At 34.5% G+C, this 121,896-nt stretch overlaps 16 protein-coding genes across 16 annotated transcripts in view; 10 read left to right on the forward strand and 6 right to left on the reverse strand.

Moving 5' to 3' along the window:
* The window catches only part of LOC18009142 (alpha-xylosidase 1), a 3,880-nt gene extending 36 nt beyond the window's left edge, over positions 1-3,844 (forward strand). The window contains exons 1-3 of the mRNA XM_006391063.2: positions 1-338; positions 436-1,124; positions 1,773-3,844. The exon at positions 1-338 is cut by the window's left edge and continues 36 nt beyond it. Coding sequence (XP_006391125.1) covers positions 133-338; positions 436-1,124; positions 1,773-3,658 — 2,781 coding nt within the window. The 5' untranslated portion in view covers positions 1-132 and the 3' untranslated portion in view covers positions 3,659-3,844. The remainder of the gene's footprint in view (positions 339-435; positions 1,125-1,772) is intronic.
* Positions 3,845-15,982: 12,138 nt separating this feature from the next.
* Positions 15,983-18,148, forward strand: LOC18009243 (ethylene-responsive transcription factor ERF118). The gene is made up of 3 exons (XM_006391065.2): positions 15,983-16,050; positions 16,439-16,682; positions 16,786-18,148. The coding sequence occupies exon 3, from the start codon at positions 16,969-16,971 to the stop codon at positions 17,932-17,934; it is 966 nt and encodes a 321-aa protein (XP_006391127.1). The 5' UTR covers positions 15,983-16,050; positions 16,439-16,682; positions 16,786-16,968; the 3' UTR covers positions 17,935-18,148.
* A 1,081-nt stretch (positions 18,149-19,229) lies between these two features.
* On the reverse strand, positions 19,230-20,753 carry LOC18008958 (tetraketide alpha-pyrone reductase 2). The gene is made up of 4 exons (XM_006391066.2): positions 20,552-20,753; positions 20,095-20,459; positions 19,644-19,996; positions 19,230-19,555 (listed from the first exon to the last, which is right to left on the reverse strand). The coding sequence occupies exons 1-4, from the start codon at positions 20,655-20,657 to the stop codon at positions 19,414-19,416; spliced, it is 966 nt and encodes a 321-aa protein (XP_006391128.1). The 5' UTR covers positions 20,658-20,753; the 3' UTR covers positions 19,230-19,413.
* An 8,718-nt stretch (positions 20,754-29,471) lies between these two features.
* On the forward strand, positions 29,472-32,017 carry LOC18009227 (3-ketoacyl-CoA synthase 6). Its single transcript, XM_006391067.2, has 2 exons — positions 29,472-30,581; positions 31,263-32,017. Exons 1-2 carry the CDS (start codon positions 29,537-29,539, stop codon positions 31,709-31,711), a joined length of 1,494 nt encoding a protein of 497 aa, XP_006391129.1. The 5' UTR covers positions 29,472-29,536; the 3' UTR covers positions 31,712-32,017.
* A 2,512-nt stretch (positions 32,018-34,529) lies between these two features.
* On the forward strand, positions 34,530-36,353 carry LOC18009228 (zinc finger protein CONSTANS-LIKE 6). The gene is made up of 2 exons (XM_006391068.2): positions 34,530-35,661; positions 35,923-36,353. The coding sequence occupies exons 1-2, from the start codon at positions 34,681-34,683 to the stop codon at positions 36,139-36,141; spliced, it is 1,200 nt and encodes a 399-aa protein (XP_006391130.1). The 5' UTR covers positions 34,530-34,680; the 3' UTR covers positions 36,142-36,353.
* A 1,313-nt stretch (positions 36,354-37,666) lies between these two features.
* Positions 37,667-38,870, reverse strand: LOC18009111 (LOB domain-containing protein 42). The gene is made up of 2 exons (XM_006391069.2): positions 38,606-38,870; positions 37,667-38,338 (listed from the first exon to the last, which is right to left on the reverse strand). Exons 1-2 carry the CDS (start codon positions 38,793-38,795, stop codon positions 37,815-37,817), a joined length of 714 nt encoding a protein of 237 aa, XP_006391131.1. The 5' UTR covers positions 38,796-38,870; the 3' UTR covers positions 37,667-37,814.
* A 3,988-nt stretch (positions 38,871-42,858) lies between these two features.
* LOC18009109 (ribulose bisphosphate carboxylase small chain 3B, chloroplastic) lies at positions 42,859-44,408 on the forward strand. The gene is made up of 3 exons (XM_006391070.2): positions 42,859-43,106; positions 43,689-43,823; positions 43,947-44,408. Exons 1-3 carry the CDS (start codon positions 42,924-42,926, stop codon positions 44,175-44,177), a joined length of 549 nt encoding a protein of 182 aa, XP_006391132.1. The 5' UTR covers positions 42,859-42,923; the 3' UTR covers positions 44,178-44,408.
* Positions 44,409-44,782: 374 nt separating this feature from the next.
* Positions 44,783-45,170, reverse strand: LOC18009222. Its single transcript, XM_006391071.2, has one exon. It carries the CDS (start codon positions 45,088-45,090, stop codon positions 44,824-44,826), a length of 267 nt encoding a protein of 88 aa, XP_006391133.1. The 5' UTR covers positions 45,091-45,170; the 3' UTR covers positions 44,783-44,823.
* A 7,378-nt stretch (positions 45,171-52,548) lies between these two features.
* LOC18008872 lies at positions 52,549-54,788 on the reverse strand. Its single transcript, XM_006391072.2, has 4 exons — positions 54,595-54,788; positions 53,975-54,203; positions 53,812-53,875; positions 52,549-53,349 (listed from the first exon to the last, which is right to left on the reverse strand). Exons 2-4 carry the CDS (start codon positions 54,154-54,156, stop codon positions 53,023-53,025), a joined length of 573 nt encoding a protein of 190 aa, XP_006391134.1. The 5' UTR covers positions 54,157-54,203; positions 54,595-54,788; the 3' UTR covers positions 52,549-53,022.
* Positions 54,789-62,694: 7,906 nt separating this feature from the next.
* LOC18008943 (zinc finger protein JAGGED) lies at positions 62,695-64,254 on the forward strand. Its single transcript, XM_006391073.2, has 5 exons — positions 62,695-62,873; positions 62,958-63,052; positions 63,245-63,373; positions 63,604-63,688; positions 63,790-64,254. Coding segments are annotated over exons 1-5 (762 nt in total). The 5' UTR covers positions 62,695-62,871; the 3' UTR covers positions 64,241-64,254.
* Positions 64,255-74,483: 10,229 nt separating this feature from the next.
* On the forward strand, positions 74,484-76,286 carry LOC18009209 (probable xyloglucan galactosyltransferase GT17). Its single transcript, XM_006391074.2, has 2 exons — positions 74,484-75,483; positions 75,827-76,286. The coding sequence occupies exons 1-2, from the start codon at positions 74,510-74,512 to the stop codon at positions 76,227-76,229; spliced, it is 1,377 nt and encodes a 458-aa protein (XP_006391136.1). The 5' UTR covers positions 74,484-74,509; the 3' UTR covers positions 76,230-76,286.
* Positions 76,287-85,820: 9,534 nt separating this feature from the next.
* On the reverse strand, positions 85,821-87,597 carry LOC18009102 (tRNA 2'-phosphotransferase 1). Its single transcript, XM_024152123.1, is given in 8 exon segments — positions 85,821-86,090; positions 86,168-86,224; positions 86,317-86,439; positions 86,518-86,572; positions 86,761-86,853; positions 86,924-87,071; positions 87,164-87,244; positions 87,341-87,597. Coding segments are annotated over 8 exon segments (735 nt in total). The 5' UTR covers positions 87,394-87,597; the 3' UTR covers positions 85,821-85,965.
* Positions 87,598-93,650: 6,053 nt separating this feature from the next.
* LOC18009023 (adenylate isopentenyltransferase 1, chloroplastic) lies at positions 93,651-94,706 on the forward strand. The gene has a single exon (XM_006391076.1). The coding sequence runs from the start codon at positions 93,651-93,653 to the stop codon at positions 94,704-94,706; it is 1,056 nt and encodes a 351-aa protein (XP_006391138.1).
* Positions 94,707-101,590: 6,884 nt separating this feature from the next.
* On the forward strand, positions 101,591-102,212 carry LOC18009205 (VQ motif-containing protein 8, chloroplastic). The gene has a single exon (XM_006391077.2). The coding sequence runs from the start codon at positions 101,690-101,692 to the stop codon at positions 102,122-102,124; it is 435 nt and encodes a 144-aa protein (XP_006391139.1). The 5' UTR covers positions 101,591-101,689; the 3' UTR covers positions 102,125-102,212.
* Positions 102,213-103,784: 1,572 nt separating this feature from the next.
* Positions 103,785-105,020, reverse strand: LOC18009099. The gene has a single exon (XM_006391078.2). It carries the CDS (start codon positions 104,924-104,926, stop codon positions 103,997-103,999), a length of 930 nt encoding a protein of 309 aa, XP_006391140.1. The 5' UTR covers positions 104,927-105,020; the 3' UTR covers positions 103,785-103,996.
* An 8,450-nt stretch (positions 105,021-113,470) lies between these two features.
* On the forward strand, positions 113,471-114,014 carry LOC18009200. Its single transcript, XM_006391079.2, has one exon. It carries the CDS (start codon positions 113,536-113,538, stop codon positions 113,983-113,985), a length of 450 nt encoding a protein of 149 aa, XP_006391141.1. The 5' UTR covers positions 113,471-113,535; the 3' UTR covers positions 113,986-114,014.
* Positions 114,015-121,896: the final 7,882 nt, after the last annotated feature.

Here is a 121,896-nt window from a genome sequence, read left to right on the forward strand (position 1 = left end):
CAAAAGAACTAAAAACTTAAGAGAGGGTCCTGTAATCCTCTCTCTCCTTCACTTCCTTTACACTACAGTGTAAAAACTGTAGAGTGTGTCTAGAGTGTATTACTACACTCAACACAAAAAAAAACTGAAACAATGGCTTCTCCAAAAACAGTTTTTTCTCTTCTTGTCGCTATAATCCTCTGTTTCTCAACCATACAGTGCTCCAACACCATCGGCAAAGGCTACCGTTTGATCTCCATCGAAGAATCTCCAGACGGTGGTTTCATCGGCTATCTCCAAGTCAAACAAAAGAACAAAATCTACGGCTCAGATATCACCACCCTCCGTCTCTTCGTCAAGTAATAACACACACTCTTATCCTCTACTTCGCACCCTACATTACTTTTTATCTCCTCTTCGATTTCTAACCGTTGGATCAATTTTCTCCGTTCACAGGCACGAGACTGATAATCGCCTCCGTGTTCACATCACCGACGCGAGGAAGCAACGATGGGAAGTCCCTTACAACCTTCTCCCCCGAGAACAGCCACCGCCGGTCGGCAAAATCATCGGAAAATCAAGAAAATCTCCGATCACCGTCCAAGAAATATCCGGGTCGGAGCTAATCTTCAGCTTCACCGCAGATCCGTTCAGCTTCGCCGTGAAACGAAAATCCAACGGCCAGACGCTCTTCAACACAAGCTCCTCCTCCACCTCCGGCTCATCTTTCGGAGAAATGGTGTTCAAGGACCAATACCTCGAGATCTCGACCTCTCTGCCCAAATCAGCGTCTCTGTACGGTTTAGGCGAGAACTCTCAGGCCAAAGGGATCAAGCTCGTGCCTAACGAGCCTTACACGCTCTACACGGAGGACGTGTCGGCGATTAACCTCAACACCGATCTGTACGGTTCGCATCCGGTTTACATGGATCTGAGAAACGTCGCAGGGAAGGCTTACGCTCACGCTGTTCTGCTTCTGAACAGTAATGGTATGGATGTGTTTTACAGAGGCGATTCTTTGACTTACAAAGTCATCGGAGGAGTTTTCGATTTCTACTTCGTCGCCGGACCTTCTCCTCTCGACGTCGTTGATCAGTACACCAAGTTAATCGGACGACCAGCTCCTATGCCTTACTGGTCTCTAGGTACGGCACATTTATTGCTCTGTTTTTTTTCCTTCTCTCTCTGTTTTTGTCTCTGTTTTGCTAATTAGATAGATTAGAAGATGATAATAGACTTTAGTATTTTTAATTTGTCTTAATAGGATCATTAGTATGGATTCTCCAGGTTTTTGACTGTAGTCCAAAGAAGGGTCACGTGAAGTTAGATTTGTGTATCATTTGATAAACAGAGTGATTAAACTATGGGTGTTGAATAGTCTTGTAATGCCACATGTAGTAATGAAATATCATCGTGAAGAGTATCTTCCGACACCACTTTTCAGAAAGTTTTATCCTTTTTTGTTGGGTGTGTATTTAAAATGAAGGTCGCTTTCTAATTATGGTTTTTTTTCCAATTTAAAAAGATAAGATCTTGAAGACGTGTTCTTTTGTTTTCCCTCTTTTGTTGATTTTTTTTCTCCCTCTAGTTGAAAAACCGACTCTTGAATCTTGATCAATGATTTAATTGGTCCCTATATGATCTTTTGATATTGGACCATTGTAGAAATGGACCACGGTTCTATTAATTGAGTTGAAAAGAAATGTTTTTTTGGCCATGTGACAGATTTATTACAAACCCATCTTTTGATTAGAGTACTAATCTTGTTTCATTTTTTTTTTTGTGTATTGTAGGATTTCACCAATGTAGATGGGGATACCATAACTTATCAGTTGTTGAAGATGTGGTAGACAATTACAAAAAGGCTAAGATCCCTCTCGATGTGATTTGGAACGATGATGATCACATGGACGGTCACAAAGACTTCACACTAAACCCTATTAGCTACCCTCGTGAAAAGCTATTGAAGTTCTTGGACAGGATCCACAAGATGGGTATGAAGTATATTGTCATCAATGATCCTGGTATTGGTGTCAACGCTAGCTACGGCGTTTACCAAAGAGCCATGGCTAACGATGTGTTCATCAAATATGAAGGAAAGCCTTTCTTGGCTCAAGTGTGGCCTGGTCCGGTTTACTTCCCTGATTTCCTTAACCCAAAGACGGTTGCTTGGTGGGGAGATGAAATCCGCCGCTTCCATGAGTTAGTCCCCATAGATGGTCTATGGATCGACATGAACGAGGTTTCAAACTTCTGCTCTGGATTGTGCACAATCCCAAAGGGGAAGCAGTGTCCAAGTGGAGAAGGACCTGGTTGGGTTTGTTGCTTGGACTGCAAGAATATAACCAAGACAAGATGGGATGATCCTCCTTACAAGATCAATGCAACTGGAGTCAAAGCTCCTGTTGGTTTCAAGACAATAGCAACAAGTGCTTTACATTACAATGGTGTTCGAGAGTATGATGCTCATAGCATCTACGGATTCTCTGAGACCATCGCTACACACAAGGCCTTGCAGTCTATCGAAGGCAAACGTCCTTTCATTTTGTCCCGGTCTACTTTTGTTGGTTCTGGTCAATACGCTGCTCATTGGACCGGAGATAACCAAGGAACATGGCAGAGCTTGCAAGTGTCTATCTCAACAATGTTGAATTTCGGAATCTTCGGAGTTCCTATGGTTGGTTCAGACATTTGTGGATTCTACCCTCAACCAACAGAGGAACTCTGCAACCGTTGGATCGAAGTTGGTGCCTTTTACCCGTTTTCGAGAGATCACGCCAATTACTACTCTCCAAGACAAGAGCTTTACCAATGGGACACAGTTGCGGAATCGGCTCGTAACGCTCTTGGTATGAGATACAAGATCCTTCCTTTCCTCTACACTCTTAACTACGAAGCTCACATGACCGGTGCACCAATCGCTAGACCGCTCTTCTTCTCTTTCCCTGAGTACACCGAATGCTACGGCTCGAGCAGACAGTTCTTGCTTGGAAGCAGCTTGATGATATCTCCGGTTCTTGAACAAGGCAAAACCGAAGTAAATGCTCTGTTCCCACCAGGTTCTTGGTACCACATGTTCGACATGACTCAAGCCGTTGTGTCCAAGAACGGGAAACGCGTGACTCTCTCTGCTCCGCTGAACTTCGTGAACGTTCATCTTTACGAAAACACTATCTTACCGATGCAACAAGGCGGGTTGATCTCGAAAGAAGCGAGAACGACACCGTTTAGCCTCGTCATTACTTTCCCTGCGGGTGCTTCAGAGGGATACGCTACTGGTAAACTGTATCTAGACGAGGACGAGCTTCCGGAGATGAAACTAGGAAACGGACAGTCCACGTACGTTGACTTCTACGCTTCTGTTGGAAATGGAACTGTGAAGATGTGGTCACAAGTGAAGGAAGGGAAGTTTGCGTTGAGCAAAGGTTGGATGATTGAGAAAGTTAGTGTTTTGGGACTTAAAGGAACAGGGAAAGCTTCTGAGATTCAAATCAATGGAAACCCAGTTTCTAACGAGATGAAGAAGATTGAAGTTAGCTCAAAGGAACACACTTATGTGGTTGGGTTGGAAGATGAAGGAGAGAACAAGAGTGTGATGGTTGAAGTTCAGGGACTTGAGATGTTAGTTGGCAAGGACTTTAACATGTCCTGGAAAATGGGTATTAATGGTGCAAATTAAATTTACATGTATGTTTGGTAAATTATTGGAGCGGGAGATTATTTAAGGAAAACGATATGCTTATTCTTCTCCATTTCGGATTATAAGAAAGAATAGAGATTTGGTTTTTAGTTTGTGTCACTTGTGTCTTTTATTAGAAGATGTTTTAGCCTGAATAACAATTTGGAAGCAGAAGTATTATCATTATCTTGGATTTCATTTAATACAAAAAATAAAAAAGTCTTTGGTTTCGTTATTTATTTGCTTTTTCTTTCCATCTTCTGACAAAGGATAAGTTTCGTGAATTCCAACATATTTCATAGGACCATACCTGTTTTCCAAAGTTCTTTTTTTTTGTTTGCAAAAATCGAAGCAGAGAAATGAAGAATTTCGAGAAAAGTTTGATGGTTCGTTTCACACATGTTCGGGTTGGGCCTCAGGTTTAATGGCATCAAGGTACGTGAAAAGTCTAACCAAAGTGGAAAAAAGCAAAATATCGAGATTAACCTAATACGTAATAACGTCTTGAAGAGAGTTTAGAGCTATTAACTGCTCTTATAGATCTAATCAAAGGATCAACAAGGCTTGATACTACTACTATTGATAGAATCTGCTCAAAACAAAAAGAAAGTAAATCTATAAATCGTCGGATCACACTTTCAACAAAAAACCAGACACAAATATATTGGTATGTCTGTTAGATAATTCCTAATTTGTTTAGGAAGTTATCTCTTTAGAAAGTTGTCTAAGAGATAAACATAAAAATTTATTTAATAAGGTTTTAGATATAGTTTAATATCTAGATAAGGTTTTATATTTCTTTTATCATATAGAATTAGGAGAAGCTAATATCTATATAAACAGAGTCCAAGAGAGTTGTTATTTAAAACTAAGAAAGAGAGATTTAGTTTTGAGAAGTTTCTAAATCAATAAAGAAGAGAAGTTCTTTATATCTAAGTTCTTAGCACATTACATCTTTAAATTGGTATCAGAGCGAAGTCGAAACCTAAGAGATATTCAGCAAAATATCTCAAGAACATAAACCATGGAGGACGAGACAAGTAACCCGCGGACTAAGGAGATCGGAACATCGGCCATACAATGCCCAATGCTCAGTTTGACCAACTACACTGTCTGGTCGATGAGAATGAGGGTCTTGTTGCGGGTATATGAAGTCTGGGACACAATAGAGACAGGGTCAACCGATGTTAAAAAGAATGACATAGCAACAGCCCTGTTGTTCCAATCGATACCTGAGGCACTCATACTTCAACTAGGAGAACAAACCACAGCAAAAGGAGTCTGGGATGCCATTAAGTCACGACATCTAGGCGCAGATCGAGTGAGAGAAGCAAGGCAACAGACGTTGATGGCAGAGTTTGACAGATTGAAGATGAATGACACTGATTCAGTTGATGATTTTTCAGGAAAAAATCAGCCTCACTAGGAAAAACCATCAAAGTAACAGAGTTAGTAAAGAAATTCCTGAAGGCACTTCCCCGGAACAAGTTTATTCACATTGTCGCCTCCCTGGAACAAGTACTAGACTTGAATAAAACAAGCTTTGAAGAAATAGTGGGAAGGATAAAAGCTTATGAGGAACGAATAGGGGAAGAAGCTCAAAAGGAGGAGCAAGGAAAGCTCATGTGGACGAATAACGAACAAAGCAATCGAGGATGATATGGTGGATCGCGAGGCAAAGGTCGAGGAGGTGGAGGCAGGGGCAGAGAAGAGGAAAACCCGGCGGCCAAAACCAAGGGACACCCGACGATTCAAACCAAAAGCAGAAGAAAGACAGGTCCAAGGTTATATGTTGGAGATGTGACAAGCTTGGTCACTTTGCATCAATATGTCCAGAAAAACAAAACAAGCATCAAGAATCAAACATGAATGAAACAGAGGAAGCAGATGCTCTGTATGTTCATGAGATTGTGTTTCTAAACGAAGACAAAGTTCTTCCAAAGAACTATGACATTAAAGGAGATGCAAGTATTTGGTACTTAGACAACGGTGCAAGCAACCATATGACAGGGAACAAGGATTTCTTCACAAATCTGAATGAGAATGTCAGAGGGAAAGTTAGGTTTGGCGATGCATCACATGTCAACATAGTAGGGAAGGGTACAATCACGTTTGTGGGTAAAACTGGAGTCAAGAGGGCACTCAAAGATATCTACTACATATCAGACCTAAAGCACAACATTAAAAGTCTTGGACAAGCAACAGAAAGTGGCTGCGAAGTATACATGAAAGGAGACACTCTCACACTAAAAGATTCACGCAGGAATCTACTTGTCCAAGTAGTAAGGTCGCCAAACCGACTGTACAAAACACCAATGGAGGTTAGTTACCCTGAGTGCCTTCACATAGAAGACGAAGATGCTGCAGAGGTTTGGCACTCACGTTTGGGTCACATAAGCTTTGGTGTAATGAAGAACATGATCGATAAGGAGATGGTGGTGGGAATTCCGCATGTTTTACAAGAAAAGAAAATCTGTGAGGCGTGCCTAATAGGAAAACAAACAAGGAAACCGTTTCCACCTAAAGCTTCTTTTCGAGCATCACAAACGCTGGAGTTGATACATGGAGATTTGTGTGGTCCAATCTCTCCACCAACACCAGCAAACAACAAGTATGTATTCGTTCTGATAGATGACTTGTCAAGATATATGTGGACGATGCTACTTAAGGAGAAGAGTCAAGCATTCAATCGGTTCATAAAGTTTAAGGAGACAGTTGAAAAACAAGCAGGTTGCTCCATCAAAACCTTACGCACCGATAGAGGAGGAGAGTTTACATCTACAGAATTCAACTTGTTCTGCTAAAAGAATGGAATCTGACTGCACCATACACACCCCAACAGAATGGAGTTGTAAAAAGAAGGAATATGACCCTTATGGAGATGACAAGAAGCTTACTTATGGGCATGAAGATTCCGAATCATATGTGGAGAGAGGCTGTGCGTCATGCCACTTATCTAATAAACCAAATTCCCACAAAGGCATTGAAGAATAAGACCCCATACGAAAGCTTTAAGTCTAGAAAACCAAGCATCGAACACTTGAGAGTGTTTGGCTGTGTAGCATATGCAAAGATCAACGGTCCTTATCTCTAGAAACTAGATGAAAGATCAAAAAGTGTGGTAAACCTTGGAACTGAGCCGGGTTCAAAGGCTTATAGACTTTATGATCCAAAAGCTGGGAAAGTAATGGTGAGCAGAAATGTAATCTTCGATGAGAAGAAGGCTTGGGATTGGGCGACCTCAGAAGAAGAAAACTATGGAAAACCAGGCATGCTTAAGCTACCATACGATGGTCTTGTGGAAGATGAAGTAGAAGCTGATCAAGACATCGGCCAAGATCAAGCCCCTATAGATCAAGATGTGGTAGAAGAAGAAGAAGTAATCGCAGATCAAGGTGTGGCACAGGAAGCAGAACCGCAACAGCCACAACAAGTATCAAGATTTGGGAACACTTCGAAAACCAGGATACTTGGATGACTATGTAATGCTCGCAGATCACGAAAGTGACAAGCTACTTCTAACAGTGGATGGGGAACCAGAAAACTTTCTTGAAGCAAGGCAATTACAGGAATGAATTGATGCGATGAAAGCTGAACTAGACTCAGTAACAAAGAACAAAACGTGGGAGCTTGCAAAGAAACCAAAAGGAGTCAAACCAATCGGACTAAAGTGGATTTACAAGATAAAAAGGAATGCAGATGGCTCGGTGAACAAGCATAAAGCAAGGCTTGTTGCAAAAGGCTATATACAGCAGTAGGGTATAGACTTTGATGAGGTCTTTGCTCCAGTAGCAAGGATTGAGACTATACGGCTACTTATAACACTTGCAGCAACAAAAGGATGGGAAATACATCACCTAGATGTCAAGACAGCCTTCCTAAATAGAGATCTACAAGAGATAGTCTATGTATGTCAGCCTGAAGGATTTGTGAAGAAAGGAGAAGAAGACCGAGTCTACAGACTTCACAAAGCCCTCTATGGTTTACGTCAAGCACCTAGAGTATGGAATATCAAGCTGGATCAAGTTCTTAAAGCAATGAACTTTAAAAATGCTTAAAGAAGCCATCGGTGTATCTCAAGAAGACTAAGGAGGACACTTTGATTGTGGCAATCTATGTTGATGGCTTATTTGTCATAGAGACTTCACAAAAGGTTATACAACAGTTTAAAGATGATATGTCAAGAAGATTTGAGATGTCAGACCTAGGGAAATTGACTTACTATCTCGGTATAGAGGTCATTCAAGGAGTAGATGGGATCAGGATAAAACAAGAGGGTTATGCTCAAGGGATTCTCATCGACACTCAGATGGACACCTGCAACTTGTCTCACATACCTATGGAATCAAATCTGAAGATTTCTAAAGCAAAGGGCGAAGCAAAGATCGATCCCACTCGGTATAGAAGAACTATAAGATGCCTAAGGTATCTTCTACATACAAGGCCAGATTTAACCTTTGCAGTTGGAGTGCTAAGTCGATATATGACAAGTCCAAGAGAAGCACATGGAAAAGCTATTAAGCGAGTACTTTGGTATGTAAGAGGAACCACCAGTTTGGGTCTACACTTCAATAGAGATGGATCAAGAACAATCACAGAATATAGTGACAGCAGTCACAACATCGATGTTGATGATGGGAAGAGCACAGCAGGCCATGTGTTCTACCTAGGTTTGTCGCCAGTTACTTGGACATCTCAGAAGCTTTCCACAGTTGCACTATCCTTATGCAAAGCAGTGTTCATGGCGGCTACAGAGGCAGCAAAGCAGGCTATTTGGCTTCAAGAGTTGTTAAAAGAAATACTAAGCATTGAAAACCAAAAGGTGATACTTAGAGTTGACAACAAATCGGCCATAGCTCTCATTAAGAACCTTGTATTCCATGGAAGGAGCAAGCACATTCTCTCTAGGTACCATTTCATTAGGGAGTGTATAGAGAATGAGCAAATAGAGGTGGAACACATTCCAGGCGTGGAACAAAAGGCAGACATCCTCACTAAGGCATTAGCAAGAGTGAAGTTCAAGGAGATGAGAAGCTTACTTGGAGTTGAAGACATTGTCTTACCTGAAACTCAAGTTGGAATTAAGGGGGAGAATGTTGGATAATTCTTAACTTGTTTAGGAAGTTATCTCTTTAGAAAGTTATCTAAGAGATAAACATAAGGATTTATTTAATAAAGTTTTAGATATAGTTTAATATCTAGATAAGGTTTTATATTTCTTTTATCATATAGAATTAGGAGAAGCTAATATCTACATAAACAGAGTCTAAGGAGAGTTGTTCCTTAAGACTAAGAAAAAAAGATTTAGTTTTGAGAAGTTTCTAAATCAATAAAGAAGAAAAGTTCTTTATATCTAAATTCTTAACACATTACATCTTTGAATGTCCACATTTATTGCGCCATATAACTATCTGTTATTGTTTATTGTGTCATCATTAATGTGCATAGTACATATGTTGTCTCAATATTTTGTATTTCTACATTTTAGTTTTGTATGCTTAAGCTTTCGTAAAAGATGATGCAATAGCCTGTAACATAAAAGAAACGAAGACTATTCATTAAGATGATATCATCAACGTTTATATCATGTCACGGTCAATGATTCTTCCTTTTTTCAAGAAGATTTTTTTTTCACTCAATGAAGGATTTTTATACCCAACCATTGACTATATATTTTAATATAAATTATCCATATATCACGCCAATGTGATTATGTGAGAGGCTCAATATATTTATAACTTGTCACCATCTTGATGGTCTTTATCATTGTATTAAGAAGACACTTAAGAAGACACTTAAGAAGACACATGGCAAAATCTAATAGTGAAAGACAACATAATCTAAGAAAGTTAGGCAAAGATCTATGGCTCTAATCCAAAAAGCCTACTAAATGAATACTCCAGCCCACAAGATCCAATATCCTACGCCCTACGACTTTATGATGCTTACACATCCAAAACTATTCTTCACAATTATTTGAAGAGCACAATAAGTATTAAAATATTAATACTCTTTCTTTTGACAAGTATTTGTTGTAAATTAGTAGGGATTAATTATTGCTAAATTTTATCTAAGAACGAGTTATTTAGGTTTTCAATAAGTTAGCCTACTCTATATCGAATCATTCATTCTATGTAACATTTTGGTATGTTAAGCTGCATAGTATGGTACGTTTCATTATTTGGAGTAGACCGAAAAAATCGAACGAATAATAATATTTTGGTACACAATAATTACTCTTCATTCGTATTAAATGTAGAAACGCAAAATTCTACAATAAGGCATAATTACTGAGTGTATTTTATTTTAAGTTTTCAACCGATTCAGTTTCAACTTCCATTTCTCATTCAAATGAAACGAACGGTTGAATCTCAAACTACATCAAACAAAATTACAAGTCAAAGTCATTAATTATTTACTTTCCACTTCCAACAACTTTTGTTCAAACTGTTTTCAACTTGTCAGCTTCACTTCACTTCCTTATTATTGGAAGATTTTTCAGTGTTCACAATTATTTATACATCCTAATTGGATTTCAGATATTATTTTAACATATTATTTTACAAATACAAGATCAGGCATATTTGATATGATAAGAGTTCTTTTTAAACCAATAAACCATAGGCAGGTAAGTTTGAGAAATATCACTGACGCAAACCAAAACAAGACAGTTAAAGTATGTTATTTTCCGTTAAGGTTTTTGACTATACATTTACCCAAATGTGTTTTTCATAAGATATAAATAAAATAAATAAAGGAGCAATACGACGACCTTGAAAGACGAGCGAAACAGAGGAATTCGCAAGTCCATTGCACAAGACAAAAGGCACGTGGCAATAGTGAATACGTGGCAGGAGATGAGACAGGTTAGGTGGTGGCAGTTTTTTTTGGGCGGGAAGAATAAGGGCGGGAAAGTGGGACCCAATACAGTAGCAGGCGGCTAAATGGCGGGAAAAGAGTGCAGAGTCTGAGGGAACAATGCTTGGATCCACGCGCCACCGTTTGCGTGGCCCACTTACCTTCTTCCTTCTTTATGGGCCCACCTTTCTTTTTCTCTTTTATACTGGTATATTTTCTTTGGAGAATACAAAGTAGTCAAGAATCAAATTCATTATTAGACTTTAATATAATAACAGCCATCTTTTTCTCTAAATTAATTACTCGATCAATTTATAAATTGAACAGAATCTAACACATTATAGATTGTCAACTAAGTGTTCAAAAATATCAGCATGCATCACTGAACGTTAGAAGAAGGAAAATGTCCCAAGTGAAAACTATTAGGAATCACCAAAAGTTTAAGATTGACATAAAGGTAAGAACCCTACTCGTTGTATATATTTATCAAATCTTAGATTATTAAGAGATGAAAAATACAATATATTAGAGAAGGTTTGCAAATGAAGATATCATAGTAGCAACTTAACGTTGTCAAATCAAATTGATGCATTATGATAGAGAGATAATCTATTTTTGTTTGTAGTGGTTTATGAATTAAATGGCATGAAAGATAATCGACGTGTACTCTCCCTTCTTCATGTTGAGCTTTAAACTTTTATATGGGCATGAAGTGCATATTCCATAACGCTTATTAGTTATTACCTAGATGGTGTATTCAACGGATTGTGCACAGTGGTGGAGCTAGTGAATGATTAGGGGTCAGCTGACCCATATCATTTTTAAGACTCATTAATGTAAACATATTTTTGTAATGATATTTTGATCAATTAATTAGTTTTTTAATGATTTAACCCCTGTCATTTTGTATATATGACAAGGTTTATAAATATATTGTCAAGTAGGAATTTTTCTTAGTTCCGCCTGTGCACAGTTTGTGCTTAACTCATAATTAATGAGGAAGAGGATATTATGTTGCTATTCTCTCTCTTTCATTCATAGTATTTTGATTATCCATGTCAATTCATAATTTGCGAAAGAAGTTTAATCATATGGTTTTGATTTTTCCTATGTAAGCCTTTTAATTATGTGCGTTGGGTACTTGGGTTAGTATGTGAAGTAAAAATGTTGCTTAGGGTCATCATAGTTTATGAAACAAGATTAGTGTGCTAATAAATAAAAAGAGTCCGCAAAAAAAATTACCATAATTATCCAGAATCACCAAGAAAAATATGGTGATTGTCTTGCAAATTTAGAACATAGATTAACAACACAAGATTTGCGGTGAAATTTAAAGATTAGATTGGCTAAAATTAAGGGTTCACTGAACTAGTCTTTACTGTGCAGTGGCATCAACCATAATCAAGATTAGAAATAAACAGGCCTAGGCGTTCGAGTATTTAATTGAGTTTGGTTCGGATAATTTGGGTTTTTGGATTTTCGATTTTCAGATTTAAAATCCATTTGAGTATTTTTGGAATTTCGGTTCAGATTCGGTTATATTCGATCATGTTCGGTTCGAGTTCGGTTCGGATTTAGATATCCAAAAAATAAGAAAAATTAAATAAAAATAATTAAATTTAAAGAAAATTGGTTAAATGCAAATATAATTTGGCAAAACTTAACAAATATAACTAAAAACTTTAGTATATTTAAATTATTTTGGTTTTTTTTTATCATTTTCAGGACAAAAATAACTCATATTTTAGATTTATAATTGTAATTTTAGGTTATTATGTCTAAATATAGTTAGTATTTTAGGTATATAATTGTATTTCGGATATTTCGGATATCCATTTAGATTTTCGGTTCGGTTCAGTTTGGTTTTGGTTTTTTAGATTTAGAAAATTAAAAACCGTAGTTTAGGTATTTATTGGTTTCGGTTTGGATTCGATTTCTCTTTTTCGGGTCGAGTTTGGATAAATTGTTCAGGTTCGGAAAATGTGCCTTAGAAATAAACTTCACAAGACATGGCTATTGAAAATTTCACACGAACATGTATATCAACAGTAAGATTTATTTATAGTTATGTATCTTTTTCTAGGAGTCGTCAATCTTGACATTTAATCCACAAGTTTCTTTTGAGAGAATTGTTTCTCGTGCTATTGTGTTTTCAGATATTTGTTTTATTTTCCTAAGTAAGCCTTTTAACTATGTGTTGGTTTAGTATGTGAAGTAAACTTGCTTGTTAGGATCATCATAGTTTTATAAAACGATATTAGTTTGCTATAAAATAAAAAAACGTTTTGCAAAAAAACTCGCCATAATTGTATGTCTACAGAATCACTGAGAAAAATATGGTGGTTGTCTTGCAAATTTAGAACATAGATTAATATACGAAATTTGCGGTGTTATCAAAGATTAGATTTGCTAAATTTAGCATTACACTGAACTAGTCTTTAGTGTGTGGCATCGTAATCCTGATTATAAACAAACTCCACAAGACGTGGCTATTGAAAATTTCAGACAAGAACATGTATATCAACAAGGAGATTTATTTATAGTTATAAGTATCTCTCTTTAGTCGTCGTCAATCTTGACACTAAACCACAAATTAAAAACGTTTTTTACTTCACATCTTCTGAGATTTTTTTTTTGTGCTACTGTGTTTTCAGAGATTAGTGATTACTAATTAAAGAAATTAGATGAAACAAAAAAAAGTTTGTTCGTATAATTCTTTTTACTACAAATAGAGTGAATGCATGCACATGCACTGACAAAAAAACATCTTATACCGAAACGCCTTATCACGCACCAAAAGAACATTTTGGTAACATGTTCATTTAATAATAACCTCAGAACGTAAGAAAGATAAGAAAGATCGCAACATGTTATAAAATAGTAGTATAGTGGGGAGACTACTTTATAAGAGATCACGTGATACAGAGAGGAGGACCATTAGATTTACAAGGGGCCCTTACGACCTCTGCGAACTTGGCAGGTGGCGAAGAGACGATGTTACCTCTTCACCTAAATGGTGACGACGTGGTGCTCCTATGAACCCATATCTCTCCTTCTCACGTGCATCTCACATGCCAGACAAATTAGATTCTCTTACCAAACTATTTCATATATACACTCTTCCTTCTTTTTTTTGTTCCCTTCTTTATTTCTTAGTTATTATTATTACCAACACCGGGTCGTGTCCCCATTAAATTTTGTCACACCTTTAGATACTCGTTTTACCAACTCAGTTATATAGTAGGCAAGTGTGTGATCAAATGTTGGTTTTTCTTTTGATCCTAAAATTATAGCAAGAATCATATGTTTCTAAATGGATGATATCTTGAATCCCGTGTTAAAAGCTCCTTTGGTCACATATGGAAAGGTTTTGGTCTTATTGGAAGGTGTTTTGGAAAGCTTTATGCGATTTGATAAATTAAGAGGCTTGATTTTGGTACAAACCTAAATATCAGGAATGACAATAAATATCTCACAAGTATAATTATATATATGAATTAACGCTAGATATGTATAAGATGGAAGGAAAATATTATATCATCTTTGTTTTGTGATTTTTACTTTGGTTTTTAGAGTCGGTATTAAAGTCACATACTCACAACATGCTTATGTTATCCATGACTTTCATAATGGTCACTTTCACATTATCGTGTGATCTATCATCAGTCAGGTTGCTCATGTGATAGTCTTCTACACCATGTAATAGTATCTCATAATGCATAGACCACCTGTTTTTTATTTTGTCAAATTTTCATTTCTTTGCCACTTTTACAAAAAAGGTATTATGATAATGTTATGAGGTTAATTGTTATGATTGATGATAGAGACTAAAACTCACTTTTAGTAAGATTGAAGCAAAACATAGGAAGAATATTTTCCTACACGTGTCACATGTGTCTTAAACATTATTCGCTAAATCTCGACAAAGATTATATATATAAATCAGCACTTTCGTTCCACCTCCAATTAATCATATGACTGTTCTTCCTTAAATCGACAGTTTGTTGCTTGATTATTTTTTAGTTTGATATTTATTCCACGACCACATCACTACTTTGTAGACAATTTTGAACATTTGATAATAGAGTGAGGGAAAGTCAAGACTTGTACCATGCATTACTTTAAATTAGTTGCTTACGTTTCTACATTTCTATAGTATTTTGAGTATTGGATTTTTTTTTCAGTCTATGCCTTGTAAAAAAATTATAACTTATTTAGCTAAGCAAGGTATGCTGCTAGAAATTAAGAAACTGAAAAAATTATCCCTAAAAAAGTTACTAATTTAAATGAGCATAAAAATTGAGACCAAACAGATTGTAAAAAAATCATTCAGATAATATCTTAGCTAAAAATAGCTTTTTATTGTGATTTGTTGTATTCTAATTTAAAATTTTCTATTCTGTTGTAAGCGGATACTTCGTATCACCTATGTATCACCTATGTATATTTAACTACAATCAAATACTGTTAAATATATTTTTTAGTCACTATTCTCTACTGTAGTTAAATATATATATATATATGTATATTTTTATGTAAGAAAACATCAAACGTGTAAGTTTTTTTGAGTTTCGATTAAGATTTTGGTTCTATTCAATCAAATGATTTAGTTTCTGTTTTTAATTAAAATAAGAAAATTAATTGAAAATTGGAGTTAGCTAGATTTTTGTAAAGATATCTCATAGATTTTTTTAAATATAGTTAAGATTGTTTTTAAGATTGTTTTAACTATAACTAGAAGATTTTATACCAACAAATTAGATATTTATCCAAATAAACAAAAGAGTCGGTTTTTTATTTTTATTTTTTAATTTATACAAAGTTCTGTTTTGTCGGCAAAATTATAAACTTTTAACTCAACAAACAAAAAGATTAGAAAATCTGTGATATTTAAAAAAAAAAAGAGATTTAGAAAATGACTCATGATTTTCATAAAATAATTTGTGGCACTGAGAGAGTGAGCACCACGCGCTCGGATTCTTGGCGGGCCATGATAGATGCATGAGTATAGAGAGAGTCATGCGCCATTAATGTTAAATTGTCCCTACTTTCCACCATTGCCAGCTAATTTTATTATATGTCTCCCGATTACTATATATCTTGCTAACAATTCCTTTCTAAAAAAATTTCTTTCCTGTAACGCAGAAAAAATATATATTTAAAACAGTCAAATACTGTTATTTTTGGTTCTGAAAAAATCTATTAAATGACTTAGTTGGTCAATAAATGGGAATATGCTATAAATTCGTAAAGATTATTTTACAGAAATTGTAAATATTACCATTTTAGTTTCTAATTGGCTGTTACAAATCTAAAAACTGAATATTTCATTTCCCATATTTGTCGCTCTATTCTTTTTCTTTGAATGGTTCCTTTTGACCGTCATTGAAAAAAGTGAAATAAATCAAGCAATAGTGTTGTTATATATGTGAAATCAGAATATAAAGAGCGTGAAAGCTTTATTCACAGCACCCAACAAAAAATCAAAGATAGTGAGAGAGAGAGAGAGAATCGGAAGAAGCACACCAAACAAGGTTAATAAATATTTTATTGCTTCTGCGTTTCTCCATGAATTTATAATAAAAGAAATCGTTTTCTTCTTGGATTTGTTTATTGTTTTTGTTTGATGTTTATGTTTTATCTTCTCTCTAGAGATTTGCGTCGCTTCCCTGTGAGGTATTTGTAAAAAATCGAGTTTTTTTAACACTTGTTTACTGTTTTCTTCTCTGAAAAATTTGTCACGGATCCTTCGTTTTTTCTTTTCTTTTATATAAATCAAAGAAAAAAATTCTCCTCCCCAGATTTCTAATCTCTCTCTCTCTCTCTTTCTCTCTGCTCTGGGGTTTTAGCTATTTGGGTTTTATTTGGTTTCTGGTTCTCACTACTTGTTGTTGTTTTTGTCTGTGTCTTTTCGAAGAACAGAAATAGTGAACTTAGGGTTTCGTAAGGAGAAATCGGAGCGTTTGTGACGCGGATTTATGTCGGCTGGTTTTGAATCGACTGTGATTTTGTCTCTGACCCAGTTATCTTGTCCGATTTCATCATCCTCTTCATCTTCTTCCTTGAAATCTGGTCTGGCTGCTTTTTCAAACGCTCTTCACTTCTGCTCAAAGCAGAGGCTTGTTCTCGAGATTCCGTCTCTTTCCATGCGCTTAAGACCCAAAAGGTATCGAATCATCTCTCATCCTTTTTTCCATTTCTTCCATTTTCGTAATACCTTTTAAGATCTGTAAGATTAAACACCTCTCTATGTTTCATTTTCATCTCAGGACTTGTTCTGGCGTTGAAGTATTTGGGGGTTTTCACATAAAGCAGCAAAAATTCTCTTTTTTCATAGTCCGCTGAGATTTTAAAAATCTTTTTTTTCTCCAAAGTTTTGATACAGAGTTTTGAAAAGTTTTGTCCTTTTTTTGTTTTCTGGGTATTTTGAGGATTTGGGTGTGAAAACAACAATGGTAGAGCTAAGAAAACAACAGTCTTTGAGTGGTACGAAGAAACCAAAGAGAAACAACTCTTTACTGTCCCATCCTCAAGAAACCCAAACCTTGAGAAAAATTCGTATCATTGTGAACGACCCTTATGCTACTGATGATTCCTCTAGCGACGAAGACGAGCCTAAGCCTCGTAAAGTGAAAAGAATCGTCCGTGAGATCAACTTTCCATCATTGGAATCTGCTCCTTCTGTGAGTTCTTCTCAGGACAGCACCAAAACCATCGTCAAGAAAGCAGCTGCTGCTTTGGCTGCTTCTCGTAATCGGTTGACTAAGAAGCCTGTTGGTGTTAGGCAGAGGAAATGGGGAAAATGGGCTGCTGAGATTAGACATCCTATCACTAAGATCAGGACATGGTTAGGTACTTTTGAGACTGAAGAAGAAGCTCATCAAGCTTATAAAGACAAGAAGAAAGAGTATGATGCTCTTGTCGCTTCTGTGTCTGTGTCTGAGAATGCTAAACCTGCTGCTTCTTCGTCTGAGACCAGTCAATGCTCTCGCTCTTCACCTATTGCTCCTCTTGAGCAAGATACTTCAGCTTCAGCTCTTACTTGTGTCAATGTTAAAGAAGAGGTCAAGATCAAGATCACTCCGGATGATGCTACTGTTGGTGTGGATTCGAGCAAGGAAATGTTGTTTGATTTCAACTTTGCTGATCTACAAATCCCTGATCTTGGTTTCTTTGCTGATGATGGACCAATGGCTACTGTAGGAGACTTTGATTGTTTCCTCAATGATGATCAGCTTGATGGTTTGGGTTTGCTCGATGACATTGATGGATTCGAAGACAGTGGTCCAAGCGAGCTACCGGATTTTGACTTTGGAGATGTTGAGCTCGAGCTAGGTGATGACTCTAGTTTCGCCTTTCTCGATCAAATCCAGCCTCTCAACATTCCTTCTTGCCCCATGAAAAGTTTTGCAGCTTAAATTAGGATTTTTCCATTATGTTTTCTTTTTTTTTCAAGTGAGAAGAGTTTATGTTTTTTTAGTATTCAAGACACAAAGATAAGTGTGTTCCGGAGAGAAGTAAGATCTTAAGACATAATTAGCCGGGTTTTGCAATTAGGGACTTTGTTTAATTTCGGTTAATGAAGATGGAAGTGTTAAGTTGTGAAAGATTCAATACTAGTTTTGCTTCTTATGTTTCTCTTTATTACTTTTGGGTTTTTCCATTGTGCTTTATAGAGCCGTCCAAAATTAATAAGAGTTTGATTTGCATTACACTTCCATCTTTTTGTAACCTCTTTTTATTTTTCTTAATGATACTAATATTTTTATTTAATTTGTTGTTTCATTGTTCTTATCGCCATTTATTTGTCACATCTTTGTATCCCTTACCAGTGGAGCGTTAGATTCTGACGTGTTGCGATTCTAAGAATCTAATAGAAAGTGACAATTCGTAAACTTTTGGTGGCATCTTTCTTCACTGTTTCTCTGCTGATTCGCCGCGCCATCACAAAACAAAACAGCATTATAATTTTTATTGATTATGGTTCTTGATTATGAAAAATAAATGGTTTTTTTATTTAATTTTACTGTCTTTATATAAAGAAAAGTAGGTTGAATAGTGAAGAGGAGAGTGGAAAATTAAAGATGGGAATTGCACGGAAGTGGCAACAAGTCAGGGGTTGGTTTTGTCAGGTTATTCAATTAACTCACAAATATTTTATAACCAGCTGTATCGCATTTTGGAATTTAATTGATAATGATATAAGAAAAAAAAAAGGTGATTGGGAATGAGGAAAAGTCAAAGGATGAGTTTATACTCTTTAGTATTAGTAGTAACTCTCCCACTCTCTTCCACTACTTTGTGGTTGCACATGCTCTTGTATATCTTTTTTCTGTACGTGCGTGTGGCATGTTTCAATAACGTGAGATACTATAAGAAGGAGAGCTTGAGATGCACATGCGAGAAGCTCTTGATGCTATATTATAAGCTTTCTATATAGAATATTCATATTTCATACTTAATGAATCTTGTGATAAGCTTTGGAAGCTCTTGAAGCTATTGATGAAGTAGAGGATCTTATGATAAGCTTTCAAGTTCTTGATGCTATATTATTAGTGTTTTATGAAATTGTGAGATTATATTACTTTTAACTTTTCTGTTGAGGCATTTTAGTCACATGATGATGATGATGCTTCAATGTATTGGTGTTTGGGCTAAAAGAGAGATATGATTCTCAGCCCAGTAGCTTAAAAGCACCCATTTAGTTGAAAGCCACACAACTTGGGATCATTTGCTCATACTTAAAAAACTACAGAGATTAGAACAAGTGATTGATCAAAACCAGCTTATTGATTACTGGAATCAGTAACTAAAGAGGTTCTTTCAATTAGTCACAACAACTTCCTAGCGTTTAATCCATAACCATTAACAGTAAAGTTAGAGAGAGAGATGAATCTTCAGAGCAGACCCTTCAGCTGAAAACTGCGGATACAATCATCGAACATCTCAGGCAATGACTTAAAGGATCCAAATCCAAGCTCATGTATCTTCCTTGTATCCATACTATGTGGACTATTGTCTCCTTCTTTGTTACTGCACCTGTAAAGATAAACAAAGAATCAATCAATCTATCTACAAAATGAGATGGACTATGAAATCTTGGTGAATCTAGTGACTGAGATTTTACTTGTTCTCAAATGGGTAATTGGGATACTTGTTTCTTAGCAACTCAATGATCTCAGACCAGTGAGCAACCGAACTCGAACATACGATTCTCCCTGATGCTTTAGGCTCTTCCATGGCTAACACATGAGCAGCAACAACATCGTCTATGTGCACAAACCCGACAGTGAAATTAGGATACTCTCCAGCAAGGCCTTTGACAATGGCCAAGATCATAAGTAGAGTACTTGTGGGTTTTGGTCCAAGCAATGGACCAACCACAAAGGAAGGATTCACAACCACCAAGTTTAACCCTTTCTCTTCAGCTATCCTCCAAGCGTCTCTCTCGCCTAGAGTCTTTGCATATCCATACCAAAGCTATGCATCATTTCAACAACACACGCCATCAATGGATTCCCATTTTCTAATAAAAAACTTCAAGCAGATTAGAGAGTAAGAAGAAGTGTTTTTCTCACATTGAACCGTTTGCAATACGCAGGGTCGCTCCAATGAGACTCATTGAGCGGAGAGGCTTTCGTGGCATCGAAACGGTACCGTATCGAAGAGCAAGAAGATGTAAGAACGATCCTTTTCAAAGTGGTTTTGGATTTGGCACAAGAGTTCATCACATTGGTTGTTCCTTTTATGATTGGATCAACCAAGGTCTCTTGAATGTTGTGATCCTGTGGAACAAGAACAGGAGAAGCCGTGTGGAATACTCCATCGACGCCGTTCACCGCTTCGTCGAAGCTTCCTTCCACCGTTAGATCAGCTTTGAAAATCTTCAGCCTCTGTTTCGCTCCTTTCAATTCCCATAGAAAACCCACTTTTTCTTCATCCCCTTTTTCAACACAGATCAAATAAAAAAACCAAAATTAGAAAGATCGAAAATTTGACAAAAACTTGAATATGTTTTGTGTGAGAATCAGTTACGAGGGTCTCGGACAGTGGTTCGAACGGTGTGTCCGAGTTCGAGGAGTGATTTAACGATGTAAGAAGCGATGAATCCAGTTCCTCCGGTTACCAAATACTCTGCCATCTCCGTCGTCTCTGCAACGAATTTAATCTTGAAATGGCAGAGAAATGATTAGGTTTTTATATATAGTGACCGATAAGAAAAAAAAGGAGTCTTGGTGATCCACTCCATTCGTGCTTTCACCAATATTATCAAGAAATACTTCATCACACGAGACGAGTGGTTCAGTCCAAAATACGATTTGGGCCGTCCCAAAGGCCCATTGGGCTTGAATTTAACATTCTTTCAAAAATATATATATACACCCATGTCCCATGTGTTTTGTGATGATTAATGTAGGGTGGGTATAATTTTACTTAGATACTAGGTGAAAACCCGCGTGTACGCGGGTTTATATATTATTTAGATTTTTTATGTTGTATTTAATATAATAAAATAAATTTCGTATATATTTAGTGTCTAGGAGTTAAGTTTTGATTGGTAAAAAATATACTTTAACAAATATAACCTAATTCAAGATAAAAGATTGGTTATTCGATGAGTGACAAAATGTTTTTACTATTTAGAGTAATGTGATTTGTTATAACTTTTTCTTCTATTTTCTGAGTATTTCTGTTGATTTAATCTTTTTGTAAACTTCCCATAATAGTTTTTTTACTCTCTTTTACTTAAAATTTTTAAATGTAAAACACTTTTCGTTTACTCTAATTATAATTATAAAAACCTAAATTCTTTAATTATTTGTTCCTTAAAAAAATCAAACATATACATGAAAACTTCTTGTACATCTTAGAGGAGAGAGCAATATCCTTCGCTCTCTCCTTCTTTTTGTTAGCCATCTCCTTGGTATATTATCTGTAAATTTTGACTCTCTCTTTGCCCTTTACTTTTTATATTTTTCTCTTTACACAAATTTTTAAAAATGCAGCAAAAAATAATAATGAGAATGGAGATAACGAAGTACCTTATTAATAGCTAGTACTTTTCTCTCTTAATTTTCCTAGAAGCAATTTTTCCATTGACCACATAATCTTCACCACATATGTATAAATCCAAGAACCTCTTTGTATCCTTCTAATTTTGTGCATTGAACTACACAGAAACTACCATTAGTGTGGTGATATCACTGCCTTCTACTCTGTTATTCTTGGAAAAAAAGATGGAACAACCTTTAATTTAATACGCATTGCCGTCTACTTTGGGGCAGTCTTTACAAACGATAAAAGAGTGAAATCTTACCAACTTGAGTGTCAAGTAACAGATAACATTAGCATTGTCTCCTCTAAACAGCAAATGGAACTCTCCATTCTTGATTTTTTTGCCTAAAGAGCCACCAATACTCTTGTGGGAATCAGAAACATGTCAACTTTGAGCATCTCCGCCTGGTTTTAAATCACAATCTTCACACTTTCAATAAGCGCAGTATCAATCTTATTGATGCAGTTGAGTTCAGATTCAAAAACCATTAGCCCAAGTTTTCTCAAAATGACGTCTTATGATTCTATAGTTCCATTACCATATACTATCTGGTAAGAAAACTTGCATGATTTTAAAATATTTTCAAGGTTTTGGTCACACATTTCCATTTTCTTGACATCTTCATTTGTTGGGATGATTTCTGTAGAAGTAGAAAACTTAGGTACTGAAAATTGGCATATAACAAACTCAAATCAATGACTTTAGACGAAGAAACATTTGAATTAAAAAAACATATTAAAATTCCAAACCTTACAATTATAAAATTCCTCTGGAAAGACTATACATACATGAAAATATAGTAAGATAAACTGTAAATTTTAATTGTATTAAAATTTGTTCCCAAAATGGTTACTTACATAGTTACATCCGTGATTGTAGTTGTAACATTTTCAAATTTAAAAATATAAAAGGTTTATCAATCATTCCAACTGGTTATGTTTAAAAATAATCATATAATTAGCCGAAAAGAATTTTAATAAAGCTTTAAATAGTTTATTTCTGATTCTCTATTTTAGTTCGTAAATAAATTTTTAGTTAGTAAATAACTCACATCTCTATTTTGTTAAGAGATTACAATTATAAAGATAGTAAATAATTCACAGCAAATTAATCATCTCAGTTTTACCAAGTTATTTCATTAGATGAAGTTTACTATATTTGTAAAAACTATCACCGTAATAATCAAATTTAAAAACTATGACCATGATAACCATTTTATTTCATCTTTCCAATTTCTAGGAATAATATTAATGATATAATAATGAGTGCTATTAATAAAAAATGGACATTTCTTTCTTTTTTAATTTATGAGATTATTAAAAAAAAATATTGGTGTAAATACTTTTTTCATAATAAATTCAAAGCTGATGTGTCATAAGGAGAAGAGCTGATGTGTCAAGTTTGTGAGACACAACCCACTCTTTATATAATAGACTAGGTGAAGACCCGTGTGTACACACGGGCTTGTATACTTTATAAATTTATAATTTATGTTGTATAATATGATACTTGTATGAAAAACATCTTAACAAATACAACCTAATTCGATATAGAAGCGGTCATTTGACAAAATGTATGAATTGATATATGTTGAAATTATTTTTTTGTATTTATTTTTATTATAATGTAAACACATTTTTCAATTTTCTGTAGTTTTTACTCTAAATTTCCAGTTAGTTTCGGTTGTGATCAACCACATATTAAAAACTAAAAAGAAAATAATTAATGTTTTCTAGCTTAAGTTATATGATCACTTAATTGAAAGTTTTATATTATACATGAAATTTAGATTATCAGCTTAAATTGCAGGAAACTTTCTGACTTTTTTTATATGTTAACAATTAGCACACACAAAAAAAAACTTACATCCATGCAAACTACACATCGCCATATCACATTTAAGAAAGTACAAATACTTTTCTATAACTTCTAAAATTACGTAAGGATCTAGTCTTACCAATCGTTCTTTCATAAACTTTGCACCCCAATAATCGAGCGTAGAAAGAATTATTGCCTTATGGGGGAATTACATTCTATTTCTGTCTAAATATGAAATCGTTTAATAACACACTGCCTAAATTATGTTATAACAAAAATACCTAGATAATGAATACAAAATGTGATCATATTGTGATCCTAACTCCTAAGTCTCGTCTCCCATGAGAGCAGCTGAACAACCTCCAATTAACACTCATGAGGAATAGAAGATGATAAAACAATTACTAATTATGCAGACTGGGAAATCATCCGATCATAACAAATTTATCGATCATTTATGGTCATCACAGTTTTAAAAAATTACTCTTTTGATATTCTTTCCCGAGAAAACTTTTTGTCCTCTCACTCCTTCTAAATCCTTCTCTGCTTTCTCTATAACCTCCTCTTTGTTGTCTTTATTACGTCTCCCCCATAACATTTGTAAGTTGTAGCCCAAGCAATAAAAAAAGAATGAGGTTAAACCATACAATTAATTCATCATAATGGCAACAAACATACATAGTGATATCAACATTCGCCTTTACCATTTTTTATATTTTCTCATTTTAGAGAGAACACAATTCGTTAAAATGTTACAGGTTATTTAGATACGCAAACCCACTTTCTACCAATAATATCAAGCTATTTAATCCTTCATAAACTTCTAACTGAATTTTCGTGCGACCTTCTTTCTCCAATATCTTTTTTTTTCTCAAATCTTCTCCAATATCTGAAGATAGCAATCACCACCTCTTGAAGTCATAGCCATGAGCACAGTTACTTCCTTCACTTACAAACTCGTATAATCCCAGTGAAATTTCAAAACTCGGATTTAAGCTTTGCCATTAAAATCCGATTGAAATTCTGACTAATGATTCAAAGAGGAATTTGGCAGTAGTAAAGAGATGAAATGAGTTCCAAGACTCATAAATGTCTTAATTATTATTTTAAAATTTAAAATATCAGATTTTTTTGTTAACGCTGATGTATCACATAAAAAAATGATGATGTGTCAAAATTGTGAGACACAACCCAACTTTTATATAATAGATTTGTTATTTGTCTGGACGCTTTATTTGCTTCGTATTCGTTTAACAAATAACAAGTATCCATCGTTGTCACAATAGATATTTGCTAGTACATCTCAGGTAACATGTACAATATTAAATGAATGATTATGATAAGCAATATGACTTTACCAACTGAATTTTAAGCGGGTAAAAAAAAAACTAAGACAAATGACATGCAAGTAAGTTATGAGTGATTTGCAAGTAGCAAGTAATATGGGGCGATAAGTAACCAGCAAGTATAACATTTTTAACCAAATATTGCCATGAATTTGCGAGTATTTGTTTTTAACAAGTCAAGAGCGAATGCAAAAAAGATATTTGAGTATACCTATAATCTTCGGTATTTTTGTGTGTCTATCCTGAAATGATCAATCGCTACTACTGCATGTAAAATACTTTCACATAAAATAAATGAAAAAATAGTATAATCCAGTTTACAAAAATATATAAACTAGTCCACGAATATGAACTATAAAGATGAATTCTGAACGATAAAACATAATTCCTTTAACCAAAAAAATCATAATTCATTTGTCTTCTTAATCATCCTAATAATAGCAAGGGGACAAAGACTAGAAGTTTAAGTCAATCTTTCATCTGGTTTGTAGAATTGATAGAAAACAACAGATGATATGAATGAAGACTTATTGTCCAAATAGTAACAATGACATTATTATTGTCCAAAACCAAAACCAAAATTAATAGGGATAGTTGGGAAGATGGTCTCCGTTATGATCAATCCTGTCAAAACTCGCCCAATACTAATCCAAGTAACACGTTTCTTCATTATTATTTATCGCTAGTCAGCTATTTATATTTCTTCTAAATGGAGCTAAAGAGAAGTCACCACAATTTTGAGTCCAATATTTGGAAAACAACTAAGATTCGCATGATTTTTATGGGATGATAATTGTTCCAGTTTTATCAATAGAAAATAGACGTACAATAAAAAAAAAGAGCATCAAATCAAACATATCCACGCTAATACTAAGAGACCTCATGAAGGCATTAAGAGTTCAAAAGGACCCTGAAAACCCCTTTGATTGGTTAGTTATAAAGTGGATATTTCCAGGAATATAATTGTATTAGTCGATAAAATAAGCCATACAATTAATTTTTTTTAAAATGCATTTCTACGCAATAGATTTGGTTCACTGGGTAGTTAACGTTTCACAACTTTTTTTTTTGTTTCGTTTGCTAGTATGATTTTATCATGGGTTATAAGAGAATGCTAAATGGTGATCCAATATTTTTTTTTTGCTAAGATGATCCAATATATTTGCTGCGGTTCTACTACCTCTAGCACATTTATCACGCATATCTTATCCTAAAGATTATGTTGAAATAATGGACTGAACACATTATTTTTCCTGGTAATTAGTCTGAACACATGTTAAAGAATTCCTTTATATATGGTTTTTTTTTAATAATCTGCTAACCTTGACATGGTAAAGAATCAAGAGATGGACAAGTTCGTTGGATATAATCAAATCTGAAGATGAGCAGATTATGTCTTGCCTTCAATCAACTACCACCTGGTTACCAACGCTGGGTTAATTCCTTTATAGGCTGTCGTAAGATATCAAACAAGACATGAATGAGGATTGCGAAAGTTTTAACCTGAGATGGAGTGCAAGAAACAACATTTCTCACATGCAGTATATAAAGTAAGGAAAACAATAAATACAAAAATTGCAAAATAGTTGAGTGTTGCAACTGATTCAGACTGAAATGGTTATTCTGCTATAAGATATACACGTCGAGAGATTGATTGATATACACGCAAGTATATTGAAGAATAAGTGTTGGTTACATTTTGTTAAACGACTTATGAGGTAGTTGGCAGCTGGTTGGTCCGAGTGTCCGTGTATTGCTTTAATAACATCACATTATCTTTGTGCGGGAAAATGCCTTTAGTTATTCATGTTATTTGTATATAGTGGCGGAGCAAGAAAATTTTATCACTGGGGCATAACTAAGTGAATAAAAAATTTATGAATGAGGGCATTAGTATTAGGCTTAATTAAATACACCAAATTTTTAAAATTCATTGGGGGCGACCGTCCCCCCCGACTTGTATCATGTGGCTCCGCCACTGTTTATATACATGGACTATATGAGTTTTAGTATATAGGGTCGTAATTTACATGTAGGAAATACTGTTTTCAATTTTCTTATAAAATAAAATATACAAGTATTAAGACAAAATGTCTTTTTTCAACAGTTTCAAAATCAATCATCTAGTTAATTGCAAATGAATACAGTATACTTTTTTTGGTTTGTTAAAGACACATGAATATACTAAATGGAACGATATTTGCAAGTTATAACTATAAATATACTGATATGCCCTTTAAACTAAATAAGAACTAGACTGATTTTCATGAAACGTGAAAGTATTTTAATTTCATTTTTGTATAGAGTACGACATAAATTGTATGTAGTGTACGTGGCTTTTGGTAACATATATATTAGGGTTGTCAACATATAAATAACAAACTAACCTTGTACCAAAAAAATATAAAAATATAAATAAAGTTCATATAGTAAAGCTTATTGACATATCTATACAGTTGGTATTTATGTTCCCTACATTGCTCATAAAAACTAATGTACCTTCCAAAGGCCATCAATTTTACTGTCGTAGTCAAGGCTAGAATATATATATATATATATATCAGTTTTTTTTAGATTTTAGGCATTCAAATTTATAATGTTTAGGAGTTAGGGTTTAGGATTTTGGGCTTAAGTTTTAGTTCTTATATATTAGAGTTTAGAATTAAGGTTTATCTTTACACTATTTTCTTATTTTATAAAAAACATAGATTATTTCAATAACTTTGATATAAAGTCTAGACTATTTATATACTTTCTACCAATATAATTTTCACTGATAAAAAATTCATTACTACCATCTCTCATGTAGAAATGATTAATTCATCGATGGTGTATCAACGAAATCTAAATAAGGGTTATTGATGCTCATGCAAACTTCTGACGGATTGGATATATGAAGGTTATGCAAAATAGAATTAAATTTGTATTCCAACGAATAAAAAAATGTCTTTAAAACGGTGGATAAAGCAAGTTCGATGCTAAATGAATAAGACAGTCCACATAGTTTTTACAAATAAGATGCGAAAAAAAAACAATTCTGGATATAGGTTAATGTAATTTCGATGAGAGTTTTCGCGTTTTAGGCCGAGCAAAAAGTAATAGACTGTATCGGAAAACCATATAAAAGTCATTTTGTCAAAGGAGGATTAGAAAAATTATCTTCATGTACATTTATTCTGAAAGGTGATGGAAGAACTGTATTTGGACTATGAAATCGGTGTGACTAATGAAACACAGACACATTTTATTCGTATTAAATGAGAGTACTTTTCAATCTGGTGAACAGTTCCAAACTATACTTCTTTATCGAAATTTGTTGGCATTAATGGTCTCACTATGGGGCTACAAAATTCGTCGATGTTCAGTTTAGAACATATCCTGTAATTATTGTGCAGATTCATTAGCTATACAAGTTTTTGATCTCAATTCCTCTAGAGTTTTCTCTAAAAATGTAAAGATCTTGCATTGTTATTCAAAGTATGGAACAAAATTTATGTTTGGTAAAAAGAATCATAGCAGAAAATTTTGAACTTTATTTGCGGTTTCGATGGATCGTCCTTATACATGAAATCGTCGGATTTCGAGATTTGTCTGCTTTCAGATTCCAAGTCAAACATAGTAACTACTGTTTTGATTTGCCTCATATTTTCCGAACTATGGATCTCAAGATTTGTCTACTTGCACTTTCCAAGTCAAACATTATAAACTACTGTCTGATTTTCCCTCGTGTGTTTCCACATTCAAATAACCATTGGGCCCAACTAGAGGAATTTCATAGTAAATTTAAAAGATTAATAGATATATCACCTTCGCGTATTTACTTTTTAAGATTAATAGGGCATATCATCAACTTCGTTACACTTTCAAATGCGAATAATATTTTAATCATCGTCAACTTCGAGCGTTGACACTAACCCATCCAATGAAAATATTAAGTGCGATTGTAAATTAAAAAAAAAAAAACCTGTAACTCTGTAAGGATGTATATACATCACCGACAATTAAACGCCGAATGTACTTTATGTAACCATAAACTTCTATGATTTTAAGTTTTTAACGCTATTTGCCACGTACATGGGTAATTAATAATTCCAAACTCAGAAGTAACTTTACGTACATCCACTTAATATTTTTTTGGGGGTATAAACGTACATTTAAATCATGCGCAAGAAACTATTTAGTACTAATTCTTCCATTTGTGGAACTACACTAACTTAAGTGACAAAAGAAAGAGAGAATAATATTTACACAGTATTTTTGAAAACAATGTTTTCTAGGATACATAAATAAATAAATGGAACAGTACTGTTTAGCGGGTACCGGGCTATATGATCATCAAATCGAAGTAGTTACCAAACACTTTGATCTCGATTGAAATCAAATGCTGACACGTCTCTGCTCTTTTTATTTATTTCTATCTCAACAACAAATTTCAACAATGTATGAAATATTTTATAGACATCAAAGAGGAACAGTCTTTATCATTTGCTCTCATCACTTGCTTTTGTCTAGTTACAACTGGAAATAGAAGAGAAGTAAAACATATATTATTTGACTTTTCATAATATTACTAAAAAATTTCCAAACAAAAATAAAGCAAAATTAAATAGAGAGCAAAGCTAGAGCGTTGGGTGACGTTGGACTCTTCATTAACTCCTCTCATCTACCCCTTCTCCTCTTTGCCTTTATATCCTTCACCTTCCCTCTCTCTTCTTCATTAACTCATCTTCAAAAACTTAATCAAACAAGAGTACTTACATATTTGTACAATTAAGAAGAACTCTCTCTCTCTCTCCGAAGATGCCTCAGGCACCGTTGCCAGAGTTCTCTAGCTCAGTGAAGCTCAAGTACGTGAAACTTGGCTATCAATACTTGGTCAATCACTTCTTGAGTCTTCTTTTGATCCCGATCATGGCAGTCATCGCCGTTGAGCTTCTTCGGATGGGTCCAGAAGAGATCCTTAATGTTTGGAACTCGCTTCATTTTGACCTAGTTCAGGTTCTATGTTCTTCCTTCTTTGTCATCTTCATCTCCACCGTTTACTTCATGTCCAAGCCACGTACGGTCTACCTCGTTGACTACTCTTGTTACAAACCGCCAGTCACGTGCCGTGTCCCCTTCGCAACTTTCATGGAACACTCTCGTTTGATCCTCAAAGACAAACCTAAGAGTGTTGAGTTTCAAATGAGAATCCTTGAACGTTCTGGCCTTGGTGAAGAGACTTGTCTACCTCCGGCTATTCATTACATTCCTCCCACACCAACCATGGAAGAGGCTAGAAGCGAGGCTCAGATGGTTATCTTCACGGCTATGGATGATCTCTTCAAGAAAACCGGTTTAATGCCTAAAGATATCGACATTCTCATCGTCAATTGCTCTCTCTTCTCTCCCACGCCATCTCTATCCGCTATGGTTATCAACAAATATAAGCTTAGGAGTAACATCAAAAGCTTTAACCTCTCGGGGATGGGATGCAGCGCGGGCTTGATCTCAGTTGATCTGGCTCGTGACCTGCTTCAAGTTCATCCCAACTCGAATGCGATCATTGTCAGCACTGAGATCATAACTCCTAATTACTACAAGGGAAATGAGAGAGCCATGTTGCTTCCCAATTGCCTCTTCCGCATGGGCTCTGCGGCTATTCTCATGTCGAACCGCCGGTCTGACCGGTGGCGAGCCAAGTACAAGCTTTGCCATCTTGTCCGGACGCACCGTGGTGCTGATGACAAATCTTACTACTGTGTCTATGAGCAAGAAGATAAAGAAGGAAACATTGGGATCAACTTGTCCAAAGATCTCATGGCCATCGCCGGTGAAGCCCTTAAAGCTAACATCACCACAATAGGTAATAATAATATACATATATCATCTGTTTCGCATTAATACCCTAACAATAATGTCAAGTTGTCAACGGTGGAATATAAATTTAAGAGGGTAGGCATTTAATTAAATTTGGTTTGGTTCGGTTAGAATTTTATTGATTCTGTTCAGGTTTTGATTCAGTTAGGTTTTACATAAAATATATATAATTACGTCCACTATATATATATATATATATATATATTAGTATAGTTAAATGTACTGTTTGGTATATGTCACTCAATGAAAATTTAGCTTATAAAATTCAGTTGCATGAAAGTAAAGTTTGATTGGGTTTCGGTTTGAGAAATATGGTTGGATTTTATAGAAGAAATTGATTGAACAAACAAGTTATTGTTCCGTTTGTTTTATTTTGGTTTGAATCCTTACCATTTTCGAAAACATTTTGGGGGGTTCCTTAGCCTAGAAATTATGGTTTGGTTCGATTTTAGGTTTGGATTCATTTAGGTTTTTCAAAAAAGAAAATTACGCTCAATATTTTTTAATATGACTAAATGTATTTTTTGGTAGGTTACGTAGGTTTATTAAATGGCTTCTTTTTATGGAAACTTTAGCCTATTTCATTCGGTTGCATTAAATTATGTTTGTTCAATACAAAAATTATGGTTTAAAAGAAAATTTATTTGGTTTGGTTTTGAATGAACAGGTCCTTTGGTCCTACCGGCATCAGAACAGCTACTCTTCCTCACGTCCCTAATTGGACGTAAAATCTTTAACCCAAAATGGAAACCATACATTCCCGATTTCAAGCTAGCCTTCGAACACTTCTGCATCCACGCAGGAGGCAGAGCCGTCATCGACGAGCTACAGAAGAATTTGCAGCTATCAGGAGAACACGTGGAAGCCTCAAGAATGACACTGCATCGTTTTGGTAACACATCATCCTCGTCGTTATGGTACGAGCTTAGCTACATCGAGGCTAAAGGGAGAATGAGGAGAGGAGATCGTGTTTGGCAAATCGCGTTTGGGAGTGGTTTCAAGTGTAACTCTGCTGTGTGGAAATGTAACCGTACGATTAAGACAACAAATGATGGACCATGGTCCGATTGTATCGACCGATACCCTGTCTTTATCCCTGAAGTTGTCAAACTCTAAACCAAAGTCAGATCTTCAAGTATGGCTTTGGTTATGGTTTGATTTTGTGTACGGTTTAGGTTGATTTACTTCTTTGGATTCGGTTTTTTATAAGGATTGGGAAATGGGAGGTTAGAGAGAAGATAAAGCAAAGCATAAATGTTTGTATTTATTTGCTCTGCATATATACTTACAATCTCTCCTTTTCATTTTGGAATATTTTTTAGTTTCTCGTGCTGTAATTAATAACTTGTGGTGTATCAAATAAGAATATTGTTCTTATTTATTTATCTATAAATCGGAAAAATATAAGCTTTCTTGTTGTTATCGCTGTCGTCCATAATATTGCTTAGTGCTTTTACCCCATCTGATTTGGTTTTAATGTTATAGAGATAAGGAATCAGAACAAAGAAAAAAAAAAGATAAGGAATCAGAACAAAAAAAAATTAATACGTAAATTATTGTATGCAGAGAAATTTTGCTGAGACATTTGGAGTCATGTTTTGACCATTTCTTTAAGCATTTATTTTTGTCTTTTTGACACCTTTGTTTTTCTCGTCACGATCTTCATTTCTTAAAGATGTTACTGAAATATATAACATACTGTATTTGGGGATTTTGTGTTTTACTATGGTCGTTTGTACAAATGGAAGAAATAAAAGGCAACACGGTTATATAGATTAACAAATTTTGTCACTATGTAAATAATGTGAGGTGAAATGTGATATTACTAACCACATAGAAGTTTTAAGAACATCACCAAGAAATATTTCATTACTTCAAATTTGAAGTTTAAAGTATTTCAAAAACAGTTTCAAAACTTCAGGTTCGGCAAGTCACTATATTTTCTCAAAGAATATAAACTCCTAGTTACTAACCAGTCTACGTTGATCTAATTGGTAAAGGAATGTTTATGTGGGCTTCCGCCACATGGATTCTATTTGGATAAGCTCATAAGACACTAAGACTTTTACATAGTCTTTTCGGACCCAGAACTCTTCGATGAAAGTGGGATCATGCGTTGATCCTCAATATCGGAGTCTCCGGTCCTTTGTAGAGAATGATGCAGAGACCCCACTGACCGGAGTGAGCGGTCATCGGGATCCAGACCAGCTGAATTATAAAAAAATGGAAAAAAGGAAAGAAACCAAAATTAGTTACTATATACTCGCTTATGGTTAAACATTAAATTTGTTTTCAATGACAGGTATGAGATATATATTGGGCCAATGGGCCTAAATCAGTTAAAGGAGCCTAAAATTCCAGCTTATTATATAGTTAGCTTAAAACGTCCGGAATAAAACATTTGACCTTCGAACCAACACAACAACAAATGGCTCTACCGATTTGACAAAAGAAAAAAAGAAAAAAAAAATCAACCGACTTCTCCCCACTTACTGCGTTACTAATTAGTAATCAGCGAGGTCGCATGATGATGGATCGGTCACTTTCATAAATTTATAGTTAGTGTGCTACTGAGATCGGATTCAGAAATGGTGTCAGGTTAGAGTTCAGTGTTTGATTCATGATAAAGTCAAATTTGTATCTAGAATCGGGTAGTGTCGACTTTGTCTTAAAGATGAGCCTAATCACAATTGTTAGTGAGTAAAAAAAGGTAGTAAAGGTTTAAGTAAAAGTCCTAGATCGCTAGACCTTAAGATAAAAGAGTAATCACATATATTTACTATAATGTAACATGTATGATGCCAACTCAATGTTTTAATTAACCCATTACCCATATATATTTTGTCAAACTATTAAACTATATTTTCTATATGAAGAATATATATAGATACATGATTTTCCTACACATATAGGGTAAAAGTTTAAGGTTTAACGGCCACTTATCTAATTTAATCAATAATCAGACACAGAAGTTATAGTTCGTACAAATGCTACAAATCATAGAAACATCATTTTCCAAGTAAACGAATAAAGCCAGGAGCTGTCCATGTTATCCATCGATCCTCTTATCTTCTCAACAAAAGGTAGATGCCTTTGTTTTTGAAGTTTTCTGCATATTGATGTGGTCCAGCACAAACCATTGTTGATAGTTATCCATTTTATATATTTTTCTTTTAACCCAATGTTTTCAGGAATACTTAATTTTGCACGTACTTTTTCATTTTTTCCCCATCTTTTCCAGTTTTCTGCTACAATTAGGAATATCTACCTATTATTTTTGTGCTTCAATACACCACAACCTACAAAGACCGAAACTATCGATGCAACACATATAAAAAAAGTGCGTCAAATTGGACTTACACACACACACAAACTATAAATACTTTTTCCTTGTCTCTAAAACTTTTTTTTTTCTCTAAAACTTCAAGATGAAGATCTTGAACATAAAGGGGATGTAAATATATCAACACCATAAGTAAATGTCATACTGGACTTATATCGACACAATCAATCAAAACCTCGCTTTCTACAAAACACGAGAATAAGTCCATACTATCCGACTTTTTCCATGGAAAATAACGCATTTATAACCAATATTTTTATCAACTAACAAAATCCAAAAAAAGGACTGGGCAACGAAAACGACAGGTGGACCATAAAGATATCCATCTGATTAAGAAGCTGGCCAATCGAAACACTAAGAATAGGATCATCTTGAAGAACTCAACCAATCAGAAACGAGATAAGGCCTCTACATGGCCCTCATGGGTAGCATAAACAACCAAAAAGTGCATCAAAGGTTTATTTTAATCACACTCCCAATTTACAAAATGATAATAAAAAAAAAAAAGTTCACATCGTGTGGGACATGTAGAAGACTACAACACCTCTAAACTTTACCCTCACTGCCTCATAAAGACAGAAATGTAGTCTCCCTTTTTTATAGCCACTTCTCAAAAACTGAAACCTTTGAAGAGAGAACTCAAACTTCGATAAACATTCTTTTTGCAACTTAGTCGGCAACTAGTTTTTACACAAAGTAAAGGTTTCTTCTCGTTCATGGTGATAAGTATAAAAATTATAACATGATGAAAAGTTTGGCTAACGCGGTTGGAGGAAAGACGGCGAGGGCATGTGACAGCTGCGTGAAGAGGCGGGCACGTTGGTATTGTGCAGCTGACGATGCTTTCCTTTGCCATTCTTGCGACGGTTCTGTCCACTCAGCGAATCCTCTTGCCCGTAGACACGAGAGGGTTCGCTTGAAATCGTCTAGTTCGGGGAAGCATCGCCACGCCTCCTCCTCACCACCTCACCGAGCCACATGGCATCAGGGCTTTACACGTAAAGCTAGGACTCCACGTGGAGGCAAGAAGAGCCACACGATGGTTTTCCAAGATCTTGTGCCGGTGATGAGCTCAGAGGATCAGAGCTACGAGGTGGAAGATCAGCTCATCTTTCAGGTCCCTGTGTTGAACCCTATGGTTGAGGAGCAATGCGTTAACGAATCCATGGAGACAAAGATCGAGTTTCCGATGATGCCCTTATGTTTTAAGAGCAGCGATGAAGAAGATGAAAACGCTGAGAGTTGTCTGAATGGTTTGTTCCCGACCGACATGGAACTCGCTCAATTCACTGCTGACGTGGAGACTCTCCTCGGTGGAGGGATAGAGCGAGAGATCCATGACATGGAAGAGCTAGGGTTAGGTGAGATGCTAAAGATTGAGCATGAGGAGGAAGAAGTTGCGACAAGAGAAGTGTGTGATCTAAATGACGCTGATGATGAGACTTCTCCATTTGAAATAAGCTTTGATTATGAGTACTCAAACAAGACGGCATCAGAAGAAGAAGGAGAAGAAGAAAAAGAAGACGTAATTAAGAATATGACGGGCGTGAAAGTGAATGAAATGAGTTGTACGGTTAAGGAAGAGAAGAAGGAGAATGTTCCTATGCTTAGATTGGACTACCAAGCGGTGATTTCCACTTGGGGTGGCCAAGGAACCCCATGGACAGCCCTCGAGCCACCTGAAATAGACCTCGACATGCTCTGTTGCTCACCCAATTCCACGGTATGTCCTCTATCCCTTGCATTTATCTATCCACATTATTCAATATGTTCTTTATACAATCAGATTGTTTATACATGGTCCAAACTCATATTAATCCCAAAACATATAAAAAGCCAGATTTTATTGCAATTTAAGGACTGGTTTAAAACTAGTAGAATAAATATTTTACCACTAGGCCACCACCTTTGTTATTTTTACTATAATTATTGCAAGCATTGTCACTAATTAACAAAATTACTTGTTTGTGTAATGAATATTTAGGCGCATCAACATCACAACCACTTTCACGGCCTAGGATTACGCATGGGAGATGCTGGGGATGGAGGAAGAGAAGCTAGGGTTTCAAGATACCGAGAGAAAAGAAGGACAAGGTTGTTCTCTAAGAAGATAAGGTACGAGGTGCGTAAGCTGAATGCGGAGAAAAGGCCACGAATGAAAGGAAGGTTCGTGAAGAGATCTTCAATTGCTGCTGCTCACTAAGAAGATCTTAATTAACTATATATATCATTTACTCTGCTTTCTTGTTACTTCTTTAATTTGTTGCTAAATTTTGGTGATTGTTAGCTTTCTTTTTCTGCAATGTTAGAAATTTTTGCACGTTTTGTAAGCTACGTATGTAAATATAGATATATATCACCAAAAGGTTTGACAATCTTGTAAAGACTTATTTATAAAGTTGATACAACGTGAAATTTTGACTGCTAGTAACCAAAGTAAAAAACATAAGGATTGTTGTCACAAATACGTTTCTAAATCTTAGAAAATTTGGGAATATGTTGGTTTGTAATTTATCAACACTATTCTGTGTCAGTATCCGTTCTACAAACTAATCGGATATTCCGATATCCTCTAAAGTCCGGATATTTAACCGGATATCTGATCTGGTCAATAAAATTTTTTACATAATTAAGAAAATTCAGAAACATAGAAAAAATCAAAATTCAACCCAAAAATAAAAATGTTGCATGAACAAAATTTATTCAAATTTTTTTACAAATAGAAAATATAGAAAAAAATTAGACACGTTCTGATCAATTCATTTGAATATATTAATAAAAAGTTGAAAAATATTTTGTAATTTATAAATAATTAAACATGAAAATTTTAATTTTTGTAAGATTTTGTAGAACGACCACAAAAACTAAAATCATTAAACAGTGCATTTTAAATTTATATATTCAAAATTATATATATTTTTGATTAGTCAGAACAAAAATTTAGTTTAATTCAAAACGAATTAAATAAACAGATTAGCTTGTTTTGATATTTTTATCTATAATCAGTAGTTAAAGCATCTATCTCTCGGATCTGGAGAGAACGAAATGCGAGACGTCATGGTGATGTCCCAAACTCATTATAGCGGCTTATCTCTGATCTGGACAAGGTGGTACGCAACCGTCTCAGCTCTTTATGCAGGGCGGGGGACTACAGCTACGCTGATGGTCTCGAAATATGGTTCGGAACCAGAAGTTAATTCGGGCGAAAAATCATCTTTACTCAAAATTATTATAAAAACAGTTCGTGCTCTGTTTTTGTTTCTTTTCATTTTCAACTAAAGACTATGTAAAGAAATCTGTTTTTTTTTAATATAATTTAACATAATTTTTAAAAAAAAAAAATCAGTAGTTAAACATATTAAAAAATTAAAATAAAAGTAAAGATAAAACTAATTTTAAATACTAGTAGTCATAGTAATTGAGATGGCCCAACTAGCCGATACCGAAAGTTCCCAAAAGTTTGTCCATTTCCCAATATCATGGCATGTATTGCTAAATTCTATTTCCTTACAATCTCATGTCAAAATCGTTTGTACTAATATTTCATTTATAATCTTCATATGCAGTTGGGTAATAATTTCAATATAATTATGCGCTCCTTCTGATGATCTTAATGGTGTTCATCATCAAGATAAAACTATAAAGTAAAGATAATCTAATATGTCCTGTATGTATATAACGCGTTGATGAGACTTATAATCTAATCAAATATACCACATTGACTCACATTAATACCAAATTTTATATACATAAGCCAGTAGACCAAGTTTGATTTGGATTTCATTTTTTTCCTCCTTTTAAACAGAAAGTAAAATTATTAATTTAAAAGATATTTATGATAGTAATGCTATCTAATTTTTGTCCTTGTCATAGCTTCTATCCAAGCCTGAGCTCTAAGCCAACCTCGTTGGTATCGACTTGATCATCAAACCCAAGATTCGAACTTTGATTTAATGGAGCTTCCCTTGGACTCTCCACATTCTCCAACGCCAACTGACCATAGCCATGCGTCGCACCAGAACTCCCGAGTTGCCACGCGTCATGACTGCATTCGCCTGTTTGATAACTCACTGTCTCAGCGATCCGTTTGAACCGGCCAGTTTGTGTCTTGGTCTTGTTACCATTAACACGTGGGGCCAGGGACAGGCTCTCCGAACTGTCGCCGCCGGTTGTTGGATCTTTCACCACGTGGCGTATGTCGTAAGTTCTGTGAGGAGGAATGATCTGGTGCGACGCGGATGCACTGGGAAGTGGCGTGTGAGTGATGGGCAAGCCGTTGAGCACAGATTCAACGGCGGCTTGGCACTGAGCCCAGTTTCCGGACCACATCAAACCCACCGAACCGTCCACAGGGTTCACGATCCGACCACACGCCTCATATAGCAATGACCTAAATATTGCTAACAAATTTTACAAAACACAATGAAGGTTATGGTATTAAACAGGAAATTGAAAAAACAAAATGTCCCTAGCTACTTTAAATTGATTGTGCATGTAAAAGGTGTGTGACGGAATCTAAAATAGTTATTCAGATCCTTGTTTGATATACTGTTACCAAATCTCTCGTAGATCTCTCATAATCCCAAATACATTGTTAGATAATTCCATGGACCGTTATGTTTAACAAAATGATAACTCAATGGAATATAATTGCTTTCAGTGTGTACCGGGACGAAGGTGGTCAGGACCGGATTCGATGAGGTTAAGGAGACCGGCTCGGCCGTAGAACTTGGCGAGGAAGAGTGTGGCATTGGCTTGAGAGTCTGCGGATTTGATCCATTGAAGGCATGGTCTTATGGTGCAATCTTGGTTGCAGCCTTTGCGTAGGACTCTACACCCATTGCAGCTGATTCTCATTATATGTTTATAAGTGGCATATATACGTATGATGTGTGGTTTGTGAATTGTGAGTTTTCTTGGAAGTGAACTCAATGAAGGTTTGTGGACAATTTGTATTTATAAGGAAGAAGTTACTACTACAGCTGAGTCATAAAGTGAGTTGGTATTTTTCATCTTTTGCGTTTCTTGGAGAAAGTGGTGGAAAAAAACTGGTTGCAATCCATGCTTTATGATTTTGGTTTTTTTTTTTAATAAAAAAAACATTATTACTTTCTCAAAGAATAAAGGATCCGTATTTTTTGTCTGTGAAAATTTTCATTATAATTTTAAAATGTTTAGTGTTTGGAAAAAAGAAGAAGAAAAGACCAAGAAATGAGGGGAAGGAGGTTGTGTGTTTCAGTGAAGTTGGCATTTTGTTTTGGCAAAAGTTGGGGAGTTCCTTCTTCGGGAATGCCAATTTCCTCTCTCATTCTTTGGGATTTGCCCTCCATGCACTCCAATATTACGATTTTTACCACTCATATTTATCCATATTAGTAAATTACGTCTCACACTCAATCAAAACCCACTTCGTTTTAATCATCGTACGTCAATCCTCATCATATCATCGTTTGGGTTGCGTCTGACGATTTTTGTACCACTCATCTTTATCTCTCTCTATATACTCGTAGAATATTACATGGAAAATTTAAAATTCAAATTAAAAGGAAAAAGCAAAACAAAATAAAAGAATTATGTAAGGGGTACTTTTGTAATTGAGTGTTAGCAGAGGTCCAGAGGGGTAGAGATACGAGGAAATATTGGATATGAAAAGTGGGAGACATGCACGAGAACCACCCAGAGATGATGATACCGACAAAATAAACAAAACCAAAAGAAGTTTTGAAATTTTCGTGAAACAAAAAAAAACTAAAATAAAATCAAAAGGCAAAAAGGTGGCACGTGAGTTACACGCGAGACAAACTCTACTGTCAATATTCAGCACTGAAATGACTATGATGTCCTTTTTTTTTACCAAAGCTTCTTTCTACTCCAGATTTTAGGGAGGCTATACGGATTGGACCGTAACTTTACGTGGAAAATACAGTATTTATTATTTCTACGTGGCATATTTCTTCTTTTAAATTGAATGAATGATATTAATATATGTTGGTTTACTTCATTAATGCACAATTAAAAAAGAAAAAGTAATAATAAAAATAATGAAATCAATTATAAAAATAATTTAATTAACAAAAATAAACAGTAAATAATTGAGCATTTATAGCTTTCTTAATCTGTATGTAAATATTCAGAAAATCAACTATAATGAAACAGAAGGAATATATAATAGATCGTACAAAATTTAATTCATCTGCAAAAATGGACGTGGTAGAAAAATGGGAAACAAGTTGATATTGATTTACGTGTATGTATTTTGTTTAAACAGTATAAAAAATTTGAGTATGATTAAATTATTATTTTATATTGCTATCACATCATTTTTGTAAACCAGTTTGTAAACACTAGATTTGAAAAGCGTTAATATTCAAATTTTATTGTTACAAAAATAATAATTACAAACGTTACAAGTTTGCTTTTTTAAAAGAAAACAAACAACAGGAGGCGCGTGTAAAAAATCTGCCCACTGGTTTTATTACAAGAAAAAGTGTTTTTCATGTTTAATTGGCTATTGAAGTATGATTTTAGGATTACTTTTCAGAAAACGTTTTTTTACAACTTAAGCCTTACCGAAAAAAAGATACGTCATTAATAAGACAATTAAATGTCTAATTTAGAAAATGTTTTTGTTATATAGTCCACGTACGAATCCACTCTTACCGTCTTACGAGGTGTTGGAGATTGATAAAGCCGACGTGTGATTGATTATCTACTCAGTTCTTTGTTCTTTACACACCCATAGCGCATATCTGTGTAATATATTGACGTTAGAAAAATAGGATTATCATTACCAATTCATGAGCTTGGTTAATTGTTCTTGGAAACAAAAAGTTCAATGCTTTAAAAAATAAAAAGAAATAACGTTCGAGTTTTTTTTTTTTGCTAATTATCATGTTCGAATTGCATTTTTATAGCTAAATTCAGAGCGGTCTCAAATTATTTTTAGACCCTTTTCAAAATTTTTATTCAAAATATATTTAGTATGATATAAATATTTTTTTAATTAACTGAAATTTCTTAAAGAAAATTTTTGTTTTTAATCAGGATTCTGTTCGAATGCTCCACTCGCACATGGTGGTAGACGATCAGGGCCGGCCCTGACCTAAAACCCATGAAACAAGGGCTTTAGGCGCCAAATTATATATCAAATTTAGGGCATCATTTTTAACAAATTTTCCTTTAGTGTAGTAGTTTGAACAATATTTCTGCCTCTCTAATGTCTGGAGTTCAAACTCCTATGTCTGCATTTTTTTTTTCAGTTTTTTAGTTTGCTTTCTTTTTTTATTTGATGGGCATTATTTTGAAATTGCGCTTTAGGCGTACGGAGAGTTTGGCCAGGCCCTGTAGACGACTCTGGCTAGATTCCTCTATAAAATTATTCTCCCATTATTCTTCATTCTTGTTTGCTAGTAATCTCGGTGTGTGCGGGCTCATGTACAAGTCACCGCTATGAACGTGTGGTCAATAATATGGTGTCATTTTATTAGACTAGAACTTCTGACTTTCTTTTTCTTGTGTTCTTTACACATTTTTGTGTTGTTGCTTTGCTCCAGTTATGTCTCAATATTTTTTAGATTTTCATATATTAATGATAGTTTTGAATACTTATTTTTTTTTCAAAAGTCTAAAAAAGTTTGTGAACCTAGTTCGACCCGGTTGGACTACGTTGAATCGTGATCCAAAACGCTCTTTGGTTTGTACTTTAAAAATATTACTCTGGAGTTCTCCTAACTGTTGGGCTTCCCACTAGATCAAATTATGGGGTAACTGGGCCGAAAAAGCTGAGTTTTGAATTATAAAGACTGTCTCAACCCTTTGTATGAAAGTGGAGTGAAAACCGTGTAATTAAGCATCTTGTAGAGGTGACAACGCCACTTAGCACTAACGTATCCGCACACTTGTTTTGATGTAACCCTTAATGAGTATGGCCGTATGGGATGGTAACCCTTTCATGGTATGAACCCTTTTGTGGGTTTATTTTTACTTCCCACGGAGACGTTGCTTCAACTCTGTAAAATGATTAACCTCTGTGTACTGTTTTATTTTAATTTAATATACTAATAGACAAAAATAAAACTAAAAACATTGAACACCTAAAATCAAGGTTACTGTCTTACAAGTGGATCTTATATGCCTTTATGAACAAGTGGCCCTGACACTTTGAATCTTCGATTGAGCCGTTATCAATTTGCAACTTGTTTTCTGTTACAATTGGGAACAAGTAGCCAATTAAAATATAAAAGTTCATGTGTGACAACAATGAACTTTGGAGAGGTCGGCATTATAATCCGAAGCGTTAGACAGGTCCACATATAGTTATTGCATATTTCTTAGAATAAAACAGAACAGTTTGAAACTTCTCTTAAATGAACGAAATCATTCGATTCATGACAATCCAACGACACTATGAGAGTAAGAAAGAAGTCACCGATTCTGATATATGTTAAATTATCAATTTAATTATCTTTCTCGATAACTTCAAAATTGAAAGCCATCAAATAAAAGTTTTTTTTTTCTTTCAAAATTGAACAATGTATGCTTTTGTTTCACATCAACGCACAAAGTTAGAGTGTAGAACAAATGAAGGGCTACTAGAGGCTACCTTTGATGAGATGAGATAAGATAAACGGGTTTGTGCGACGTGGCAGAATCTATGGTCCAACAATATTACGATAAGACTCGACGACGATCCAAGAACTATGCTCAAAGCTCTTCATATTTTTATAGAAAAATTATGATCATGATTCATGTGGCCGTGGACGCCTAATCTATCTCAAATTCAATCAAAACCATTGGAATTGTAGAACAAAAATATGAAGAAAAAGAAAAACATAAAAAAAAACATCAACAATTTAATTTTAAAGAAAACAAATTTCTACAAGATCAAAAACTTTTTGCTATATAAAGACGATTTGGGAATAGATGCAATTCGCTCTCAAACTGATTGCACACAGAAAAAAAGTGGTCTAAAGAGGAAGAGAGATCATGGCTTCATCGGTTGTATCATCGGCAGCGACATTTTCCGGCGTGAACCGGATTCCAACTCAGGCCAACATGGTGGCTCCATTCACCGGTCTTAAGTCATCCGCCGCCTTCCCTGTGACCCACAAAACTAACTTCGATATCACTTCATTGGCTAGTAACGGTAGCAAAGTCCATTGCATGCAGGTCCATTCTAGATTCCTAATTATAAACTTATACTCCCACTAGTATGTCGGTACTAGAAGCATTTCCATATTAATTTGTAACCATATACTTTGAGAGGTAACCAACTAAGTGAAGTGAATCAATCCAATCACGTGATGCTCATAATTAAAAGGTGTCCCGGAGAGGCAAATAAAAAAGGTCTACAAATTTGTTTTGTTATACAATAAGCCCCCAAAATTGTTATTCTGTTTTTTGTTTGTTCTCAACAGGAAAGTGAAACTAATATAGGTTATACTTAAGTATGGCACTCATAAAGAAGAAGACAAAGAAAACCTTGTCTTTTATTGAAATTACATGGCTTAAAAAAGAACTTATATATTAAGATAATTTAGTAAAACTTGGTCTGGTATAATCGCAATAGACTCTACAACTTATAAAAGTCAATAATATGAATTATGCAAGTTTGAATCTGAATAGTGACACAATTAACAGTGACAATTCTACTATATTTCTTTCTCAATTTTAGATCGATGACTTTATCTCAATAACCATTTTAGACTGAATTTTAGTCCATAATAGTATAAGTGAGCCAAAGATGTGTAGGTGTGGCCACCGGTTGGAAAGAAAAAGTTCGAGACTCTCTCTTACCTCCCCGACCTGAGCGAGGTGTCTTTGGCTAAGGAGGTCGACTACCTTCTCCGAAATAAATGGATTCCTTGCGTTGAGTTCGAGTTGGAGGTAACATTTAATCAGTTCTTGATAAAGAATCTTTCTAAATCAACTTTTCTTGGACAGTTCTTAATCAGTTCTTGATAAAGAATCTTTCTTTTCAACTAAAACGACCACGTACGTCTTGGACAGCACGGGTTCGTGTACCGTGAGCACAATAAGTCACCGGGTTACTACGACGGACGTTACTGGACAATGTGGAAGCTTCCATTGTTTGGATGCACAGATTCGTCTCAAGTGTTGAAGGAAGTTGAGGAGTGCAAGAAAGAGTACCCCAATGCCTTTATTCGTATCATCGGATTCGACAACTCGCGTCAAGTCCAGTGCATCAGTTTCATTGCCTACAAGCCTCCCCACTTCTAAATTCACTCTCCTTGATTGAAACCAAACATTTTCTTTTATTCCATTCTTTTTTCTTGTTTGATTTCTCCATTTATATGTCTGTTACTTCTTGTTTTGACCGGAAGAAAACCGATAATTCTACACCGGTTCGAACTTCTAGCAAATCGAGTATTAGACCGAACCAAAGCAAGTTAAAAATTGGTTAAAGTTAGGTATGCCGACTCTTTATCAAACCATACCAAACGGAATCCAAAATTCAGTTACTCATATAGGAATTGGATTACAAGTAATAAACCGGAACCAAATAACATTCAGTTGACTTCGACCCGAATATTATCAAACAACTTAATGTGGGCCTATTTAATTTATTATCCAAGGCATACTACTTTGGAATTTGGCAAGATGCACTCTTAAAACAAGCCTAGGCACGGCATGTGTATGTGTATATGTGCAATTAACAATTTGTCAGTACACTATTAATAAGGTATGAGCATAGTTACGCACTAATTCTTAAATCTAGATAATTAATTTCAAATGAACCCCCATTGAAGGATAATATTTAAAGGAAACTTATCTAGCATGAACTATAATTCCAATTTTTTTTTTTTTTTGAACTGAAACTAAAATTCCAATTATTATGTTTTTTTTTCTTCGGAAAAGAAAAGAACTATGAGGAATGAGTTAGATTCTTGAGGTTCCAAATATCATCGTCCCAAAGAACATCACTGAACAACAAATTGTAGTTTCTTCCAACGAACTCAACGTCCCAAAAAGGCAACCACACGGTGCTCCACGTCATCTCCTCCACCACTCCTCCGCCCCACAATACCTCCTCCTCCTCCGCTGCCGCAGCAACCGCAACCGCCATGGCTGCAACAGCCAATGAGTGATCATCAGTCTCCTCTTCCTTCATCTCCTCTCTCTGTCTCTTCATATTAAGAAGTGTTAGTGGTGATGATGTGATTGGTTGTGATCTTTTTCCTTTTCCTTTCTTTTTATTTGGTTCTTACAATTGGTTGTGATCTTGTTGAAGAGAGAAGTCAATATATTTATAAGGCAGCGAAAGTAGTTAGTGCAAGGAGACATATGGGAGTTGGAGATAGAGAGAGACGTGAAGTATTGTTTTTAATTTGAATTGTTTTACCGACATTGGTTCTATGTATAACTCAGTTGCCTCACGTCACACTCACACATCTGTCTGCTTTCTTTTGCCCTACGTGTCCTACTTTATTTCTTTTCTTTTTCTCCCCACTCCATTGACTCCAAATATCCTCTGCAGTGTTTACAGTTTAAACCAAAATATCTAAAGATGTAAACAATGTTACCAGACAAAAAAATTAGACTAATTCATAAAATTTGGTGTAAATTATATCAAATTAAATGATCAACTGAGAATGGTTAGTAGAAGTAATCCGACTTTTGCACAAAGTATTAAGTGTAAAAACAATTAATTATGTGATAAGTTTTTCAAATGAAGAACTTCAAGTAGTAATTTCCAAGTGGGAAATTTTTGATGTTGAATTTTTTTGCTATATAGTGTGCTTCAAATTTGGAATATTTTCAAACACATACCCGTATGCAAGACGTTGTGGATTAGTCTTTTGGAATGCCTACAAATATAAATAAAAATAAAAATAAATAAAAAAAATAAAAAAAATTTGGAATGCATAATTTTTGGAATGCCCACGAATATAAATAAAAAGTAACAAATTTACGTAAAAAGTAATGAATTTTTTATTTTTGAAATATATGAAATATGTGGAATCAACAATACAGTAGAAAAAGAACTTAGTTACACAGTCTTACAGAAATGAGATTGACGTCAAAAAAAAAGTTATAGAAAAGAGATTAGTTAATTTAATATACTCTTTGATCATTCTTAAATATTTGTCGAAAATTTAAAACATCAAAAAGATCGCCACGTGAATCAAGAGGCAAGTCAGCGAATCATTCGACGTGAAACTCAATTTGATTAATTAATTAATTAATTATTTATTTATTTTAACGGCAGTATTAGTTTATTATACTCTCTCCGTTTCATAAAAAATATTATTCTAACATTTTTTAAACTTATTAAAAAAACTACTTTACCTTTTATAATGCATTAAATAACTTTTTCTCTAATTAATACATTAAATTAATAGGGTCAAAACTGGAATATTATTTAAAATTCTGCATTGAAAATATAAAACAGCACTTTTTATAAAACAAAAATAAAACCTTAAAACAACACTTTTTATAAAACGGAGGGAGTAAAAAAAATAGCATGCTGCATGCTAAGCTAGCTTTATTCATTTCTTAATTTATTTAAATTGTAAAGATAAAATATATAAAGTAGAGTTAATTAGCGTATATAGCAATCAAATTGAAAGAATTAGGTAACCGGTAATGAATTTTTATCATTTGCCATAAAAGAGAGAAATGTTTTATATTGTCTAAAATACCTTCTAATTATAATTTATATTGAAAACTTTTGAGAAACGATGGTATATCGTTGCAATAACGATGCAAACATTTTTTTCATTAAGAATACGTCATTTTATATAATTGTTAATTTGTTATTTCATTTTCAAATAATTTGACAATGTATGATACTTTGGATCTCATCTTAGTTTAGACGTGAAGCCTTTAACAAATTGTGTTAGAAATTGCACTAGTTCTCATAAACTATGGGACTATAGATGATTGATTTCGAATCCAATGATAATCTTCAGATTTTGAAGCTCAGTGTCGACTGTCGACGGCGTTTTCTGTTCGGTTGGATTTCAGCCACGTCGTCTTCTCTAAGAGATGGAACATATAGCATCACATAATGTGCCTACTTCTCACGCCATCTCCTCCTGTAGTTGTACATTTTATTATAAGCTAGATTTTAGTCGGCAAATTGTTTTAGCACATTATGTAAGTAACATGTTATAGTATCCAAGATTATCTGGTCCAAGCAAAGTATGTTTCTCTCTCACTTTTAGAACGTATTACTACGCCACATGATCGGGATCTCTAATACCGATATTAGGAGCAACCCTTTTTTACTTATTTTTATTATTTTGGTCGACAACCTTTATTAAGTCTACAACTAATATATAGATGTCCTAGATTTACCATCTCTGAGTAGTAAGTTTTATTTTCAATATATATATATATATATATCATTTTTTTAAAATATATATCACAAGATATTTGCAGCCGATATCATTTTTTTAAAAAACTCATTAATTTCTGTTTGATAAATGATGATTTATACCGTATCTTACTTATCTCTGTACCCTATACAAACATGCATATCATATTGTAGCAACATTGTTATAACAGTGAAAAAAGTACTACAGGTACAAATTTTAAATATAAAAGTATAAATAAATGACATCTAATGCAAAAATCCAAAAAAACCTAACTTAAGTAAATTACTTTAAGGGCACAGCTCAATTCTAAGTCGCATACTATTTATATGGTAATTTAGAAATATTAAAAAAATAATTATAAACGCCGACGAGAAATTTGTATATGTTATTTAAAAAAAGAAATTGCGTGTGTTTCGTTTTGATTTGAAAAAGAAGTCATGGTTTTCTAGTGGGGTAAAATATAAAACTTAAAAGGGGGTCGTGTTTTGCTAGTGCGAGTGTAACTACCCAAAATGGAATAGGTAAAAAATAAATTTCTAAAAAGGAAATGATAATGTGAAACAAGAAGACAAAAAATGTGTATATCACAATTAGGTAAGGGCCCCAAGGGGCAAGTTGAAATTGGTTTGGATCGGAAGCGGCAGATGGCAAGTGGACCAACTCTCCGTCTACCTTCATTTCCTTACTCTCTTAGTCATTATCACCATGCCACGTTTTTATTTTGCAGAAATGATTTAATTATAGAAAAAATTAGGCATGGCCGATAAAGATTTGAGTTGGACTGTTTTGAACTTTCATTTCAGTTTTAGATTATTTAATTAAGAGTTTTCACACAAAATTCAAAGTCAGAATAAAAAACCACAAACTTAAAGCCCAAAAAAAAAACTAAAACCAAAAACTATACATCTCCCATCCATTCTAATTTCTTAGTTGTATATTTTTTGAATTTTGAGAAAATTCAAAATATTTTACATTTTTATAAGAAATTCATATTATGTAAAATATTTGAAACCCAAACCACCTGGTGTAATCCAAAAATTATTGCCAAAATTTATGTGTATTAAAATTATAAATTGTCAATTATATAGTGTGACTGGCTTTTATAATCACAAGTTACTAAATATAGTTTTTTCGTTTATCAATCTTCAGATACATATGAATTTTGTCTGTAAAATTGGTCAATATGTTATTTTTGGATTTTTCCACTAAATTTTCCTTTACTTAAAAAAGACTGTCTAAATTCTTAGATTAACTATCTAGAGAAATAAAAAAATAAAAAGCAACACATACCCGAATTCTAGTCACATTCACCACATGTCGACAGTCATATTCAAAAATCCAATTAAATAACATGGTGTATTGCAAATTGCATGCATTAGAGATATTAAAGTCAAACATATTAAAGTCCCATATCACGTGAATTGGATCATGGATGCCGACTAAATATTTTATCGGCCTACAAGTTTATCATCGATCTCTAACATTATCCAAACATTAACCAAAGAAATACCATTTTCGAGCACCGCATATTAAAACGAATATCACCCTCCCGAGAAAAAAAAAAAACTTACGTAGAGAGAACGGTATCATCGTGAATACCTTTAACTTTTCCGCTTGAGATCATGTGAAAACCATTATCTTTCCTATTTTAACTCCTACCTCAAACCCAAAGCATATACATCTTAGCTCATGCTAAATTTCGTGTGTATGTTAAAAAATGAAAAACTTGATTTCGTTTTCCAAATCATCATCTCAATCTTATCTGTAGACACTAACTCGTTTCGAATGGCCTATAAGCAACGGTACCAAGCTTAAATGGGCCGTCGGATAAATCAGAGTCAGCAATTGATTGATTTGGAATCTCATTTGATGTTCTATATAAACTCTAGAGCCCATATACAAGAAACTGTAACTAGAACTCTTCATCTAGGAACCTATAGAAATGAATCATGATATGCCTACAAAAATTTCCTCTGGAATAAGACATGTTGGCCTCATGCTCTTGCTTTGTCAATTTTAAGCAGCAGAGCCTGACTTTGGATCTTAAATATACATCATGAACGAAATACAGCGTGAGAAAATACAAGTAGAGATGAAGCAATTGCAAAAAAAAAAAAAAAAGTTCTTCTCCATCAACTTACAATTTGTTAAACAATTACAAAGAATTTTCCTGAGTTTTTATAAATTTAAGATTAACAAATATTTAGCAACATGAAAATCAAAAATTAAATTTTGATTTATCGTGATTAATCAAAATTATATTTTCTGAATTGGAATTTTTTTAAAAAACTCTCCGATTGTTATTCTCCAATTGGAATTATTAATTTATGAAATGGTAGTCAAGCGATCTCTAACAACTATGGTCTGATTACTCTTACTTCTCGGTTTCATCTTCTCAACCAAGTGGGTCTGTGGGAATTTGGGCTCTCTCATTCGTTTGGTTCAAATTGATTGTACTAGCGGGTTTTACAAGAGTGGGTATTATTTTAACAAAAACTTGATATCCTCTTGGCTCTTTAAATAAAATGCATCAATCTTTAACCAAAAATAAATAAATCTCTAATGTTAGATAGTTTTATCTTCCCTTTTATCTTCATCAAACTAGTACTTTTATATTTAAAAAACCGTTAGTAGATAACTGATGAAATTCTGGTCGGGAGAATGTCAAATTTTACTGATGTAAATCTTTTTACTTTATAAAATTAGTTCAGCAAACATATTTTGAAATAATATATATATTATGATAGACTACTAATGAAATTTTGATAATAAAAATATATAAAATGAAAAATTCAAATTTCTTAAGACATTTTTAAAATTTATTCACAAAATGGAAAACTAAGATATTTCTATTTTCTTAATTTAGAAGAGGCGATTAAGAAAACAAAAACAGAAACTGTATAACGTTTTTCACAAATTTTGTAAGGGTGTTGGGTCTAAATTGTGATACTCTAAAACAATGGAGCTGGATTCGGATAATAAATTAAGAAGAAGTAGGAAGAAAGAGGGATACAATTGTCATGTGAGAAATGGGAGCACAATTTACGAAACTAAACAACTTCTCATTGCCCTTTCCCTTTGGTCAATTTTATCGGCGCCCCCACATGTTTTCGCTATTTACAATTTCCCAACCTTTTTTGTAGACAATTACTTCTCTATGTTCTCTTTAATTTTACTAAACAGCATGTCTTTTCTTTGTCAACTTTAACCAGAAACTATAATAAAATATGTTATTAATATAATATATTGACAAATAATAATAATATGGTATTAATGGTTCCAGATCAAATATATATGTAACGTTGATAGTAGGGATGAAATTATTATCCGGTATCCGGTATCTGATCCGGTATCTAGTCTTATCCGATCTGTAAAAACCGAATATCCGTATAGTTCGGATCCGGATCCGGATAGTGAAATTAAGTATTCGTTTATTTTGGATACGGATCCGGATAATAGAACATTTTAAAACCGGATATCCGTTATCCGTTTGTTAAATATTTAGTTATTTTTAGTAATATTTATTTATTTTTAAATGTTAATTTTAGAATTATTTTTGATTTAACTTTTTTACATATGATTAAAATTCATAGTGTGATAATTTTCTATTTTAGATTGTGAGACAAAAACATAAAAATGGATAGCATATAGACAGAAGATAAATCAACTTCTCTATTACTATTTTCTTCTTTTATTATGTAAATTTTTAAATTTTATACTATTTAAATGCTATTTGAATGTTACTTGAATGTTTTTTAATTTTTACTATTTGTAAGTTGCTATGATGATACATTTTAATTATCTATGTTATTTTATTATAGTTTTTAAAACTTAATTTTTTTTAAAAAAAGTAATGAAACTGGATATCCGACCGGATATCCGCAAATATTGGGTTCAAACCGGATATTCGGTCTCCGGATATCCAGAGTTTTTGGATCCGAATTCGGATAGTAAAACTGGTTATCCGGTGGATCCGAATCCGAATCCAGATACCTTGAAAAGTCCGGATATCCGGCTTCGTTTCAAGCCTAATTGATAGCTTTTTTTCACCTCGATCCCCTCACTTTTTTTTTCTTTCTATTTCGAATCCCTTCATTATTCTAATTACAAAAACAAGATGAAGCTCTGAAATCTTCGGATCTAGATCCAAATATAACGCCCGCATCTTTTGTTAATTATCAGATTTACTGGTTTTAAACTTTATTGTTAAGAAAAACTCTGTATGCACTCTGCGGGGTCCACTTACACTTAATCCGTTTTTATAAAATTCAGCTATTAAATCAATCAAGCTGTCATAGTAAAGTTTTAATGAGCATGAAAACATTGGTATAATGTTTCCCAGTATTTTGACATTCAGATCATAAGTTTCTTATCACAACGGTTGGTATGAACCGGAACAAAAAAAATATATTTGCGATTTCAGTTTGCATTATGATTTATACATATAATTTAATTCGTTTCTCTTTCTTTTTGGTGAGCAGAAAAACGTTTTTTTTAATAAATATCTATCTAAGCATGTTTATACTGGTAAGAAAAGATATGTAAAAGATTTTTTTAACTAAAGTAATTACTTTAAAAAATTGAAAAAAGGAGAGAAATAAAAAGAGATGGGTCAGCAAGTAACAGAGTGTCAGGCTTCACAGATCTGACGATATTCTTGTAACCAAAAGTGCAGAAAGATGCTGAGACCGCATGTTCGTTTCTTGTTTCTGCCTCTCCTTTTTCCCATTATTTTAATATATAAAAATTTATACCCAAAAAAACTTTATCTTATTACGAATATATTCACGCATTTACTTTTAACACCTTGCAGTTACGAATATATTACATTTTTTGTTATATATAATAATGTAACCAAAACTTTATCTTGTTACATTATTATTTTAAATAATTGAATCTGTTTTTTTTATTTAATAACTCAACCTTACAAGTTACAACAACTCCTTTAGAAAATTGAATGAGTCTTTTAATCTAGTTGCACATTCCTCCACGTTCCTTAATTGTATTACAGGAACAAAACCCGACAAATATTACTCACTGTTTTTTTACTTCCCTTTCAAGAAACAGTAAAAATATATTTTTCTCTTGAGGAAAGATTTTATACGAAAAGTAATAATTGGACTAACCAGATATTTTGAAGGAGCCTCCAACGTTACTATAACACATGGCAATTCATAGTTCACAGCTTTTTACTCATTGCATCATCTCTTCTTTTTACTTTTCTCAAAATCCACATATTCTCAAAAGCAAGAAGTAATAAGAAGATTCGCTTTCATTTCAAAGTAAATTATCATTTGAATTTCTTTCCTTTTGTACAAATTTTGTTTTCTCATCTTCGTAACCAACTCTCAGGAAAAAAAACCTAAAACGAAAAATATCCAAAATACCCTTCTTTTCTATCTCCATCTCTCTTTACACATAGAAGAAAAACCTGAACCTTCCAAATATAACCTAAACCTTTTTATTTTCCCTTAACTCAACAACTCATTTTTCACAAAACACTACACATACTTTAAACCCAGAAAATTGCTCGATCACCTATTTACACTCTTAATTAAGAAAAAAAGAAAAAAAAACCAAACTCCAAAGGATCGATCTCTCGTGCTCTTACTCCTCTTAAAAGCCTCAAAGATTGCCCCACACAAAATCTCTATTCTCCTCAACAACACTTTTTTTATGTACTTAATTTGGTTTCTGTGAAGTTTATTCAATAGAGAATATATGTGGAGTGTTTTGGTGGTCTCCTAAGCCAAGGCAGGGATGCTGCAGTTTCTACTGTCCCTGTCAAGGCAATCAAACCCTTCGATCCTAACCGCTGGGCTGTTACCAAAATTGCCCCTGACGCAACCAACTTTCCTCCCTGAGGAAGATGGAGACGACGGAGGTAAGCCCAGCGGAGCCGAGATCATCGGTGAAGAAGAAGAAGAAGAAGAAGAAGAAGAGATCTCATCTCTGAATCGAGCATCCTGTGTTAATGGGTTAGCGACTCTGCTCGGCGGCGACCCACATAAAAACGGGGACGGCGAGTCTAATACCTGCGTCGTATGAACTTGTTCTGAACCATAACCATCCTGTCACAAAACCACAACAATCAATCATCAGTTTCCACAAATCTTGAATCTATTATAGAATATACAGTTATGATGACGCGTGAGTGATTACTAAATCATGTTGTTGGCTGAATGGTTTCAAGAAAAGACGCATCTTTTTAATCATAAAGGTCAGAAAAATGGCCCACTTATGTGCTGTATCGATTTAACTCGAGACGTCTTATTCCAAAGTTTTTAATAATAATGTTTCGACAAAGTCTCAAAACACAACAAAGTTCACATGTTTTTTAATCAAGAATCGTACACGGATTACTCTCCTTATTAGTGTCATTTAAAAAAAAGAAAATAATTCTAGAAACCGACTTCCTACTGATTTTATTGGTGTATTGATTTGAGATCTACCAAGACGTAACCAGTTTTGATAAACAAATTTCACCTACCAAGAACACCTAATTTTGAACAAGAAGAAACAACAAAAAATACCTTGGTCAGTATGATATCTAAGATATCAGTCTCTGCCTTGGATTCACTTAGCTCCACTTGGTGGCTGGAAAAACAATCACGATTGCATAAAAACTTTAGTCCAAAATCATTAAAACGAGAAATTTTTAAAACTATGAAAATTTGAAGCAAAAAGATGTTTAACCTGAAGTAACAACGCAGAGACCGAGAGGGATGGTGTTGTTCGTAGACAGAAGGGTTACGGAGACCAATACGACGTGGTTTTGGGCAAACAACAACAGTCTGATCTCTTTCCACCACCGAAACGGAGCTTCTCAAATCTCCTCCGGCGGCGAAAGCGTTTGGTTGGACAGCCCAGTGATTCATCGTTTTCTTTCGAGCCAAAAAAAAAATTAAACGAAAATTTTTTTCACCTGTTTCACAAATTTGATTGCATAAACGGATTAGTCTATTATATTAGTTATACATCGGAGAACCAAAAAAAACAGTCAGATCTGAGTAATTAAGATCTCGTTTGAGAAAATATCTTCCTAATTTAATGAAGAAGCGTTAATCAAATGAAGGAGAACAAATTGGAATCAGTGTTTAGGAAACAGATCCATCAATTTTGTGGAGATAGAGCTGAATAAGTAATCGATTCTCGAGAATCAGGAGACTAAATTCGAAGCGCAATTAACAGATCTAATTGCAGAAACAGGATCTATAAATGAATCGGAAACAGAATCGCCGATCTACGAAAATGACAAAATTCATAGAAGAATCCGGCAGTGAACAGAGAGAACAGAGCGAGAGAGAGAAGGTTACCTTAAGTTTAACTGTACAGCAAAGGAGGAGCTATGGCGATAAGCGCGAGAACATAGATTGATTACAGAGAAGAAGAAGAAGAAAAATTAAACTGAGAGAGCAAAAAAGAAAAAAAAATTGGGTAGAGAAAGGATGTGAAAGGCGTGAAAGTGTGTGGTAGTGTTATTAGGCGAGAGAAGAAGAGAGAGACGGGCCATGGAGCGGTCCCTTTGTTCAATTTATAGGGCCATACAAAACCATTTGAGAAATCCAATCAGGCATTTTGGAGTATTATTTTCAATTTCCCATTTTTTATTCCCCTCCGATGATATAATATATTATTTTAAATAAATATCAACCCAAAAAAATATACGATTAGGTCCTTGGCCGCAAGGGGGTCCTAGGTCTTGATATGCCTTGAGATTGAGAGAAGAAAAAAATCTATATTCGTTTTTTATTCTGAGTTATGTTTAAAATAGAAAGAATATATTATGATTACATTAACGAGGTCCAGTTTAGGATTTATTCAGATTTTTTTCTCCTTAGATTTCAAATGGTTTTGGACTTCGTAGTTGTACTGTTGTAGGTAATGTGATGGACTCCTAATTTATTTACGGACAAGATGTGTTTTTTATTCATTATTTATAATTTTTTGGGTCAGACCTCTTGGTTTCTCTAAAAGTAGAAAAGGTGATTTACATATATGAATGACTACAGCCATAATTTGCAACTAGGATTGGTAAAACCGTAAATAATTTGTTGACAAAAAAACGTAAATAATTGGCATTTTATGTTTGTACGTGATTTTTAAATAAGTAACATAATATAATATCATGTAGATAGCATTTCATCGCATAAAAAACATACCATTTATACAAAAAACAATATGAAAAAAATAAATGCTAAATTAAAATCACAATTGTAATATAATAAAAACTTATATTAGTTTCTTTATCCATCATTAGATTATAAAGTTTCAAGTGAACTAAATAAGCATTTCAGTTAATTTACATATATTTTTCCAATTACATATATAGTTAAACTTATTTTTTCTTATTTACTGAATTTGGAAAGAATCTTTCGCTCTATCATAACAACTATCGATCATGCCATAAAAAATGGTCTAATCGTTTTTTTCGTAAGAAAACCCGATTGCCTCTTTTTCTCTCTAATTGAATTTTATGTTGGTTGTTTTCAAATCCATTGTAATTATCATTATTGAATTTTAATTTTATCTATCCTCTTAAGAGATCTAATATATTAGTTTAGGTTGTAATAATTTTTGGTACAAAAAATTAACAAAAAAATTAAAATTAAAACCAAAACAAAAATTTAACGATCTTTAGACTAACGTGAGAGAGTGTTTACCCTAATTTTTTAGAAACTTACAATTGTTTTTTATTCATAGTTTGTTACTTGTGAAGTCCATGATTTTATCATAGGTCCATATTTTGCTATAAGTTCTTGATTCAGAATCAAGATAGAAGTCCATGAATTTATGCTGATTTGACATTCATTTGATTCTTAAGCAGTATTTAATCACGTGACTGACAAAATTATCTTTAGCCTTTTTCGGAAATTAGGGAATCAACTCTTACATCTCTCAAAATTACTTTAAATTATCAAATTCTAACACAATGTCAGCATTTATAATAGGTATGATTGATAACATATTATAACACAAGGGGTTAACGCTAACATGATTCTCAATCACAAAATAATTTTTAAAATTAATACTATTGAAGACGATATCACCAATTTATTTGTTTACCCTTATTTTCTCACTGTATTCTTCACTTCTTCTAGCTATTTTGCTATCGTTCATTACTATTTTTTATTCATACAAAACTTATATCGTCTTTTATCATCTGAAAAAACATATTTCAGCTCTATCGTCAGAAGCTACGTGTCATTCGACTACTCTCAATCAAACAAATCATACTCATAAACTACCGCAGTCTTGGCAAACAATAAAAAAATATTGGCATGTGAATACACTTAGAAAGTAAGTATTTAAATAAAACTACAGATCTTGTGTAAGAATGAATAACATTAAATTACTAATCAATAGTTCCCACTATCTTTACATTTCCAATCAATTTTAGGTCCTACCACTAAAACCAATAAAACTATTGCAAAAATAAATAAATATCAAAGTTTATTGTTATTTATTAAATATAAGATGATGATGAACGATGGATGGAAGGAAGGGACGGAGTGTGGGAGGCATATAACAGTAGATCTTAAACCTTATTATTATTTTATTATTTTGCTGTCTCATAAACTAATAATACATGTTATTTATTTTATTATATAGTTTACTCTAACATAATTATTTCAGTTTGTTATCATCTACCCACGTTAGCGGTCCCCTTGCTCCCGTGAGAAATCTCATCGGTATAAGCGATCTTCTCGAAATATTATTGTAATAAAAAATTTAATGTTCTTTTTTTTTTTAATCACGACTCTAGTTTCTACAAAATATCTACTGGCGAAAAGAAGATAAAATATCGGCTTCACCGCCTCAAACGCGAAAATGCCTTGCTTCAGTTACACGCGAGTTGGTCAAACTACTCGCTTTGAGATAAGACACGTGTACGGTAGATAAAGCTTGTTTGGAACTTGGTTCCATGATTAATCATTTGTATCGTGAGTGTTGGTTTAGCGTTTTGGCCATCCACGTTTAGAAGTTACCGTTAATACTTTTTTTTTTTTTTGGTAAAGCCCGTTAATACTTTTACATACTGATAAAGTGATTGCTGTTGAAATGTTTTTACATGTGATATCGACAAGAACAATCTGTCTTTATTTCGTTGAAATTTTCTTCAAAAATTCTTTATTTTTTTTATTTTCGTGAAGTTTTATTTTAATTGATCGGAGACAAGTTTGCAAATAACCAAACTATATTTCTCAACCAACATATCAACATTCTTCATAATTTACTAATTATAAGTTTTTATGAGTTTGCTGTTTTTAAGGCCAAGAGTTCAATCACTCAATTACATATACGTGTCTTATAAAAAAACAATAATCAGATAAATATGATTATAATTAATCACAATATTTGAAGACTTTTATAGAAATAGAAACATTATTATAAGTTTGTTGTATTTTGGGAAAGTGCGACTTTTTGCATTTGTTTATGTTTATATGCGTACAATTCTTTTTTTAGTCCACGAAGACCTTATTAACTCTGAAAATACTACTATAAGAAAACTGTCTAAACCTTCGGAAACTTATATATAAATATTTATCGATAGATATTTTGGTAAAGTTATGCAATTTTTTCATTCATCTTAATTACGGATTTGCCGTTTAAATATCAACCTGAACTCTTACTAGATATATAAATTTGTGATTATTTGCCTAATTCATTTATCAATAAAAATATAGTCTTACTGCCCGATCCTCATATGACGCGGCTCTTATCAACTGTACTGTGTACCTATTAATGACCAACCAGTTGTTATTTTGAACAAAGAAAATTAAAACTATAAAATGGTTATAACTCTTTTTATTATATTTTGTAATGAATATCGTCAGCGTATATTGCCTTTGATTTAATGGGTCCCCTTAGTATCACACCTCCACTTGATGAGCATATCGACTTTCATAAATACCTCCAATTTGGCTGCCCGTACATATACTTTTGTCCCCTCTCCCTTTTAAATAATAAATTGCTTAAAAATAATAGTAAATCAGATATGATTTTTTCTCCTGTCAGCCCAGTGGGCTTGTATGCCCATTTGAGTTTCTCACTTTTCCATCTTATGAAGTTATATCATTTTTTTGGTGTCTTAAACGAGAGATAAATCATAAAATAGAGAATTTCACTTGATTTTCTATAAGATTCCTAAGATCGTTTTGAGTGTTTCTTGTAGCAATAATTTCTTTTACGCATATATTTGTCTAAATACTTCCTCAAATTTGAAAAAAAAAAAATGCTTGCTGCAAAACCAAAATTGGGCTTTTACTTGAGATTGATGTAGCCCATTAACTGAAACGGGCTTAGCACTAGTTTATATTTTCTTGCACAGATCCAACCGATCAACAGGATTATTGCTTTAGTTTTTATTTTATGTTTCATTGCGTTTCTAAAATTCTATTGTGTGCATTCAATACATTGGGATAACATTAGTTTTTCTTTTTGTTGACAGTAAGCAGGTTCAAGAGGCCGAGTTTATTTGGAAAGATTAGAAAGTTGTTGAATTAGCTCAGTGGTTAATAATATATGATTGAGAAGTGAGTGCCATATTTGCAATTTAAGGAAACTCGAGGGGAAAATGAAAAAAGAAAGAAAGTTTTGTTATTGAGTTTGTTTAAGCTTTCATATATTTGTATCTTTTTGTTCTAACTTTTCTATTACCTCCCCGAGTATTTCTTGGAATTGAAGAGAAAAAGCTAATTGATTGCTTAATCTCCAGGGAAAGTGTACATACAATAGCATCAAAGATCTTAAAGAACTAAAAAATGTGTTTATGTGCTATGTTATTTTCGAACCATTCGTGAGTGACCATGACATGTATTCGCAATTCTTTTCCAGCAAGTCTCGGTAGTTTCTCAACAAGTTGTATCCTCTACAAATACGCTAGAAACTTATCTCTTCTTTACATGTTTTAGAGAATTATATTAGTTAAATATTTGATGAATATTCGTATAGAAAGATCTAGATATTTATAAGACAAAGATCTGGATATCAAGGTAAATGTTTTAGAAATTAGGATAAGAACATCTAAGATCTTTGTAGTTCGGAAGGCTGTCACTTACTCTTCATCCTTTCATGTGTACAACTAAGCAAAATAAGTATAATCAAAGCAATTCAAGAGAAATAATTAACAAAGTGCTCTATATTCATAAGTTATTTGATTATCTCTTAAATTTCATTTTTAAACATTTACCTCTCTAAAGTTCTGCAAGTGTTTTTACATCATGTATTCGATTATTATATTGTTCTTTTCGTTGTGCGGTGTACAATTCATTCGCGCACGCTAGCTACCAGATATAATACAAGTTATATGATAGGGACGAGAAGAACCAATCGATCATTATGCTGCTACTATTATGGAGTGTCGATATTGAATTTTGTGTAACTTTCATTTCATTTCTACCGTTAAAAGATATATCAAAATTGGTGTATAAAAATTAAAAAAGAAGAAAGAAAATGTAAAAAGAAAAAAAAAGTGAAAAAGAAAAAGAAAGGGGAAGGACCACGTAAGGGGAAAGGAGTAAAAAGTATGATTGTCCGAAAGAGAGTTGCAGATGTTACATGAAGAGGGAGAGATTGCAAGTCCTAGCTTACTAGCCGTGACAGTCTTCGAGTAGTAGTGTGGTCCTTCTCTCACCTGATCCCTCTCTCTCTCTCTCTCTCTCTCGATCCTCATCACTTACTCACTCTGCCTTTTTTCTTTTATATTTTGTTTTGTTGTTACCATTCATAAATTAAGTACTATGCAAATTCTCAAGATCTTTCGTGCCCCATCCTTAACACTTTAATTAATCACTCCCTGGCTCGAATTTGTACTCTTTATATTCATATATATTTATACTGATTGTACATTTTCTTAAACTCGAGGGATCACAAACCATAATCAAGTTTAATTCCCTAGGTTGATAAAAATCCGTATATTTTTGTTATTAAAAACACTTACATTTTTCAATCACGATTGAAATCACAATGAAAACCAGTTTTATAATGATGTATTCAACTATTACACCACTATATATATATAGGTTCAGTTTTTGTTGTTGGCATTAAACATTTGTCGACAACCAAAATTCTTATTATGTAAAGGGGGCACCAAAATGTGAATACAACAGATTTAGAGAAGAAAAAAAGTTATTATTATGGTTACATTATGCATACTTGCATAAACCATGGATATATATCTATCCCATGAATAATGCAAAATTAAGTAGAAAAAAAAAAGTAGAAACAAGTTTTTTCTTTTTCTTTTTAGAACCAGTTTCCACAGTAATTGTGCCAAACCGGCCAAAAGATGGCGACTAAATTGCCAAAATCACGACAAAGAAAAGATATTGGTAGCTAGTGTCGACTATGATTGGGCTTCGCATTGGTTTTGATTTGATGAACTCGAGATTATCAAAATCTCCGTCCCGTCAACATTCATACTGCTTATTTACTAGATAAACATTACGCCGTGAAATAACGGTGTTAGGCTTGACTTTTTTTTTTTTTTTTTTTTGACAACAGGTGTTAGGCTTGACTTTTTGGACATATATATATATATATATAATTCTTTTTCTTTCATGTAGGTCGGCACGAGCATACGTTTCTCGAGTTTTTTCTTTCTTGAAGTTTTGACCTTTAAAGAGCCACTTGACACGTGACTCGCACGCTTCCGTGACTGTGAAAACATGAATACGCTTAGGTTTATTCTTCTCACCAGTGGACTTACAAGTTACAAGTAGAGAAAAAACGTAACACTAGTTTACTTTAGTTCTTCAGTTAGTTTTGTGGATGGAGTTTTACATAGCATCAAGTTTTTTTGTTTTCTTCAATCTTCATAAGTGTATAGAAAGCATTTCCATGCAGACCAGATCTATAAATCACACCCGTAAAGGAACCAAAGTCCTTGTAAATTTTGTAAGCAAATTTGGTTTGAACTCCATTTGTATAGCAATGATAATTATTTATAGTCTCCTTGAAGCATTTTCCTCCTCATCTAAAAAATTTCCCTTCAATATTGCTTTCTATAACATTCAGTTCTATCTATTTTAATTAAAACAGATATCCCTAGTAAAGACTCATCTTATATTGAATGAAAGTTATGAAAGTTGTTATAGATCTGTAAGATATGTCGTCTACTATATCGTTTGGTGTGGAAAGGACCTTGATAGCATTATAATGTTTTAATTTGTATAATCAACAACAAGATTAAGCAGTTAATTTGGGGAATAAAAAACTCATGGAGAGTTAAGGATAATAGAAGACATGCATATCCAAGTTAGATCACAAAAGAGCCTAATAATTAGTTATGTGATAGCAACACTTGCATGTCCCATTTGCAAAACCCTAGGGTACAAAAAAACAATTTGAAAGAAAATTATATTTTGATGTGGATGCCCCAGGAGAGGCCTATTGCCATTACATTACATCTATAAATGGGGGACCATTACTAGCTAACAATTTTTCTTACATTTATATACAAATATTTATTGTAAAACTTCTCAAAACGTATTGTTCAAAGCAGCAGGACCATAGAACTAGCCATGTCTCGGATTGTCCTTAAAAGTATAAAATCTATTCTCTTTTAGTTACTTGTTCTTTCCTCTGTGTGTTTAAGTGAGGATCACAAGTCCATCAAGGACCATCTTGAAGTTGCAAACTATTCATGAAAGATTCTTTATCTAGAGACAATGATTCGCTAGATGTGTCTTTCTACATTTAATTCATTGTTGAGAAAGTACTACAATTGTTTCTTTTAAGACGCTCTATATTATATTAAACCTAATTAAATACAACGTTTTATCACCAGTGAACTTACACTTTAACGTCTCATTTTCATAATGTGTGCGATTTGGAGGTTTATTAAATCATGAGAACAAGTTATAGACTAACTCTTTTTTTTTTCAGATTCTCTCAAGACTCATGATAAGATATCAGAAAATAATACAATAATTTTCTTTGATGATAGTAACAGCTTGGTTACTAATGTCGTTAAAAAAAAAACTAATGTTACCATTGGGAATAATTTCAGGTTGATCGAAAGGCGATTTATGTAGTTTATTTTGATTTTCACCATGAAGATATATACACAGAAAAGGTCCAAAAACTCATTAATTTCTTAAAAATAGTTCTTAAAATATTAAGTATTTGTCTTTTTTAACATGAATTAATTGCAGAGTAATAGGGTTCTAGGCTAGTAGCCCTAGCATCTCCTTTCACTCAGGAAATGTCCCTCTCATCTCTCTCTTTCATCACACAAACACACACACACACAAACACAAACCACAAACACAAACACAAACACTTTCTCTCTGGTTTAATTAAAACCCCTTAAGCCCACACTACCTCTATCTTTTTAAGGTCACGAGACCCACTTTGCTTATTTAGTTTCCACACGCAGAGAGAGAAGAGAGAGATGGGAGGGTTTGTGGCAGATAAACTGATAGAAAACTTTCGAGCCTCTCTTCTTTAACTTTTACTACTCTCTACGTTTTTCTCTTCCTTTATTTTGTGGTGCAGCCTCCAACTGAAAGTCCTCTATAATATATATTCTCAATTATTATAGCTCTTCGAGAGAAGTCTTATCTCAAGCCAATCTCTCATTTCCCACTATGTATATGCCCCACAATACACAACACCAATTTCTTAATTATATCTTCCAATTTTCTAATCTTATTTTTAATTGAAATTTTGGCAGGAGGCATGAGGAGAATTACTTAGACCTCAACAATCTGCCAGATGATATTTCTAGAGATGCCAATAAGCAAGCCCTCGAGGAAGGCTCTTCCTCTGGTATGCATATCTAAAAACCCTAAATACTTTAACGATATACAAATATATTAAAAATGGAGACATACACTTATAGTCGGAAAATTGAATTTTAAACGTTATCTATTTATATTATTAGTGCCTATAATGGTAATTAAGGTTTGGATTATTTTTTGGTGAACTTGTTTAATGTGTGGGGTTTTGGTTGGTAATTAGGTCAAAGAAAGAAGAAAGGAAGTAAAGAAGGGAAAGATGAGAGCGGGAAGGTTTACGAATGTCGATTTTGTTCACTCAAGTTCTGCAAATCCCAAGCTCTTGGTGGCCATATGAATCGCCACCGACAAGGCATGTTTACTTAAACTTTCATATAATCCACCTTTCATATTCACACTTTTTAGTTCGTGCAAATAAAACCCAACTTTCAAAAAAATTGTCTTTGGTAAATGATTAATGTCACATCCATACTTTGACTATACAACGTTATAACTTATAACAATATAGAAAGTAGCTGATTTGCATTTAAGACTTAGTTTAATGTCCTTTTTTTTCTTTTTTTTGGTTCTATAAACTTAAAGAGAGGGAGACCGAGACATTGAATCAAGCTCGTCAATTGGTCTACCGTAACGACACCTTAACCCCACCTGGAATTACGCCATTTGGGTACTCTTTCTTCCAAAATTATAAAACAAAAATGTTACTAAATGTGATTATATAATGATCATCATATAAATGATGTGATTATATTTGGAATTATTTGGCAGTTATCATCATACCACGGATCCAACAATGTACCGGTCGGTTTACTCATCACCAATGCTATATACCGGAAACCCCTCGGCAAACTTGGTTCCCCAACCGCTTCAACCGCCATATCCATACACTTCAAACCAATACTCTCCTCACAGTCACATCAACGATTACTACTTAAGCCAATCTTTTCGAGGCAGTAGAAGCATCTCTCCAAACCCTAATCTCCCCACCACCACAACCGTTAATTACATGGCCGATGGTCCCGTGGAGTCGAGCTACACTTGCGTTGGTGCACCCATTGATCAGACAGGTTTTCCTAGCCGTGGCTCTGCCAGCAGCATCCGTGCGGCTCCGCCGCTCGAACCGCCACATGGTCGTCGTGATGGCGACGGTTCAAGGCAGCCTTTGGATCACTCTCTTCGAGTACCCATTAACCGGTTTCAAGATCACCACTCGCTCTGAGTTTTAATATATTTCCTCAGCTTTTCTTTTATCTTCTTGTAATAATTCAGTTGGATCTTGAATTGTCTAAACGCGCATGGATCCTACATGTGTTATTACAAAATGGCCCGTCTGTTGTCTTTTTTGTTGTTCTTGTCGAATTTTAGTTGAAATAATTAATTATTAGGATCTAATGAATCTTGACCCAATTTGTTTTATGTGTTTTATTTATTAAAAATATTTTTAACATTATGATTTCATTGATTTGTCTTGTGCTCGATTTTAGTGCGGAGTAAATAAATTATCGTACTGAGTCGCAGATGCCAAATGATGTTGAATCAACTCATTTAAGAGTAAAGTTAACAAGTTAGAAACTAAAAGGGACCATCATGGAGGTGTGTACTATTGGATATAAATTAAAAGGTGAACGTTTAACAAAGTTTCTATTTATGGATACACAAGGGAAGTGATTAATCTAAGGAAAAAATAAAGCTTTTGCAATATATATTATATATTTGAACAACGAGAGGACAGAGGAACCGGACAAATGAGTCAGAGAGAGATAGGGAAAGAGATATTGTGTTCATAGTATATGATACAATGTGTAGTGAGATTGGAACAGCCTTTATCTGAGCTCATCTACAACTCTCAGCTACTTTGGCCTGAAGCTAGCTTAGCTATATGTGGATTGGGGATTGGAGGGAATTGGTTTGTGGGTTTTGGTGGTTGGTTTGTTCAAAATCAAAGATTAAAAAGGATGTTTCAAATATATATAACATTTTATTGTATATAATGTTATAAAAGTGTAGGCAGGAAGTAACTAGATCCAGATGGAGACCGTTAGATGCCAGCTGAATTCCCCTAACTAGTAAAACTTCCCCTTCGCATATTCTGCTGCAGTCTAGTTTCTATCAACTACTACTTCCATTTTCTTTTCTTATTCTTTTTAAAATAAATATATATTTCTTTTTCTTTGTTAAAAAATAAGTTTCGTTACAACAGTAATTATTTCTATATGAAACCTACTAAAAAACATCTAAAGTTAGATTGGAAAACAAATGCTATAAAAGTTCTTTAAAAGGTATGGAAAATTCCTATCACTCAACCAATTATGCACAATATATGAAATGGTGATGAGAAAAGATTATTAGGTTATTAACAAAATTATTACTTTTAATTATACCGGTTGAGTCTAACTGGTCAATGTCACTAAACAAATATTTTATGGTTCGAAACTAACTTTGTAAAATTACTTATATGCAAAGTTTTTACGAATTATTATTATTATTATTTTTGTAAAGCAATTGACAAAATGAAGGGACCTTTTGCAAACACTGAAGGAATCAGATACAGGCGATAGTAAAGTATGAGCAAACTGTATAACAAAAGAAATAAATGTTGGACAACACAATGATATATAGTGTACCTGGCCTCGTTTATTATTATTTTGTGAAGAAAATCTTTTAATTAAATTATTTCCTTTGGATGATGATAAAGAAATAAAGAAAAAGTGATGATTTCTAGAAGTTACATGAATTAATTAATAAGAAAATGCGTACATTGAGACATTTTATACGGGGTCAGGGGGCTATATGCTTACACTGGAGAGGCAATGGCCTCGAGCATATCTATCGCTTCTTCTTATTTATTCTGACCAGTTACAGCTACATTATAACAACGTACACAGAAAATTATACACATATATATATATATATATATACATTATAACAACGTACACAGAAAATTATACACATATATATATATATATATATATATATAGAGAGAGAGAGAGAGAGAGAGGTTAAATAGGCGAATATCTCTAACTTGATCTGCCCAGCAAAAATTGGGTCAAGCCTCGATATAACATGTTTCATTGGTTTTGTGATGTCATATGGGTTAGCTAGCAATTTTAAAGTGTACGGACGCCTATTTGAAGAAGCATAAATATGTAAGTAATGGAAACAACAGGGATGGGTCTCTACGTACGAAGTAATATGTTTGATGCGTACGAATCACTCTCTGTCTACGTACTGTATATGTGGTATACAATGATACACATATCGAAATTAATTACTTAAGTGAATATGTATACTACGTGTACGTACTATATAAGTAAAATCTTTTAATATGGTGATTATATATTGTAACATAGTTCGCCATGTGAAATAAAATCATACAGTCTCGGGTGGTTTATGAATTAGGATCAGGTGCAAAACGTGCAAAATCATCTAATGATATATGTATAAGAGTAGACTAGTGTTACCGTGCTCAATTTCTATTGGTTTGGGTCAAACTGAATACTTGAAGAATAACATAATTTGATTGATTCTTTCTTCTTCTTCTTTACATTCCTATTTTTTAGTGAAGTCCGTAACATTGACAAATTCGATTTATGTTTTGCATTTTTTTTTTCATATTTAATGATTTCAAGGTGTTATCCAATATGTTAGGACCAATTGATTTTTTTTTTTTTCTCATTGATTCCGTTTCCCTATGACTTGAGATGATAAAAGCAACAAAACTGAATATGACTTGAGATGGAAGGTATCACATTAATCAGCCCCCAAATTTTAAATATTTGTCTCGCTATATATAGTTAACCCAAACCGGTCTATCAGTAGCCCGACCTGATTGGACATTTTTCTTATGTAGCTTCGGCCGATCCTACTTATGAATTTATTTTATTATTATATCACCCCTTTGTTTAATTCGTGATTTTATTCTCTCCGGTGATGTCAACTCCAAAGTATGTTGGTGTTGACCAAAGAATATTAAATAAAAAAAATGTTGGACGAAAGAGCTGTGAATAATTCCATGGCAGTGCCGTATAACAAGGCAGCTATTACACTTTTAGGCTGTCATGTTGAAATGCATGAGACTTTGAGTGCATATTGAAATATAAGATTTGGAATCAATATATAATATACTATGCTATAACCTTATTTCCACATTTTTTTTGTAACAAGGGTTATTTCCACACTTATACTGTCATATCTTCACTATATTCTGATCACCCCACAAAATTTGTTTTTAGCAACTTAATTGGCCAATCTCAAGACACGATCTATAATACGCTGTTATATCAATAAGTTGGATCATATATAGTTTCCTAATACAAAGTATTCTCATGGATTAGCCGTTTGTAAAAAAAAACGGTATGTTTAGTTTTTTCTTATATTCTTTTAGAACTTACAATTCTTACTATAAGTAAAATGAAAACGGTGATTACCCTTACAAAAAAATGAACAAATAGGTGTGATAATAAAATAAAAATATTTCAATGAAAAAGAAGAAAATAGAGAAAGCTAAAAACTGGAAGCACGAACGTAAGATGTGAACAAGTCACGGTTAAGACAAAGAAAAAGAGAGAGAGAGAGAGAGAAAGAGAGAGCAATGTAAAGACAACTTTAACTAATTACAAATATTTCGCATCGCTAAAGCCAAAAGGCACACACGCAGAGACAGATCCGTCAAGCAAAAACGTTTTCGTCCCGTACCTTTCTTCCGATTTATCTCGGGATTCTACGTCCGTTATCCACCACATGTACATGTATAAGTAAATATATACGTAAATATATAATACGTATAGATAAATACATATATGCAATATGTATAGAAGTAGGTATGATTTGTGCCTAGTGATAGGCTCAGAACTACACTAAAAATGTTGCAGCTAACTGTTAAATAGCAATCAATCTACACTGCCATCGATTCACAGCACTCTGGACCGTCGTGCAGTCCAAGAAACAGAAGAATGTTTAAAGTTGCTGCTGCCTTAATGTTTGTTTTTCTCATTTGCATTTACATTTAAATTACATGCATGTTATTTTCTCTCTTATTTCTATGGTGTAATTAATTATGATAGTCTCTTATTGGAAAATTGTTTATAAGTACATATATAGTCACGTGGGACTTCATCTTAACTTGTAGTTCTAGTGGATGATGGTATCATATATATAATGTAGTATTCATATATATTTTTGAGTTAAAGTTTGAAGTTAAAAAGATCGAGTTGTTGTTATCATTCTGAGTAAAAATATTTATTGATGTAACTCAAGATTTTGTATCTTTCTGCTTCTACTGAAGCTAGGACTAGAAGTCTAGTAGGAGCTAGGTTATGCGTATAGATATATACACCCTTATCAAACCGTACAATAATCTTCGTTTTTTTTCTTCTTAACTCAAGTACAATATCACTTATAATTATATACGTGATTTTATGTTATTACCAATAGCTATATAAGAAACAATGATGAAAAATAATGTAAATAACAGTGAGGTACGTCGTAGATATTATTATCAGTCGCAGCAACATTTTATGTTATTTACCTATACCTATGAATGATATGAAAATAGGAAAGAAGAGATTTTCCTTTTTGATATATAAAAAATCTGAAACAGTTATTATAATAGACCTATAAGGCTATGGTAGCCTTGCCGCATGCAACCATGCTACTCTATTCCCCTTTTACCCAATCAAAAAAAAAACCAATGCTAGTTTGTTTACTACTATTAATTAGCCTCATTGTTTTTTATTCCCTCTCATTTGTCTTCTTCTGAAACACACGGAAGAAGTCTCATAAAACAACTTCCTCCATATATATGTATAGCCATACCATAATAGATGAAAAGGAAGTAAAAACTTTATGTATTCGAGTTTTACTTGCATCAGAAATTAAATTAAACAGTTTTAATTGTCTTGGTTGTTCAAAGTCTACCAAATAAGGTATTATCAATATAATTTAATAGGCTAGTGATGCAAAATCACAAGACTCAATCTTGTTTAATAATACCTACCAAATGAAATATACTCAAACCCATTATTTTTAAGTATTAATATTGTCGTATGTATACATTGACAGTATATAATGCCTCAAATTATAGTCTCCACGCATAGGGTTTAAAATTTTCATTACGTTTATATATGAACGAATATAAAATTTTTAATAAATTTTAAACCACATATGTATGTATCTAAATATTCATAAATCATACCTTATTGTTAAATTAAAATATTGCTGGGAGTTTTTTTTTTGTTAAAGAGAGACTTGTCATTAGTTCTTCGAACACTCGTAAAATTAAGTATTGGAACTATTGAGCAAAAAAAATCCAGTATAAATAGTTTCGGTACGAAAGAAATTCTATTAAAACTTGAATATAAACCATACATTAAAGTGTATGTCCCATTTTATATCATTTTTTTCATAAATGCTAAAGGACTCTAGGTATGGAAAAACTAATGCTGGACTTGTCTTTCTATATTGGCTCAAATGATGGGTATGAAAATATCAAAGTATTGTCGGCCTTATCAACTTAGACCATCCACAACCCTGATATTCATGGTGGAGTTCATCAGAAATTTTTAATAATATTTTTGGTGCGAGAAAGAAAAATAAAACTGAACCAGAAAAATTGCTTCCCATAATAAAAAATTAACTCCCTCCAACAGCCAATACGCGTGTGCCACGTACCGTTGAACCTCGACAATACAAGTTCGTCCGACTCATCTCTTTGAGATGGTATCAACGAATATATGGGCCAAAATGATTAAAACAAATCAAAAATATTACGTTGGGCCCTGCTTTTGATACTGCATTGTGGATGGTCTTATGAATTCTTTAACACTCAACAGTAGTAAGAGCATGTCCATTGGTGAACCCCTCTTAAAGAGGTTCATCAGATATTAATTTTTTTTTTTAATTCAAAAATTAAAAAAAAAACTTTCGCCTAATGACATCTTGCCACCTGGACAAAATTGGACGAACCTGAGGTCTTCAGGATTGTCCTGATGAACCGATCCTTTCCATATAAGCATTATTTCTTTTTTTTAATCAAAACTGCTTATGAACTCGAGCCGAACTCTTTCTCCAATCCCTCAATGGACATGCTCTAAGGTCCCAATTTTTGGAAGCCTGAAGAATGGGGCTTTATGGGATTATCACTATTTATTAAGAAAAAGGCATTCTTCTTTCTTCATGACAATTATTGGTTGTTTATCATTGTCATTAATTAATGAAATTAAATTAAATCAGAAATTAAATTTTATGTATCCTCAAAACTCTAATGAAAGCGCGCAAGGCCTATGGGCCTAAAAGGAGAATTTGAAATTGAACCAACAATGAATTCCCGTAGTCCACTTGAGAGAAGTCGAGTCGCAGGAAACTTGATTTAAACAAACTATTATTTGGACATGGATTATAGAATTATAATCTTAACGTGGGTTGTTTATATGCAGTAAGTAAGATATCGAAATATGAAGAATGCATTCATAATTGTTGTGAGATAAGGAAGTCAGAAAATTTTGAATGCTTCATTGGGTGTTTTGAGGATAAAGATAAGAGGAAGGGAACACTGCATGAGATGATGAGAATGTGTTCCAAATCCTCAAAGATATGGAGATTGTTGTTGCATCTACCATAGAAATCAATCTTCTTCTTAGTGATTTGAGCGATGAAATATGTTATATTCTTAGTATCACTTATTCACTTATCACCTTGAATTAAATGGGAAACATTATATAAGAATTTTGAATATTATAATAAAATGACAAATCATATGTTATTGAGATGCTCGTACTGGAGCTACAACAAGGAGAATGGAGTAGCCTTTTCTTTTGGAAAACCAGGTGTAGCTTGTGGTATTTGATGATTGATGAATTTTATATATGTACAGATCATGTGTTTGGAGCTTCACTGAAATATTTTTTTTCTTTTTGTTGTTGATATGTGAATTTACATTGACATAGGCTTCGAAAGATTTCTATTTTTTTTGGAAATTTGTTTAGATTTACTATCTTGATTGATAGCCAAAAGAAAAAAAAAACAGGATTAAACATATCGAGATGCTGAAATAAATCCTTTTATTCATAAATATCAAACATACATAGATCCATTTACACTTGTACAACACCAATACTAACCTAACGTCCTCTTACTATTTGGACAAGTATTTGCACGCCACTGACTAAACAATGTAAGTGGAATGCATGTCCACATGGCGGTTTGACGGCGGATTTAAAACGCCACCTAAAGACGATTTTTGCAAACAATGATCATATGATAAAGAAAGATAATTCTTGGTTAATTCCATTCGCTCCCCTAGTTTTTGTTTTTCAATGTTAGTGTCGGTCTAGCAGAGTGTTTTCGCCGCGTATTCGCCAATAGAACATTCCACTCAAATTGTCCTAAGCAAATTGGACAAACGTCTTTCTCTTTCCCATGCATAAATAAGAGGAGCTAACTATACTATTTGATGCTCATTGTTAGATTTTTCAGAATCTGAGTATATAATAATTATCATCATCATATTCACCCAAACAATTATTACCATTAGACAAATTTGGGCCTCTGATCTCAATGCCATGCCTAACTTTCTTTCAGTTTTCATTTTTCAAAAACGATAAACGGCTAAATGCACTAAGTTAATATAAAAATGTCATTTTATATTTGACAGAATGTACACTAGTATGACATATTTGATCAATTATATTACTTTTTCATAATTTTTTGCTTATCTTTTGTTTATGTTTTGTTTATGTTTTGCTTATATTGTAATTATTTTATATTTATTTTTACCAAATTATTTTATTTATTCTTATTTCATATATTTAGTATTTATTATAATAATAGTAAAAATAATTAATTAAATAATCAAAGATGAAATGAAATAACTTTATATGGCTAAATAAACATATATTATCCAAGTTAATTTTTTTTGTGTTGATGTAGACAAAGGAAATTGTACTATTATATATATATATATATATATAATTTCTTGACAAAAAGTATTCCTTTAACAAAAAAAATTCCCAATAATATTTTAATTAACAATAAGGTATGATTTATAAGATACACTAGATTTTAACCCCGTGCGTCGCACAAAATTTTTTTAGTTTTAATCTAGGTTGCATTAATTTTTTTGTTTAGATATAATTAGTTTTTGTTATTTATTTTTTTTAATCAAAAAATTGTTATCATGTTTTAATTTTAAACAGTAAAAATTTGTATATTAGTAGAATAAAAGTATGCGTTAATTAAGTATACATTGATCTAATGTTAATTATAAATTTTGTTATTATGTGAATTTAGATTTACACATAACTAATCTATATATCTATGAATTTGCTAACCCAATAATTTTCAATAATTTGAAATTTAAATTAAAGATGAACTAGATTTTAGGAAACTTAAAAATATTTAAATTAGTAATTAATTTTTGGAAATTAAATATAAATATAAAATAAAATATCATAAAAAAATTTTGGAAATGTTTGGAAGCAAGTACTAAAAGTGCTTCTGTTTTAATATAATAGATATGTGGTTCATGATTGATATGATACATTTGTGGTTTATGATTTATACGATAAATATGTGGTTGATGATTAATTAAAAGTTTATGTTCGTCCATATATAAACGTAATGAAAATTTTAAACCCTAGATTAAATAGTGTTTGCTTAGATCAAATGTTAAGATAGTATTTCTTTCAAACTAATGCATGTAAATATTTGTAAGCAAGAGAAATTTTTAATTACCTTTTACAATTACAGTGGAAACTTTAAAGCGAGAAATCTGTTTATAACAATTAAAACGTCTCCCAATTAATTAAAGCTAAAACCATTGGAATAGAAAATTATAGGGAACATGGTAAACACTCGTAGTTTTCCTTTATTTTGGATTTGTATGTAAAAGTTTCTTCTAACTTTTTACCAAAAAAAAAAAAAAAGTTTCTTCTAATATGGTATTATGGTAGTCAGTAGTCACCAATATTTGTTTCCCAAATTGTTATTGTATACTTTACTACAGATCTAAACTCATGAGTCATGACATTAGTCCATTCGCATTTCGTTGTATTTTTCTTTGCCAACCACCATTTGTATTTCTATATTTCCCAATAGTGGAACTGTGGAAGTTTCCTTGATCACGTGATTGATCATGTGTTTATTATTGTTTCAAAACAATAAGATTTAGAATTCGATTCTCAAAGGATATGATCTCGTGAGTGTTAGAGGTGGGCTTAGCATCCCAATTAGCTAAGCCCATCTTGAATAATAAGGCCTATATGGATTAGTTTAACAAAAGTTAAACCAAAGTCAACGAATCCAGTCAGCTTGGCTTCGTCCAAATCGTCATCATCACGACGCAAATCTACAATGTGTGGAACCGAGCAGAATCTGAATCTGACACATGTAGAAGCAGTTCGTTTACAGTGGCCTATCTGCGCAAGTAGCTCGGCGAAGGACCATCATCACTCGCTGCAGAGTGGTTCAATCGTGCGGCTCGAAATGTCATATCCGCAGGATGTGCTGAAGCTGCCACGTCATCTCGGTTTGGAGGAGACTCGTCTCTCAACCCCCGCTATAAATATTCCTCATAGATCATTTATAAGTGGATCCGAAATTTATTACACTCTCTCTCTACAAAAAAACTCTCTTTATCTGTCAGACTGAATTCTTTGTAATAGTATTTAGAATGTCGAACTAAACTCTCTTCAGACTTAGTTCGAAATTCTAAATATTCTCTTTTTTATCAGATCGCATACGGTACCAATTTGATTTCTTTTCCTCTTCCAAACCGATCTTTTTTATTATACGGAAATCTCGCCCCAAACTTATTATTAATCACCCCTAATATCTCTTAAATATACTTAATTATCTCGAGGATCAACAATGAGTTCATCGTGAGTATCTTTGTAAACAGGTAAAATATTATTTGTAGAATCATATATGTAACTGTTTTTATAATTTGTAATAGAAAAAAAATGATACCGTATTTACCACAATAACAAAGTTTTATATTTTTGTATTGGTGGTGAATGATATGAAGTTTATTCATATATATTAATTCATCAAGATTTCAAGTGTTCAAAAAGTGTTTTACAATATACTTAATTTGGACGGATCAAAAAATAAAACTTAAATGAATAACAAAAATAATTTTACCGAAATTTAAACCAGCTTTTTAGCGTTTTATTTCATGATTATGCTGTAAAAAAATACATTCATCTGAACATCTCCACTAACTTTCATAATAAATAATTCAACTATTCAATAATTTCACTATTAATCTAAAATACAGATCAAGCCCATTATTTCCGCGAATAACGCAAAGACAGTATACAAATATTCTGTGTTTGCGATTTCTTTCTCTTTCATTCAATTAATATAATCCATCTCATGTTCACCGTCAAAGTAACGCTCAAATTCCATTCAATATTTAATTTGTCACTAACTTCTTGTCCATTTTCACCTCATCTCTAGCTCCTCTCTCTCTATCTCGCTCTCTTCAGTTGCCATGTCTTACACTAAGAAACATGCCAAAATCGATCAATGGCCAGAGAAAGAAAAGGAGAAATACACTAAAAACAGAGAAACCCTAAAGCTGACAATTCCAACTCTTCTTCTCTTCTGCTCCGTTTGTCTCATCTTCCTAATCCTCCTTTTCCCATTCACCTCTCCACCACAAACAACATCATTTCCAGCCTCGTCACTCCCTCGCACGTGCTTCCAAAACTTCACCGTCTACGTCTACGATCTTCCCAAAGAGTTCAACACCAACCTCCTCCAAAACTGCCGACACTTGAACATCTACACCGACATGTGTCCTCACGTGGCCAACAACGGTCTCGGCCAGCCTCTCCGCCGCGACAGCAAAACGTGGTTCGCGACGCACCAGTTCATAGCCGAGATGATCTTCCACGCACGTGTGGAAAACCACCCGTGCCGCACTTTAGAGCCAAGCAATGCCGACATTTTCTACGTTCCCTTTTACGGTGGGCTCTACGGTTCTAGCGTGTTCAGAGAACACAACCTAACGAAGCGCGATGAGGTAGCCGTTAGATTAGTCGACTACGTGAGCGGTCAACGATGGTGGAAGAAAAGCAACGGTCGAGATCATTTCTTGGCGATTGGGAGAACAGCTTGGGACTTCATGCGAGCTAGTGACGAGGCAGGCACTGACTTTGGAGCAAACACACTCATGGTAATGCCACGTGTCATGAATATGTCGGTGCTGACCGTGGAGAGGCAGCCGTGGAAAGGTGACAATCAGTTTGGTATACCGTATCCTTCTTATTTTCATCCGTACACGTCAGCAGAGATGGTGACGTGGCAAGACAAGATGAGAATCGTCGAGAGACCTCACTTGTTTAGTTTTGTCGGTGGGCCGAGAAAGGGCTTGGAAAAAGCAGCGATTAGAGACGAGCTGATCAGGCAATGCGCCGGCTCGAGCCGTTGTGAGCTTCTAAAGTGTGAAAGTGGAGGGACCAGGTTAGATACTTTTTTTTTGTAACCTTTATAAAGTTTGACAATTATAAGTTGTTTATTTATTACCCTGGACCTCAATTTCAATATTGAAGGGGTCCATAATCATCAATTTCAATACTATTAACAACTACTGCCACAATAGGTTACTTTATTACATTACATTTTCATTGGTTAACATTTCCAAATTATTCAACTAGAAAATTAGTTGTGCAACAAAATCCCATGTGTTTTGTGTATCCATTTAGATTGTCTTCATTAGAAAATGTTTTAATCTGATTCACATAGCCCAATATACATCTTTTTGTTCAGCCATTTCTTCTAACCATTAATTATATGGCCAATGTAGGTGTCACGATCCGATGACGGTATTAGGAGTGATGGCTCGGTCGCGGTTTTGCCTACAAGCACCAGGGGACTCGTTCACGCGAAGGTCAACATTCGATGCAATGTTAGCCGGGTGCATACCGGTGTTTTTTTCACCACACACCATGTATACTCAGTATATGTGGTATCTTCCTGACGATAGAAGAAGTTACTCGGTGTTTATGGACGAAAAGAATAGCACTCAGATAGAACATGAGCTTTCGAGGATCTCGGATAGTGAGGTGGTTATGTTGAGGGAAACAATTATAAATTTGATCCCGAGCATGACTTATGCGCATCCAAACGCTACAAACTACGATTTGCTGGATGCTGTTGATGTAGCTTTAGAGGCACTAGCTAAGCAAGCAAGAGGCAAGGTTGTGTAATTATTGTAAGCCCTATATTTTAAATATTTTTTTGGATATAAATAATTGGCAGAAAAGACACGTATGTCTATGAAAAGAAGTTGTTCTCATCTATTTGGTTAAAGAACTAAACTTATCAACTTGCATCTCATAGTCTCTAGCGGCATTTAGAGGTCTAAAGATGTGTTTGGTCACTGTAGCCAATTGCATCGTGGCTGGCCTAGATATACAGAGAACAAAGAAGACATCAAATAGGAAGTAATAAAAATGCTATAGAATAAAGCGTTTTGTTGAAAGCAAAAGTGCCATTTTTGGAAAAATCTTTGTTTTGGAAATATTGTTGACATCAAGATTAGTACCAACTTCAAGACTAACAGCTTTTCTTAAAAAAGTTGCAAGAAATATTTTAGATGTGATGAGTTTTCAGCACAAATATACACTAATCAACGCAGAAGGAATGGTGAGTTATTTAGGAGTATTATGTATTTATTTTTGCTAAAGAAGGAATTGTGAATTACAGGAAGACAAAATACTGGAATTCAAAAGAACTTCTAATTTCCTAATGAAGAAATTTAAAGATGCCTTTAAAAGACTACAAAAATGATAACGAAATATAAGAGCACTCGATATATTTTTTTCCTAGTGGAAAATCTTCCTCTTGTTTTTTGTGAAATCTTTACTTTTGAATATTCTTAACTCATTTTAGCGGATATTCATTGTGGTTCCTTGATGCTTGTTTGAAAAGCATGAATTAATTTTATTTAATTTGGTCTGACTCATAAAATTATGGAATAATTAAAAAATATAGGGAAAAAGTTACTATTATCCTCTTATTACTTATATTTTAAAAATTGTCTCCTTAATACTTCTACTAATTATTTAATCTTTTTTACCCTTTAAATTGAATTTTAACATAATCATAAAAATACTTTATACCAAATATAATCAGATTACATAAAAATAAAAAAAATAAAAAATAAAATGTACCCTGACCCTTGTAGAATTCACCTCTTATTATTGTTGACTTCGACGAAAGAAAAAAAAGAGACAAACTCCGATAACTTTTCTCTGGTTTAGCCTTAGCTGGATCTGCCATCTATTTTGACTCCGGTTAATCAAATTAACCGCCGTCCTCCTCTTATGTCATCTCCCTACTCCTTCTTTGTTATTTTGTTTCATTCGATTGAATTGTTAAAAAAATTTAATCACAATTTGATTTATGTTTTCTGCAGCCATATTTATTTTTGGGGATAGAGAATGCCGCCGCCACTGTATCAACTGATAATTTCAAGATAATCTATTGATTTACAGTGTTTAGTGTCCACTAACTTCTAATGATTTTGAATTTGATGCAGATAAGTTGTTTCTTATGAAATCTTTGTCTTCGACATTCTTATTTGTTTTTGCAATTTGGTTTATGTGTGTTTGTTGCTTAAAGCTATCTTCGAGATGAGATCATACTGTTGCTTAGTTGTAAGAACTAGTTCTTTGTAAACAACAGTTTCTGCGTTGTTATTGCCAAGATAAATTATTTGATTGTGGACATAATTTTGTTTTCTATTGCTCTATGTTCCTTGTTTATGTTTGCTTGGAAACTATGTATATGCAAAGTTTGTCTTTTTCACCTCTGAGTTGTACTCTTTGGGTATCATTTGTTTCTGGTTGTAGGGTTAAAACCGAAGTTTATTGTAGTGTATTTTTTTCTTTCCCAAATTTTTATTGCACTGCTGAAAAAGAGAGGATAATATGGTTTTTGAATCGAACTAAGTGTATGCATTTTTATATTTTTCATTGTTTTGATAATATATTGTAAATTATAAGCCGTTGATGTGTTCCAGCACATAATGTATATGCTTATTTGCAGATCAAAAGGCCTGAGAGGTAACAACTACAGTTCAATCTTCTAGGTTCTTAAGTTAAATCCTTCTCTCAGGTATGTCTTCAATCTCTTTCCTCTATGTTGTCTTTGATTCTTTTATGGTTTGAAGCAATGTCTCACTTTAAAGATGTGTGTTCTCTATGAAAAGCATTTTCTTATATCAATTAGTCTATTTTGAGTTTTTTTTCAAACTATTCATGCTTTTTCACAATTAAACAATTGTTAATGATGTTGTTTTTCTAATTTGCAGGAATGGATATGGAATTGCTTAAATGATTTTTTTACGCCAGGAAGTGAACCGCAAGTTGAAAAAATTAACAACCGCTGCACATTGTCGATCCCTACCCAGGTTGAGACGTACCTCAAATCTGAGTACGAGAAAGTGTTAGAGAGATCTGGTATTTGGTCCGATTGTGAAGATTCATCGAAATAGTTTTGGATATTCGACGAGGCTGATCCACAGCTTTATGTGCAAACAGCTCATGACACCTTCATACCTATGCGTAATCAAAAATTTGATTGTTTTAGAATTGGAAGTTAAAGATTTCCAATGTGAGTTTTGAAAGCTTCGAAAAGTGGAGTGTTAGAATTGGAAGAAATAAGAATTGTGTCGCTCAAGATGGAGCTTATGCGTGACGTAATGGATTTGCTTAAGTGATGGAGATGCAATGATGACTTTCTTGTTTATTTAGTTTATCTTATAAGTATATGATTGTATTTTGAGATTTTGTTTGGATTATCTATTTTACAACTATTCTGAAAAAATATTAATCGGTTGCAATGAACAGGTTCTGATAAAATTAGGTAATAACTAGTGTAATACTGTTAAAGTTCTAATAAAATTCAAACATAATGTATAAGAAAAACATCATTTACTCAAACACACTTTTTTTGTACACAGATTCATCACCAAACAAAAAGTTCCTCCAAATATTTGTGTTGGTTCTTAAGGTTTAAACACTTACAGCTATTTGTTCAAAACTTCTAGATTTTTAACAATATGGATAAGTTATAGTGGCAACAACAGTTTCAATTCACTATCTACTATGAAAATTTTCCGTCTTCTTCTAATATATGTTGAACAAGAACTTTGAGAGGGATGTGATACTATGATGGTGTAGGGGAAACAATAGTGCAAGATGTTGTAGAAAGAATTCATTCTCTGTGACATGAATTAAAGTCCAAAACAAATTATTATGGCATGAAGATAACTTGACTTGTACATTTGGTAAATTGTAATGTGCGGTCCAATTCAGATCATACAAAAATCAACAAAATCATATATTAATTTTTAGACAAAAATATACGTCCTTTTTAAATGAAAGATGATATTTAACATAAAATTAAAATTAAAAAATGTTGTAGCATGTAAAATATAACGCTTTCCAAAATGGAGTTTTGTAAGTTTCCAAAAAGGCAATTTGTGCCTCTCTTAGAAACTTACAAAACTCCAAAATGGAAAGCGTTAATTTAATTTATGTTAAAGATCATCTTTCGTTTAGAAAGTACGTACATTTTTGTTTTAAAATCAATATATTAGTATGTTGATTGTCTTATGATCTTAATCGGACTGCACATTACAACTTACCAAATGTCCAAGTCAAGTTATCTTCATGCCATAGAAATTTGTTTTGGACTTTAATTCATGTCATAGAGAATGAATTATTTCTACAACATCTTGCAATATTGTTTCCCAACACCATCATAGTATCACATCTCTCTCAAAGTTCTTGTTCAACGTATTTCAGAAGAAGACGGAATATTCTCATAATAGATAGTGAATCGAAACTGCCATTGCCACTATAGCTTATTCATATTGTTAAAAGTCTAGAAATTTTGAACAAATATATGTAAGTGTTTAAACCTTAAGAACCAACACAAAGATATGGAGGAAAATTGTGTTTGGTGATAAAATTGTGTACAGAAAAAGTGTGTTTGAGTAAATGATGTTTTTCTTAACTCATTTTGTTTGAATTTTTTTTTAAAACTATAACATTATTACACTAGTTATTACCTAATTTATCAGAACCTCTTTATCTTGTTTAATGCAATCGATTATTTTTTTTTCAGAATAGTTATAAAATAGATAATCCAAACAAAATCCCAAAATAAAATCATATACTTATAAGAAAAATTAAATAAACAAGAAAGTCATAATTGCATCTCCATCACTTAAGCAAATCCATTATGTCACCCATAAGCTCCATCTTGAGCGACATAATTCTTATTTCTTCCAATTCTAACATTCCATTTTTCGAAGCTTTCAAAACTCACGTTGGATATTCGTGAGGTTGATTTTCCATGGTTTTGGTCCTTCTTTAACACATCCATACCTATGTATAATCAGAAGTCCAATTGTTTTCGCTGAAGATGTCCTACCGATAGTTTTTTTAGTAAAAGGAGCACATGTATGTTCAGCCACATACTTGTTGATTTTGAAATACGTTGAGCCTTCTAAACATTTTGTACGAACACTCCATTTCCACACTCTACCTTTCGGCGTATTAACCAGATTTTTTTTGTAATCAAAGTTATGCTTCATTGCGCATATTTCCAGAGTTGCCTTCAAATAGTTTTGCTTTAAAAAAGTTGTCCCTTCGTGACATCATCCAACACCGAGATCAAATAGGCCAAGTTGAAACAAACAGTCTCTCATGGAAACTTACAAAACTCCGTTTTGGGAAGCGTTACCTTTTGCATGCTATAGAATTTTTTTTCTTTTAATTTATGTTAAAGATCATCTTTCGTTTAAAAAATATGTACATTTTTGTTTTAAAATCAATATATTAGTATGTTGATTGTCTTATGATCTTAATCGGACCATGCATTACAACTTACCACATGTCCAAGTCAAGTTATCTTCATGCCATAGAAATTTGTTTTGGACTTTAATTCATGTCATAAAGAATGAATTCTTTCTACAACATCTTGAAATATTGTTTCTCTACGCCATCGTAGTATCACATCTCTCTCAAAGTTCTTGTTCAACATATTTCAGAAGAAGACGGAAAATTTTCATAATCAAAACTGCCATTGCCACTATAACTTATTCATATTGTTAAAAGTCTAGAAATTTTGAACAAATATATGTAAGACCTTAAGAACCAACACAAAGATTTGGAGGAAATTTGTGTTTGGTGATTAAATTGTGTACAAAAAAAGTGTGTTTGAGTAAATGATGTTTTTCTTAACCCATTTTGTTTGAAACATTTTTTAAAACTATAACATTATTACACTAGTTATTACCTAATTTTATCAGAACCTCTTTATCTTGGTCAATGCAATCGATTAATATTTTTTTTCAGAATAGTTATAAAATAGATAATCCAAACAAAATCCCAAAATAAAATCATATACTTATAAGAAAAACTAAATAAACAAGAAAGTCATCATTACACCTCCATCACTTAAACAAATCCATTACGTCGCATAAGCTCCATCTTGAGCGACGCAATTTTTATTTCTTCTAATTCTAACACTCCACTTTTCGAAGATTTCAAAACTCATGTTGGATATTTGGTGAGGCTGATTTCCCGTGGTTTTTGTTCTTCTTTAACACATTCATACCTATGTATAATCAGAAGTCCGATTGTTTTCGCTGAAGCTGTCCCACCGATAGTTTTTTTTATTTGAAGGATCACGTGTATGTTCAGCCACATACTTGTTGATTTTGAAATACGTTGAGCGCTCTAAACATTTTGTACGAACACTCCATTTGCACACTCTATCTTCCGGCGTATTAACCAGAATTTTTCTGTAGATTGCTTCACATCATAATCAAAGTTATGCTTCATTGCGCATATTTCCAGAGTTGCCTTCAAAGTTTTGCTTTAAAAAAGTTGTCCCTTCGTGACATCATCCAACACCGAGATCAAATAGGCCGAGTTGAAACAAACAGTCTCTCATGGAAACTTACAAAACTCCGTTTTGGGAAGCGGTACCTTTTGCATGCTATAGAATTTTTTTTCTTTTAATTTATGTTAAAGATCATCTTTCGTTTAAAAAATATGTACATTTTTGTTTTAAAATCAATATATTAGTATGTTGATTGTCTTATGATCTTAATCGGACCATGCATTACAACTTACCACATGTCCAAGTCAAGTTATCTTCATGCCATAGAAATTTGTTTTGGACTTTAATTCATGTCATAAAGAATGAATTCTTTCCATCATGTCAAGAGTAAGATGATTGACCGAGTGAGAGGAGTGCTCAGCGTGGTGGATTACTTGGTTGAAGTCACCATTGACCATCACAGAGTAGAGTTAAGGGACATACTATAATGTAAGTCGAGGATGTGACACCAGAGGTCTGATATTGTCTCTCTCAAGTTAGCAGCATAAACGGCTGTGTAGATGAATTGATGACCGCTTAGGAGGTCTGGTGGATGAGAGAAACAGATCGGGGTGCTTCCATATGAGAATGATTCTGCCATCAGGTTCAGAAGCATGGTTGGACAAAAAATTCCAAGATGGGCAAGTAATAGACATTATTTGGTTTAGGTTATGTTCTTTTATATGGGTTTCTAAGAGGTTTCCAAAAAGGGAATTGAAAGAGTTTAGCTGCTGCAAAAAATTCAAATGCTTATCCGGGTAATTTAAATCTCAGATATTCAAAAAAAAAAGAGTTAACTATCATTGGGGTGGAAGCAGGTTCTCTTCTGAGGGGTTCCCTCAGAAGGTAATGGATGATGAAAAGAAGAAGAAGAGGATTCCAAAGGTAAGTCGGAGTTTTTAGTAGGTATTGGAGAGCTGGATTTAAAAATAAGGATAAGCTATTTACTTGGAGATTTTTTCTCAGGTTCAGGTCGGGAATGGCTGAGAGGAGAATACTGTTTAAAGTCCATAGGAGAAGAGGGGTCCAAAAGGGGGTCAGATATGGTTTCGGGATGGGTGATGGGACATGTGGGGTGTGGGATGAGGTTTGGGGAAGGACAGCAGGCGGATGAGGCATGGAAGAAGGGGATTCCAAAGGTATAATGGCAGGAAGGGGCTCGGAGGATGAACCAGAAGTCGAAGGTGGAGGAATAAGAGAAGAAACAAGGATATAAGCTTTCTTCTTAGAAATTGGGACCCAAGTAGTGGAGATTAGGAGACAGTTTTTAACAACATATCCAATTTTCTTGCAATGGGAACAAGAAGGAGGGAGCCAGGGTAATCAATATCAACGATGACAATTTGGCCGTTTTTTCTTACATATTCCACAGCCTAACGTAATGGCTTTTTGGCTTCAACTTTGAGATGTCCAACCTTCAGACTGACTAAGGTTTTGGTGAAGTCAAACGTTTTTTTGGGTTCGCCTATTAAATTGGCAATGAGACCAAGCCCCTTGTTAGTTCTCAGGTCCAGAAGGACTCCTTTCAGGTGTACCCAAAGGGGAATGGAATCAATGGCTATAGTATTTTCAGAGTGATTTTGTTTCCACGGTTGGACATGGAACATTGAGTGGAACGAAGGAATGATTTTGTTTCCAAATTCTTCTCTCCAGACTTTTCCCCTGATGTAATCGTTGGGTAGTCTGATTAGCATTGAGTGGAACGAAGGAATGATATGGATTTTGAATTGTTTTCCTTGTCCCACATGTCAACATGGTTGACGACACTTTGCACTTGGCCAAAAGCAGGAGCTATACCCTACAATGAAATCTTTGTGTTCCTCTGCACCTTCTTGGAACACTGAATCAGGTATGAGTACTCTCGGCTTCCCTTAAGGGGACAAGAAAACTGGGGCTTCTCTCTTAAGACTTTTATCATTGTTTGCCTTTACTTATTGAGCCCATGAAGGACCAAGTTTTGCAAGGGCGAGAGAGTTACGGGTAGTAGCAGCTATTTAGGGAGGAATGAGCTGAGATGAGGGTTGAGACGGAGGGCAGTTATGAGGTGGTGGGAGGGCTTCTGAAGATTGAGGAGGTATAATTTGGCTAGAGGAACAATTTATAGGTGGAGGTGTAGTTATAGAGAGAGGGATACTCCGAGGAAAGGAAGGACCCTCGGGAGGCTTGGTAGAAGAAGTGGGGATAGATGAGGCAAGCCCAAGGGAAGGAGTAGATAGAATGCTGTCACCAATCGGGTGTCACCAGTCGGGTGAGCCTCAATAAATGTAGAGGCAGTTTCAACGTGCACAGTAACCGAGGGAGTGACTGTAGCAAAGGGAAGATCTCCAGATCTAAGGTTCACCAAGACACCAAAGGGTTCAGCAGATAAGGAATTTGGTTGAGTAAAACTGTCAACAACAGTATAGAGGGAGGCAAGGGTGGATAGATTATCGGATGGGAGCTCAAGCAGAGCAGTAAATGGAGGGGAGATAGAGAAGGGAGAGGAAGGGCGAGGGAGAGAAGGGAGAAGAGAAACCGGGAGGGGGGGAGGGGGAAGTGGGAGGAGGAGGGTCAGGAGGGCGGAACAGACTGCCTCTGGTGGAGGCTAAAGCTGGAATTGAGCTGGGATCGAGGATGTTGGAGAACCAGAGGTTCGCCATCTGTCTCAAATTTTTTTGGAGTACTCGAGAAATATAATTTAGTAATCTTTCTCCTTTCTCTTTATCGACAATAAAATTTCACTCTTTCTTCATACTCAATTTTCAGAGACCATAGGTATGTAACATATTTTAAGGAGGTTAGCAAAAAACAAATGAAGAAGTAAAAACTGTGAAAGAAAACGTGAAAGGAGATGGGGTGAATGAGAAGAAAAACGTGAAGGATGTGGAAAAGAAATGTCGTCAAAAACAATTTTTCTAAAAAACAAATTTTGAAAATAAATAAGGAAAATAAATAATTTGAAAAGGAAAAAGATATATTCTGTAAATTTTCTACACCTGATCTTAGCTTTTCGGAGATTTTGTTGACTACTTTGTATAATACTTCTACAGTTGTAGAACACATAGTTAACTGTAGAATTATACTTCGACTAAGTTGTAGAAAAATGAATAAATTTTAAAATATGATTTCATAACTTTGTAGAAGAGAAAAACTATAGATAAGTAATTCTATATATTTCGTAGAAAACATATAAAATAGTAAATAACATATTCTATAAATTAATAGATTTGTTGCATATACTTTCTATTAATTCGTAGAGCATTGGTAAAACATTCTTAAAAAAAATTTGTTTCCAAAAAATTAATATAGAATATATTTTTCTTTCTTTTTCAGTATTTACCCAAAATTTTAAGATTTTAAATATATTTTTTCAATTCTGAATTAATTAAAAAGAATATAAAATTTTAAAAGTGATAAAACTTAAAAAAGTATTAAAGGGATAATATTATAGTTTTTTTTATCCTATAAATACAATTGCCCCAATTATTCAATTTGGTCTAACTCATTTTGATGCTTGATGATTGACTAATAAAATTATAATGGTTTGAGAAGCATTAATTAATTTTATGAGTCAATTTGCAAGTTTCCAAAAAAGGGTTTTACTCCATCGCAGATTTGTGTGATTCGTCCTAACTCTCAAGGTATCTATCACTTGAAGAGTGTTACCGGAAACAAAATCGTGCGAGTTCTGAAATCCCACGGCTTTTATTTAACCCTGATCATATCTGTTATCTATATGCTGTAAAAACATATATATAGGAGGAAACTTAAATACTTTTCATTGTATTGTTGTTGTTGAAAAAAGGTCTTGCTCCTGAGAATCCTGAGGATCTATATCACTTGATCAAGAAAGCAGTTGCTATCCGCAAGCACTTGGAGATGAACATGAAAGACAAAGATTCCAAATTTAGATTGATTCTTTTGGAGAACAAGATCCACCATCTTGCTCGTTATTTACAAGAAGACCAAGAAGCTTTCATCAGCTGGTTTTGCTTTTTTACAAAAAGATCACATTTGATCTCGTTCACCAAAGAGTTGCAAGAATATACACTTATGTACAACAAATCAGAAAAGTATTGGTTGCCGATTAGGCCAAGACTCGATCTTTTGGAAGTAATAGACAGGCACTAAACCATCAATGCCTTCAGTCAAAATCACCTTGTTGTCTGAGATGTAAAACGCAATCCCATCTGAATAGAGGAAAAATGATATATATTGAATCTTTGGAGGGTTATAGCAACATTGTTAAAAACAAGATTCTCGTTACCTTCAAGAGCTTTCTTGATGTCGAGGAAGATTACAACATTAACATTCCTTCTCATACCTTTAGCCAAATCATGTCAAAATTTGGAATCAGATACAAATGCGCAATATGCAATAATGCAGGAACAACAACGACAGGATCAAAAAAATTACCACTTATCACTTCACCATCTGTCGGCAAGCCACAAGAGAAGTGAACATGGAGTCTATTTATACGCTTTAAGCCAGATGCTAAGATTGATTCCAGATTCTTCCTATAAGTTCCATGTTAGCATACTGCTATGACAGAAAATTCAAATGAATATGAAAAAAATTATGCGATACAGAAGAGGAGTCAGAAGTATGTGCTTTTACTTGGAGCTTCTTCCGGTGACAAGATTGGTTTAAGTAACTTTCCGGATTCGACCCTCTGCACAGAAAGACATAAGAAACCATATTGTTCAAAACTGGAAGAAACAAATCACCGCAAATAGAAGATCAAATGGTCTCAAAAGACACATCTTCTGCAAATAAATTGCAAAGTCTCAACTTTCAACACAACATATCAAAGATCCTGAGAAAAACGACCAAAATGCTCTGAGGAATGAGGATTTGTACCGTGGTGATCGAGTGGCCTTGATTTGCGCGGATCAAGAGCTCTGCATTCTCTTCTATGAGGCTAAAACGTTGTTTATTGTCCCTTCTCACTGCCTGCAACAGTTACTACAAATCACTTAAAATGCTCGTAGACAAAAACAAAATGAAGAAAGTGAAACTAAACCTCTCTGATTTCATCAACTGTGTGTGACTTCAACTGAATGTTTGAAGATGTTTTCAAACTCAGCTTAAGCAAATCTTCAACTTTAACAAAACCATCACCTCGCATGTTCAAGCTCAGCTCAGTAGCCATATGTCGCAAGATTCTCGTCCTTATATTATCAATCCATTCAAAGAGAATCAAAACTGAGCTAAAAATCTCTATACAAATCTCTGAGTTCGATATGATAATGATCACACTTACAAAAGTCTTCCCAGCGAATCGATTCTATCTTTTCTCCCTCCATGATCCTCTCGATTGTCCTCCCTCTCATCTCCTCTTCCTCTACCATCAAAAACCAATTACTAAATCGACACCAAAGCTCACACTAATCAAAAGAGGACTTGTTGACTTTTCGAGTAGTGTGAAAACGAGAGTCACCTTTTGCTGGATTGAGAACGTAGGTTTGGTGAAAGAATCGAGACTCGAATCATCCATGAAAGCGGAAACAGGAGATAATTTCGGGAAGATGAAGTCGAAGACGATAGAAACGCTTTAACGGCTCACTCCATCGATCGGAGTTTCGTTTCGTGAAAAAATAACAATCGCCGGCGAGGATAGTCGTGTTACAGCGACGGCTAGAGAATTCCGATGGCGGTTTCGGGAAAGGGAAGAGTGTTGACCGAATATCAACAAGGAAAGTCAGATTGGGGAAGACGAAAGAGTCCCCAGTAATATGAGCGAAATTTTTCACCCGCTAACAAAAAGAACTAATGTTCATATTAAAGCCCATGACTAACTTATCGGGCCTAAGCCCAATATTGTCGAAGTTCAGATAATGTTACATCATATGGATTTAATTGGACATTTCACAATGAAATCATTTTGTTTTTTCTGATTAAAATATAGATAATTGTGAATAGTCCAATTAAACATGTGTATATTTTGTTCAGCTTTGATTAGAGATGTCAAACGGGTCAACTTGCATCCAATTAACCCAACCTAATGTGGTTTTAATTTTTTTGGGTTTGGCGAACTGGTCCATCATGAGTTGCGGTTCCAAATTGATATGTCCAAACTCGATTTGTCTATACTCTACAGTTTTGCGGGCTGACCCGCGAGTTCATACTTATCTTCTTCATTTCAAAGTTTTTATGGCATTTAAATTTATAGAACCAGAAAATCTGCAAGAAGAGAATAAGGTTTTGCTCGTAACTGAATCACAATATGCATAAGAAACAAGACTCGATGAACAAATAAACAAATAAACAAATAAACAAATAAACAAATTCGATAAACCTCTTATACAAAACTCCTAGCTCAAGGATGCCATAAGATTTGAAAAATCAATTAAACTGTAAGAATAGACACTTAGTTTTGAAAAGCAAATAAATTAATTACAAATAATGATACACATCAAAATTTGTATTTTAAGCTACAGAACCATCAAGATACAAGCAACAAGACATTCACATATAAAATCAAAGAAAAATAGATGAGCAAAGCTTATTTGTTAATCCAGCGTACAAACTAATGTGATTCTCAAGCAAATCTATTTATTGTCAATTCAAGATTTAAGCAATACTAAATTACCTTTTGCCTCGCTGCGGACAAAATAAAAACCATGTCCATGATATAGTCGATGAGCAAAACTAACATTTGACCAATCTCATTTTTTCCCTTTTTTAAAATCCTATAAGAAGAATACATATGAATTTTAAAAAAAAACAAACTTATGACATTAAACTGAAATTAAAACCCTAAAAAAAATATTAGTAATTTTTGGTTTGAAAGACAACGACCAGATTTTCTCCCAAATTTAAAAATCCAATCACAGAATCTGAATCAAATCGAATATAAAACACATACCAGTTTGATGATTCTTTGATCTCGTTGAGATAAAGTTATCACAAAGCCCAATAGCTGAATTGTATGATTCCACTAGGTTTCTATTAACTTCATGAAATTACTATTTCAAAATCCACCAATTAAAGATGACAAAATTTTTTACTTTTTGAGTTTTACAAAAAAGCATCAAATTCTGCGGATTGAACCGCAAACCCGCGGATCCGCTCTGATCCAACCCAAAAAATCCAAATTTCATGCGGGTTTGGACCACAAAACCCATATTTTATTTGGACAAATTTTATGAAACCTAAGTCCGCACCACTGTGGTTCTACTTGGGTTGGGTCGAATCTGCAGGTTAATTTGACACTTCTAACTTTAACCAAAACATTAGATGAATAATCTTATTGTTGTGTATATGTGCTTTAACAATGCTATATCCAAATTTGTTGCACAAATATTTCAAAGTCAAAAAAATGATTCGACTCATATTTGAGGAAAAAAACTCATTCATCAAAATATAAAATTATAGGTTTAACATTTTGTTATAATATATATATATATATATATATATATATATATATTGGTAACTTAGATTTAATAATGACTGTTTTGGTAATGTATAGTTTCAGTTTTCATACAATTCGCGAATCTTCAGATTCGATTCGTAAACAAATAGCTAAAAATATTTAAAATCACAAAAAAAAAAAAAATCTCAGAAAATTTAAAAATTTAAAGAAAATGAAAGTCGAAAACTTATATAAATATTATTCATATGTTTTAAAATTGTATATGAAAATGGATCAAAATTGAATCAAGATATTTTTTAGTCAAAATACCTATGTACAAATTGTTTCAAAAATCTTATTTTTTCGAAGTGGATTGGTCAAGTCTCGAATTAGATTTTGGATCTCGGATATTTTTCTGAACCGTAAGTCCTTAACTATATTTTTTAATATATATGAGAGAAGATACAAACTTTAGAGTAACAATTATTTAAAAATTATTGAAGAAGGTGTTCAGTTGAGTTGAGCTTGAGCATGTAAATTAAATAGGAAAATTATTAGTTTACCTACGCTGTACTTTGTTTGGGTCTCAATACAGTTTGTTTAGGGACACGCGTGTGGAGAGTCAGAGCATGACAGCATGTGGATGCTCAAATTGCAGAGAAGATTAAATTCTATTTTTTTTCAATACTACTATATTAAAATAAACATAACTTCACAATTTGATGGACATCATCATAATGTTCTGTTTCCTCTGTAAACTTTTGAGAAATATAATTTCTTTCACAACAGTTGTTGTTTTTGTCTGAACTTTTAATTACGTCATTAGGTACCTAAACCTCGTTCTCTACTTTAATAAATTACAAGACCCGAGACAAATAATTACTAGCAGCTTGTGGTGTATCGATGGTATATCTTATCTATATTGAAGCTAGCCTTGTCGTCTATTTCAGCATGCAACAAAGTTTTCTACAGTTCTGGCTTCGTCACTATATCTATGTTGTTAAGTTGTTTCTATGAAGTAGCTGATGTTTTTGGATGAAGCTCTTGCCACTTACCTTCAAGTTCAACGTGGGCTCATTATGATATAGTTTTAGGTAAAGTGCATATGTCACATTTTAGAGTACTGTATAATTTGATGTCTCTTGGTTTAAGTTGTAAAGCACAACCTTGTTATTTGATCCCACTATTGTACAGCATGCATGCTGAAAAAGAGTCAGTCTTTCTTATTTATACCAGTTTTGTTTTCTATTGCATACATGGATATTGAGTTGTTGAGAAACGAAACCGATAAACCTTAGTCGAAATTCAACTCACCAATTGTTTTTTTTTTCTTTTCTGACTTAGAAATCAGAAGTCACCTATATACTAACATTTTCATATAACTCGATTTATCATATCGCTGAGTATTAAATGTATAAGCAATGATTATTCTATAACTTCAGTTCTAATGCTACACTTTTTGGACGTATCTACTACATCATTTGGTTATTATATTAAAACGAAGTTAAAGTATGAAAATATTAGTATATATGTTCCGTAAGAGACAAGACCTACGGCACTTAATCATCATTAGAGCCATAGGTTAACATTAATTAGATACAGGTACAATACAGGTCCGGATGATGAGTGTATTGAGTTGTGCCGAAGTCAAGTGGCGGTTTTGTACAATTTTTATTTGTCATTTATTTCAAATTATTTCTAATCATCAATTTATCGCCATACGACTCTCTTCTTTGCTAATGAAGCATATTCTTGAAAAAAAAAAAAAACTGAAGGAAATAATAAGATTCTTTTCTATTACAATTTGAACCATGTTGTGAAATAATGCTCTATCATGATCTCAAATCAAAATACAACAATGCTCTAACATGATTTCAAATCAGAATTTAATATTCGAAGTTCAAGATGATAGATATTTACAATAAAAAAATATATCACTATAGTAAACTAGTACTCAAACAGAAGATGAGCTTTTTAAAATTATGTTGTTAAAGTGACTAAATAATCTTAATGATTTCGAAATATTATTATAATTTATACATACCACAGGAATGCTTCTGGGCTTATATAAAAAAATATATAAATGTATATAAGAAACAATAAAAAATATATAAGAAAAATAAAAAATATATATTTACCTCAATTTTTTATTGTTTCTTGTTTTGCCTAATTTCATCGCGAACTTACACCACTTTGTTATCGACAAACAATATATCATTTATTCGCCTACATAATGATTTAATTTTATTTTATAGATTTTTTTCATACGTGCAAATCCTTACAGTACATATGTCGTTTAGATATTATGGGCAATGCCTTCTCAATTCTCATAGTAGTTTATTAAAAATTCACATTATAAACTTAATTAGATAATTCACATATACATTAGATCACCAATATATGCCCATGTACTTTTTTAGACATGCATATGTAAATTATGTATCCATCTGAATAGGATGACATAAAGAAGACCCAGCTTGGACCATTATTTATAATTTAGCAATTATATAAATTTTTTCAGTCTCGTTGGATTTAATGTCGGTTCATATATATTATAATAACTGATGATAATGTGGATGAAAGGGAAAGTTTTAGTGAAGTACATACATTACATGAATAAGAAAACATGATTAGTATTAATAAATATTAGAATTTCTTGTATTGGATTAGAGAAGCCGTTGACTTTTAGGAAAACACTGGAATTTATAAAATATCTAATCATAACTATAACTAATTCCTATCTAATCTAACCCGCAAGGAGTAGCTAGATAGATGATATAGTAGCAAACGTCAACATCATCAGCTTACGAGTTACGACCAAACGCAAGAGACCATCTTACTTCAACGTAAGCACATATAGATTATTCCCGTCGGCCATGTCTTTGTTGTATAGAATAAGCATAGCAACGAATTTCGAAAAGAAAAAAAAAGGATTGTTGAAGATAGTATACGTAGTTATCAAATAAACGTAGTTATCAAATAAACGTAGTTATCAATGAAATTAAAAATGCGTAAACGTACGAGGAATACAACAAAATGCACTTCGAGTGATCATGCATGTTAGTGTATTAGTTGTTTTATGGAGTATATTTGGCATTTGGTATCGTGGTAAATAGTACATATACACTAGATTTCATACATTCTCTTAATACACGATTCAAATCAGGCATGACTACTAGTACTCAGCTAGATGGTTGTGAAGTTGTTCGTTTGTGTGTCTAGATGCAGAATTCATATGCCTTATATGCATATATTGTTAATATACAACTATTTTCACCCAACTATATCCGAACTAATCAAACGACAAAACATACAATATATGTTTCCTCGGAAAATACGTACTACTCCAAAAATTTAGTGTGGTAATACTGCGGGACTTAAGGAATCATGGAAAATAGAATCGTAGAATCTAAGTTTAAAAGTGTTTCGACAAGATTATGTGATTGTTAACAAGCAATAAAACCGTGCAATTAGACAAATATTAGTCAAAGATATGGAGTGTAATTCTTCGGTTTAGAGGAGGACAGATTTGGATCATTGCTTGTAAGTTAATTAAAAGAGTAGAGTTTTAAACAAAGGAAAACACAATAAAAGAGTGGCTAAAGAGGCATGAGATGTTTGTAATTCTTGCTCGCAATAGCCAATGAATACTCCCACGCGTCTCTGTTTTACACACACCCATCACTTGTTTCTTCCTCGTTCTCCAATATTACGCTTCCCAGGCCTTGACACGTGGCATCAACATTTCATATGCGTTTAAAACGCAAGTTATTTATTCCCTTTTTTGCCATTTGTATGATCTATCAATAAAATAGATTCAGTTTGTCCTCTCAAATTTTAAATGATGGAACCCATTAAAATACAAAACCAAAAAAAAATTTTTGGAACTTAAAATGTTTCCCAAAAATACAAAAAAAAATAAAAAGGTTTAATCTTTGGACTGTAATATACTATGTACCTGAAAATAGTGATGTTTTTTTGCTTTTGTTATTTTCTAGGTTATATTCACGTCTATAGACAAAATGTTTAAATTCAGAGGCAAAAACTCTCACTGACTAATCATGTAACTGCGTTTTTCTTAATAAAATTTGTAAATACACACAATTTCATGATTTATTTCTCCCTATTCCTCCCTATTTCTCCTAAACCCTCTCCAAACCCAAGACCGAGAAGCGCAGAAGTAGTGACGCATTAGAAGTCGACAACCTCCATTGAAGTGAAGCTCTTAAGCCAAAAAGAGACCGAGAAAATAAGAAATCGAGAAAGAGAGAGAGATTTATAGTGTGGTGCATCGTTACAAAAAAAAAAAAAAAAACCAAAACATAAACAAAATCCGTACGCCAAAAAAACACAGATTTTTGTTGTTTTTTTTGGGTTTTTGTCTCTTTTCCGTGCGATGACAGAACTCAACTTCCTCCCATTACTCTCCGATCGTCTCTCCACAACGACGGCGACGTCACCGTCTTTCTCCTCACATTCTCTTCTCCCTTTCACAAGACGACGAAGAAGACAACATCCAAACCAACCCGTCTCCGTACGCATGGAGCAGTCACGACGGAAAGACAAAATCGTCGTCATCTTAGGAGCAACCGGCGCCGGAAAATCACGTCTCTCAGTCGATCTCGCCACTCGTTTCCCTTCGGAGATCATAAACTCCGACAAAATCCAAGTCTACGAAGGATTAGAGATCACAACGAATCAGATTACGATCCCGGACCGTCGCGGCGTTCCTCACCACCTACTCGGTTACCTCCGTCCCGAAGACGGCGAACTCTCCGCCGGAGATTTCCGTATCGCCGCTTCAAACGCCGTTTCCGATATAACCTCCCGTAAAAAGGTCCCGATTATCGCCGGCGGATCTAACTCCTTCGTACACGCACTCCTCGCCGAGAGATTCGACCCAAAGTCCGATCCTTTCGCTTCCGGGTCGTCGGATTCTTCATCAATCTGCCGTGATTTGCGTTACGATTGCTGTCTCCTCTGGGTAGATGTGTCGGAGAGTGTGCTTTTCGAGTATCTTCTGAAACGGGTCGACGAGATGATGGATTCGGGTATGTTCGAGGAGCTATCCGGGTTTTACGACGCGGTTAAATCGGGTTTACCCCGGTTCGGTATACGGAGAGCTATAGGCGTCCCGGAGTTCGACGGTTACTTTAAAATGTACCCACCGGAGAACAAGAAAGGAAAGTGGGACCCAGCGAAGAAGGCGGCGTACGATAAGGCGGTGGAGGATATCAAGGAGAACACGTTGAGGTTAGCGAAGAGACAAATAGGGAAGATTGAGAAGCTGAGAGACGCGGGGTGGGAGATTAAGAGGGTCGATGCGACGGCGTCGTTTAGAGCGGTTATGATGAGTTCGCCGGAGAAGAGAAGAGAGTGGAGAGAGATTTGGGAGGAGCAAGTTTTGGAGCCAAGCGTAAAGATTGTGAATCAGCTGTTGGTGGATGATTAGGTTATTTTTCCAGCCATTTTCCAGCTCATTTTTTTTTTGTGTTTTCAATTAACAAAAACAACATTTTTTTGGTCATTTATAAGGAAAAAAAAACGGGTTCGTTAAAAGATTTAGAAAAAAAAGGATAAATTTTTTTGGGTTTTTCTTGCTAAACATATAATACATAGGATCTCCACCATTTTTGGTACTCAAAACCTCCGATTTATCTGAAGTGATGGGAGAAAAAAAAGTTAAAAAAGTCCCATGTGAAGAAAGAAAAGAAAGTTTTGATCTATAGGGAAAAACAATTAGGAATTTGACAGCTTGTAATTGTTCCTAGTCCTGCACAAATGTGTGTGTGAGAGTAAGAAATGCGTATAGAGAAGCAACGGCATGGAGAGAGGAGCTCAAGTTGTTGCTTGTTTAGCGTAAGAACAAAATAAACCTTTTTGTTGTATTTTTTGTTTTTCTTTGGGGGGATTATTGGAAAATCTCTTTCTTTTATTCTCTCTTCTTTAAGTTTTTTTTTTTGGAAAAAGTCGAGGGTCCCTAAAACATTCGGCTCTCTATGCGTCATCATTTCGTTTAATGTTTTTTATTTTCTTGCTTACAACTAACTAGATCGTGAAAGGAAACGAAAAATTGATTTTGCAAAGAAAATGTGTATGAGCTTTTTCATATTTCTGCACTTCATAGGTCTAGTCAAACTAAATGATGCAACTAGAATCAAGGTGGAGCAAAAAGACATACTAATTTCTCATGCTTAGACTCGGAAACAGAAATCTTAAAAGATGTAGTACAACAAAATAGAAATAATATCATTACAAAACACAAACAATTCATTTTTGCTGTGACAAATCTCATATATTGATTATTAAGGAAGAGAATGGTCTTTAATTCTCCAAGGAGTCAGTCCGGAATCGAGTAACAAACAGTCAAACATGGGAAAAAAAGGTAAACCTCTTACCCTTACACTACGCACAAAGAAATGAACACAAAATATCTTTACAATGTGGAATCAGCATAATGGAAAATGAGAACATTTTTTTTGCAAAATAGACGGAAACGTTAGCCAATCTTCTTGATCATCTAACATTTTGCAACAATTCATGAAAAAAAATTAGCCAAGTTTTGTGTATAAATAAGTATAACTTTTTGCAACCAAAATTTTGCAACCTGAGCCGCAAGGAGTTATCAGATTCAGACAGGCCACGAACTTACTTGAAGTCAGAGATGACAACTATTATTAATCCGAACGAAATCCTCCAAATCTATAAAGACAATCTTAGATAGATCTTATTCGACTAATTTCTAATGATCTCTGTAATGATTTGTTTGGACTTTCTAGCTCCCCTTTTTGGTCGAAGTTATTATAATAGTATTTTAACTTCAACTAAATCTTCATCATAATACACACAACGAGCGGATGGATTCTTATACACCTTCCACACGACATTATGTTCCACATCTACTTAGCCGTGGATCTAAGCTCTCGTCACAAGATATTGATTCTTGAGTTTTAAGTGCATGCACCACGTTACGATTTTAAGAAAAACGATAATTGTTTATAATATTACTTGGGACAAATATGGAACATAGTTTTAGAAAACTCATTGTTTGTGACCACGCGTGGCACGGTTTTAAGACCAAGAAGCTAAATTTGTGTTATCTTTGGATTCGTTTCTACTGTGTGTTATTATTGTAAAACACTCCGTGCAATATATTTGGTCGCTTAAACTTTGGTCCGACCGTTGTATCCCTTAAAGAGTTAAAGGCCTAGTATCCCTGATGAGTTTTCGGACATTTCAACAAAACTTAGACTGCTATATTATTTCCAATACAAATTTTTGAAATTACAAAGTATATTTCATGCAATAAATTTCAATCCTTCCATCGATCTCTATCACTCATTAATATATATATTTTCTCGTTGTTATCCATTGTTCTTTGGAATTATGTAAAAGCGTCATCATTTGTGATGGTACTTGATCAAAAAACAAGACAATAATATTGGCACGAAAACTGTACTGCAGAGGTTGCTATCAAAACTTTTTACCATTGATATAGGTTTGGTCAACAACACTTTTATATACAATTATTTCTTTCATTCTAATCCAAGAAAATGAAATATTTACCTAGCTAACTCATAGACATCTCCTTTCATGTTCTATTGGATGTTAGATTGTGTATTGCCCGTAGTGTAAATTTAGAGTAAGGGGTCCCATAGTCGCATGTATTGGTTTTATATTTCAATTGGCTTACGTACTATGCCAAATACTTACTATCTTTTTTTTTTTTTCCTTATTGACATGCTAGTTACTCCTATCCATATTTTGGAAGTGTAATCTTTTTTATCTTCTTAAAACCCGGACATATATACATATTAGTAGATACTAACTTAACACTTAACTCATATATACTCCACTTTTTGAATTAAAATAAAATAACCAATATGGTATGTCTTGAGTGTAATAATTTGTAAGAAAGTAAAATGTCCATTTTATCATAATTTTGATCATACTTAACCCCCCTGAGACAACTAGGAGTAGCTTGAAATTGGTTTCTTTCGAAGCATTGTAGCAACAGAAGGCTGAATCCATTAGGCTGTCTCTATCAGACATAATAGCACATCTTTCTGATCGATTTAAATGCATGTGGGAGAATGAGAACTTGTCTTCTTCTCTAGGAGTTTATTTAAAATTAGCTTTATGTACCTTGTCTTTGATGATTCGTATTCCGTGGGAGGACACAAAGTTTTGTGCATTATTTTATCGTTGGTTTATAATTTTATTAAAAAAAATATCATCACCTCGTAACAAAACCTAAATTTACCTAAATATTTTTTACGGCTAATTGTATTCATTGATATCAAATCGAATATACAAAATCATTATACATCAAATTCGAAAAAAAGTATAACATAAACAATTATATGTACCATATACGACGGTATAACAAAAATATATGAATACTAATATAAAGTTAAGAAGATTTTTTTTGCTGGAACCAAGGTGGCCTAGTGGTTAAAAATGGTCGTATTTTGGGATCTCCACGATTTAAAGCCAGATCTACAACACCATAAGTTTTATTTTTGGTAATATAAGAAAACGAAACAAGAAAAATTCTTGAAACACACAAGAAGTAATATTATATCGTAGAAATATAAGGTTTGATGACACAGACTGGTTTGCTTGGTCTCGCCTGTTAACTTCCATAATCCTATTTGCATCTCCCCTGGTTGGAAAGGAAGCTTCTCTTAATCTCCAAATTGTCTAAATGCATGCAAATGACAGCTTTACATCAAATGGAAATATAACTATCATTTTCTATCAGATTATTCGGTCTTTGTTCATATACAATAATATAAGGGTCTACGATCAAAGTATACGGACTTCGTACAATTGGATTTTTGATAAGTCAAAAAATTTAAAAGTCAAACCATTTTGTCAAAAGATAAAATAACTAAAAGTCAAACTCTTAACACATGCCATAACTAAAACAAATAATTATGGCATGCACAAGCGTATGGTAGTGACATGCGACTTATGGTCGAAATGTCTTGTATACAAGGGTGTGTATCTTCATTACAATAAAATCGAAATCTTCAATTTTGTGTTCCATGGGCCTGCGTGAAGCAAAAGATAAAAGAAAGAAGTTTATTGGAAATAGGTACGACTACATTGTAGGGAGAAATGATTGTATAGACATTGGGAATCCCAATTTGGACTGCATCGGTTTTATTTTTTTTCATGCATCCCACACTATTTATTCTTAGTTTTTTGGCTCTCTTCCGTATACAATTTGATTAATTTTAATCGCTACACAACTAGAAGTCTAAAACAATATTTACGTAATTTCACATAGGATCACATAGCAACGTATAGTGTGAAATTTTGGTAGAACATATGTGCAGATAAGTTTAGTGTTTAATGGGTTATTTAGATACACTAAATACACGACAATTACCTTATCGCTTTACCAGGCTCATGCCCATTAGTTGTTGGTCTTCATTGACCGTCCAATTGTCCTTTTTCTTCTTTTTGTCGTCTTGAATAACTATGCGGCACTTTGTTAAAAACAGACACAACTATGATCATATGTGTGAGATTCCGCTCCTTTCTTCTCTTTCGGGAACTACACGGACCGGCTATCAAATCTATGAGATTTCGAATCCGCATTTCATCTGAATTGGTTATCAGCTCTGAACGTTCTTAATCGTCTTTACCAGTGAGTCCAACGTCTTTTCTAAGTTTGTGGGCCTAACGTCCTTTCTCTAGGCCCGTTGGTGTATCCCTGTCTAACGGTCGGGAGTCGTTTGGTTCGGAAGGCTCGTAAGACTTGTTTACTATCCTTGTAATCACCATGTGATCTTTCTCCGTGCTTTTGTCCTCACTCATACGGTACCATAAACTATTTCCCGATATGTCACCCATTCTGAGACTATTCCAGCTTAAGCACGTTTAACTCTGGAATTCTCTCAAGACACTTGACCGAAAAAAATAAATGTATTTTAATAACATAAATAACCAAATCAATTCTTATAAATCTTTTTTCATATATACTAGAAAGATGTTACAATATGTTTCAATTGACAAAAGAGCAATGTTGTTGCTTGAAGCAAGTAAAAATTTTTTAACCAAAAAGAAAATTATAATAACAATGAAAATGTAAATAAATGTAAGTGACAACGAATAAACAAATTAACAAAAAAAAACTAAGAGTAGATCCGAGTATTGTAATAAGTAAAGCCAAGATTATCGGAAACTGAATCTCACATGACTTAATCAAGTACTTATATGATTTTATTTCCCTAAGCACACTAATTTGCTTCCATCAAATATAGCAAGGCCTAAACAAGCACACTTAAATCCAAATGTTACATGATGCTATATTGCATGTGCGGTATCTTTGCACATGATCCTATTTTCACGATGCCTCAGCTGTTCTGTTCTAACATATACAGTATAATTCCAAGTTTTGGCTCGCGACTTGTCGCTCTTTGCTTTGGAATTTCAATCTGTACAGTTGTTTTACGTGATGCTTTGGCTCGTGTTTGGGCTTCCCACTACTGGTAAAGTTGTAATAGCATATGTCCTATTTTTCTTTCTAACCCATTAAAAAGGAAAGAGAATAGGACCCATGTGTAATATTCAACAGAAATTATTGTGTACAACAGCTGAATTTATTATAATGTCATGTAACATATATTAATTGAGTATTTGTTGGAATTAATTAAAACGAAAAATTATTACCTTTTTAAAAAATAATTTTAATAACTTTTTTTTTACATTTTAGTAACTTACATCCTTGAGATATTTATGAAGCTGAAGAAAAATATGTTATAAGAAAAACACAACTATTCAAATTTTAATGTGTGATACTACGCATGTAGTAAAAAATGAATCCATGCAAGAAGATAAAATTCAAAATAATTACTATGAATAAATCCTTGGCGAGATATATGTACTCTTGATGTTGCTTTGAGATGAATTAGATCTCGTAAATCTTTGTGCCTAATTCATTTTCTATTCCATAGATCTTTCATATGGTGGTGAGAGAGCTTGTTTGCACAGTTTGAATCTGATTTTGTGAGATATTAAATTTGAAATACGTACATACTCCACACAAAATTACAAATGATCTATCTTTTTTTTTCCTCTGACAAATGATCTATCTTTTGAAATGCTTTGAGTGGTTTAACCTTTTTTAGGAATCTTTAGATGCTTCTCTTTTAACCTTATTATTTCGCAACGACTATTTTGGTTTGTTATTTTATTTGTACAAAAAGACGTTTGACTTTTGATAAACAATTAGGGTTTTATACAAGTCCCTTCAATTTTCATGGCGCAGCCGCACGTACACATTAATATAAATATCAAATATTATATCATTATTTTGTAAGTATCATTAATAATTAATTATTGCGTGGACATAAACCAATATATTGTATATATCTTTGTAGTTAGGAAATTGTCTGGAACTACCCTACTTGTTACAATTATCATTCAACATACCTTGGTTTTGGTTTTTATAAAATGTAAAGACAAGGCAGTAAGCTATTTCAAATTCATAATTCTCTGGCAGGTTTTGTCTTCAATATATGCACATGACAAGACGGAGTCTATATTTTATGTGTAAGTACTTAAAAATAAATAAAGATATATAAATAGCTCAATCGGCCTGGATAGAGCAAAAGTCAAATTCTGTCTTAAGATATTAGATTCCCCATTTGAACTAGAAAAATCCTCTGTTGTTTTGTTTATTCTTCACAAATAATATAGTATATATGTATATAATAATTTGTAGATTAATGGTTTCAGCTGCCTGTAAGTGGGATTAATCAAAAGAGGCTGATAATTTTGAACATTTTGTAAATTTTCATATTACGGAAAAGGAGAAGTGAAGCCGTTTCAACCATCTGCAGCCAACCTTGCATATTCACAGCTAGTAATATTCAAAATTCAAAGATGAACGAAAACAACGAACTCTCTATCTAAAGAATATTACAAATTCGTTTTAGATACTATCGAACATTTTTGAAATGATCACTACAATTTACAATGCATTAAACCATTTGCAATAAAAATTGAGGTTGTAGAGAATTACAAAGGGTAGATACAGATTACAGAAAACATAAGAAAATATATAATATTGAAAGTTTTAGAAAATATTTAATTTTACGGAACTTAAGAAAAAAGGCCATGATTTTTTACAAAAACTAAATCATCGATAATAAGTAGGATATACCTGAGTGATATCATGTTACTATTCAAAGACAAAGACCGTGTTTAATCGTATCTAAAGTCAATGGTCAGAATCGTTGGCTGCTATATAATACAGTTTGTTTTAATTATACTTACACGCATATATATAGTTCTACATATAATCTTTTTAAAGATGTCTTGTCCGAATACACAAATCAACAAGAACTACATTTATCTTCATTTATCTTTGCTTCTCCATCTCTAGTTCTCTATTTACACATTCTCTTGATATTAATCACCATGATTCCGTCAAGAAGTCATGATATCAACGTCTCACGTCCTCCGTCGCTAAAACTCGCCGGAGAATCCCACTCCATCAAGAAAACGACGACGTGTAACGTCGTGAAGCATCCACGGCGACATGGACGGACAGCTCCAGTAATCATATACGCGCACTCTCCGAAGGTGATCCACACGCGCGCCGAAAACTTCATGGCTTTGGTTCAGCAGCTTACCGGTCTCGAGGAGATCATTAGACGGAACCCTAACGACGTTAGCGAATCTTCCTCTGTAGTAACGGAAGAGGTCAACGTCGGTGATGATGACACGAGTCAGGAGAGACAACAACGACGAAACTTAGCTGATATTCCATTGTTCACGCCAAGCTCGATGACCTTGTTTGGTTCTCCAACTCAACTTCTTTATCTGTCACCAAACCGGACCGATCTGGTTTAACAAGTTCATAAAAGACTCCCCAATGTATACTTTTATAGTTTCGTTTCATATAAGCTCAATTATGCGTTTATTTGTTTGTTCGTTTGTTCATCCGTTCTTAAGTTGTTTCACTAATTAGTCGTAAATTATTTGGTGTAAATGATACTTAATTTCTCTATTTGGTTGATTTGAAGCGAACCAGGTTTGGAGTTTAAAAGAAAATTAACATAAAAAGAACCGTATATAATAGAATTAGGATGTTCAAGATCAAATTACAACACCATAATTAATGTACAAGTTAAAATATGTTGAACTTTTCATATTTAACATAGTTTGAGAGAGTCAACACGTGGTGTGATAAAAATTTCACTTTAACCCCCTAAAATTTCATTCTAATGTGTGACATTCATATAGCAAAATTTTAGTAACATAAAATTTCTGTAATATGAATATTTTTCGTTTTCCTTTTTGCAAAGTTATGACGTATGAGAATGGTCGATAATTGTAATATGTTCACGTCAAGTCATATTTTTCATCTAAAATTAATACCTCAACATGTTAGGGCATTTCCAATGTATAGTTTCTAGTAACTCCAAAATAGAGTTGTGTTTTACTCCAATATAAACTTCATTTTTTTTTTAAATGAAGTCATGATAAAAAAATGGAGAAACTCTATTTTGTGCTCCATATTTGGAGTAACTTCAATTTTTACTCCATTTTAGAGTAAGATATGGAGTAGGATTGGAAAAAATGTTACTCCAAACTCTATTTTATAATAAAATTTGGAATAAAATTGGAGATGATCTTAGATGAGACAAAAATTACTTGTCTTCAAAACTCTTCATATATTTTGGGATAATTTGGGCCTTGTTGTTGAGGAGACAAACTCAATATATTTTTATGTTCGTTATAGATTTAGGGCCCGTTTCATAAAATCTACCACACCAGCATTTAATTAGTTTTTTTTTTTTTTGTTTCTTTGATAAAAAAGTACCATTTCAAGTCCACTATGTTATTTTCTACCACGATGCTTATTTTCAATTGAAAAAAAGAACGGAATTTGTTTATCTTATTTATTGAGATCACATTCATGTATCATCCAGTGGAACCATAAAGCAAATATAAGATGTAATAATTTTTTGGGGCAAAACATGATTTTCAATCACAATTAATCTAAAAGTGAGCTTACAATGAACAAGCACAATGTTTGTTCAAGCTAAGGAGTCGGCTTCGGCAACATCAGCGCGAGGGATACAGTTAAAGACAATAACACCAAAAGAAAGTATACTCGATTTAATATTAATTCACCATGATGCCATGTAGATCCGAAAACGTTGTACCACAGGAAATGACATTGATGAGTTGAGAGGAATCTGATTCAACTCTAATCTTCTTAACTTTTGATCTGTTCAAATACATATGGAGTATATATCTCTTTCGTTCTGCATAATTCAAATTTCAATATGGATGGTATGGATACTTACGGAATTAAATTCCACCAACACCAATCATACGCATATAGTTCACGACATTATCTTCAAAAAAAAAGTTCTTTACCAAATGCGGTTTCTCCCCTAAATACTTTAATATCATCATTTAATTGTTTGTTTGGAAACGTAAATAATAAACAACTCGTAGCCGGCCACACACAAGTGAAGTACCCGACCAAAACACACGAAAATATTAAATAACCTCAGCCTAAAGGCTGGTTTTATTTATTCGAAATTATATTTCGAAATATAAAAATTTACGAAGAGAAGCAAAAACAGACAAATTTATTTACAAAATGTTCGTCCTTCTCGCGTTTTCAACATTTTCGCGTTGAATCTTTCGCCGTCCTTACATTTATAGACGCAACCGTCCCAATCAACAAATCTCATTAAAAAAAATCATTTAACGCCTCTCGTCAACGAAACCGTCACCCCCGATAACGACGTCAGCGTCCCACCAAGTCTCACCGTCTGATTCCGTCAACGCGCCGTTAAACCTCCTCAGATCCCCCACCGCGATTTTCCCGCTGACGTCATCCCTGACGTAGATCTTCTCCACGCCTCCGACGTCGACTCCGATTATATTCCCGAGCAACCTCCCCGGCTGTTTCCACTCCGCCAGCAACGCCGGCATACGAAACCCGGCGCGTGGATCGCACGCCTCGACTTTAACGCCGTCGGTTCCTTTCTTCTCCGCCGTCAGAAAAAACGACGACGAAGAAGAACCGCAATTCCTGAGAAACGACGACACCACATTCCGGCTATCATCGTCGCCGTCTCCGTCGCCGTCGATATCCAGATGATCCCAAAGCTTCACGACTCCGCTGGATCCGATCCCGGCGAGATCCGGCCACGAGAACAGATCTCCGAAACTGCCACCGAAACATGTGAAATTCCCGTTTTGCCCCTCATTGTAATAATCTGATCCTTTCACGCGGAAACCTCCGTTGACCATTCCCCGGTTATAGATCGAGTCAACATCTTCTTCTTCATCCTCGTCTTCTTCGTCTTCCTCGTCTTCGTCATCTGAAGAAGCCAGCGACGAAGAACACGAAATATCGGAATCGCTATCGAAATCATCGAAAAGAGTCGGGGAAGTTATCGAGACATCTATTTTTCTTAACCTAGAAACTAAACTCTTGATTCTAGCGACGAAATTTGTGAAATAAGCTAAGAAAGCGATAATCAAAGCTCCCCATTTCCAGAAACCGTAAGCTTGGTGTAGCTTTCCGAATCCGGAAACAGCGACGGATCTAGAGAGAAACGAAGGATCGTTAATGGAGTTTATACCGACTTCGAAATCTCTTATTCTATTAATCACCGGAACCTCCATAGCTGTAAAGGAGAGAAAACAGTAATTAGGGGTTTTTTGAATTTTGTTGAGAGAAGAATGGTTGAGATTTGAGAAAGTAGAAGAAGAGGATTCAATGCAAAGAGATGATACAGAGGTTTTATAGAAAAGGGAAGAGAGAGAAGTGACGTGTCAGATAACTAGTGGAAGTGTGGGAGAGTTTTTTGGGTACACGTAGGATAAAAGTGGGAAAGATAAGGGCACAACCACAATGAGTCAGCATCTGACAGGTGTATTCTCTGTGTCTACCATTTAATTAAAGTATCTCTCTCCGCCACAATAAATAATTGTTTTTTTCTTTTTTGTTTTGTTTGTTGTTGTTAAGTACACTTTAATTAAATCATAAATTTTTGAGTAGTTCGAACCACCTACCACAATATAGCTTTATTTTAGTATTTGCCTTTTTCTTCACAATTATTGAAAATAAGGTTGGATTTGAGGCGCCCCAAAATTATTGTGTTGGTGGTTACTTTGTTAAGAGGATCATTGAGGTCCTCTCAATGAATAAGATATTTTTGTTTTATTTAAGAATAATACATTATATGTAATATGACAACTCATTAAATACGACAACTGTTTTTTTCCAATATACATTTATTTTCTTATCGATATGTAAAGAGGAAATTTTTGAAATGTGTATATACATGAATTTTCTTTGGCATATATACTTAAAAGTTTTAAAATAAGTGAATTTGATTATATATGGTAATTTTTTTTTTAAAATATATTAATGTCTTGAATCTCAGAGAGAAAAGATGTAAAAGATTGGATTTCTCATTAAGAGTATGTCCATTAGACAATTCGTCTTTAGAGTTTTTAAGAATATTAAATTAATTAATGAACAGTGGTTGATAATTTATTAAATCGATGGAGAGAAAATGAGTTTCATTTTTTTATGTATTATATTGATGGAGAGAAAAAATGGTTGACAATTTATAGTCCAAGAACCAATCTCAATTGTTTTTTAATCGAATACCAATGAGCACTTTACACCTGTTTGAACAAACTTTGTATGGATTGCTCCTTAAAATCCTTCTCCAAGGATCGTTTGTTATGTATTTGGCATTTTTTATTTATTTTTTATCCAATAATTGCTAACAAACCCAATACTAAACCTCTTAAAAAACTCTAATGGACCTGGTCTAATGAACAGTAAAGTTAGTTACAGATGTTTATACTATCCGATCTACTAAACCAAGAATAAACCAAATTAATTTATCCTATAAACCGGACATTCCAGAGCCCTTAACCGTGCTACTATATACACACGACTATGTTCTATACATACTCTAATAGTCCCCTTCAAGATGGAGGTGCAAAGATATTGCTAATTCCCATCTTGCTTATCAATTCTCTAAAAGGAGCAGGATGCAACGCCTTTGTGAGAGTGTCAGCTAACTGATTCCCTGTCTTCACATACATAGTCTTTAGAAAACTAGAGTCAATAGCTTCTCGCGTTTTGTAGCAATCTAGTTCAACATGCTTCGTCCTCTCGTGATATACAGAATTATTAGCAATGTGCATAGCAGCGGTATTATCACAATAAAGGTAAGCAGGTGGAGAGAAAGGGACCTTCAAATCAACAAGTATCCTTGAAAGCCAGATCATCTCCTTAGTGGCAAGAGCCATTGCTCGAAATTCTGCTTCTGCGGTGCTACATGAGATCGTATTTTGTTTCTTGGACTTCCAGGAAACCAAGGAATCTCCGATGAACATACAGTATCCAGATACCGATCTTCTAGTATCCACACAAGCAGTCCAATCAGAGTCTGCAAAGCCACGAAGATCAAAGTTCTTGTCAGCCGAATAGAAGAGTCCTTGACCAACAGTTCCCTTCAAGTAACGTAATACTTTGTATACAGCTGTGAGATGAATGTCTCGAGGGTCATGAGAGAACTGGCACAAAGTATTAACGGCATAAGCAATGTCGGGTCTTGTAATCTGAAGATACTGAAGTTTGCCCAAGAGCTTTCGATATGAAACAGGATCAGCAATAGGAACTCCTTTATCTTTTGACAACTTCACACTAGGATCCATTGGAATACTTGACGGTTTACAACCCAAGTATCCAGTAGTAGATAGTAGTTCCAAAGTGTATTTCCTTTGACAAACTGATATGCCTTGAGCTGATCTAGCAATCTCCAAGCCAAGGAAGTATTTTGTTGTACCAAGATCACGAAGCTTGAAGTAAGAGGCCAACTCATCCTTGAAAACACGTACTAGATCATCATTGTTGCTGACAATGAGTATGTCATCAACATAAACCAATACGCCCAAGAACACACCATCTTTGTATTTTACGAACAATGTGTGATCACCAACTGACTTTTCAAAACCCATTTCACAAAGAGTAGAGGAGAGCTTCAAAAACCATTGCCGAGAAGCTTGTTTGAGACCATAGATGGATTTATGAAGCCTACAAACAGCATTCAGAGGTAAGGGATCATCTTGAAGATCTGCATATCCTGGTAGTATCTTCATATAAATTTCTTCATCTAAGTCCCCATTGAGAAAAGCGTTTGATATGTCAAGTTGGCTCACTGACCAGTTCATCTTAGCTGCAAGGAGTAAAAGCATGCGAACTGTAGCTAGTTTTGCAACAGGTGAAAAGGTTTCTTCATAATCCAAACCTTCTTGTTGTGTATACCCTTTAGCAACAAGTCTTGCCTTATATCTCTCAATACTTCCATCAGCATTGTGCTTAACTGTAAAGACCCATTTACAGCCAATAGCAACCTTGTTAGGAGGTAAAGCACATACACTCCATGTATGAGTCCTTTTCATAGCACCAATTTCATCCTTCATTGCGTCACAATACACCTGTAAATCCTTGGCTTCTGAATATCTTTGTGGTACAATTTGGTTGGTAATGGTGTTAAGAAAGGCACGAAAAGGCTCAGATAAGTATGAATAAGAGATATAGTTGGCAATAGGGTATAGTATATTACTAGTAAAGGTATAGCAATGAAAATCCTGCAAGTGTTTAGGAGGTTTCTTGTGTCTTTGAGATTTAAACTCAGAAGGAGCAGAAATCTCGGAGGATGATACATCAAGGGGTTGATGTACATCGGAAGATGATTGCTCTTGAGGCAAATGATCATCATTGGGTGCAGGAGAGTGTAAATGAGGAAAGAAGACCTTTGTGTCATCTTTGAGAGTAGAAGACATAAAGGAAAAAATATCCTCATGGAATATGACATGTCGAGAAATGGAAATGGCATATGTCTCTATATCTAGTTGCTTATACCCTTTGTAACCGGAAGGATATCCTAAGAAGACACAGGCTTTTGCTCTAGGTTCAAACTTATGCCTACCTTTCGGAGATGTTGAACTATAGCACAAACACCCAAAACTCTTTAATGATTCATAATCCGGAACCTTGCTAGTCAGTTTCTCAAAAGGAGATTTGTTCTCTAGAACGGGAGTCGGTAATCTATTTATTAAAAACACAGCTGTTAAGACACAATTTCCCCAGAATTCTAAAGGAACATTAGACTGAAACAGAAGGGCTCTAGCTACATTCAATATGTGCTGATGCTTCCTTTCAACCACCGAGTTTTGCTCAGGTGTTTCAGGACATGAATGAAACGAAACAATGCCTTTCTCAGAGAATAATGCAGCAAATTTCAGTTCATGTGCATTGTCGGATCTAACAGATTTAACCTTTGTCTTATATTGTGTTTCAACCATAGATATAAAGCCAGGAAAAACAGTCAAGACATCAGATTTATTTTTCATTAGATAGATCCATGTAGCACGACTGAAGTCATCTACAATTGTCAGGAAATACTTGAAATCATCAACAGTAGGAACTGAGAATGGACCCCAAGTATCGATATGAACAAGTTCAAATGGTTCTTTACACATGTTCTGTCTAGATGTAAAAGGTAAATGTTTCTGTTTCGATAATTGACAAAAATGGCAAACATGAGAATGGTTCTTATTGTTATTCCTTAAACTCAACACATTCGACAATACATCAAGTTTAGATTGAGAAGGATGACCTAATCTCTTATGCCAAGTGACATTATCAACCTTAAAACTAGAACAAACTGGTGTAACAGAATATGTGGAATCAGTACCTTTTAAAGAAACAGAATGACTCGATTTATCAACTTCCAAAACATATAGATTTCCAACTTGACTACATTGACCAATCATCAATTCCTGTGTAAGTTTCTGGATAAAACAAGCATCAGAAGTGAAGCTAACTTTAGACTTTAAGCTCTTAGCAAGCACACTTACACTGATCAAGTTGAATTTAAATTCAGGAATGTAGAGAACATTATGCAATGCAATAGCATCAGACAATTGAATGAGTCATACGCCCTCTATCCTAACTGTGTAACCATTAGGCAAAGTGACAAAGGTTCTGTCTAAGGATCTATATGACACATAAAGTTCTCGAGTATGGGTGACATGGTGTGTAGCTCCGGAATCTATTACCCAAGCTCTAAGAGACAATGCCGGTTCCGTAGAGATAGATGAAATTAACATGTCATAATAGGCATTGGAATATAGAGCAAGAAAGGTACATGAAATCTGTGAGACAACAGGACCAGAAGTTGAAGTCGAAGCACAAGGTTTCCCAGATGTACCTTCTACAGATGAGGAATGAAGTTTGGAGCTCAAATAAGAAATCATTGTTTGAATCTGATCCGGAGAAAGCTCATCCTGATTACTGGTTTCGACATCTTGATTAGAAGTGACAAGATTAGTAATACCAATATTCTGAGATTTCTTCCATTTCGGACCAGAACCCGGAGGGTAGTCATGAAGCTTGTAACATTTCTCAGCCGTATGTCCAGTCTTGTGGCAATGTGAGCACTTTGGCTTCTGCGAGTTGACTTGACTTATAAGAGCATGAGATTGATCAGGAGCAGCAGGTGCTTGAACTTGGAAAGCAGTGGGATTGGAAAGGATAAATGTAGGAGATCCACCAATGTTCCTTTGACTTTCATCTTGATCAAGCATATTATATATGGCTGTTAATCCTGGTCTCGGCTTCATGTTTAATATCTGGCCTCTAATGTTAGCAAAGCTATCATTGAGTCCCATAAGGAACTGAATGATTCTGCTAGTTTCAGCATCTTCCAATAATTCTTGAACATGATCACAATTGCAGCGCTTCACTGTAGATGACTTGGTATTAGCGAGTTGCTCCCAAAGAGTCTTCTTCTTAGTGTAATACGCAGACAAATCCATATTGCCTTGTTTGAGAGTCATTACGGCCTATTCAAGCTGATATTTCCTCGGAAGATTGCTTACTCGAAATCGGAGATAAAGATCATTCCACATTTCCACAGCATCGTCATAATACAGAATGCTATCATAAATCTCCTTGTTAACAACGTTTAGAAGCCAAGATTTAACCATGCTGTTACACCTACTCTAGATCTTAAACGAAGGATCATCTTCATCAGGTCTAGGCAAGCTACCATCAACAAAACTAAGCTTGTTCTTCGCATCTAAACTCATCTTCATAGCAATCAACCATGTATTGTAGTTTGTACCATCAAGTAGGTGATGGGCAAACCTGGATGATCAGCAGAATGAAGAAAGAATGGACTATGGACATTATCGAAGGTGTCCGTAGTCGTAGAAAACGAACCAGATCTACCACGAGGAGCAGTAGTCTGAGCTGGTGGAGTTATCGCAACATCATCATCGGCCATTGATGAAGAACCAAATCGAGATCCAGCTCTGGTCTTCAACGGAGAGATATCTGTTGCCGGAGGATGTTGAACACGAGATTTCTTTCCTTGTTTCACCATTGTTGCAATAGAAACACAAATGTGATGTTGAACACGCAAATAAGCTTCAAAAATTGGGATTCGAAGTATCGGAGTTCAAACGGAGCACAGATTTGGAATTGGAATGGATAATAAACGGTGAAAATGAGGAAGAAACGAAGATTCGATGAGAAATCGAGGTAGAATCAGAGAGAAACGAGCTGGAAAAGCTCTGATACCATATTAGCGTCTTGAATCTCAGAGAGAAAAGATGTAAAAGATTGGATTTCTCATTAATAAACAGTAAAGTTAGTTACAGATGTTTATACTATCCGATCTACTAAACCAAGAATAAATCAAGTTAATTTATCCTATAAATCGGACATTCCAGAGCCCTTAACCGTGCTATTATATACACACGACTATGTTCTATACACACTCTAATTGAATGATAGTTAAATTCATCAATTTGTATGTGAATTTTCGGAAATATATTATATTTTAGGAATTTAGTTTTATGTATGCAATTATGCATGAATTCTGTACACAAAAAAGGTGCTAGAAACTCTTATGGGCCCGGTCTGAGACAATTTCGTATTGTAGGAACAACGACATGTAAAGCCACAGATTTTATGCCACCTGTCTCTCCCGAAATAGCCGGAAAACAAAATAGCCATTTATAGCCATTAGTTATAAGCTGATTTCTACCAGAATGAGCTGGAAGTAGATTTGGTCCAAATCACAATAAGACGTTTCTGGTTAGATGCACGCCACGATCTCTTCTATGAGAAGGCATCATCAGATTAAATCTTCTTACTTAATTTTTTTGACGGACTTATCAATCCGTTTACGTTTTGATCTTTACTTAAAAACTTGTGTGGTCTACAAAAGAATTAGAAGCAAAGTCTAATTTGTTTTATTTTAGGTAAAATTTGGATTTTGTTCGGATAGAGATAGATTTTAGTGCAACATGTATTTTGGAGTTTAAGAATTTTCAACAGCTATTAAAAACTTGTCTCTCTCATTATGGTATTGGGTATATTACCCTTCAACACCGTAATGTGCCATGAATTGATTCAACCCAATCCATTTATTAGTGAAATTGACAAAGTATCTTTCAACCCTACTACGTTGCACAAATTTTTTATAACCCAATTTTTTAGTAATCTTTGCATTTAAAGTAATCATTTCGATGAGGAATTAAATTATTGTAAAATGTTAATAAAGTCTGATAATGATGTGACGATGGTGATAATTCTGATTATTATGCATGGAAATAATGTGGTATTAAATTGAGAAGCATGTTGGATAGTGAAAGTGCAAGAAAGTCTCATTCATTAGAATAGATAATATAATTATATGATTTAAATAGGAAAAGATTAATGAACGAATGTTTTTGTGAAAAGGGGAAGCCACCAAGGCACCAAGGCACCAAGTTGGTAGCCGGAAAAGTTCCAGCTTTGGGCCAACTAGTTTCAAATTCAACAAACCAATTTGTTTTATTATTGAGCCCAAAAATCGACTCGCGAACCATACGCTAATTGACACATCAATGTGATGAACATCTAGTTATACGAAGTACATTATTTATCATCATATAGACAAGTACTCGAAGTCTCGAACTAATCAAGCCTAGCCAAAATCAAGGCTAATTAACATTGACACAAATAGCACTACATTAAAAACTAAAATCATCAAACGAAATGGATTGAACGAGACGTCGATCTAAAACTGCGTTTGTGTTGGCATTTTTTTAGATATTTTTTTTTCTTTATTATTTGTGTTTGCATTAGCTCTACTAGGTAGTACTTAGGTAGCTCAAAGATTAGACGAAACATCTTAACTTGTGTATATCTATTCTCACCATTATAATTCGTGTTAAACACTATTCGGACCGCGAACTGGCAGTTAGTGTCTTGATAGATTAGTTTGGGATTGTTTCTTCTTGTTGAGCCAATATCTACAAATCATGTTGTTGCAAAAGCGAGATCAATCTCGCCAATTTAGTCGTTAACAATAACAAGACTACAAATCACACGACTCACAAGTTGATTGATCCGAATCTCGGTTACCTGACTATGCAAATGATGGCAGAGTTGGTTTTTCAAAGCTTGTTGCAAGACAAAGCAATGACAACAACCATGGATAAAGTTTGCAAGAACTAAACACGTTTAAAAATGAGGAGTATACATGTCATGACAAGAGAAACCACAACGAAGCTGTCAAGCTGATGAGGCTTCCCTATTAAGGAATTGTGTGTTTATTGCTATTTTCTATAGAAATATATGATATGAGGCATAAGTTTGTGAAGCTATGTGATGTATTGAAAGAATGTAAGAAAATAATCATTACTAGTCACTGGCTGTCACCAAATTTACAAAAAGGTGATTGTCTCATTCTAAACACAGTAACAAGACAAGGATTTTTAAAGCTGTGAAGACTGAAGATGATGAATCTATGACCAAAAACACGTGGCTCTCATCAGCTCTCACATTATTTCTTGTTCTTTTCTTTTCAGAAAAGGAGTAAAATCCAGAGCAAACGATTCCTTCTATGCACATTGAAGAAAGTAAAAGTGCAACAACATGAGAAATAGAAAAGAATCGAATAAATAAAAACTTTACCTTTTTCAAAACTTCGGCAAAGACTCAATCAATAATGACACATTTGGAATTTCATTGGAAACTGCGTCATCAAGGTCCACATTATTCCATTCAAAGTCTCACTTTTGAGAGAAGAGACTGCTTCAAAAGAATATAAAGGATTATTTTTGGTGTTGCGAGGTTTGATTCTCACTTGATATAATTACGAGGCACCATTCATTATTAACCCAAGTATTTTTATCAAATTCCCAAATCCATGGCAACGTTGCAGAGATTCAAGTTCCTAGCGACGCAGTGTGGAGTTACACAGAGCCCGACACGAAGTCCAAGCCCAAGAACAAGCCCGTTGGTACAGTTTCGTCGCAAGAAGACAACCTTAAAGATGCTTCTGAGTCTTAGATCGCCGAGCCGCCGTGAGCAGCCGCTGATTAATCAGGGACGTTCATCGGCGGCTGATAAAGAAGACGTAGCTGGACGCAAACTGAGAGACTTATTCGTCTCTTCGTCTACCGTAGAGGAAGAAGAAGAAGAGAATGAGAGACCGAAGGGGAAAACAAAAGAAGAAGTTCTTGCAGCCATGGCAGCTAAACTGAATGCAGCTGCTAGTCTCCAAATGGAGTCGGACGCAACACCGGTTTTGTTCGGATTCAGTAAGCGGCTTCTTCAACGAGCTTGGCGTCCTAAGCTTGGTACCATTCCTGAGTAATGTAACCATTTTTTTTTTCTTTCTTATTTGAAAACCAATTCGGAAACCATTGGTTTCCTATATGAACAAATAGATATGCTTTTATCAAATCTCGTATCTTAGCTACAAGTCTTATAAAAACAAAACAAAATTTGTATTTACATACACTTTTTCATTTTGTGGCCAAAAACCATTTAATACTATGATTACTAAAAAGAAAAAGGACGAAAAATGTTACAACTTGATAACCACTATGATAGGAAAAAAAAAAGGATTGGGGAAGTATTGATTTGAGTCTGTGAGTCTCTCAGACGGAAATCTGTTTGTTCTTCTTCACCGATTTCACGGTTAACTAAACTCTGTTTTTTTTCTTCTTCTGACTATTACTAAATAATCTCATTCTCATTAATTAAATAAAAACTGTACTCTTGACCCAAAAAAAAACCCTGTCCAATTGGGGGTTTATATTCATCAGTTAACCTGGCCTAAACCGGTAGCGTTAGACTAAAATAACCAACACTGGTTTATACTATACCAATAAACCATACCAGTTCACAGACTCTAGACACTATATACATCAATACTGACTTGGGCTTTCCGGGTGTTTTCTTCTCTGGGGTGAATCCCTCATGCTTCTTCCCTCATCTTCCGCAATGTTTAAAAAGCCCAACGAGTCTGTTAGAATCACTAAATCATAAGCATTTACATTAGAACTTGTGAATTATAAACGTTCTTTAACAAAAAAAACCTTTGAATTATAAAATAGAGAAAAGGCAAAATACAAAATTAATAATATACAATTACATTACAAAATCAACTAAAGCATAAGAAAAAAATCAAATAGAGTGTGAGAGAGAGGTATAGTCCGAAGAACATGTGAATATTCGTAAAACCTCAATTCCACAACGGTTTTAGTTATATTTTGATCATTGTGTTCGTATCAACTTTTGTTTGGGATTAATGATTTTGAGATTTTTTGTGTGTTTTGGATTAATAGTTTTTTGATATTTAATTTTACTTTATTTCTCGTGTATGCGTGATAGTTTTGTGCTCTAAAAGATGCGTATGTATAAAGTTTGTTTGAGATCATGATTTTGGTGCTTCGTATTTTATTTTGTTTGTGCGATATGGCATGAGTAATGTTTTGTTTGAGATATTTTTTGTGTTCCACATTTTTGTTTGTATTATATGTTATTTTTTTTGCTAAAATTCTTCTGTTATATCTTTGTGTTATATATATGTTTGTGTAATGTAATTGTATGGATGTCTGTGTTTTTATTTTGTTTGATATATACGATTCAGTTGAATGGTATTAGCATTAGTGGTAATTTGACGATGTGTTTTGATAATAAAAAATTTGGATAAATCTGTAAAACATTTTGATAAAAAAAGACGTACCAAAGAATCTCAAGGAAAGAGAAGACTTAGCTTGCGTAAAATGGAACCAATATGCACTCTTTCGGTAAAGGAGAATGGAGAATAGAGTTGAAGTTTGTTGATTTAGCTCAAATTCTATGGAACACAAAGACTTCAATCGGAAAATAGAGCCAACTCCTTAAGATTCAGCATCATAACTAGCAATATATAAGACTCTCAATACTATACAACTATATAAGCTTGTTGCAGTTCGAATAATTTTTCATAAAAGAAACGAAACTAGTACTTACTTCTAGAAAGAATTGGACTTGACTCACCATCGTAAGGACCCACAATATGTAAAAATATAATGGAACTAACACAGTGCTTTAGGAAATACTTACTGAAATGAAAATTATGGACTGTTCTTGATACTCGATAGAACTACAAACGAAAATTCACCTAGATAATATGAAAATACAAGATTGATTTATGCTGTGTAAATCCCAAATAAGAAAAACATAAAAAAGTAATTAACAAACCTAAGAAAACGATAGAGGTTACCACAATCTCCATACATGCTGACATCATTTATCTCCTCAATAGAGAACAAAAAACGAAATTCACCTAAATAATATGAAATACACGATTGATTTATGCTCTCTAAATCACAACTAACAAAGACAAAAAAATGAACAAACCAAAGATAGATAAGAGCACACTGAGTCCAAGTACGTTTTGCATACTGAAATTTCTTGATCAAAACTTCACGATCTTTTACTTTCACGTACTTCCAAAATGTAGGTTGAACATGCACTAGTTAAACAAATTATAAAATATCAAGAGATATTATGATTATCTAGAGATATTATGATTATCTAGAGATATTATCTTACTTATGCAAAATCTGTCAAAACCTACTTCTTTTTTTGACAGGATTAGAATGTTGTTAACTCCAAACCATCATTAACTATAGAAGACTGAACTATTTTTGCACGTTCTAGCATTTGTTTCCCAACTTCATGTTTCTGCAGGAGATTAAGTCAAATAAAAATATTCAAATCTAAATTTTTTATATTATTTCTTAAAATATACATATAGTACTTGCTCATCTCCTTAGAAGTACTTGCTCATCTCCTTAGAAGTACTTGCTCATATAGAATCTCATATTTGAGATAGATGTTTTTGATTGCTGGGACATAGATTTCATGGGATCATTCATCTTCTCATATGGGAACCAATACATCTTGGTAACTGTTTATTATGTTTCTAAATGGCTAAAAACTATTGCTAGTCCAACAAATGATTCTAAAGTGGTGTGCAAGCTATTCAAGATATTTAGCGGCTACAACTCCACCTATGAGTATAGACGGGTTTTAAAACAAAATAATAATCATGTATAGAAAATATTAACACTATTGATACGATCCTCCCAAGGATTTGCACTTGCTCGTTTGGTAGGAGTTGATAAACTCGGCCAGATCGGTTTGATCGGAGAGATGCTAAGGGGTGAGGGTTGCCTCGAAGGTCCTTAGGCCCAACTCGCGAGAAACAGAAACTGATCAAGGGATGAAAACACCAAGTGTTGATCTCGCGGGTTAAGGATGAACAGGAGTGAGACTTGATCTCGAAAATCATGTTGCCCCTAAACTACTTTGAACGAAATCGAAAACAAGATGTAAGGAAGGCTGCGTCGAATCCTATGGATTGAATCCGATAAATCAGAAAGTAACTTTCAAGGCTAACCACCTAAGAAAGGAAAAACTCAGAAAGAACAAGAGAAAATCTCGATTTTTATTGATAAAAGGTGAATGATAAAATACAAGGAAGTTTGGCCTTTATATAGAGGCGCATAGAAGTGCAAAAGACAAAGAAAAAATTAAATGAAAAACAATGAATGCATTGAATGACCACTCGGCTCCTTTGAATATCCTTTCGGCTTCTTTCGCGCGGGTGACCATTGATCTCCCATAACGGCTAATTAACAAACTTGGATAAGGAAGATGTGGCCCCTTAACCTCATTAAAACCCCATCCGGTAAAACCCAGTGGGACAAACCCAGATGCAAGGAAAAAGAGTGTCAAGGAGCTACACCGTCCGAGTAGGTCAAAAGCGTTACAGCTCGGTCGTTAAGTGTAGCGTCTGTGAACTTGGCCTTCAGCTCGGTACATAACTTCCAAATGACCATGGACAGCTTCTTAGCTCGGGACCGTGTAATAGGACCAGTGAGCTCGGCTAAATCCGTGCTTGGGTCGTCCACTTCGTTGGTCTTCCTGTCTAGAACCTCCACCTCGCTTAGCTCGGCCACTTGGTCGTGATTTCCGGTCTGGACTTGCTCTCCGGCCTGACCCTCAGTTCGCACCTCGTCCATGCTCGTATCATTCCCCCCCTCTTGAAAAGGACTTGTCCTCAAGTCTGGTCCATCTGGAAGAAAGGGAACTAAGTCAGAAACATTAAAGCTTGAGCTGACCGTATACTTACCTCGGATGTCGATCTGGTAGGCATTGTCATTGATGCGGTTTAAAACCGTGAATGGTCCATCGACTCGGGGTAAAAGCTTGGACTTCCGTTCCTCAGGAAATCGTTCTTCCTTAGATAAATCTAGACTTGGTCACCGGGCTCGAACGTTCTTTTGCTTCTTCTTTTGTTTGCTTTTCTTTGAAATTGCTCGGTTTTCTTTTGAATGTTTTCCTTGGCTTTCTCGTGCATTTGTTTGACCAGTTCGGCCTTTTTCTTGCCATCTAGATTAAGTCTTTCACTCATAGGCAAAGGGGTTAGATCAAGTGGAGTAAGCGGATTAAACCCATACACAAGTTGAAAAGGAGAAAAAATTGTAGTTGAATGAACCGAATGATTATAAGCAAACTCAACATGTGGCAAGCAATCTTCCCAAGTTCTAAGATTCTTTTTAATCACAGATCGTAGCAAAGCTGATAAGGTTCGGTTAACTACTTCAGTTTGTCCATCAGTTTGAGGGTGACAAGTAGTTGAGAAGCACAGTTTAGTTCCAAGTTTTGACCATAGGGTTTTCCAAAAATAGCTAAGGAACTTAGTGTCCCGATCTGAAACAATGGTTCTAGGAACCCCATGTAATCGGACAATCTCCCTAAAGAACAGGTCGGCAACATTGGATGCATCATCGGTCTTATGGCATGGAATGAAATGAGCCATTTTAGAAAACCTATCTACAACCACAAAGATCGAATCTCTACCTCTCCTAGTGCGTGGCAATCCTAACACAAAGTCCATGGAAATGTCGGTCCAAGGCTCACTAGGGATTGGAAGGGGAGTGTACATACCTGGGCCTTGACTTCGGGTTTTGGCCATCTTGCAGACCGTACATCGTCCACAGATCCGTTCCACGTCGCGTCTAAGGTGCGGCCAGAAGAAGTGATCTTGCACCACACTCAGGGTCTTAGCTACTCCGAAATGCCCCATCAGTCCACCTCCATGTGCTTCCCTAACAAGTAAATCACGAAGAGATGTGTTAGGTATGCATAAGCGGTTTTCATAAAAGAGATAGCCATCACTTTGGTAATATTTGCCGTGGGCAAATTTCGAGCTGGCTCGGTAGACTTCCTGGAAGTCTGGGTCGGTGAGGTAGGCATCCTTTATCATCTCGAATCCCAACACCTTAGCGTCCAAGGTGGTAATCAAGGTGTATCGACGAGATAATGCGTCGGCCACCACGTTCTGCTTGCCTGCTTGTACTGGATGACATAGGGAAAGGTTTCGATGAATTCCATCCATCTGGCATGCCTCTTGTTAAGCTTCTGTTGGCCCTTTAAATGCTTGAGCGACTGGTGGTCCGTATGAATGATGAACTCCTTGGGCCACAGGTAGTATTGCCAGGGTTGTAGGGCACGAACCAACACGTACAATTCCTTGTCGTAGGTCGGGTAGTTCAAGGTTGCTCCACCTAGCTTCTCGCTGAAAAAATCCACAGGTTTCTTCTCTTGCATTAGCACGGCTCCAATTCCAACTCCTGAGGCGTCGCACTCGATCTCAAACGTCTTGAGAAAGTCAGGTAGCACCAGCAAGGGCGCATGGGTGAGCTTGTGTTTCAAAAGTTGGTTGGCTTCCTCCTGAGGTTGCTCCCATTTGAACCCGACCTCCTTTTTAATGATCTCGGTCAAAGGCGCGGCTATCGTGCTGAAATCTCGGACAAAGCGACGGTAGAAGCCAGCTAGTCCATGGAAGCTCCAGGCTTAACTCACGGTTTTGGGGCTCGGCCAATCTCGGATTGCCTTAATCTTTTCTTCATCGACTTAGATTCTCTGCGAACTCACAACAAAACCTAGAAAGACAATGTTATCTGTACAAAATGAACATTTCTTAAGGTTTCTAAAGAGACGTTCTCGCCTAAGCATATCTAACACTTTCCTCAAATGAAATACATGTTCATCCAAGGTTTTACTGTAGATCAAGATATCATCGAAGTAAACTACCACGAAAACACCTATAAACGACCTAAGAATGTGATTCATCAAGCGCATAAGAGTGCTAGGTGCATTAGTGAGTCCAAAAGGCCTAACAAGCCACTCATAAAGACCATGTTTAGTTTTGAAAGCCGTTTTCCATTCATCACCTTCTTTCATCCTAATCTTTTGATAGCCACTTTTTAAATCAACTTTAGAAAATATGCATGCTCCATGAAGCTCATCTAACATATCGTCTAGCCTAGGTATAGGATGGCGATACTTAACCGTTATGTTGTTTATGGCTCGGCAGTCAACACACATCCTCCAAGTTCCGTCCTTCTTGGGCACGAGCAAGACTGGCACGACACATGGACTCATGCTTTCGTGAATGTATCCCTTGGCCAAAAGCTCATCCACCTGTCTTTGAAGCTCCTTGGTTTCGACTGGATTAGTACGGTAGGCAGGTCGGTTAGGAAGGGTGACTCCGGGCACGAAGTCGATTTGGTGTTCAATGCCTTGAATGGGCGGTAAGCACCCTGGATCGTCTTCTGGAAAGACATCAGCGAAGTCCTGCAAAATATGAGAGATTCTGCTCGGTAAAACCGGCTCGGGGTTAGTATGGCTAGCCAAGGCGTCTTTGTAGATGAGTAGGACAAAGGATTGCTTTGTAGCCAAGGCGTATTTCACCTCGCTAGGCATCACAAGAAAAGATTCTTTGCTCATGGGATTTCCCTCACAGGCCATTTCTAGCTTTTTCTCAGACTCTCTCTTTTGAAGTGAAGTGTTTTGGGGTTCGCTCACAATGCTCTTACCCTTAGAATTCTGCTCCAGCTTAACTTGATCGAGATAGACTTCGTGTGGTGACAAGGGAGCTAGGACGATCTTGCGGCCTTGGTGCTCAAAGGAATGCTTGTTTGAGAACCCATCATGGATCGCCTTCTTGTCAAACTGCCACGGCCGTCCTAGAAGTAAATGTCCGGCCTTCATAGGTAAAACGTCGCAGACGACTTCGTCTTCATATCGTCCGATGGTGATTGGTACGGTGACCTGCTTGGTGAGCTTGAGTTGCCTTTGGTTGTTTAGCCACCGTAAGTTGTAAGGGTGTGGGTGTTTACGGGTTTCCAAACCCAGCTTGTCAACCATGCTGCCGCTAGCCACATTGGTGCAATTCCCTCCATCGATTATCAGAATGCACACCTTCCTTGGACCAAACACCGGGTGTGGAACAAGTTTTCCCTCTGATATTCCTCCTTGATCCGCTCTTGGGCTATTAGAACGCGCCGAGCTACAAGTAACTCTCCAGATACAGCTCGCTCCTCGGTCTCTTCCTCATCATAGGTCGGCTTGGTTTCCTCCTTGTGATCGGATATGATCTCTCTGGTGTCAAGCAAGAGCATGGCCCGCTGATTTGGGCACTTATTGGCGTAGTGTCATTTTCCCCGACACTTGAAACACTCTATATCCCGCGTCCTCGACGAGCTGGCCTTGGCCTTGCTTGTGTTCTGGTTTGGCTTTGAGTCCGTCCTCAGTTGATTGTTAGATCGTGATGGGTAGGTTGTTTTGTCGTCTCGGTAGCTCGGTCGAGAACTGGTTCCAGGGGTAAATCGGTTGGTACCCTTTCGTTTGAGCTGCTACTCCACCAGAATCGCCTTATGTAACATCTCGGCCATGTCGTTATACTCCTGTAACTCCATTCGGTCTTGCAAATCCCGATTCAAGCCACTTAGAAACCTGGCCATGGTCGCGTCCTCTGGCTCGAATACGTCGGCTTTGAGCATTAAACGCTCCATTTCCTGATGGTAGTCCTCCACGGACTTGGTTCCTTGCGTGAGCCTCCGAAGCTTGATATGTAACTCCCGGTGGTAATGGGAAGGTACGAACCGTTGCCGCATAAGAGTGGCCATCTCGTCCCAAGTTTCCACTGGCCGTTCTCCGTTTCTATGTCGGCTGATCATGATCTGGTCCCACCAGTCCCACCAAGTTGATCTTCTTCCTCTCCGATAGATCCTGGCAGTTGAACACGATATCCACCTTCTTTTCCCATTCCAGAAAAGCATCTGGATCATTCTTTCCGTAGAAAGGTGGAATCCGCAGCTTCATGCCTCCTAGATCATTATCGTTACGTCCTCGAGCCTGTTCGGCTTCTCTTCGCTCA

The sequence above is a fragment of the Eutrema salsugineum genome, unplaced genomic scaffold (assembly GCF_000478725.1).
Source record: "Eutrema salsugineum unplaced genomic scaffold, Eutsalg1_0 scaffold_9, whole genome shotgun sequence".
In the NCBI taxonomy this organism is placed as follows: Eukaryota; Viridiplantae; Streptophyta; class Magnoliopsida; order Brassicales; family Brassicaceae; genus Eutrema; species Eutrema salsugineum.

Bases quoted from the DNA above. Each gene is read 5' to 3' on its own strand.
- LOC18009243 (XM_006391065.2), top strand. From the start codon at position 16,969: ATGGTAGAGCTAAGAAAACAACAGTCTTTGAGTGGTACGAAGAAACCA.
- LOC18008958 (XM_006391066.2), bottom strand. From the start codon at position 20,657: ATGGCAGAGTATTTGGTAACCGGAGGAACTGGATTCATCGCTTCTTAC. The intron at 19,997-20,094 runs GTGAGAAAAACA...AATGATGCATAG, and splicing joins CGTATTGCAAACGGTTCAAT to CTTTGGTATGGATATGCAAA. The intron at 19,556-19,643 runs GTAAAATCTCAG...TTATCTTTACAG, and splicing joins AATTACCCATTTGAGAACAA to GTGCAGTAACAAAGAAGGAG.
- LOC18009227 (XM_006391067.2), top strand. From the start codon at position 29,537: ATGCCTCAGGCACCGTTGCCAGAGTTCTCTAGCTCAGTGAAGCTCAAG. The intron at 30,582-31,262 runs GTAATAATAATA...TTGAATGAACAG, and splicing joins AGCTAACATCACCACAATAG to GTCCTTTGGTCCTACCGGCA.
- LOC18009228 (XM_006391068.2), top strand. From the start codon at position 34,681: ATGATGAAAAGTTTGGCTAACGCGGTTGGAGGAAAGACGGCGAGGGCA. The intron at 35,662-35,922 runs GTATGTCCTCTA...ATGAATATTTAG, and splicing joins GTTGCTCACCCAATTCCACG to GCGCATCAACATCACAACCA.
- LOC18009111 (XM_006391069.2), bottom strand. From the start codon at position 38,795: ATGAGAATCAGCTGCAATGGGTGTAGAGTCCTACGCAAAGGCTGCAAC. The intron at 38,339-38,605 runs GTACACACTGAA...AAAATTTGTTAG, and splicing joins TCCTGACCACCTTCGTCCCG to CAATATTTAGGTCATTGCTA.
- LOC18009109 (XM_006391070.2), top strand. From the start codon at position 42,924: ATGGCTTCATCGGTTGTATCATCGGCAGCGACATTTTCCGGCGTGAAC. The intron at 43,107-43,688 runs GTCCATTCTAGA...AAAGATGTGTAG, and splicing joins GCAAAGTCCATTGCATGCAG to GTGTGGCCACCGGTTGGAAA. The intron at 43,824-43,946 runs GTAACATTTAAT...CGTCTTGGACAG, and splicing joins GCGTTGAGTTCGAGTTGGAG to CACGGGTTCGTGTACCGTGA.
- LOC18009222 (XM_006391071.2), bottom strand. From the start codon at position 45,090: ATGAAGAGACAGAGAGAGGAGATGAAGGAAGAGGAGACTGATGATCAC.
- LOC18008872 (XM_006391072.2), bottom strand. From the start codon at position 54,156: ATGAATCACTGGGCTGTCCAACCAAACGCTTTCGCCGCCGGAGGAGAT. The intron at 53,876-53,974 runs GTTAAACATCTT...TTGTTTTTCCAG, and splicing joins TCTCTGCGTTGTTACTTCAG to CCACCAAGTGGAGCTAAGTG. The intron at 53,350-53,811 runs GTATTTTTTGTT...GTTTTGTGACAG, and splicing joins TAGATATCATACTGACCAAG to GATGGTTATGGTTCAGAACA.
- LOC18008943 (XM_006391073.2), top strand. The intron at 63,374-63,603 runs GCATGTTTACTT...ATAAACTTAAAG, and splicing joins TATGAATCGCCACCGACAAG to AGAGGGAGACCGAGACATTG. The intron at 63,689-63,789 runs GTACTCTTTCTT...ATTATTTGGCAG, and splicing joins CCTGGAATTACGCCATTTGG to TTATCATCATACCACGGATC.
- LOC18009209 (XM_006391074.2), top strand. From the start codon at position 74,510: ATGTCTTACACTAAGAAACATGCCAAAATCGATCAATGGCCAGAGAAA. The intron at 75,484-75,826 runs GTTAGATACTTT...TGGCCAATGTAG, and splicing joins TGTGAAAGTGGAGGGACCAG to GTGTCACGATCCGATGACGG.
- LOC18009023 (XM_006391076.1), top strand. From the start codon at position 93,651: ATGACAGAACTCAACTTCCTCCCATTACTCTCCGATCGTCTCTCCACA.
- LOC18009205 (XM_006391077.2), top strand. From the start codon at position 101,690: ATGATTCCGTCAAGAAGTCATGATATCAACGTCTCACGTCCTCCGTCG.
- LOC18009099 (XM_006391078.2), bottom strand. From the start codon at position 104,926: ATGGAGGTTCCGGTGATTAATAGAATAAGAGATTTCGAAGTCGGTATA.
- LOC18009200 (XM_006391079.2), top strand. From the start codon at position 113,536: ATGGCAACGTTGCAGAGATTCAAGTTCCTAGCGACGCAGTGTGGAGTT.